General features: G+C 38.7%; 6 protein-coding genes and 2 long non-coding RNA genes across 9 annotated transcripts; 5 read left to right on the top strand and 3 right to left on the bottom strand.

Moving 5' to 3' along the window:
- Window positions 1-48071: 48071 nt before the first annotated feature.
- LOC104454803 (F-box protein At4g19940-like) lies at window positions 48072-49256 on the top strand. The gene has a single exon (XM_010069691.2). The coding sequence runs from the start codon at window positions 48072-48074 to the stop codon at window positions 49254-49256; it is 1185 nt and encodes a 394-aa protein (XP_010067993.2).
- Window positions 49257-58778: 9522 nt separating this feature from the next.
- Window positions 58779-59555, bottom strand: LOC120295692 (putative F-box protein At3g23960). Its single transcript, XM_039317034.1, has one exon. The coding sequence runs from the start codon at window positions 59553-59555 to the stop codon at window positions 58779-58781; it is 777 nt and encodes a 258-aa protein (XP_039172968.1).
- Window positions 59556-71267: 11712 nt separating this feature from the next.
- Window positions 71268-73106, top strand: LOC120295691 (F-box protein At5g62510-like). Its single transcript, XM_039317033.1, has 3 exons — window positions 71268-71339; window positions 71914-72050; window positions 72107-73106. Exons 1-3 carry the CDS (start codon window positions 71268-71270, stop codon window positions 73104-73106), a joined length of 1209 nt encoding a protein of 402 aa, XP_039172967.1.
- A 1223-nt stretch (window positions 73107-74329) lies between these two features.
- On the bottom strand, window positions 74330-86469 carry LOC120295689 (F-box protein DOR-like). The gene is made up of 3 exons (XM_039317032.1): window positions 86444-86469; window positions 83297-84402; window positions 74330-74523 (listed from the first exon to the last, which is right to left on the bottom strand). Exons 1-3 carry the CDS (start codon window positions 86467-86469, stop codon window positions 74330-74332), a joined length of 1326 nt encoding a protein of 441 aa, XP_039172966.1.
- Window positions 86470-94396: 7927 nt separating this feature from the next.
- LOC120295688 (F-box protein At5g62510-like) lies at window positions 94397-95047 on the top strand. The gene has a single exon (XM_039317031.1). It carries the CDS (start codon window positions 94397-94399, stop codon window positions 95045-95047), a length of 651 nt encoding a protein of 216 aa, XP_039172965.1.
- A 3416-nt stretch (window positions 95048-98463) lies between these two features.
- On the top strand, window positions 98464-98950 carry LOC104428601. Its single transcript, XR_005552623.1, has 2 exons — window positions 98464-98511; window positions 98619-98950. It is a non-coding gene; the product is annotated as an uncharacterized LOC104428601 (long non-coding RNA).
- An 8286-nt stretch (window positions 98951-107236) lies between these two features.
- LOC120295687 (mediator of RNA polymerase II transcription subunit 28-like) lies at window positions 107237-109119 on the bottom strand. Its single transcript, XM_039317029.1, has 3 exons — window positions 108942-109119; window positions 107472-107584; window positions 107237-107371 (listed from the first exon to the last, which is right to left on the bottom strand). Exons 1-3 carry the CDS (start codon window positions 109117-109119, stop codon window positions 107237-107239), a joined length of 426 nt encoding a protein of 141 aa, XP_039172963.1.
- A 4692-nt stretch (window positions 109120-113811) lies between these two features.
- Window positions 113812-115483, top strand: LOC120295393. 2 transcript variants are annotated; one of them, XR_005552755.1, is made up of 3 exons: window positions 113812-113870; window positions 113976-114065; window positions 115422-115483. It is a non-coding gene; the product is annotated as an uncharacterized LOC120295393 (long non-coding RNA). The 2 variants fall into 2 exon arrangements; XR_005552754.1 differs by having other exon boundaries at window positions 113819-113841.
- The last annotated feature ends 28696 nt before the right edge of the window (window positions 115484-144179 follow it).

The following is a 144179-nucleotide window of genomic DNA, read 5'->3' as shown; positions in this document are numbered from 1 at the left end:
CCCCCTGAGTTTACGTCGCCGCCGTGCCCGACCGTACGGCGATGCCCGAGTATTAAAAGAAAAAAAAGACGCAAGGAGAGAACAAGACACTCAACTACAATATTCTCATTAGGGCTGTACATGCTTTGCTTCTTTTTAAAATCCATACGCACATTTTCTTTAGAGTAGATGAGCGTTCGGTAATAATAAGGGAACAAAAATATGAAGCAAATTTGCCCAGATTTAAAGGCAAGTTCATATTTGATGGATTTATAGGTCAGTAAGTGATGAATGCCTAGGTAGTGAAATCTTAGAAAATATTTTATTTACCGAACACCAGAAAATATTTTCCGAAAATTTTTCGGGTTTTAGCCAAACAACAAAAAATATTATCATTTTCCTGAAAAATGACTTATGAGAAAATATTTTCCGGAAATGACTGATTTTCTGTGAAACAAACAAACCCTTAATTGCCTTTAAATTAGGAAACCATGCATGTAGAATTGTGGATTATCATAGTAGTGTTATATGCTAAATGCGGATCCCATACCATGAGACCGATTAGTTGTTTTTTGTTTTTTTTTTTTTTTTTTTTAATTCATTAAGGCAGAGCCTTGCTAATAGTTTATTAGGCTTGACATCATTATTAAAAAAAGATGTACCGTTCAAAGGATATCGCGGAGAACTTTTCGAGTTTAAATATTTTTTAAAAAAATCAATTTAAGCAAAGTGCAATGTGCCCAACGAGATTAATGTAGTCTAGATGGCATCCTTTTATTAATCCCTGAAGTAATCCTTTGCTACTGGTGATCAAAATCACGAAAGGGAGGATAATTACCTCGCAAGTCAAGATTCCTTTATGATGGATTTTAGATTTGCTTTATGGTGGATGCATTTGTTATAATATTTATCAATTTAAGTGTGATCTTGTATTTCTCAATTAATTCCGATTTATTGCTCAATTTATTACATGATAGCTGGCCGTTAATATGTTACTATAACAATATTTACGAAATAAAATGTCAAGTCGTTTAGTCCAAACCCTATCAATACAGAAAACACACCATCAAGTTTTGAGGCGTATTCCATGAATCGATTGATACACTCGTTCAAGGTTTTGGGGTTTTTCGCATTTGTAAACTTTCACCAATGGTTGGAAGTATGTCGATCCTTATGTTTCTGTAAAATTGTTTTCGATTATACACATTTTTCTTTGTAAATGATGAAACGTGATTGTTAGTTTTTCATTAAACTTAATCTAACAAGTTGGTATCATAGCGGTTTATAATCTCTGCCTTGGTGAAATTCTTTGGAATTTTATATGTTTTCATTAGATAATGAACAGCTAAAATTCGGATCTTTTGTGGCTTGGAATAGAATTTCAAATTCCTGCCAAATTTGGGTGACCCACCGTGCAATAACAGATATGCACGGTCACACCGCCATTAGGAAGAAAAGTCTTAAGGTAATTTAGTATATTACTGATCTCCGGAGGCTAATGGAGCGTGTCCAATACTATGTACAAGGAACTAGTGCCTAGTGTGATTTTATTTGCTCTTTGATTGGCAGAAGAATTCAATTGTGTGTCAATTTAGTAGCAATTCATCGTCTATTGTGCATGATTTATTACATATTTTGAACATAAAAGAAAAATCTGATCTGCATGCTTTGTTCTTTTGAAGAGAGGAATCATTTGAGCCGTCAGTAATCTTTCACATTACACACCGTGTGCAAAGAAAATGACGGTCAAGGTAATTGGACACGCGTAATCATACCTCCCCCGGACAGCGCTCGGAAAATGGACACTACCGAAGATAAGATCACAATTATTTGTGCTCACCCAGTAGGGACTTTTATCGAAACCAACCTGATCTGTAAAGTCAACCACCAACGAAGACTTGGCGTCCAACCATGTTAATGGTTCATGCAAGTCAAGCTTCTCATGCATATCAACCTGATCTGTAGCTGGAGGCCGCCCCTCTCCGACCACGGGTGAGCAGCCCTTGTGGCCTCCAGCGAGGCCTCGCTAGTGGCCGTGAGACTCACTAGAGGTGGTCAAGGTCAAGGTCCGGTGACCGATTGAAAGAAGGAGGAGGAGAAGGAATGCATAAAAAGAAAAGGAATACAAAATAAAAAAAAAACAAAAAGAGAAAAAAATATTAAAATATTATTGAAATTTTTCTACGTCAGTATTGATTGTGCCATATTAGCCAACTAGCACCTAGTCAACAAAATTTGGCTTAAGTCAATCGGAAGGAACTAAATTTGTACATAGTGAAAATATTTATGACTAAATTAGCACCAATAAAATGTTTATGACTAAATTGACACAAATTTAGAAAGTTCAAGACTTTTTGGACACTTTTCCCCAAAAAATGTACCATGGTATTCTCCAAAAACAATGTAATAGGAGTCTATAGGCACGATGAAAACAATAGATGTGATATACCGAAAAAAGAAAAAAGGTAGGGGAAGCCTGTTGCCAAGACCCCATCCTCTTGCAAAGGAAGGCAAAGCACCGTAACCGTAATGAAAGTTCAGATCAAGTGCCAGAAGAAATGGTCAACTTTGAATTCAGATCTCTAAGCTAAGCCCGCCAGCCGCCAACCAAGCTAATGCACCATCCCTATCCCTCCCCGATGAAGCTTCCTTTGATTTGAATGAATGAGAGCCTAGACGATGCCAATGGTGGGAATGTGAATTTCTTTTTTTTTACCAATAATTGAGAAATTGGCATGAATAATGCTAGCCATACAATTTGATAATACAAACTAAGTAGCACCAACATCAATACCGACATGCAATACATAACGTGGCATGACACGAAACAATACAATATGTCAATACATCATTCTAAAAAAAATAAGAATTCTAATACATTGAGATATGTTGCATATTAAATGTATGTTTTTATATAAATCATCATTTTTATGATTATTTTAATTAATTTAATTTGATTCAAATTCACAAATAAATATATAATAGGTAAAGATCCTTGAATGAATTTACACTAAAAATATTAATCCACCATTTTTTTAATATCAGTCATTGTTTTAATTTGACAAATTCAATTTCATTTTAATGATGCATAAATTCAAAAAAAAAAAAAAAAAAAGTAATCCAAATTATAAATTTGTGTGTCAAATTATGTTGAAAGAGAAAAGAAAAAATAAACTTGGGGATGAATTGTAATTGACCCAACAATACTAGAAACCATCAGCCAGCAGCTGGCCGGCGATGACTAGCATCAATTGGACCGAACAACCGACATGGGATTGCAGCCTGGCAATGGCCTGAGCGTCGACGAGGATTCCTCGGATTATTGGTGCTTCGAGCGAGGATGTCGGCAAGGGGAAGACGTCATGAAGAAGAGACAGCTTCACAAGGAAGAAGACCACGTGCAGGGAAGAGAAAAAGAAATAAAGAAAATATAGAAAATAGAAAGCAAAACAAAAGAAAGAGAGAAAAAAAAATAGAAAATAGACAATAGAAAGGAAAACAAAGAAACAGAAAAAGAGTAATCAAAAAGAGAGGAAACGAAAAAATCCATGGGCTTAATAGAGAATGGCTTGGTTCAGGATTAGATATGGGTTAACTGTCATGGGCTTAAAGTTCAGGAGTTGTGGGCTTAGCAGATAAAATCGAAGTTCGTTATACTCGTACTAGGCCCAGGGGCCAGTCCAAATTCCAGACCCAACCCAGAACTTTAGGGTCCGGCCCTCCGGGTCAGACCCATATCCACTCGGTCCAGAGTCCATTTTCCAGAATTAAATATTTAAAAATTAAAAATATAAAAAATTTTCCAAAATTAAAAAATTTAGAGAAAGTTTACAAATTAGCTTTATGAGTATTTTTTTCTTTAAATGTGGAAAGTCCTTAAAAATTGAAATCCAATTGGATAAGTCTTTAAGGGCTTTATCATAGGATTTTTTTATATCTTTTCTTTTTAGAGGCACTATTAGGTTGATACTTGCACTTTTCAATTAGATAATACTTGTTTGACAAAAAAAAAATTAGATAATACTTGGTTGCCCAATTTCAATATAACGATTGTTATTTTCTTAGATAGATTGGTATGGACCTTAAAATCTTCAATAGGTGGCTATGACATTTTAGTTAACAAATAATCAAGTTTAGGTATCAATAGGGCTCTAGTTAAATAGTTAAGGTAATCAAATCCCCGATTCCGAAATACCTTGTTGTGCATGTATCAAGACAATAGTCTTGTGTCTTGATTAGGGTTCCTAGCTGACCTTAAACAATGGCTAGTATGCGACTCTTTTTAAATACGTAGATTAGAAAAACTAATGCCACTCAAAGTATGGACTTAAGGATAGTCCATGCTTTATAAACAAGTACCTCTAAACCCATTTCCCTAAAGCCAACCCCTTGAGGCTACATCGCAACAATAAGGTCATGGTTGGTTTTTTTTTTTTTTTTTTTCATTTTTGTTATAGCTCTACTTGTTGTAAAATTAAATCAAACTACAATCAACTGTACAGGAATCTAATTATCAAAATTGCGCAATATGAGAATGTCGCAACCTCTTTTTTTCTATTTGGGGGAAAAGAAAGAGGTTTAGGGTTATTTGCCTAAAAAGGCGGACCAACAACCTTAAATTAGGCGCAGGCTCTCCCAAGCCCATACCTCGAGCAACATTGGGTTTTATATTTTAATTCTTAACAACCTATATATTTCTAGGACTTACCACTAGCTTATTGTGGTCAACTAGAAACCAATCAAGACGCGGGAGTGTTGTCTCGATTCTTACGCAATCAGCAATTTCTAGGAACAGGAACTTGTTTATGCCAATGTTTCTATTAGCACCCTTGCAGTATCATTAACTTGGAATGTTGTTTATCTAATGTAACATCTCGGGCCCCACTGTGTAATATTATCCGCTTTGGGTCACCCGCCCTAGCGCGGACGAACCGCCATCCTAGCCACGGTCTTTTCCCTCACTGCTTTAAAACGTGTTACACTAGTTAGAGGAATCAAAGCCTTATAAGCTGACCAAGACCTCCATTCCTAGGCGATGTGGGACAAGAGAGGAGGCTATCACACTCTTCACCTATTAACAGAACAACGTCCTCACTGTGGCCCCACGGGCATCAGAACAGCATTCAAGCTATGGTCCCACACGCGGTCAGGAGTCGGCTCTGGTACCACTTGTAACATCTCGGCCCCACTGTGTAATATTGTCCGCTTTGGGTCACCCACCCTAGCGCGGACACACCGCCATCCTAGCCACGGTTTTTTTCCTCATGGCTTTAAAACGCGTTACACAGGTTAGAGGGACCAAAGCCTTATAAACTTACCAAGACCTCCCTCCCTAGATGATGTGGGACAAGAGAGGAGGTTGTCACACTCTCCACCTCTTAACAGAATAGCGTCCTCGCTATGGCCCCACGGGCATCAGAACAGCATTCAAGTTGTGGTCCCACATGCGATCGAGAGTCGACTCTAATATCACTTGTAACATCTCGGGCCCCACTGTGTAATATTGTCCGCTTTGGGTCACCCGCTCTGGCGCGGACGAACCGCCATCCCAGCCACAGTCTTTTCCCTCGTGGCTTTAAAACACGTTACACAGGTTAGAGGGACCAAAGCCTTATAAGCTGACCAAGACCTCCCTCCCTAGGCGATGTGGGACAAGAGAGGAGGCTATCACACTCTCCACCTCTTAACAGAATAGCGTCCTCGCTGTGGCCCCACGGGCATCAGAACGGCATTCAAGCTGTGGTCTCACACGCGGTTGGGAGTCGGCTCTGATACCACTTGTAACATCTCGGGCCCCACTGTGTAATATTGTCCGCTTTGGGTCACCCACCCTGGCGCGGACACACCACCATCCCAGCCACGGTCTTTTCCCTCATGGCTTTAAAACGCGTTACACAAGTTAGAGGAACCAAAGCCTTATAAGCTGACCAAGGCCACTTGTAACATCCTGAGCCCCACTGTGTAATATTGTCCGCTTTGGGTCACCAGCCCTGGCGCAGACGAACCGCCATCCCAGCCACGGTCTTTTCCCTCACGGCTTTAAAACGCGTTACACAGGTTAGAGGGACCAAAGTCTTATAAGTTGACCAAGACCTCCCTCCCTAGGCAATGTGGGACAAGAGAGGAGGCTATCACACCCTCCACCTCTTAATGTACAAGGCGCCCCTCGCTATGGCCCCACGGGCATCGTAACAAAGCATCAGCCGTGGTCCCACACACGGTCGAGAGTCAGCTCTGATACCACTTGTAACATCCCGGGACCCACTATGTAATATTGTCCGCTTTGGGTCACCCGCCCTGGTGCGGACAAACCGCCATCCCAGCCACGGTCTTTTCCCTCACGGCTTTAAATCGCGTTACACAGGTTAGAGGGACCAAAACCTTATAAGCTAACCAAGACCACTTGTAACATCCCGGGCCCCACTGTGTAATATTGTCTACTTTGGGTCACCCGCCTTGGCGCGGACGAACCATCATCCCAGTTACGCGTTACACAGGTTAGAGGGACCAAAACCTTATAAGTTGACCAAGACCTCCCTCCCTAGGCGATATGGGACAAGAGAGGAGGCTATCACACTCTCCACCTCTTAACAGAATAGCGTCCTTGCTATGGCCCCACGGGCATCAGAACAACATTCAAGATGTGGTCCCACACGCGGTCGGAAGTCGCCTCTGATACCACTTGTAGGCTCTGATACCACTTGTAACATCCCGGGCCCCACTGTGTAATATTGTCCGCTTTTGGTCACCCGCCCTGGCGCGGACGAACCGCCATTCCAGCCACGGTCTTTTCCCTCACTGCTTTAAAACGCATTACACAGGTTAGAGGGACCAAAGCCTTATAAGCTGACCAAGACCTCCCTCCCTAGGCGATGTGGGACAAGAGAGGAGGCTATCACATGTAAATTGTCACATAATCTTAATTACCAGTTATAATCCTTATAAAATCGCTAAGCATCCATGCAAATGTGTTTGTAGGTTTGTTTTCTTCAATATCTAGACTAATCCTAACGTAATTTAGAAGGGAAAATTACACTCAAATTAATGAAAAGCGGTGCATAAGTAAACATCCAAGAAATTGAAATGACTTGAAAATAAATGTGAAAAAGAAAAATTCAATACAAGTCGGGCAGATAATATTACATGGCCTTGTTATCACGCCCAGGGACAAAACCCCCATGAGCAAAATGAGAATTTAAATGTGTATGAAATTACTCTAAATGCATGAAATTACTCTAAATAAATTTAATCTATGCAACATGGATTATTTACAAAAAGGATTATAAAATACCAAAATAGCATTAAATTAGGAAAATGACCTTATAAAATTAGAAAAATCTCCTAGATGTCATTTTTGCTTTAATTTGATACCATCCATCATTTTTATATTTTTTTTGAAATTTTCATATTTTTTAATTTTTTTAATTTTTATTTAAAAATAATTCCCTAAACCAATATATGTTGATTTATACTTATATGGAACTGTCCAATACATGAATATAACAAGAATTGAGCTCAAATCGACCATTTCAAGATCGAAACTTGGTTTGCATATTTCGTCAAACACTTTGTTTGCATCAAATCACCACAAACTAGCTTCCTTGGGTCATGTTTGTAGGCCTTCAATGTCAACCCATAAGCAATCTCATGTGGAACTAAAGTATCAAGATTATACTAACACATGCAAGAAGCAAGATTAGATAAAAATCATAACTTAAAACACAAAAGAACTAAGTTGAAATCGATCTCAAATATGCGGGTTTAAGCTGATTTTGCAAATCTGGGTTTGAACCCAAGTCAAGCAAACAAGTTGCATGCCCATATTCAAGCCCCGACACTCATCACATACGAGATCTAAGAGAAACATTACTTGATCTGAGTGAAGGTAAATAACATGAGCTTTCAAATGCAACAAACATCACAGAGAATGACCAACCGGATACATCAAAATGAACTCTCCAAGAAGCATACATGCATGATCTATGCTAGTCAACCATGTCTAAATGTGGATTGGCTTGGTTTTTGGCTCAAGTTATAGACAATCTAATGGTTTACAAGGAAATTTAAAGACTAAACTAGGTTGTCCTATGCATCATTTGTACTCCCATATAACATTTATCAAGCTCGTGAAGACAAAAAAAAAAAATGCAAAGGGAAGTAACAAGTCAAGCATGTAGGGCTATTGGAAAGGCTATTGAAAAAATTTCAACTTTAGAAACCAGTTTTCCGGACTAGTTTTCCTCTTGATTTTCACGATCAAAACATTTTCAAACTCGAACAAAAATAAATCTATGATGCTTACCTTGCTTCCTAGTTTCTTTTGCAAGTGGCTCTTAGTCAAGGAAACCAAGAAATTGTCCTTCAGAAGCACGTGGAAGTTGGTTCCTTCAAACTGAAAGTGAGATCTGCAGAAGAAAAAAGTGACAGCGAAGGTTTTCGTTAACTTCCAAAATTAGACTTCCAAACCTCTTTTTTGAAAAACTTAAAACCCAACCAAACTATATGTATTCTAGTTTAGGTTGTAAGTCATTTATTTCCTCATTTATTTCTCAATTTGCTCAAAAACACTCGTTTTTTTAGAATTTCTTGGCTCTCCAAGAGGGTACTATTTTGGGGGGCTTTAGGATTGTGACACCCCGAACCCTTCGCAAGTCGTCACCAGCGCCAATGTTACACCTTATCACCTTTCTACTTTGAAGAAGTGTCCTAATTCGCAGACACATTTTTTTTTTTTTAAAACAAAACGGTCCCAGCGCAACTCATTATGCGGAAGCAAATTAAAACATCACCGTCTCTCCCCCTACCAACCATGATACAAATACACACCACTAATCACCATAATTTTATAAATAAGCCACGACACTTTATTTACATATATATTTTCAAGATGAGATTTCTTTTGGGTCAGTACATCAAAAAGGAAAAGCTAGGACTCAGCCACGTCCAGCCTAAAACCTCAAAAAGAAACCTCGACCCTCAACATCACACGTGCAACAACCCCCATCACAAGTGTCGGCTATCTATCCCCAAAAAGAAACAGCTCCTACTCGTCACGTGCAGGCCTCACACCCAACCCGGTGCATCAGGCGGTGGCGGCGGCAACATCCCTCGCATCGCTCCATCCCGACGAACATGTACAGATATAAACTCCTGAATAACAGGACCCCCAGCCAGGCCCACATCATACATCACTAGACAACGTACTCGGATAAAAGTCAGTCCGGGAACAGAGGGACAGTCTATCTCAGCACACTCGACCTCTACATCGGATGGTATCCTGTAAAATGTACCCTACGTGAGGTAGGAAGCGGCATACTGGCTAATCTGAAATGTTATCCCCAAAAGGGGTGAGTACAACCACTCAGCAGATAGGGAAATCCAATAACAACTCGATGCATCAGGCAGATCATACATGCATTGCAGGCGTTACTTACCTTGAAGCCAGGCGCACACTATCATGCATCATCATATCACATCACATATCATCATCATCATCATCATCATGCATATCATCATGCATATCATGGGTGATCATCATATCACATCACATATCATCATCATCATCATCATCATCATGCATATCATCATGCATATCATATCATGGGTGATCATCATATCACATCACATATCATCATCATCATCATCATCATGCATATCATCATGCATATCATATCATGGGTGATCATCATATCACATCACATATCATCATCATCATCATCATGCATATCATCATGCATATCATATCATCGGTGATCATCATAACACATCACATATCATCATCATCATCATCATGCATATCATCATGCATATCATCATGCATATCATATCATGGGTTCATTTTTCATCTTTTATCTTTAAGTTTGATCACCACATCACCCATTTCTCATATCATCAATTTCATCATCCCTTCGGGCAAAGACCTCCGACAGGGTTCCCAGCATTCCAGCCATCCCATGGCCACCGGGCTTCCGGCCCCCCACATTCCGGGCATCTCGCATCTCAACTAGCATCACGAGGCATTCCCTTCGGGCAGAAACCTCCGACAAGGCTTCCGGCCTTTACCCTTCTAGCCAGGCATCTCGCACCCCAATCCTGGCATCGCGAGGCATTCCTTTCGGGCAAAGACCTCCGACAAGGCTTCCGGCCCCCCACATTCCGGGCATCCTGAATCTCCCAGGGAATTCCGGCAATGCATCTCTATACATTCCGGCCTCATCCTCCACCACAACCACTTACTCACTTATCATTATCCACATTTATCATTGCTTTAATCTCATTTAACATGGCATATGATTCACACATGCATCACAATTCATGGTCATACATACACCAATGTCTTATCATACATGCAACAATGCATATTTATTTATAAATAAATTCAATGGAATTTATGGCCAATAAAATAATCCATTTTATTTTATTTTGATTATTTTATTATTATTTTTATTTATTTTTATTATCTTATCTATTTATTTCCATAAATAAATATTAAATTCAATATCTATGATTTTCCCAAAATCATAAAATTCAAACAATCATTAATCAAACCAATAGAATGACAATTGCATGCAAAATTCATGGCCAACTTGAATTTCACACAATTTCACAATTTCCACTAAATAGCACATAATATTCGGATAACAACCAGAATGCACAGTTTCTGAATAAATTCGATTAAAATATCCATATGGCATCCAAAAATTACGAAATTTTACAGAGTGATAGCCAAGACATTTTCGCACAACTTTCATGCGGAACTCCAAGCCAGATTCTTTTTAGATTATTTTACACGACCTCACGAAGCTTCTCGAACCACTACCGCATCGTCCAGAATACACATCTCCGAAATATTAAGATTTCACCCATCTATTCTCTTTCGTTTCCTCTGAAATTTGGATATGTTATGTATCAAGGTGTCCTTTAAAAGTTTCATGCAGAGATCTAGGTCAAATAACCAAATTATGGTCACCATTTAAGTCCATGAAGTCTCGGGTGTCTCGGAACACATCACCAGAATCATCGTCTCCAAGATCTAGCCGATTTACTAGGCTATACTTGTTAATTTCTCTTCAAATTTGAGTATGTTGTAGTTTAAGATGTTACCTACAACTTTCATGAAGACATCGAAGTCATGTTTTCATCACAAACCAACATGCAACCAAGAATCCAACAAGAGGTCAGTGAAAACTTCACAGATCTGGGGTCTCCGTAGAATAGGACTTTGACCCCTCATATCTCCATAATTTTCCACGAATTTTCAGTATGTTATACTGCAATATGTTAGCTACAACGTCCATGAAGACATCAAAGCCAAAATCTGACTCCAAACACACATGCAAGCTCAAACAAGTTACTGACTCCTACAACCCGAGCAAGAACAGTCACACGGCTTGAAAACAACCAACCCTTACCTCGGTTTTTCTCACAAATAACACCCAAAATCGAACATGCAAACCATATACACACATGCAAGAGAAGTTAGAGGACTCCACTTGCCTCTAGGATGAACAAACGACGGCGTACGGCGGACAGACACGGCGAACGGACGGCGGGACACGGCGGCTCCTCCTCGGCTCCGCCTCCTCTCCCTCTCGGTCTCTCCCTCTCTCTCGCGATTTCTCTCTCTCTCTCCCCTCTCTCGGCCGAATCAAGCAAAACCGGCCACCTTCTCTCTCTTCTCCCCTTTTATTTCCCTAAAGCTCATCATTAGTAATGATTGATTTGCCTCAACCAATGGCCAATGCATGGCCTTCTCCTTGCCACTTGTCTTGATCCATGCAAGATGGGCCTTGGAGTTGGGCTTGGGCTTGGGCCATCCGGCCACTCCTCCTTGGGCTGGTCGACAGCCTCCTTGTGGGCTCTAATGGGCCGGCCAACTTGGCACATTAGGGTTCCACTCTTGGGCTTAAGGCCCAATCAAATTTTAACCTCTTTTTCCCTCTTTTTTTTTTTTTTTTTGAAATTCTTCTATAAATATTTTTGAATTCCAATTTTCATCTCGGCCAAAGTCTTGGGATATTTTTGTTCATTGAAATTTAAATCATATGGCCAAGCATAGATTATTAATCTATTAAATTTAAATTTCCACAATCACAATCACAAATCATCAAATTAAAAGACTAATGGCTAAAACATAAGCCATGGAAATTCTACCACCTAATTAAAGACTTTAACACACCTTATGGCTTGGCTTTGAATTTCTGGGATGCCACAAGGATGTCTTCTTGATTTTCATTTGGGATGTGCGACCTATGGTTGGAAAGCTATTTGAGTGACTTTTCACTCTCTAGTTGAAGGTTTTGGTTAATTTAGGCCGTAAAATTGTGAAAATTTCACTTTTCTCTGCCAAGGTTGGTTTTAAATATCTGGGTTTTTTCTTTCTTGAGTTGCTTCTGGAGGTGTTTTTGGAGAACGATCGTGAGCTGCCCCCTCTCCTTCTCATCTCTTTCCTTTCATGCTCTAAAAGATCTTGCTTCAGTGATCTTATCCCCTAAATTAAGGGATTTTTTGTTGGTCTTTTGTCCACCTACCAAGCTTGTCAACAGGGCTATTTCAACAACTTTCTGACTTAACCAAAATTTTAAACTTTTGCAGCTTTTGTTGAGCGTGCATATTTTTATGCGATTTTCCCATGCTTTCAGCAGCTTATCTCTAACCAATTTTTGTCCACTTGTATTACTAATAATGGTCTTCCATCACATGCAAAGATCAAGCTAATTGGGCGGCTGAGTGGGATATGGTGGTGCCACCAATATGCCTACTTAGCAACTTCGAATTAAGACTTAATTGTGGACTGGGTTTTGGTAGCTAGTTTGAATGCTTTAATGCATCAATTTGGCTGCGGTTATTGATCAATTAGCAAGCTCGTGTATAGTAGTTTAAGATCTTGACCATTTTTCGCAATTGTCTCCACCCAAGTTTGCAAGAGAGTCGCTCAAAGTTGGCCATTTTCTTGCCCGAGAATACCTAATTCAATGTAATTTGGTCCTTTTTGTCCGATTCGATTAGTTATACCTAACCCAAGTTCAATTTCAACTCAATTGGGGGCCAAGATGATGATTTAAGGGCTCAGGTGAAATTTTACAAAATTTGCGAATTGGTCCCCCAACTTTTAGAAATTGCATTTTGTCCCCAATTTTACCATTTTAATTCCAATCTAACCTTCTGGGCTTGGCTAGTCACATTTAGATTATTGGCCCCAACTTTTTTTTTTTTTTTTTAAGGAAAAACGTCTTCCATTTTTTTAAAAAAAAACAAACTACACTAAACACCTAGATAATCTATATGCAATAATTTGACATGAAATATTGTGGAAAGAGAAGTTCCCATTTTTTTTTTTGGAATTGATTTTTGGGCAAAAATTTAGGTTTCAACAGTGAAACGTAAATAATACAGTAGATGAGTTAAAATAAGAACGATACACTAGAAAATTTTTACATGGAAAACTCAAGATGGGAAAAACCACGAGACACTAATCAAGAACTCTCCACTATAATCGAAGGATTACAATTAACACTCTCATGGTGTTTCTCTTATAATAAATCCTCACAAATGCCACAAAACACATCATCTCTTAAAAATTCTCAAGAATTCTCGTGTTTACTCACGTTACTAAAGACTCTTGTGATCTTTTTGGAATATTTTCTAGTGCTCTTTAAATCTCCATCCAATCCTTCTATTTATAGTGGTAGACCTCTACCCAAATTAGGAATCTTACCTACAAATTAGAAGCTTTCCTGATTTATTGAATTCCTCTAATTTATGTAGTCACTAGACTAATTCTTATTTATATTTCTTCCTTTTCAATGTCCTACCATAATAAGACTCACTTCCTGTTATGTAATATTGAGGAGCAATCTTCGGAATATTCCAAATAGACTTTCAAACATATTGTAATTATTGTTGATCAACAAGAAGAATTTACGGCTCTTCGAAACTATATCACTTTGGGAATTCCAACAATTTGTTTAATCAATTCAAGCTGTGACTTGGATCTTGCAAATGTTTTGATTACAGCAAATGATGATGCTCCTTGAGTAATAATAAGATCAATAAATTATTTTTTTGAATTTCATAAATTTCTGGAATCGATTGCAACTCTTGAATCGTATAAAAGAGATCCAAATTACTCTAGATATCATGTGCTTAGTTGTATCCAAAATAGAATTCAACTAAGCAAGTCGAAAAAGAGATGGTTGAATCAAAATAATTCCCTTGAAAGTTGTATTTCTATCATAGGGCAATATGAATGTTTTATCATGTTCTAGCAACACACCAAAAGGATAATATGATATCAGGTGCGAAATTAGGAGGATTTCAAGTTCATGGCCAAGTCCTTATTATATCTTGGGTTGTAATTGCTATCTTATTAGGTTTGACTAGTATGGATGTTTGGAATCCACAAACCATTCAGAATGATAGTAAGAATTTTTTCAAATATGTCATTGAATTCATATGAGACATTAGCAAGACCCAAATTAGAGATGAATACGGTCTATAGTTACCTTTTTATTGGAACCACCTTTCTATTTATTTTTGTTTCGAATTGATCAAGTGCTCTTACACCGTAAAAAAATCATAGAGTTACCTCATGGGGCTACACCCATGAATGATATAAATACTACCATTGCTTTAACTTTACTCATGTTAGTGGCATATTTTTATGCAAATCTTACCCAAAAAAAAAACAATCAAGTTATTTCAGTAAATACATTCAACAAACTCCAATCATTTTTCACAAAACTTTATCATTTAGTTTTAGACTTATTGAAAATATATTAGCCGATAAATTGGTAGTTGTTTTTATTGTTTCTTTAGTACATTTAGTGGCTCCTATACCTGTCATGTTCCCTGAAGTTTATACAAGAGGTATTGGAGCTCTTATTTTCACAACTTTAGCCGCAGCTTATAGAGGCGAATCCATGGAGGGTCACGATTAACTCATTTTTTAATATAGCTTTCTTTATTTCTTATTTAGCCCATCTTCTTTTTTTTTTTTTCTTGGCCCATGATAGAACCAAACAAAAGAAAGGCCAGCCCCAACGTCTCTCTCTTCCGTCACCCAGCATGACGCGGGGAAGGAAGAAAGGCCAAGCGTGCCTCGGTGAGCGAAGAGGGAGCGACAAAGATGTGACGAGAGCTTAGCCAGCACCTTCTAGAAGCGAACCGTTCAAGCTGGCGTGCGAGAAAAATAATAGAAAGAAGGATCGACGGTTTTGGCAAAGGAAAAAAAAAATAGAGAGAGATCTCGCAGAGAGAGAGAGAGAGAGAGAGAGAGAGAGAGAGAGAGAGTTGGAGATAGGAGCTGGTCGCCTGAAGAGGATCTTGTTTGCATAACAGAAGGAGGAGAGACGCCTGTCAATTTTCGGAGAGGGCGACCACTGAAAATTCATTAAAATATAAAAAATACAAAAAGAAAAAAGAAATAGATTTTTTATTCCGTCAAATCTAGGTCGACAAGTCGGGTCAACAAGTTGGATCGGGTATATCTAGTCTAGACCCGTTCCCAAATATTATAATAACAATATTAATAATTCAAAATTCAAAAATATTTTTAAAATAAAAATTCAAAAATTATGAAACTTTTGAAAATTTTAGGAAATAATAAAAATTTATAAAATTCGAAAATCAATAAAAAATAGAATTTCAAAAATCATTAAATAATCTGAAGAACATGAAAAAAAAATTGACAAAATTCTAAAAAATCATAAACATTCAAAAAGATTAGAAACCCCTAGAAATTGAATCCCAAATATTAGATAAGCCTTAGGGCTTTACAATAGGGTTCTTTGTTTTAAATTTTCTTTATTATTCTTAGGGACGGTATTAGGATGCTTGTGTGCCTTTTCTTTACAATTATAATTGATTGCGCGCTTCAATATTTTGGGTATTACTTTCTTGCTTTAGAATAGTTAGGACAAACCTTGAATTTCTTTTAGATAGGCTGTTATGGCGTTAATTAGCACAAGAGCAAGTCAGGTACCAAAATGACATTAGCCTTAGGGAAAATGTAATCACATTCCTAAATCTAAAATCTCCGATTGCATAAATAGTAAGATATCCTCCTCTATCTTACTACATTTTTAGTCGACCACAAAAAGGCTAAATTGACAAGGTTAATGGTGACCCCTTAGTCAAAATTTGCATAGGCTTAAATGATATAAAATTTAAATGCCCGACGTCATGCAAGATATGAGCTTGGGAGAGCCTGAGTCAATGAAAGGCTGTTGCCCAAATTTGATTAATGTCCCTTAAACCTAATTCTTATTCACTACTCGGAAAGTGTTAGGTCATGACAATATTATTTTTCTAAAATTCCTGCTTGGCCCATTTAATTTGTATAGCGCCTACCCCCAATAAATATATTCAATTACTATTTTATTTAATAAGGAAAATAATAATAATAAGTCTATATAGATTATATATGGAAAAAATAAAATAATTATAAATATATATAGGAATTAAAAATGGTATGAACTTTTATTTTTACATCAATGAATTACTAATATTTCTACCTATGCTATTCAATTATCTGATCCAACAAATTCGTCCATGTAGATTGCATATATGCAAAACAGCGATAAATAAAAGGAAGAGTAAAATTGACGCAATTCATCATGAATTAGTTAAAATGGGTGGGTACAAATAGGGTATACATAATGGACTGGTTGGAATCCAACTCTTGGATGTTTCTGTGTTTAAAATAAATATAGAAATAGTTCCAAAGTTGATTTAATCTAATAACAAATAGTTGGTTTACAATATGAAAGAAACCCATTTATATGTGATATTAGATATTGCTACTTATCTATGAACAAAAAATAGATCTAATCTAATCTGCTCTACACTATTATGAATTATGAATTTAGATAGGGATTTCAATAGAAGTCTTTCCCTTTTTGTCTGTGACTGTGAATTGAATAACTAAAAATATGAAAACAATAAAAAGAATGATTAATTCAACTAATAGTTCGAACAAAGAAATGGAAGAACAAAAATCTCTTTGATAAGAACTAAAAAAGAGATATAAAGGTAGTTCGGATGATTTAATAATATTGTTCCATTACTTTAATTCGAAGTTGTTGATTACTTTGTCTAAATGAATTTTAGTGATGGAATAATTAAGTCATAATTCATTGGATGATTGCATCATTAACCATTTCTTTTTGTGAGGAACTTATCATGAATCCACTTATTTCTGCCCCTTTGGTTATTGCTACTAATTTAGCAATCAGGTTTGCATCTGTTGGACCAGGAGTTAGGGGTGAGCATGGTTTTAGGGTATAACCGGGAATCAAAGAATCAAAGAACCAAAGCCGCTCAATTCCCAATTTTATGGAGGGATGGGTAAGTTCTCGGTTCCATTTTTAAGGAACTGTTGGTTCCCAGTCCCTATAGGAATCGGAACCGGGACCAAAAACCAAATTCAGAACCGGGAACTGAAATTGAGAAATGAATCCAAACCGGGAACCAGAACCAGAAAACTGGGAGTCAGGATCCCAAACCCTAAGACAGCCAAATCCTTAATCGGGCTTCCTTCTTCCTCTTTGTCATTCTTGTTCATCTCTATCGACAATAGGATGAAATCCTTTTCTCATTCACCTCTGTCAACAAGCGTAGCTTGTTTTTATTTTCATCACAACCTTGTTTTGCTAAGTGAAGAAATAGGACCCCAATGAGGCATCGTTCCGTACTGTGTAACCATTTTTCAAGAGACCAGTCGCACCCTTTTTTTTTTTTTTTTAACTAGTGCAAAGTAACAAATACGTGACCCTGTGAACTAATTTTGAATAAAATAAGTTAATTAATTAAGAAATAACATTTAAGAGCCATAACTTTCGTGATTCATTGGTAAATCCACTTGATTCTCTATTAACCAATAATGTGGGACCATCCATATGGTTAAAGCTAAATCATCTGAATTTTAAATGTAGTATGGTATTATTTATACTACTACATTAATTTATTACAAAAGAGTTTCAAAACGGATAATTAAAATGTTTTCTTCGATAGAGAGCACTAATGTTGATGAAATCATTTGAAACTTTTATTAGAAGAAAAGGTCAAACTCTTTTTTTTTCTTAATCTTAGCCAATGTTTGATTTGATGACTTAAGTATTGTACAATGTATAAAGTAAGTAGAATTCTTTAGATTTTTATAAAAGAAAAAAAGAAACGACTCGGTTGACAATTTCATAGTTTTGTTTGGTCAGTAGAGTCCTCCCAACACTATTTTGGTCTTGAATTAGTGATCTGTTTAGATATCTTTTTGGGACAATATGACCTGTACTGCCAAAACACAGAACTTCATTAGAAATGTAAGACAATTTTTTACAATTTACTGTCAATACCTTTGAGTTCATCATTAAAGTTTTATCTATTAGAAAGAGCATGAAAGAGTAGTATTGCTAGTAAAATTAAAATGTATTGCCCACTCCGTAGATTTCCCCAATTCCTCGCCACATTGGCTTGGCACAATTGACATGGTCATATCACATTCTTTAAAATAATATAGAACATTAGAAAAATCTTGTAGGTCAAACTAGTTTAGTTAAAGGATCACTATTAGACAAGAGCATAACCACATTGGTAATCTCACACAAATTTGATTTTGTAAAGTGATGCTGACGATACTTTGACTAGGGATTTTTGCTACCAAATGAATATAGTTTGAAGATGTCATCTGTCCTGGTGAGTGTATTGAGGTCCAAGCCTAGAGTCAAATCTCTCATGGCAAGAAGTAAATGTTATACTGCATTAGTAACCATCTATTGCTCCTGCAATCTTATCATGTGTGATGTCAAGTACTAAATTTACAAGCTATAAAGGGAGGATGCTGCAATTTGTTCTCTCTCCTTGAAGCAGACAGGCTTCAATTTAATAAAATAAAGAGATGTAGCCCATGCAAACTGTTGTGGAAAGTGAGTGATCAAACAATAAAATAGACTGAACAAGAAAATAAATTTAATATTAGATTTACGTGATTCAGTCATAATTGAGATAGCTAGTACAAGCACCTAGAGGGGGGTGAATATGTGAAAAAATAATTCTTCGGGATATAAGAACAATATTAAGCAAACAATAGAAAGGAAGTTCTTCTTTAACAAGATGAATTATGATCAAAGTAAAGCAGAGAGTATGGAAGAAAAAATTGAACACAAGGTTTATAGTGGTTTGGCTTATTTCAAGCCTACGTCCACTCTTCCGCACCGACAGCCCACCGGCTGGATTTCACTATGAACAAAAGAGATGTTACAGCAAGTCTTTCCCTTGATTCCACAGTGTAGATAGTCTACCACACTTCCTCAAGGTTTCTCAGAATATAAACTCTCTTTTGCATACAAGATTTCTCTCAACAAATGAATTGACTAAGAACAAAGAGCTTCGGACTTTGGAATTCTACTATCACGCACACACTCGAATAACTAGAACGTCTTCATTTTATACTCCTTTATGCCATCATACCCGTTGGCACTTACCAAAGGAATTCCTTCAATCTACCCGTTGGATGGAATCAATTAGGAAGATCATTCGAGCTATTAAAAGAACATGTCGATCGCCCATCAATCATGCTAGCCCATACAATCAGGATCTTGGTTTCTATAAGTCGAACCTTCCAAGTATACTTCGCCAATCATCGGATCCTTAATCATAATCAAATAAAAGATTCCGTTATATCATATCCAGCCAAGAGGTCTTCTCTAGTTGATAAGGTCAAATCCTTAATGAAACACTCAGTTCCGGATAACCCTTCTTCGACGGTCTAGAAACTGTCAATGAGAATAGACTTTGAGTCTTGAGTCTGGCAGTCCAAAGGTTTTCAGACTTTGAATAGAAGAGTCTGCAAATCTTCAGACTAGACTGATGGAAACATTTTGTCAGCTTCAAAATATTCCAGGAAGATTTCTCCAACAATAATGACTTATGTCCACGAACTGAATAGCAATGAATTTTATTACAGACCAAGCATACAACGGAGATTAAACACTCGAGTCACTAAAATATTCTCAGTATTTCCCAAAGTGTAACTATATCCAATAACGCATGTGGCGTTTAGCCTTATAATTTCTCATGAAATAATCTCTCAATCTCACAAAAGAATTAACAAATCTTGACTCGCAAGATTTTATTTGGCTTCAACACTAAATCTTCTTGGTGTAATTGCGTGAACAAAAACCCACCAAGCACTCACTAGAACAATCGCACTTTAATGCTCATATCAAAAACTATTTTCTTTCTTGCGCCCTATATATGTTCTATCTCAAACAAGATGAAGATAACCCTTTCTGAAGCAAACTTCAACACGGAAAGGAAAACTTTCCCTTTTTTTTTTTTAATCTATTTTCCTTTCTTTGAGGATGTTGAACGAGTCCATGTTGGACTTTTTACTTTGAGAACAAACACCAACTCATAAACCAAACTGTTGGTTGTGCTTAAACAACCTTATATCCAAAACCAAGAAGTCCATGTTGGGACTGTGCAGTAGAAGTTCGATACTTTCACCTAAGGAGATTGTCAAGAGAGAGTATAAATTCGAGCATGTCCTATCAATATTTAGTTGGATCCATCTTCACTCAAAATTTTTGAGTTTATGGGCCAAGTGAGATTTCTCTAACATAACTCACTCACACGTGCATCTTGACAATCTTCCCCTCACATGTGAGTTTAGTGTTAGGTCTGCTTCCCCTTAATTCAGGTATCTTTTTTGCCCAACTTCATACTCATGAGCTCGTGTTGTTAGACCACAATGTCCTACCTACCCAGACACCGCAACCATCGACTCCGATACAATTTGTTAGGAGCACATAGCAAAAGTCTAATACATTCATCTAGGAAAATTGTCAAGAGAGAATCTAAATCCGAGGTCGTCAATATATCTAGTTAGACTCATCTTCACTCAAAAACTTAAGTTAGTGTATTATGGGTCAAGTAGGAAATATTAACTGCTCAACACCATACCAGTTCTCTGATGTGCGATTTCTCTAATATAACTCATTTACCCGTGCATCTTGATAGTCCACTTGCCTGTGCATTGGAATTGAGGAAAAGTCCATCATTTTCTCAACAGAATGTTTCAATAACTCATAGATCAACTAGGTTTTTAGAGTCTCAAAATGCAATGTGTGGATTGTTCGAAAGTGAAGAGAAACAACAGCAAGTAGATCATCGTATAAGAATTATGGCTCAAGTCGATAAAATTATTGTGACAAACCTTCTATCCAGTACACATATTCAACTCTATTCAGAGCAAAAAAGCCACCAAAGAAAGTGAAATTAAAAGAATTCAAAACTCTGCAAGGATGACACTAGAGACTTCATAATTTGAAAAACCTACCTTAAGAGGTGAAAAGTTATTTATTGAGAGGATCCCAGAACATAGGACCCATAAAAATAAAAATAAAAATCTTATTAAAAAAGGGACATGACCAAGAACAAATGAAATGACAGTTTTTAGAACGATGGTGGAAGATGGATGCTGAAAAGTGGGATTCACGAAGGGCGATATAGTCAGGGTATTGTGTTGAGGAATATTTCAACCAAAAAGGAAGTAGAAAAACCACGACACCAAAAACAGTGGCCAACAAACTTTTACATATTCATTGATATGGTAGGCTATTATTGAATGTGGAGTATGACCGACTTATTTCATTGTCTATTTGCAATTTACCATGTTAGTACAACACTTTCTAATATAATTTTTTATCTAGAAGATCAATTTTAGTAAATTTAGCATTACTCAATCACAAAAATGGGTACTATACTGGGATACCGACCTAAATGAGGAAACTGCAGTTGTATAAATATGGCTCGGATCCGTTCAAGGCCCTGCTCTAAAACCATTAGGCCCAAAAGTTCAAAGATAAGAGGCTCTCGCACATTTTAATTTTGTAACTTGAGCTGTGTATTTGCGCCAAAAATCTTAGTATTCAAGAATTCAAAGCGTGGAACTAGAAAAAAAAAAAAAAAAAAAAAAAAAAAAAAAAAAAGCAAAAATAAATCAAAGCGCAAAATCCATGTCTCATATTTCCAAAGCCAACCTACCAAGCATTTCAACTGTCTTAAAGTACTTAGAGGGATTTTTTTCTTAAGATGTATCGTATACACCACCATGTAGTCTAATAAAACAGACAAAATTTTACTTTAAATAATCAAGATAATAGTCAAGTGATTCTTGAGTAAGCCATGCCACTCAAAAAACAAAATATCATTAGTTTCCATACGAACTAGGTGCTCTAAGCACCACCTGCTCTAGCTCTAGGCCCACCATCGCCGAATCGAAGAGGTCCAAATAGCTCTCCTTCATAGTTAATGAACCAAGCCTTAAACCGCATGGGGATCCAGTCGACGCACCCATCGTCCATCCATAATATGGCTTCGTACCAAGAGTAGGTCATTTCAATGTTGGGATCGTAAACATTGTGGAAAGACCCCTCAATATGAGCGATAGTCCCATACCGTGCCATAGGCCCACCATCGCCGGATCGAAGAGGTCCGAACAACTCTCCTTCATAGTTAATGAACCAAGCCTCAAACCGCAAAGGGATCCAGTTGACACACCCATCATCCATCCATATTGTGGTTTCAAACCAGGTGTAGGTCATTTCAATGTTGGGGTCGTAAACATCGTGAAAAGACACCTCAATAAAAGCAACAGCCCCATATCGTGCCACAGGTGGAACATCCATTCTAATAATAAGGCAAAAAAAAAGTGTTAAAGTTAATCCTATGTTTGTGCATAAATTCCTAAATTAAATCAAACACAATCGATCAAGACTTCTCGCCGACGAACAAAGATTTTTTTGCCCAAACGGGGCCTCATGTATACATCCTCGACTCTATCAGCCCTAACCATGGCCCACTAGGCCCAAATCTTGGCCCACCGAGGTCCTTTACTCCGCTTGTTCAAAATAACAAAAAAAAAAAAAAACAATTTATTTTTTTTAATTTAATCTATTTTTATTTATATATTCAACTTAAATTCTATCTTTCAATATAAATTCAATAATATAAATATAAACGTATATTTATAAATTACATATATTAGGTATTTTAGTATTTTAGGTATATTAGTACAATTTACTATAGAATAGAATTTTATAAGAGAATGATGGAAGGAAAAAAACAAAAATAAAATAATTAAAAAAAGAGAGGGGAAGACAAGCAAATAAAAATAAAGTAAACAAGAGTGTTGCGAGAGATTTTTATCATCTCCATTTGTGAACTCTTAAGTTTATCTGCACCGATATGTAATTTATATAAAAAATATATATACATTATATTATATGAATATATTCGACATTAGGTGCATGCTAAGGGGATCTTAGCTATCCCACATCGTTTGAGAGAAGGCTGCTTTATAACTGCTGCGGCCTACCTCTCCTCTCGATATGTTTTTGGGGATGAGACCCCTAGATTGGCATCAAAGCCAAGTTAAGGTGGGTCTTTCGGGGATGAGACGCCCAGATGGTGAATAACAGATAAGATATTGCAAAATTCCTTAGTTTCATATCATATCCTACTTAGTCATATCTTAATTAGAAATCTAAACAATCACCTGTAGGTTGAACGGTTACGTGAGAGAAACTCTATCGGAGAGAAGGAACGAGACAAGTAAAGCGAACGTGGGACCCATAAAAAAATAAAAAGAATCTAATTAAAAAAGGGACACGACCAAGAGAAAATGAAACAACATTTTCTTAGAACGGTGGCAGAAGGTGGATGCTGAAAAGTGCGATTAACAAAGGGCAATATAATCAGGTTATTGTGTTGAGGAGTACTTTAACTAAAAAGGAAGTAGAAAAACCACGACACCAAAAGAGTGGTGAACAAACTTTTATATATTCATTGATGTGGTGGGCTATTATTGAATGTCGAGTAGGACCGACTTATTTCATTGTCTATTTACAATTTATCACATTAGTACAACATTTTCTAATGAAATTTTTTATCTAGAAGATCAATTTTCGTAAATTTAGCATTACTCAATCGCAAAAATGGGTACTATATATATCCGGCGGATCCTCGGTCATCAAAAAAAAAAAAAAACAAAACAAATGGGTGCAATATTGGGATACCAACCTAAATTAGGAAACTGCAAATGTATAAATATGTCCGGATCCATTCAAGGCCCTGCTCTGAAACCAATAGGCCCGAAATTTCAAAGATAAGAGGCTCTTACACATTTTTATTTGGTAACTTGAGCTGTGCATTTGGGCCCAAAATCTTAGTATTCAAGAAATCGAAGCGTTGAACCAAAAAAAAAAGAAAAAAAGAAATCAAAGCGCAAAATCCATATGTCTCACACAGAAAGGCTCATACTATCATCTACGAGCCTATTCCATCAACTACAAACGCATGGATCTGCTAAATGGCTCAACAACTTGTATATTCTTTTTCCCAAGGGATTTCCTTAAAACTAATGAACTACTTTTTAAGTTCTTCCTTCCTAATTATTTACCCTGATTTCCTCCTTGTCGAACATATATAAACTAAAACAGTTTTGTGCCAATGAATGAAATCCCCCTAAACACCACAAGTGATTAGTCACGGTACAGGCCAAGAAAAGAATATCAGTCTATCAACACATTATCATCAATTCACCTGTTGAAGACCAGCAAAGATCAGTCAAGACCCCAAAAACAGGAAACTTCGTAAATTTATCGAAATTGCGGCACTTTGCAATCCATCCGATATTATGTTCATAACAACGAATATCAAATCAATCGCCAACATGCAAAAGGACATAGCGCCCCAGTGAAACTAGCCCAAAAGGAAAAATACGTGATCGACATTGTTCAACGTCCCGGAAGCTTGACCACAACACAATGCCAGAGAAGTTGCTTAAAACGTCGACGACCAACAAGAGCTCGTGTACTGAAAACAACGAATCAAAACTCCGCTAAACGAAGCAACAATGCGGAACCCAGTTTCAGAATTTGGGAAACATTACGTGGGAAAACTAAAAGAAACCTGATCCTTCTTTTGGGAAAGCACAGGACCTTCAGAAACGTAGTTCTTGCTGAGAGCAGGAGATTGCATAGAGAGAGAGAGAGAGAGAGAGATGGAGGGGTTTTTTTTTTTTTTTTTTTTAATAAGGAAAAGGAGATATGTTTCTTTAATCTGTGAGATTAGATTCAAATAATAACCACCGCTTGACTATGTTGGAACTTGACTCGAAGTAGGACTCGCCAAGTCCTTCGGAACTTAGGTCTAGTTTTTCTTTTTCTTTTTTTTTTTTTTAGGGCAAGATTAACCAAAAATTTAAAACTACAATATAATATGCTAATTCATGAAATTTTATGAGAATATTAAGTTTCATTTCAATTGAATTTTACAAATTACTTTCAACCGTATAATATTGAAATATTTTGACAAATTAGTCGGACAAGACAAAAAAGAACACTAATGTGGATAATATGTGTGATTATCATAGACTTGTAGATAAACAGTTTAACTAAATACTTTAATATATTAATAGGGCATTGCATTAGTTTGGAATTAACTTATATGGTGAAGTTGTTTCTTATTAAAAAGAAAAGGAAAAATGATATTCATTTATTTTCTATTCCCTGAGATATTTTAACTAACGTTTAGTATTTAACTTTTATACTTTACCAAACGTCCGATACTATTGATAATGTAGATACAAGACATAAAAATCATATATGAATGTTTGAATAATTTATAAAACTTGATATCTCTCTTTCAACATGCTCAATTCTTTGAACGCCACGCTCTCCGTACCAATTAACCTATTTCTCAACCAACGTGTAATATCAATTTTTACAACATCAAGTTGCACAAAATTCAGCTCTTCCAATGTGAAAACTGTACCTTTATCTATTATGGGTATTAAATCTTAATTTATTCAGATGCAAATTCCTTTCATGTCATTATTTGTCCAATTGTTGTTTTAAATAGACATTGCGAGTATCAATTAAGATAGACAACTTCCTAGATAATTGAAACTGCATTATATATTGACTGGAATTGAAAATCAATAAGAGAAAAGGTTTCACGAGAGAATGATTACGATGAAAGTAATGTTTCTTAAGTTTATGTTAGGTAAAATAAAGATTCATTTATTAACGTTTCCAATTCTCAAAAATTCGTTTCATTTGTTTCCCAAAACAGAAAAAGAATAGAAATTCTTTTAGTAATGTCTGTTAATTTTTCTATTCTCGAAAATAAGATTTGGAACAGAAACAAGATATAAAAAATAGTTATTTCTTGTTCCCGAAACAATTTCTCAACTAAGTCATTTTCTTATTTTTCTTTTCTTTTTCTTTTCTTCTTCTTCCTCCTCCTCTTATGGTGCAATGGCCATGGCAAGGCTTGACCTTGCCAATGGTTGGCAAGGTGCCCTCAAGGCTTGCGAGGTCATCGGCTAGAGGAGAAATAAGAAAAGAGGAAGAAAAGAAAAGAAAAGAAAAAAGAACTACCTCAGAAAATTATTAAAAGATTAAAAGAAATTATATGTCATAAAATAATTTGAGGGTCATACAATATACATTCCTATTCTTTTTCTATTCTAGAAATATAAATTTTGTGCAGTAATTAAACGTATTCTATTGCTTAGAAACTGTTTTAAGAATGTAAAAATTCTACCTTTATCTATTATGGGTAATGGATCTTAATTTATTCAAAAGCAAATTACTTTCACATCGTTATTTGTCCAATTGTTGCTTTATAATAGACAATGCGAGTATCAATTAAGATAGACGACTTCCTAGATAATCAAAACAACATCATATACTGACTTGAATTGAAAATCAATAAGAGAAAAGGTTTCATGAGACAATGATTAATAGGATGATAATAATGTTTTTTAAGTTTATGTTAGGTAATAATAAGGGTCCATTTGGTAACAATTCTATTTCTAAAAAATTCTATTATTTTGTTTTTGGAATAGAAAAAGACATAAATTCGTTTAGTAACATCAACTAATTTTTCTAATCTCATAAATATAAAAGTGATCAAGGAATAAATTTGGAACAAAATTAAGATGTTAAAAATAGTTATTTCATGTTCCCAAAAACAATTTCTAAACTGCGTCATTTTCTTTTTCCTATTCTTCCTCCTCTAACACGGTGATGGCCATTGCGCAGGCTTGACCTCGCCAAGGGCTAGCAAGGCGCACTCAAGGCTAGCAAGGTCAATGGCTAGAGGAGGAAGAAGAAAAGAGGAAGAAAAGAAAAGAAAAAAGAACAATCTCAGAAAATTATTAAAAAATTAAAAGAAATTTTATGTTACATGCAATGCCTCTTTTTTCTTAAGATTTGGCCTATAAACCATCATGAGGTTTAATAAAATAGACAAAAACTTACTTTAAATAATCAAGAAAATAGTCAAGTGATTCCATAACTCTTATTTTTCAAAGTTAAACGTAAATCTTAGTTAACTTATAATCATTTGTACTTCTTTCCTAAACAACTTTGTATTTTTAAACATTTATCTCTCTTCATACGTATTTATTGTTTATCATTCATATACATTACATGTCCTCTTTTATTCATATACAAAAGAGAGAGTGTGTTGTCAGTTCAAAAGAAACTTTTTGATAATCATAATACAATTATATTTGGACATTTAAAAAATCAAGAGACATAGAATGAAAAAAAAAAAAAAAAAAAACCAACAATCAAGATGACAAGAGACCACTTACAAATGGGTTCAACAACTTTTTTTAATGATTCATCAATGCAACCATAGGATCTCGCTCAATGTAATCTTAAGAGATTTCTTAATTGTTTTGGGGGACTAGAGGATACACCTAGAAAATTCTCTTTTAAAGGCTAGTCAATCAATGTGTTTATAAGATGAGATCCACGCCATGTCCTTCATATAACCAAAATCTAGTTAGGCAGTCATACTTTTCTCGCCTAAAAGAGCAACGCTATTGCAACGGTGGATGAGGTTGCCTTGCCTAGATCTAGGCAAGGACCGTGACCCTTGGCAGGAGCTAGTGAGCCTTAGGGACCCTCACTAGTCATAGTGGGAAAAGAAAAAGAATAAGAATAACTAAATAATTTAGAATTTTTTAAAATATTTCGAAATTCTTCAACTCAACGATAGTTGTGCCATGTAAGATGGCCAATGTCATTTTAATGATTTCATAATAAAATTGACTAAAATGACTATATTAGTAAATCATTAAAAAATTTAAAATTAAATTGATCAAATTGAAAAGTTAAGGACAAAATTAGCATAAATGAAATGGTTTTAGGACTTTTTTTTTATAATATCCTTGAGATTTCTCGCCTGTGATTGTGCATAGAAGCCAGCAACGAGCCTATCATTGATGGTGAGGAACATGCCTTTGCGGGTTTGGTGCTTGCTCCTTAAAGTCAAGGCATGCATCTCATTCTAAAGGAAGAAATAATTGGATGACTGTTTTTAATTTACTATGATAATAACAGTTTATTCTAAATCATAGTAAAATTAAATAACAAATAATTATAAATCATTATAAAGTCCACTCCTTCAAGAATTTGTAACTCACAGTAAGCTTTATTCTCATAGTAGCCCAAAAACTGTTATATTAGCAAAACCCTTCTAAAAGATGCATTTCTCATTGTCGTGCATCTCATGGTGGAAGGTAGGATCTTAATCCTCAATGTGCTTGTTAGTCAAACCTAGCATCACTTGCAATCAAATCTTGATTGATAACTTCAATCTAACTTCAATCTTGAAACCTAGTCAATCAAAAAACTTGATTTGATAAGTTTCTTGTGTAAACGCATTTTTGAGAAAATAATACCAACATATTGGACCAACCACCCATAAGAGTCAACCAAAAAGTCAAAGAAATTTAACTTCTCAATTTGCTTTTTAGGTTGTTATTTCAATTGAATTTTTTTAGGGATCAATAGGTGACAATAATCTTTACAATTATAAGTAAATAGAGTTAATATCACAGAAAATCTTAAATTGATACATATGTGATAAATTTACTACAAACTAATTTTTTAACTATAAAAATCCCAAATTAGTATACCTTTAATAAATTTGGTGACAATTTTACCTCTATTAATTTTGTTAAATTTTACTATCAAATTACTTAGTTGAATTATAGGTAACAATTGACTAATATACCAATTTAGAATTTTACTCTTTGTTTGTCACAATTCTACCAATTTTGTGATTTTTTAAAGTATTAATCCAATTTGTCTCAAATGTACAATTTTGCAGCTTCTAGCAGTCAAAAATTAGTTTGGAGTAAATTTATCACAAGTAAACTAGTTTGAGTTTTTTGTGATCATTTGGAGTAAATTTATCACGGAGGCACCAATTTGGGATTTTTCATGGTAAAAAAATTAGTTTGTGATAAATTTGTCATAGATGTATTAGCCTAGTATTTTTTTTATGGTATTATCCCTAAATAATTTATTGTAGCTCTCTTTCCTTGTTCTTAGATTAAATTCTGTTTTAATAACAAAATAAAAGTTCTTGGGCCAAAAAAGGATTGTTAACTAAATCCAACTCCTCAAAGAAATGTAGGACATTCACATAGATCAGATTTAAGTGAAAAGTTGCTTTGCAATAACTTGATTACAAGTTGTGTTTACCGCTATATGAAAGCTCATGAAATACTTTGTAAGCTCCATGAACTAGTAAAATTCATAGCTTTGACCTATATAGGTGGCCTCAATTCAAAGCAAATAATTTTATTGGTAAGCCATGCAAAATCAAGTCAGTCTTTGTCACCGCCACCCCACCATTACAAGCCCTAGCAATGGCGGGGAATGGTTGATGGGGGGTCTGCTACCACTAGTTGTCCTTGGCTAGAATTGGGCAAGGGAAGACTAACCTCATCCAATCTAGTGGAAGTTCGCAACTCTCATCCAGGTCTAGAGCTGAGGCCTAGCAACCCCCGCCAACCATTCCCCCACCATCTTAGCCTTCCCAAGGATGGTGGGCCAGTAGTGACAAGGGTTGCAAAGCCCATGTCACCTAGTTCCTTTTCCTCAACTTCTTTTTCTTTTTATTATTAGCTTATTTTTTTTATTTTAATTTAAATAAATTTGTATTAAAAATCATATTTGGGCTAAACGGATGTGGTTTTAGTTTAATGTTTCATGTTTTAGCCATGCCATTGCCACTTAAGAAGAGAAATTTTTTTTTTTTTTAAAAAAGCAATATTAGCCTTTTCTATTGGCCAAGTTGAACAATATTAACATAATAATTCAATTACATCAATTTGACAAGTTTTAGGACTTAATTGCACATTTTGCAAATTTTAAGACTCAATTACACTTTCATGACAAATTTTAGGATTTCTAAGGCACATATTCCTTAATCAAATATTAACTTTTACTTGGAATTGTTCGCACCAACTTCAATATTGACCTAATGCTTATCCCAAATAGCAACACACCTTATCATTGTCCCTAGATCAAGTATGGGTCGTGCACCTACCTCAGCACACGTCCAAATTGCCGAGACCCTTCCTTGACATCCAGATGTGCTCGACACTTATATGAGACTATAAACTTACTTGATGCAAGAACAAGCAAATAACAAACATTGTGACATCCCGATTTTCCAATTCTATTTTCAATAAATTGAGACGGGCATTTCGTTGGCACGCATATAGTTCTTTTCCTTGAGTTGGCCACTCATGTGGAAACTAGTCTATCGAGTAAAGTCGTTAAGAAATTCTAATGCATCAGACTCGAGAATTTGACTAGGAAGCGACCTTTCGACCGAGCTAATCTGTAAGGGTCATTACGGCACAAATAAAAATCGATTAGAGACCGGAGATAGGTTGACTCGACAGAGGCATGTGATCGAGTGTGGGTGATTCCACCGAGATCGCACAATTCTTATCGATCGGCACTGGACCGACTTTTCTATCGATTGGGTACCCGGTGTTCGTATTTGAAACCTTGAGATTACGCCGACAACCGAAAGTCGCCAATGTTTCAAAGATGTACATTGTGGCTTGAGATGATCAACCACGGGTCAAATGCATGAAAATTTCTAAAGGCTACCGGTAAGTTGGGCCGCGCTAGTATCGTGCCAAAGTGAAATTAACCGTGGAATTGAGATCGAATCCGTAAATTGGAAGTCCTGGGTGTGTCACAAATCATTTTAGGATCATTGACTTATTTTTGGAAGATTTTTCATGCAATCGAGTTTTTCAAAGAATTAAATCAGAAAATGGCTAATTTGGCTCGAGAAATTAGTAGGCCCGCTTTGGTCGTACTTTTGGGACTTAAGTTGGTTCTATGGACAAGTGAAGATGTGAATTGAAGTGTGGTGATATTGGATTAATTTTATGAGAGTCAATTTAACTCAATTGGAAGAGAATTGAATGGAATTGGAGAAATTAGTGTACAAGAAGTGGACCCCGGCGGAAAATGAAATTTCGGAACCGGTTGGAAGAGGTTGTGGAGGATTGGGTGAGTGGAGTGTGATGTCACCCATGATGTCATGGTGGTGGGCGTTGTGTGGGATTAAAAAGAGAAAAAGAGAAAAGAAAAAGGGTCCCCTCTCTCTCTCCTCCTTCTCTCTCCACCCTCTCCCAACCGTGCGACTCCTTCGGCCCTCTCCATCTTCTTCATCTCCTTCTTCTTCGAAAACCCAGCAACCAGCGAAGCCGGAGAAGCCGCCGGACCTCACGCCTTCGCCCGTCCACTCGTCGTCGCCGCCGCCAAGCTGCTCGCCGGCCGCGCCACCGTCGCCCTCTCTCTTCTCTTCTCCGTCTCCGGTTTCTGCTTGAAAACCCAGCAGATCTGAGGAGGTGTCAAAGCTGGCTGCAGCCCAGTCGGACCGCCGTCCTCCACTCGTCGCCGTCCTCGCCTCGCCCGCCGTTGCCGCCGCCGCCACAGTGCATCTGCCCCGCGCCGCTCGTTGGCCAGCTCGTCTCTCCGCTTCGCCTCGGCTCGCGCCTCCAGCCCTCCGTCCAGCTGCTGTTCGGAGCCAGCTCGCCGTCGCCAAGGTCGCCGGGAGACCCGCCGGAGCTGCCGCCTCGCCCGCACGAGCTACCACCGCCGTCCTCCGCCCGTTCCGGCGCCGGATCTGCTCCCTCTCGGCCCCGATCAGCAACCAAGAAAATGGGTATGGCAGCCCATGTTTGGCCCGTTTTGGCCACCTTCCCGAGCTCGGATGCTCGACCCGCTTTGAGGAAAGTCGATCCTCGCGTCGTCCCCGTCGTTGTCGTTTTGGTCCGCTCGGCTCGCTAATCCGGTGAGTTTAACTCACTAAATCTTGATTAGAGTGTTAATGATGCCCTAAGTGTGCTTAGTTTAAATTAAATAAGTTTATGTGGGTGGATTAGTATATTTAATTATAAAGTGGATTAAGAGGTTGGTTTATGTTAAAGTGTGTTTAAATTAAAGGTTAAAAGAAGTTATTTAAAGTTAAGCCTTGATGTGACATAAAAAGGATTTTAGTTTTGAATTATTTTAGTGCTTCGAAATTCTTGAAAATATAATATTATTTTATAATCCGAAATTATTAAAATATTATTTAAAAAAACGAAAAAATTATTTTTTGACCCCGGTTGCTTAGAATTTCTTGCCGGTCGCGGTACATTCGGATTTTGAAATTGATGGTTGGATATTATAAATTGAGCGTGGATGACGAAATCATGGATATTATTATTTAATTAATTTTCGGAATAAATTTAATTATTTATTAAAATTCGAAAATTTCGTCGGGACCCTAAACTCTTAGAATTTCGTGCCGATCGCTGCTGTGTATTTAGAATTTGATAATGATGATTGGTTGTGATGAATTGAGTGTGATTGCGATTTATAGGGATTCTTTATGAAATCCTAAGTGTAGAAATTGATGGGAGATTGGCTGTGATTGACCACCTATTAGAGGTCGTGCCCAGTGAGGCCGTGAAATACCACCTAGGAAAGGTCGTGCCCGATGAGGCCGTGAAATACCACCTATTAGAGGTCGTGCCCGGTGAGGCCGTGAAATACCACCTATTAGAGGTCGTGCCCAAAGTGAGGCCGTGATAAACCACCTATGAGAGGTCGTGCCCAAGTGAGGCCGTGATTAACCACCTATTAGAGGTCGTGCTCGATGAGGCCGTGAATTACCACCTGACATGTGTCGTGCCGAGTGGGGCCGTGATTGCCACCGATTGTTAAACCTTCCTATAGGTTGGGATTGAGAGCAATGATTGATTTGCTAGAATGACATGTAATCGGCCAAGTCGATTGATCGCTGAGACGATCCAAGTGGTTGAATTGTTTGATAATGTGATTGTGCCATGGTTGTTTGGTTATCATAATTGTACGTGGTTGAATTATATAAATGGTGCTAACTTGCAGATGAAGGCTGAGGCGAGGTAAGTCCTCCGTGTGATGTGGCTAGGCCACCCGGGCGTATTTTCTTTCTAATAGGGGTTTAGGGGGTTGAACTTGCTGAGACATCGTCTCATCCCGGTTGTGGGATTAAAATTTCAGGTCCCCGGTGGTCGGAGTGGCCAGATAGCTTTGGTTGGCCTTGAGGAGTTGCAGATGTGAAGTCGTAAGATTGGAGAACGTGTTCGACTTGTAGGTCGTAGGACGGTTCATTTTTAAGAGCCGGTCTTTTGAAGACTTTTGGTGTAGACCTCTCGTTTGTAATTCCCGTTGAATTATGAAAGTGTTATGTTGTGGTTTTGCTTCCTTTTCTATCCCGTATTTTATTGTCATGGGTTTTATAATACGTTCCGCTTGCGCAATAATAAATGAATGGGGTCGGCGACACTACCTGGGAATGTCGCAGTCGATCGACCGCAGTGGGATGTGCTCGCGCTCGGGGTTCGAGGCGTGACAAACATAACAAGAATAACAATATGAGCCAATACAAGTAAATGATGACAAGATCCTAAGATTGATACATGTAGTATATTGTCATATCAAAGAGTTAGGAAAGTCTACTTACAACTTTTTGGACTAACTCCAAAACGCTCATTTGGTAACCGGATGGTTCCTAGGGTGGCTTGGTAAGGAGGGCGCAAAAGAGAAGGGAGAAAGGGAGAGGAAAGGAGAGAATGGCCAAACCCCAAATTGGGAGGATGGCTTGTTCTAGATCATGATTACATCTAATAGGCAAGTTGACCTATCTATCCTCTGAAGTTGGCGCCTATGTCACTTGGTATTCACTTGTGATCAGTCCACTTATTGGCTTGTTCTCCAAGTCTCAATCTAGGCTTGTTATTGCCTATGGCACCTAAGGGGACACATAAGCTCATTTGATGCCTAATGTCATTTTTTAATTGGTTAGCATTTACTTTACTCACCAAAACTATATTTTAGGGTTATGATGGTCTAAAATTCTAGGGGACGCCTAAGTGGGTGATTCATCCATACCATTAATGAACTAAAGTCGAAAATAATTAAATAATGCCTAGATATTTTTGTCAAGCTACTTGAGAAGCAAGTTTCCTCTTTCTCCCTTGCAATTGGTGTGTGACACTTGGTGAATAAGGATGGACTATCGTCAAAAGTTATGGAAGATTCTAAAACCCCCAATTATCTCTTGACATTTGTCCGATGACTCATTCCCGTATTAATTGATTTGTGTCCAAAATTCATCTAAAACATTCATGAGACTAACATAAGGTGTCGCCCCATTGGAGAAGTCGTTTATATTTGTACACGATCCATGGTTCTAGGAGAACAGAAGTTCGTGCCAAAAGTAATACTAAACTTTAACCAAATAAGCACGACTAAGTTGGTAGCCCTCTTGAACTTGTTCATGACCATTTCCGATTAGAAGTGGTCCATTAGATGCCTTAAAATTGAGGTTTCCTAACTAGGTCTCAATTAGGTGGACCGCCTCCAAAGTTGAATATGTCATGCCTTGTTCTATTCAAGGTTTATACCACTGATTCCCATAACCAACCCTTGGTTGTCAATTGGTCATGTGGGATTAATCCACAACCAATTTGCTACAGAGCAGGATTGACTCATCAATTGTTCATGGTCGGTATAGGTTCCATGTGGAATCACCCGCAATCCATGCACCTACCCATACCTAACCGATCCATGATCATCCTTCGTGTTTGTGATGGAGCGATTCAATCCACAACCAAACCTCATGGTCAAAGGGCCGATTCATGTTCAATGCATATATCCGGTGTCCACATATCAATTAATAAGACATCACGATCCAAGCCAAGCTAGGGCTTACCAACCCTCATACTTTATTCTCATGGCCTAACATGAAGGATGTTACATCCAACATCCAGGTGAACATCAACCTGTATATAACTTGTCGACATAAATGTGCTTGAAAGTGACAACAAGGATAACAAATGCATTAAATCCTATCGAGACGCATGCCTGAAGGGACCAGTTGTTTCCTAGGGAAGCTACTTAATAGAGTTACACAGTACGTTCCCTAATCATTATATTGCCACAAAAAGGAATGAAACAGGCAGATTGTTTCGGTATGTAGAAATCCAAGAACCAAAGCTGTGGAGATATGTAGTAAAGTTCTCAAAAGAGAGTAAGGGAACAACCTGAACCGACGTCTGCGGTTGAAATTTCATCACAAGGAGCAAATTTTAGCTGACGTAAATATCAAAAATTCATACTGCAAAATTTGAAGGTGAGAGACACAAGCACACAAAAGCAAGACGAAATCAGCGGGACCTTGGTCAAGGCAGACTCGATTTGTTTGAGCACAGTCTTGGCACTTGTTTTTTGAGAACCGCATAGGAGGCTGAAAGCAAGTTTCAAAATTTTCTCACGTTCATCAGAGAATCAATAGATTTAGAAGCCTCAAACAATCTGGTAACGGGGGCAATTAGCCCAGTTTTCACATCACAACGTGGGGATGTTTTGAAAAAAAAATTTAATTAATTAAATAATAAATTAATTATTCCAACTATTAAATAGAATAAGACTATTAAATCGATACTCGGCGTCCAACCCATTACCCCTCCTACCGTTCGAACCATGTAAGCTTGAGAGCACGGTCCAGGAGAGCAATATACCCACAGATATGATTCCCATCAATCAATGCTTCGCATTTAATGTAATCAGACAATCCACTAGCTGCTACAACGTAGGATGCAACAGCCTCGGCAAAACTTGGGTTCACTGCAACAATGATCACAAGGCCAAGATGGGCTGACAGGTTTCTCTGCTTGTTCAAGTAAGCTACTGCACGTTCTATTTCGTGCCTTGCACCTCAAACTTCCAGGATCAGAATCTGACTCAAATGCTCCGCAATTCTTCATTATGTCCGGGAAAGAATGGACGCCTTATGGCAATGTCTGGGCTAAGAATGAAAAAGCTCCACGGTGAGCAAAAATACAGAAAATTGAAATAGTCCACATGATCCTACGCATAGATTTACTTATAGGCACGTTTAACACAAAGCAGAAAAAAATAATAAAAATAAAAATAAAAATCTGTCATCTACAGTTATTTAACAACGATGGACCTCCACTGATGTTGTGCAAAAGGAGCAACAACCGTCAAATAAGAGCAGGTGGGATGAGCTGTGAATGAGTCACCAAATTTGAACTTCCAACCTGCAGCAGTGAGGGCTCCGCTTAGCCCTATCCCCTTCTAGGGGTATTTAAGTGATAGGTTCTATAGGAACTGGACGACATCAGTAAAGGATCTACGTCATTATGAGTAAAAATCACTTTGTTGAGTGAAACGAAGCAAAATTTGGGTGCGAGTGAGTGGAGGGACAAAGTGAGATTCACAACTCGGTCACTGAACATAACAAAGTTAACTACACGAACAATATTGAATGCGCATGAGAGAGAACAACTTGACTTTGAAGAGTTACTAGGTGATCTAATATATTCTATAAAAATTAAGTAAACAACCATAAGTTTTTTCAGGTTAAATTAATGTATTAACGGCAGTTTACTCGAGGAAACTTGCCTGATGAAAGATATGAAGAAGGCATCAATATCCGCAACAGGGAATTTGGTTCGGATATGCCGTTCAACTGAAAGCTTACTCGCAAAGCAGTACTTTTCGCACGTCCACTTCCCAGACACACGGAGTCGCCTAGGAAGATAAAGGTACCTATCCTGATAATGGCCAGTAATGGCCACACTCTTCCCCACTTTCCCTCACCATTTATCACCGGGAAGAGGAAAATTCTTGGGAGCATGAGGCAGACCATCACTAGATATATCAGATGAAACTGGCCAATTGATGTAGATTCCCACTCCACAGTCAATGAGAACCCAAGGGCATTCGACACTATCCTAAGGGGGACTTGCCATTAGCATCAAAGTGGTTACCTTTCGGAACAATGTCAATGTCAAACTGGTTACCTTCTGGAACAGATTAAGACACGTAACCAAAACCCAAAACTCAAATCGGAGCAACAGCATCGGTTTTCGAAAAATCATTCCGTTCTTCCAACTTTCATCACACTCGTGGGCAAGTATAAACCGACACCAACAATCGAATCAGAGAAGCGAAATGGGCTCAAGCGAATGCATGCTGCAGCCTTGGTTAAACCCTACGGATGCCGAGATCTCCACATGCCATCCCAAAGATCCAAACTTTAATATGGGATTAGGGAAACCAATCAGTTCCTACGCGGTCACAACACGTTTTTTCAAATCAAAACTCAAATGGCACACGCACTTTTTCATTTTTCTTTCCTTCTTACTTTCAATAAATAAATAAATAACTCCGTATAATCACATTCAATATTGCAAACATTAGTGTTAATGAATTTTACTAGGATAGTGCACCGACAATTCTTCAAAATGTATTGTTTTTCTAATGTAATCAATGAATTTGCAAGTAATGTGATCAATTGAAAGTACGAAAATCCAAACCTTAATCTAGGATTAATGGAATTACTCTAGAATGAATGCTAGCTATTTCCTACAGGGAAGACCTCTTGGCGAGAGTAAACTCTCGACATGACCTAAAAAAGTCAAAACACAAAATTCAGGAGACACATCATCCAACCCGCAAATTTCACTCCGCCTTAAGCCGTTGGTCTTCAAGTTGTAGTAAAAAATGCCCACAGGCTTTGATAAGGTTCGAGGCGCGAACAATAGTTCACCAGAACGAACCGTACCCACTGGAAAACTCGGCGGTCCGGGGCAATCTCCTTCCAATATGAGGGCAAGCTGAAAACTCTCTTCTTCCATATTTCCTGATCAAAGTCCTCCGGGATCCACATAATAATCTCCTCACAAGACAGAGCCTTGTTACGATCCACCATCGCAACGTGCTTCTCGAATTTAATAAGGAGGGCTCTGTGTATATCTTTGTGGGCTTCGGCGGGAATTGTAACCATGCGAAAGCTCTCCGTCCTAACATCAAACGCCACCAGGTAATCATCCCCATGGACGCCATGCAAACAACTCCAAGCCATATAATAGACCACCCCATCGAAGCAGACCTCGCGACCCTTCTTATCATTGGCTGCACAACCTTCGACCTGCCTCCACTTCTCTGTCCCCAGGGTGAGCACCCATGACTCCATGATCAACCTGCCATCGAGCCCTCCCATAATAATCACACGGGTGCTCAGAACCTTATGCTTCCTCTCGACAGGATCGAATCCAAAAGAATGCATTTGTTGATAACATGAAAAAGAAGCATATCGCTCGGTTATTCTAGGCAATCCGAAAGTCGCATACATCCCTGTGAGGGGATTTGTAATTTGGATGTGACCGCCGACTTCGAGGCTGACGAGGCCTTGTTGAGACTGCAAAACGAAAGGACCAGTCCAGCCATGAAATGAAAAGGGCAGTGTAGCGATTTGGGCTTGACCGTTGTGAGGCTCAAGTTGGTCGACTGAGAAGACTCCTCCACGCTCATCATCTGGGTCGGAAACCAACAAGGAGTTTCGGGCGAGTCGTGGAGTGAGTCAAATGCAAGTCGATGAAGTAAGGATCGGAGATGAGAGAGCGCCAACGGGTGGAGACGCAAGTGAATTGGCAAAGCGATTTGACGGGGAGTCTTTTTAGGATCTCGATCAACAGGTGTTCGGGGACGATCATGGAATCTGTTGAAATATAATATGCAAAAACAAGAAGATCTTATAAATAAGCCAACAAGAAAAATATCAAAGAAACAAACGACGAATAATAAGGACATAAAATATTTATGTGATTCGGTCTAAATATTAGTACTCACATCCATGAGAAGATCAAGTAATAAATAATCTATTATAATCAGAGAAACAGAGTTTATAATTATTCAAAATATTTTTCATACCTAGATTTAAACCTAAACCTAAAGTATTTATAAAGTAAATATGTTAAACTCACGACACAAAGTAGTACACAATAACTGAGTTCTTTCTTCTTAGCTTTATACGACAGCTTGCGGCTTTTCGCTTTATGTGACTCTTCTATATTCTCAACGGCGCTCCTTCTCGCTGAAGAGAAATCTGGCGTTTTATATATGTGCCCAAGTCAACAAATTTGACCTGGGCCCCACCGTGTACAACTGCAACGATGGTTTTTAATTTTTTTTTGGTCTGATCCGACAATGGTTTGGCTACAATAACAATTTTTTAGGTAAAATTACTTATGATGGTCATGCCGTTCTTTTTGTTTCTAGTTTCTTATAGAAGGTGGAAACAAACAGCCTAAGTTGATCTCACTAAAGGGAAATTATAAAGAAGTAAACCTGAATATAACCACCTTCCAATGAAGGCATAGGAATGTCGAATGCAGGTACGAAAAAATAAATTATCCATGCACTACAGCTAAGTTTGCTATTAAAGTGAAACGATTAAGTTGGATTACATGGGTTGAACGGCATACTATGAAAACAAGAAAATGCCAACTAAGGTATAAGTAAGGGCCATAAGTCTCGCTAGGCTTGGGTTTCTACTTCACAGCAACTAAGACATACAAAAACATTGCTTCACTGAGTAGTAAACTTAATAGCATAATCGGAGAAGTCAAAGGGGATCCATCTGACAGGTCAAGAAACTTTTAGAGGACAATCAAGCCAACTATCTCCTAAAGGCATTCAAACACCAATTTTTTAAGAAAATATAAACTGAACTCTGCAATGGCAATGCATTTGAAGCATAGTACATGAAATAGTGGATTCCTAAACAAAAAGACTAGCTCAACAAAGAAACCATAACAAAACACTGAATTTGTAGTGTGCGAATAAAAGCAGCAGATGGCCATTTATAAGATCCGAAAGATCCTAGAATATGGAATGAGTAGGATTAGGAAAGAACAATGTCATGCATTGCACCATATGAGGAACAATACCTTTTTCAAAGAACTTGATGGCGCAAAAAAGGCTTCATATAGTCCCCCCTGAACTTTTTGCCTCGCATAATTATGCACGTTATTTTGATCCCTTCTCAATTTATTATCCAGTTACAAATTTCTGAGTTCCACTATAAGTTCAAATTATTTACATTATCCACCGGCAACAAATATGCAAGATAAGTTGTTCGTAGACAATCCACCGTCTATTTTTATATTCAACCTGTTCTTCTTAAATACCTAATTCTGTGCTCATCAAATTATGATGCTAAATTTGACTAGCATAAAGATCATCTGTTTTAGTACCCAAATGATTCATCATCTTAGCCACATAAATTCAGCGGAATCACCTTATACAAAATCTATAAGCCAAACATCAAGCACACAGATTGTCCTGAAAACAAAGTATCGACAAGAAAAAAGAAACCAAATTACGTGAAAATATTTAACCTTTTCTTATACGACTCTTTCTTTCCGCCTCCATTTGTGTAGGCGACATCACGCACAATCTTCTTTTTCCAATACAAACTTGCAATTTCCTTACCCTATGTCAGATATCATAATCATCAAGAACGAAAACTTTAATGTTCATCTTCTTCACAAGAATGCATTATCCACAGATAATTTTCGTAAGGAGAAAGGTTCCCAAGCTGCAGATAATATTCTTGCTACAAAGAACATGGACACGACAATTCTAAAACACTATTATTATAAATGGTAAATAGAAAAAGTAATAAAATTGGGAAAGGACAATTCGTCTGGACCATTAGCCGACATGTCCGCATGCCAAAAGTGATGTCAGTGAGGGTCAAATGCATCTTATAAATCTCAAGCAAAAGTATGTGAGCAAGATACGTTAGGTAACTGGCAGCTCGACAGCGGGAAAAGGAGCAATAACCATCTAGTTTAGCAACCAGCAGGCTAGCTGATGTTTCCTTATTTTAATTCAGTAGTAGGCCGCTCTCCAGCTTGTTTTGCTTCTTAAAGTGAAAACTTGCAAGCTCCAAACCATACTCAGCCTGGGCCTCGGGGACAGATTTCTCTAGCCATGCCTCTAAAATCTATTCCTCTGGTCCACAGAGTGAAAATAATTCCTCGCGATACCAACAATAAGATCAAAATTAGGTTTTTCCCTCATTTAGAATGGCCAAGAAATAATGGTTCGTGCCATTCAAGGAAAATGGCAAAAATCAGAATTCAGCTTCGCGAGCACCAGCCACATTATGATTGAAATCAAGATCGTCCCTGAACCGACAATCACTTCAAGGGCGATCCTCAATTCAGGAACGAAAACTTACACTTCTCGTTGAGGTTAGAATCACAGAAAGGACCGTCACTTCAACTTCTTGGCAACGCACATTGCCTGGATAATCACAGCAAGAGAAGGCCAATAGTCAATCAATTCTACACAGAGCAAAACAGCGAAAATCAAATCAACAAAAGACCAAATTCTGAACGCTCTGCAAAATAAGCCTCGAGCTACGCATGTTCCGTCCGATCGTTCCCCTTTCTTCTACCTCGATTCCGGTTCCTCTCCGAAGAAGAGGATGCTTTCGCCTTTCTTGTTTCTATGCGATTTCTGCGAACGGCTTCAGTTTTGGGGGTTTCAGGCGTGCCCTAGATAGGAGATCAGGGAAGAATTTGTAGCTAAAATGCCTTCAAAATATCCATATAACAATTTGGATTTTGGTGGATTTGATTAGATTAGATCTGTTCGATTATCCTTAATCCAACCAAATTTCATTTCTTTTTGTCTTTTCAAACTAAGTCAATCCTAACCACTGGGATTCGCCCCAGTGGCCACTCTTCTAACATGGAAGGGGGAGGTGAGGGGTTCAAATCCCCACCTTCTTAGGGGGATGGGGTGGGGACGAGTAAGTTTCGGAAGTGGGTTTCGACTCCCACGCCCTGCAAGAGGCAGGGCAAAAGTCTGAGAGCGAATGTAGAGTAGACATAAAGTATAATTGACCAAAAAAAAAAAAACTAAGTCAATCCCCATTAACAAATTTTCAAACCAAGTCGATCCCCATTAACAAACAAATTTGTAATTAAAAAGAGTCGTAATAATTATAAGAACCCAAAAGAAGAAGAAGAACAAAGTTCATGATAAACCTAACCAAGTCGATCCCCATTAACAAACAAATTTGTAATTAAAAAGAGTCATAATAATTATAAGAACCCAAAAGGATAAGAAGCAAAAGAACAAAGTTCATGATAAACCTTTGTACGTGTTTACTGTGCTTGCAATTACACTTAACTCTAATTTTGCAATCGTAATTTACAATGTTCAAGATAATTGACAAGTAATCTATGAATGTATACCGATCTAAATTTGGACTCAAAAGATTATCGAGTATTCTATGAACATCTAACTCGTATCAATTTCACTTATATGACAATGGAAAGTATGTTTAAAAAAACAGATCATAATCTTTATATATGAGTATACTCTATTAATTTCACTTCATTATTTCTATCTTCACACACAAATGAAACGAGTTATCTGTTACTAATTTGAATTAAAAATGAAAACTTCTTATCTTACAAGCTAGAGAAGTTTTTTCGAGATAGATAAAATTGTTAAATATCACCTCTCCTTTTACCTAATAAATTTTTCCATTTTTTTTTTTTTACCTGGACACGGCACCATTAGGTATTTACCAACGAAGGATGAAGGGAAAACAAATGAAAGATGAGAAAAGTAAAAAAAAAATAAAAAGAAAAATATATATAATCTTCACATTGATTGGATAGGATAGATTTGGGAACCGTGGCGAGGGGAGAGCTGAATGCTTTAAGGAAACCGTGGGGAAAAATTATTAGAAAAAAAAAAAATTACTGTTTAAAAAGTGTAAGTTATTTTGTTTTATTTCATGTAAGGGTAATACTCTGAAAAACACTAATCTAACATACATATGAATTTTTTTTCCTAAACTAATTTTTGATAATGAAAATCGTAAACTGATATGCATATAACAAATTTATCATAACCGACAATGAAAAATAAAAATTGATACACTTGTAATAAATTTACCCCAAATTAATTTATTCGACTACTGTAAACCTAAAAGCGATACATTTGTGATAAATATATCATCAGTTAAATTAGATTAATATCACAAAAATCACAAAATTTTTATCATTATGGTAAATGGAGAGTAAAATCTCAAACCAATACATCAATTAATTTTTACGTGTCATTCAAATTAGTAATTTGACAGTAAAATTTAACGGAAACTAATAAAGGGCAAATTTATCACAAGCATACCAGTTTTTGGTAAATTTGTCAAATGTATACTAGTTTGTTATTGTCAAAAAAATTAGTTTGAGATAAATATGTCTAAACTATACTAGTTTGGGATTTTTCAAGTTATTAACCCTTTTATGTATTGAGATGCAAAAGTATAGGATTTTATGATTAGATATTGTGTAAAGTGCAATTTCAAATAAATAAAGATAGTTATTTCTTGCAATGTTTCAATAAAATGCCTTCAAAATATCCATATAACAACTTGCACTTTGGTGGATTCGATTAGATTGGTCCAACTATTCTTGATCCGACCAACTTTTACTTTATTTTTATTTTTTTGCCTTTTCAAACCATGTTGATCCCCATTAAAAAACACTTTTCAAATTCGTAATTAAAAATAGTTGTAATAATTATAAGGAAATCTCTTAAATCTCTTGGGCACTTTGTAAATCTATCCTAATAATTAAACAAGTCCGATCATGACTTCAATCTCAACTTTTTACCCAAAAAAGAAGAAGAAGAAAGTTCGTGATAAACTAAGTATCTACTGTGCCCACGATTACACTTAGTTCTAGATAGCAATCATAATTTACAACATTCAAAATAATTGACAAGTAATCTATGAATGTTTACCATTCTAAATTTAGACACAAAAATTTTTCGAGTATTCTATGAACATCAAACTCTCTATTAATTTCACTTATATGACAATGAAAAGTATGTTTAAAAAACAGATCAGAATCTTTACATATTATTGTACTGTCTATTAATTACACTTCACTATTTCTATCTTCACACACAAACGAAATGAGTTATATGTATTAATTTGAATTAAAAATTAAAACTCGTTATCCTCCAAGTTAGGTGAAGTTTTTTCAAGATTAATAAAATCCTTAAATAATGCCTCCCTTTTTACCTAATAAAATTTTCCAATTTTTTCTAGACACGGCATCTCCGTTGCTTCGGCGACGAGTCATGGCTCCTTCAATTTGTGTATTGAAGAGACGATCTGAGCTGATCTGACCTATACTCATTTTGAAGGAAATAAAAAGAACTACTTCAACTGATGTGCTTATCATCCTCCTCCTCCTCGCGTTTTTCCTCACTCTCCCGCACGTCCGACCTTCACTCTCGCTCGCGTACTTCTTCGTACCCGCGGAGCTCTGCTTTGCCTGTGCGCCGTGGCGGCAAGTCTCCTTGCTCCACCTCTCATGAAGATATTTATGGTAGGGTGATTGGTTATTTTTTGCACTATTATTATGATTATGCATGTACCATCTCAATCGTCATGTTGCTAAACCAAGCCACCGAATGAATGTTATCTTGTGATCCCACATTTTTGCCTCTCAACTTCATATATTCCACATTATCGCTACAATTATAATAAGAAAAATAACCAAAAAAATCATAAATCTATTATAATTGTGTCAATTGGGTTTTAAACTCTCTTTCTTTCCTAGTAGATTCATAAACCTTTTGTATTTATGTCATTTCAGTCATTCAGCCAATTTTGACCAAAAATCATTAACATGGATGTTGGTCATTTTATATGGCGTGGCCGGTGTTGACAGAGACACTTTTTTTCGAAATTTTATTTATTTTTTCTTTTTGTTTCTTTTTTTTTCTTCCCTTCTTCCTCTAGCCAATCAACGGTTGTTGGACCTTGGGTGGCTACGAATGAAGGAGGAGAGAGATAGCTGAAGAGAGAAGACTTTTTAATTTCTTTGCTTAGATTCCACATCAATTGTTGACATGGAATTGGTAGGGATGTGTCGATATATTGATGGATACGAATGAAAATATGGACGCCACGTAGGATGTTGACGCAATGCTATCAAATTCCTGAATATCTTCTTTGAGAATGGGGTATCGCAAACATGTCTAAGCCAAGCTCTCTCACAAAGCAAGCAAACCATCTGATTTTGAAAGCGTATTGGAATAGTAGTGCTCACTTTATTTTTTCATAGCCTTGCGAATCTAGTTCCAACTGGGCTTAATAATGCCTGCCATTATTAGAAGAATGAAAATACATACATAATAGACTTGGTGGAGAGAGAGTGTGTAAGGACTAGGACCCTCGAGTTGCACAATTTCTTCTTTGCCATCTTCTAAGAGGGGTGAACGAGGCCATTCTAGTAGTGGATTTAGAGCCGCCCATAGGGAATATTTCTAGAATTTTATGAGAATATCTAAAAGGCAATGGCGAATAATGACGGGCTCGAAGTACAAATCCTTTCTATCTCAATTATTGATGGTACAAGTTTTTTTTTTAACCTTACATTAACATTCAATTATGATAGTCTTGTGGTACACGATGGATCATATCCATATCTTGATATTATATGTTGACTAATCACTCTAAGACAACAGTATTCCCTCAAAAAAATCTATGCTCGACCATACTACACTATTGTCAAGTCCTTAGACAACCTTGGCATCAGGACAAAGTCTTGGACGGCCCTGTTGGGATCTTTTTCAAGGATTCTGTTAGGAAATATGAAGAGCATTTTCCCAGGGAATTCCTGAGTAACGATGAGGATCAAGAAAGGCGCAAGCTGCGGAAGAACGGTTTGGGCAGCTTCTTTTGAATGGGCCAGGCCCAAATAATTGTCATGGGAAAGCAACTTGGGCCCTTTTTCTGTTTGTTTTTTGGAATGAAAGCAATTAAATCTTAGGAGAACGGATTTCTTTTCAAAAAAAATTTGGTGTTGAGTTTTTGAATTGATGTTTCACCCTTTATAATTTCACTTAGAAATTGCATTTATTGTGTAGAAAATAAATGATTTGAAAAGTATTTTCATAAAAACGATTGCTTATCTCTTATACAAATAAATCAACAAAAAATATTTTCGTTGCCTTGAAAATTAATAGGCATATATTATAGTCGATAATGAAAAAAATTTCATTGAATATTATAATTAAACATTGGAAGAGATTTTTCTTTGGAAAAATATGTTTTGATTCATTTATTTTACACAAAACAAACACATTTATTCTTTTTGCTCAAGCACTTTATTTTGCTTTCTCAAAATACTTAAGTTTTTCATAACACATAAAATAGGCATGCAGATTCTCCTACAATCTGTTTGAAAATATTCAAAAAGTTTGAGCATTATTATAAAAGTGTAAAGGATGAGTTATGCTCGGTATTATCAATTCGTGCATAAAATTGGCATATCAAGTTTTGTGGCAAATTGCAGGAGAATGTTGAAGTTAGTGAGCCACATTCAATTCCCTTATTGGAACTCGTTACATCACTCAGTAAACTAATTAGCTAATAATTATGTTTAACCCAAACAATGCTAACTAATAAGCAATGGAGCAGCTTATCGTTGCTACCGGTCTCCTTAGGCGATAAAATAATTGTTGTAAGTTAATCATGATCTTATTGGCAAGTACTTCAGGATTTGATGTTTCAATTAATAACACCCCGATGAAAGAAACTCCAAACAAAATAAGGAAATTATTTTGCGCAAGTGCCGGTTTAGGATCTCACTTTCCCACGATCAATTGAGAAAAACCAATGTTACTATAAATTATCGCCACTCAAAATGTTTAATCATTAAATCAGTCTTTGGATGTGCAAGATCACTATACGTATACGTACGTAAGAATTTACGAGACGAATTACGCGAGAGAATTAAATAAAAGAGAGAGAGAGGATGATATCCTTTTTTCCCACCCAATGAGAATCCTGCGCGACCTCTTTGATTTTTTATTTTTTTTTCGTGAGGGTGAATTGTGATGACGAGGCATCGTGGAAGTAGTCCACCACTAATCGCTTTAATCCACGTGGAGAACGCTCATTGGGCATGGTCGTTGGCGAAAAGTTCCTGCATGCAATGCAATGCAAGACCTGGTCCTGCTCCTGCTCCTCCTCCTCCTCCTCCGATCGCGTCGCCTCCGTCTGAGCTTCCCTGCATTTTTGTCGATACCTGACGGCAACCCTCCTCCCAATCTCTCTCTCTCTCTTCCCCTCCCTCTCTCTCTCTGTGAAAATGGCGGTGCAAGACGACGACGGCGGCTGCGGCGGCGGCGAACCACCCTCGGGGGGCGCTCTGGGCGCGGAATTGCTTCGCATTCCACTGGTACCGAACCATGTCGCGAGCTCCGTTTCATCAGCGCGATCGCCGTTGAGACTTGTCTCGCGTCCGCTGCCTGAGATCTTCCTCTCCATCCTTCTTTCTTTTCTTCTTCTTCTTCTTCTTTTTCTCCGCGTTCGACGGGAAACAGAGGAACAGAGGATAGAAAAAGAACATCTTTTTTCCGGCTCGTTTTCCTTAACGGTGTACCGAGATGAAATGGGTCACCCGTCGTTGTCGTCGTTCGGACCTGTTCCATTCGCGTTGCTTGGTTTTGGAGACAGATTTCGCCGGCATTGTTGATGCCCGATTTCCTTCGAAATGCATAGGGCGAATCGCATATCTCGCCTGTGTTTTTTTTGCGCCGGAATGGCATTCTCTTCGTGATCTTCTTTTATAAAAAGGAGCTCCCTTTGTTGTTTCACCGGAACAGAGGACTGCCTCGGTTGTGTTTTCGGGTTTTCTTCTTCATTGTCAGGGTTCGAAACTTACGGGTCCCATCAAGAAACAGAGCATAGAATGCGGTGGAATGAAAAGGGTCATCGATTGATGAGGTTTGCTTTCGCAGGGTCCGATGGAGAAGCAGCCAAGAAGAACTCGCGAGGAGGAGGCTACTGGAGAGAACGCCAGGTTGACGGAGCTGCCCACCGAGATAATCTCCAACATACTGTCAAGGCTGCCGGTGAAGACACTCCTGCGGATCAGGTCCGTTTCGAAGGGCTGGCGCTCCATCATCGACCACCGGTCGTTCGCTGATTTAGTCTTGGCTCAGTCACTCCGTTGCTCCGACGTCACCTCGCTCATATCCATCTACGGCAAGATCGAGCCGACTCACTTCGGCTGCAGGTTCTTCAGCTTGGACCATCAGACTGGACTCGCGGTTCCCTTGGGCCAACTGGACCAGACCATCATCTCGACCGGGCAGGACTGGCAAAGCGTCAACGGGTTGATTTGCTTCGACATGGGGGACCTTACGTACCTGTGCAACATCAGCACCAGAGAGGTCAGGGCCCTTCCGCCCGCGGGTCCCGATTTCCCCGTCCATTTGCACCGCCGCATGCGCAGCTTCAGCGCCTTGGGCTTCGATCCTGTCACGAGACGGTACAAAGTCATGAAGACGTGGGTTTCGAACAACCTCAACCATGCGGGCAAAGTTATCACGGCGAACAAGATTCTGACGTTGGTAAGCAATTCGTGGAGGAAAATCGATAGCGGCCCTATCCATTTTCCCTGCGGAGGCAGCGTTTGCATTAATGGAAGCATTCATTTCCTCACGCTTGACTTGATGAGCAACAAAATAATAGTGGCGTTCAATGTCGAGACCGAGAAGTTTAGGACTTTAGCATTGCCCGATGGTGCCCTGAATCAGGTGCATAAGATGAAGTTAATAGCATTTGGAGGCTGTCTGACGGTGTTGGACTATAAGCATCTTGAGGAGGAAAACAGCATGTCAATGTATGTACTAGAGGATTACAAAAATCGAGTTTGGATGGAACGTCCAATCGTGCTGTCCCAAAGTTGGAAAGAGGATCTAAGTCTTTCTGAGGGGTTTCACGTCAGTATTGTCCGCGCCGGAGAAATCTTGCTTGCTCCAAAGCTTACGGCTGAAGTGTACTTCCTGTCTTATGATGTAGAGGAGGGGACTCTGAAGAAGGTTCAAGTCCATGGTCTACCGCCATCTCTATCGAGGCGTCCTGTGATCATGGCCTGCGCACCCGTCGGATATGTGCATAGCATTTTGGCTTTGAGTGAGGTTTAGGCCTTCTTTATATAGCAGTAGTGCAGGCAAATAGCATCGGCTCACATATTTGATCATCTGATGTGCTTTCAAGTTATGGTCTTCTGAACAATTCCTTCAAATAAGTTGCATGTTTACTTTGACACTTTGAGCTGGTTTACATCTCTTAACATTGTGCTGTATACAATTGGTTCTTTTCATAGCATTACTTTCCATGTTTATAGGCACCGCCAATTGTTCATATCGTGCTCGATTGGCTTCGCATGTTAGGATTTCTACGATTTTCATTCCTAAGTAGGCTCCTCAAATATTTTGACTCATTTCTGTTACGGTCAACTAGAGTGATCGATGGAGATTTCCCAGGGTAGGTGCTGAAACAGCTCTTCTAGAGGAAAGAAAGTGAAATTGTTTTGTTCGAATGGGTCAGAAGAAGCCTTATCTCTTCTAATTTGAATGCATCTATTTGTCAAATCTCTCTCTTGGCGAATTTACAAGTTCTTTCCTATTTAGTCTCGAACTGAAAAGAGATCATCAATCTGCACAATGTGACCTGATTATTAAGCATTGAACTTCCTTATGCTTCTGTTATTCCTTGCTCTCAGGGAAGATGACTGCAATTTTCCGCTTATTGTTGTTGTCGCAATTACCCGTTCAGCTATTACATTCATGAAGGGTGTTTGCACCCGCTGGTGCGCATGGTAACGCTTGTTGTCCGGGAAACGGTTTCTTTTTAAATAGTTCTTTTCTATTTCAACCCCGGGAGGAATAGAAATGTTACCACGCAAGCACTTAGTGATTAAAGCAAAGAGCCTCCATCATATATTACAAAGTGAGTCAGCTGAGAGTTATCGCCGCTTGGCCTAAGCTGATATAGATATTTGTCTACATCATCTTCGATGTCTATTCCATTCCTAGACAAGACAATTTTTTTCCTTTAAACTCTTCTTCTTGAGGAGTGTTTTTCTACAGTCAACACATCAGGGGGATTGTCCGAAAGCCAAAGTTCTCCCCTAGCTAATCTTCTGTAACTTGTAATAGTCGCTCACATCCTAAGTTGTTTTGATATCGCGTTGAGAAGAACAACTGGAAGAGTAACAACTCGTTCGAGTGGCAAAAATTTTGTCCATGGGTCGGTTGCGTGCTGGTATTGTAGATTGGCGTTAGTGGGTACAAAGACCACCAACATTAGCAGATGCAACTGATTGATAGATGATTAGCAGAGATCAAATTAATGACTTCTGCTGCGATTGTGTGGCCGCTTTGTGCGATCCTCAAGTTGACGTCACTAGCTAGCATGTGCAGTGCTCGCATAACTATTTCATTGCAGTGTAGACTCTGGGATTGATACCAATGTTCTATACCCCCATCCTGCAGAATTTAAACTCCTTGTGGAGCCTAAAACATTTTTAACAGCTGTATACCAGAATCAATGTGGTCGTTTCCGATTTGTCCTGAAGGATCCTGCAAATGGCTTGCCCTGTTTGTTCGGCATTTCTCTGATGAGAACTGCATATTTCCACATCCATCTCTGCATCATCTTCAAAGGGTTGATCTTTTGCTCATGAAAGTTTCCTTGCGTTAAGGCGTTTTGGAAGATTCCCACTTCTTTATTCGAGAAACTCATCCGATTCCAGCTTATGCTCAATTGGCAACACTGTCTTCTCAATTTTCGATGGTTTAATATAATTGAGAATAATAATGCAGAAGAAAGGAACAAAAAATTTATATACATATTTAAAAAATACACCATCGCCTTGTTAGATAGCTATTCTAATGTAATATCTCCCATCAAGATATGCACCATCAATCAATGGAGATATCCGTATAATCTTAAAAGATATAGATAATCAATGGAATTTTCAAAATATCTTTATCCTAAGAAATCCCTACTTACCTCTATCATCCTCTCTCAACTTTGAGCTTGAGTATGAATTTGCCTTCCATTAAGTGTAGTACCCTGTGAGTGAGGGTTCTTCCCTCTATTTAAAAGAACAACCCATAAGAAAATTAAAAATTACAAGATAGATTATTTTATACCGCATCTCTCCCACGCATCTTTAAAGAAAAATGTCAACTCAACCTTTTCTATTATCCAAATAAGATCGAGTTAACTTACGTCACTAATCATACTAACTAGATATATCTTCAGACTTGATTGCACAAATTAAAAATTTCAAGCTGCGATTTCTCAATAAATCTCAAGACGATTTACCCCTTAGTCAACCGACTCCGTGCTTAATAGCAAATAATACACCATGCTCCTGAGGAACGTGTCATGTACTCATTGCACGAGATATTTTCTAGTCACGAGCAACCGACCGGGGGCACTGATGTGGCATTCACGTGCCACGTCATCAATGCCCATTATAAGGGGGCAAGGAGACGAGCAACCCAACTTAGAAACCACCCGACAGGACCCGAACCCGACCCGTTTCGCACCTCCTCCTCAAGTCTCACACCAAAAAAAAAAAAAACAAAGAGTTCATCTCTTTCCTCTCCCTCCCTTCTTCGCTCCGAATTTAAGCTGTAAAAAAACCCTAAATTACTGTCACCTCTCCCCTCTTCAATCGAAGCTCCTGCTCTCGCGATGGTTCTCTCGAATTGATGGGCGGAACGCGCGGCCCGCCCTCTCTCGACTGCGCGCGTGTCGCCTCGGAGGCAAATTTTTGTCAACTGATTCTTTTGCCTCGTGGGCTACTCTCCATGCTTGTGGCTCTGTCAAATTCTTATTCATCGACATCCAAGCATCACTCTTAGCAGCGATAACAGATCCAGGTAACAAGTTATGAGCCGACTTCACAGTAAAAGAACCCGTCCTCGACCAGATGAGGAGTCGGACAATGTGGACAAGCAAGGGACCGGAATACTACGTACGATGTTTACGATCTCTGCTGGAAGATTTAAGGTTTGAGGAGGAGATGTCCCGAGAGTGATTTGGCAAAATTGAACCTATCAACAGTTGAGTTATCCCAATGTCAAGTTCAGCTTCTGTGAGTGAAAAACAAATTTGGACAAAGCCGCAGACCTCGCAACCGGAATGGAAGGATGGAGTGGAAAAACCAAGGTTGCAGCCCATTTTCCTTGGACTTTTTCACTGATCCTTTAGATTCGACTTTTGAAACGCGCCCTTTTTAACTTATTCACTCTATAAATAATAGTCTGTTCGCGATATTTTACATGTCAATTATTGATCTTCTCGTGCCATCCTATATTTATAGCCGACCCATATTATGGATGGAGACGCAAGACAACTTTAGTCTTGCAGCCTGGCTTGAATAGCCTCCGAAATTATAAGTTTCGCCATGATTTTCGGTCATCAGTTGGCCGTAATTGTTGGAGAGGGTTTGCATTTCAATTAGGGTCTGTGTGGAGGGTTAAGAGAAATCGAATATGTTAGTATGATCTCGTGAATAAGAAAGCAAATATATCTAATATATAAGATGGCGAATTTACACCTTGATCATAAAAAGTGATTTTAGTTCGCCTACTTTAACTTCAATATTATTCAATCCAAGTCCAACAGAGGATCCAATAATTAGCAACTCACTATATGCCCGATTGTGCACAATTGTATTTGTTATTAAGATTATTATATGGTAATGACTTCTTTCGATTATATAACTTTGTTCTTCCATGTGAATCATGATAAGATTGAAGATTTTGATGTCTTTCGTGGCAACCAAGTGGAATCACAAATTTTATGGCACAACATTGGCCCATCGGCTGAAAAATTCAAAGTGCATTCGTAACACAACATCTCATCTCCTTAAGCCAATTTCCCCAGGCCAAGTCATGCGAATCCTCGTATTTTCTTTCGATGACAGGTGCGTGTCTGAAGAATCAGTGTCCGTTCGGCCATTCAAACTCTCCGAAGAGCCCAAGCCCAAACAGACACGCCTCCCAACTTTTTCTGGGCCATTTTCTTAATTTGGCCCGCGCAAGCTTTTCATTCCCCAGAGGCATCCCAATCTATTGTCTGAGTTTGATTCTGCATCTGCATCTGCCGGTGATCCTCCGATCGCCAATCGGAGCTTCAGAAATCCGGGTAAGAATCCCACGGTCCCCGCTGGTTTCTCGATTATTTTCTTCAACTGAATCTCTGGCTCCCAGCGAAACAGAAGGCATTGAGCTCCAATCTGATTTGTTTCTGGTGCAGAGGTTCTTCCCCTCATCGTCGCGATTGCAATCGAGTGAAAAACCATGGAATTTGTCGTCACGAGCCTGATTTTTACAGTGATTGGGATACTTGCATCGCTCTGTACCAGAGTTCTCTGCAACAGGGAGCCATCGAGTCTGGTAGGGTCTAATTGGTTGCATTTGATATTCGGTGCATGCATCGCCTAAGGTAATTTCGTTCCGTCGCCTCACGAATCGCCACAACAAGTCCATTATCATTATCTAATACCAATTGTTAGCTGTCCGTGACGAACTTTCGAATCGTTCAACCCAAGCTGTCAACATGGGTTAGAAACCCATTTTATGACTCACTTTTGGGGACCAATTTATAAATGGGTGGAAACAAGTTTAAGATACCTGAAGGTAACTTTATATGGATCTATATGGTTTGCACATGACCCATATTCAACCCATTTAGTTTACCAGCCCAACCCATATAGCTGCCCTCATTTTGCTCGATTGCCTCGCTTAGGAAAAAAAAGAAAAAGAAAAATGAAAATGAAAACACAGCTCCACGAAAGCGTGTAGCCAACAGTCGTGCTCGGGGATCTGCAACTCTTGGGCAAGCTGCATCGGAACGAGTCGAGATGCATCGTCGTGAGCACTACAAGACCTCCGCGACATCGGGTTCTGGCTGCTCGGCCTGACGAGGTGGCCGCCCTGTGCTGCGAACCGGCACAGCGAAGTGGGGCAGTCGAGGAAGGAGAGTGAGGCGCGAGGTAGTGGAGGTTGATGCGCATCGGGGAGGCAGATCTGTGGAAGAAGGAGGTGACGGTGGCAAATGAGGCGCGGGATGCAAAGGTGAAGGAGGAGGAGGCAGCGGAGGACGGCGGTGTGCCTGGTCGGCTCGGGCTAGGTCCTTCTTCTGGTGGTGGCCACCATTTTTCTGTTGCAGTAGAGAGAGAGTGGATTTCTTTTGAGAGAGAGAGAGAGGGGCTTAAGTTTCTAAATGGGGAAGGAGAGTTTTTTTTTTTTAATTTGAAAAAAAAAAATTGATTTCATTTTTTAATAAATTAGATTTTTATTTTTATTTTTTAATTTTACTTTCATATTATTTTATTTGAAAAATATGAGATATCTCAATGTTGAAACATACTTGAGTAGCAGTAATATTTAATCCCCATTATTTTTTAGCTCGATTTGTATATTATTTAAATATTATTTTTGTTTATGTATGAATCGATCAATTTCAAAGTCATTGATTGACAAAATCTAGAGTCTAATAGTTTTAAAAAAATGGAGGAAAATTACAAAATGAGTTTTAAAATTTGTTGATTTCTTTAATTTTTTTCTCAAGCCATTTATAACTCATTTAAAATTAAAAAGAGTTGCTTATATGAGATTGAACTCGTTGAATCTGAGTCACAAAACGGGTATAGAACCCATTGTGCAGCCCTAAGTCTTTATAAGTATTTCAATTTATAAGTTTTTTTAAGTTTTTTATTTTACTTACTAAATTTTCATTATTTTTTTTTTTCATTCGACATGAAGTTTTATCTAAGTAACATATACATGGGAGGTGTTTTGGATACGTGAGATTGGACCTCAATCCACCCATTTCAAATACTACTTTGATATACAAAAATTACATTAATTAGAGAAAATCAAGTGATCTCGTATGAGATTTATGATTATATTGATTATATGGTAGTGATTGCATGCATTGCTCTCAAAACCAAATATAAAGTTTTCAAAATCATGTTAATGTTGCTGTTTTAAGTCATCACACTTTTGTCTTGTAATTCTTTATGAATTGCTTTTTGAGGGACAATATTCGAGGAATGATAGTGATTTGGAAGCCATCCAAGTACCTTTTCCAGTTAAGGCAAGTGCATAAAAGCACTAGTGTCTTCCAAGTCAAAACACGAGTCTACTATAACCATATGTTAATCTTCAGGTAGCAGAGAATGTTCATCCAGTAGGATTGTCAAGAGTGGCCAAGACGATTAAAGAGAGACTGGCGCATAATCAATCTTCTCGAAGAAGAGATGTGTTGGTGGGGGTGTAGATGTTAAAATAAGCACAAATAACTTATTTGAGTATTCAAATTTAGCAATAAATAAATAAAATAGAAATGCATACATAGGGTAATGAACTCGAGTCATCACTTTGAGATTCTAACAAAATTGGGCAAATCATTAAATGTTGGTTTATCCTCCTAATCGACAAAAATATAAGTTATAATTGATGTCGAATGCCAAAATTGATCTCTTTCTATCCTACATTTAAATAGCCCTAAGAGATGAGAGATGGACCGTAAAATCGAATAATTCAACACTCATTAAGGGTTCGTTCGTTTTATGGAAAATATCATATTTCCGAAAAATATTTTTAGAAGTTGTTTTCCAGAAAATGATTCTATTTTACAATGTTTAGCCGAAACCTAAACTTCCAAAGTGGAGAATATTTTCCACCGTTCATTAGCTAATTTAATTGTTTGGGAAAAATTATCAAAATTTGAATTTTAATATTTTTAATTAACCAAACAATTAGTTTTATTTTTTATATTTTTTAAAAATGAACTTTTAATTATTTGTATTTTTGAAAATCGAAATTTTTATTATTTTTATTATTTCTTTCTTTTTCTTTTTTCTTTTTCCTTTTTCTTTTCCTTCCTCCTTCCTCCTTCCTCCTCCTTCCTCCCGGCTCCTCCTTCCTCTGCTGCCACCTCCTTCCTCCTCCTTCTTCCTCCTCCTTCCTCCACCGCCACATGCCTAACAATGGTTGGCTACCTAGCGATCGACCAAAACCCAGTCGCCAAATTCGATGAGCTCGAGACTCGGCCGATCTCACCCGAGCCCCGCCCAACTCGTTGGATCTGGCGAGGCCCACGCTTTGCCCCAAGGCCAGGGGGCTCGCCTCGCCCGATCTGGTGAGGCTTGAGCTTGCTGGGTTCGAGCGAGCTCAGCTTCGCCAGATCGGGCTAAGCGGAGCCTCGCCAGCCTGGGGCGAGGCTTGAGCTGGCTTGTGGCCGGTCGTCGCCACCGCCATGGATGGCGATCAGCCACCAAAGGAAGAAGATGAAATGGAAAAAAAAAAGGAAAGAAAAAAAGAAAAGGAAAAAAAATTAAAAACTCAAATTTAAAAAAAAAAAAAGAAAAGAAAAATAAAGCATAAATGTGTTGGTGAAAAGAAACAATATGGAAGAAGTTATGGGAAATTTTTTCCTCTTCTCAAAAGAGGAAATCATTTTCCATAATTTTAAGAGGAGATTTTCCATTGACCAGAAAACGTTTTCTTTGACCGTCTATTTTCCACCATCCAAACACCGGAAATTTCGGAAAAATGTTTTCCCGAAAGTTGTTTTCTGTGAAATGAACAGACCTAAATCATGTTCAATAGGTTAGCTTTGAGCAATACAACATCGAAAGGGAGTGATAGGAAGTGTTGGCTGTTTGTAAGGATAATCGTCAAACTTTATAAATGACAGTTGTTAATGCATAGTTCAAATTGTACTTGAAAAAAAATATGATCTTAGAGATGAATAACTTACTGAATGAAAAATAGTCATCAATGAGTGACAAAATCTCTTTGTTTTGTTGGACAGTAACTTGGAACAATATTCTTACTTGTAAGGATCTCGGGAAACAGAATTTCATTCTTGCGATTGGTGTTGCATGTTCTTTTGTCGACTTTGTGACTGAACAAAACAAAGTTAACTGGACGAACAATACTGAATGCGCGTGAGAGAGAACAATTTGACTTTGAAGAGTTACTAGGTGATCTAATATATTCTATAAATATTAAGTAAACAACCATAAGTTTTCTCAGGTTAAATTAATGTATCAACGGCAGTTTACTCGAGGAAACTTGCCTGATGAAAGATATGAAGAAGGCAACAATATCCGCAACAGGGAATTTGGTTCGGATATGCCGTTCAACTGAAAGCTTACTCGCAAAGCACTACTTTTCGCACGTCCACTTCCCAGACACACGGAGTCGCCTAGGAAGATAAAGGTACCATCCTGATAATTGCCAGTAATGGCCACTCTCTTCCCCACTTTTCCTCACCATTTATCACCGGGAAGAGGAAAATTCTTGGGAGCATGAGGCAGACCATCACTAGATATATCAGATGAAACTGGCCAGGGATCATCATTTTTTTTTTTTTTACCTCAGAACTCTTTCCATTACTCTCATCAATGATAATGATCTCTGTTGAATCCCGTATCTCCTGACAATTTATTGGACCATGGATGTTTCCATCAGTCTCATTAGCGTTATCAATTTTCGAGGATTCTTGCTTCATCTGAAATGTCGTAAAACCAGGTCAACTATAAGAAGCAACTCTGCAAAGCAGAAGCACTACAAATACCACATGTACAAACTATCTCTTCAGGATCCCAAGGTTTCTCCTCAGTAATGTCCTAAACAAGTCAACATGCGCATCTTAAGTATCAAAACCTTTCACGAAATACATCCCACACCCACTTTTCTTTCTCGAATAAACAGCATCTCTAGAAAGAGTCCGGACGACCGAAAGATTCGAGAAGATCATACATTTCTGAACAAATAACAACAAGGATCCAATTTATTCCTCCAGACTGGAGTTTCCTAGGTAGGGACATACTCTATCAAAAGGCCCGCCAAAATCTCATTGCTAGAACATCCCGAACCGGGTTAATTCGGCGGGCTAATAACAGCGGAGCCGGGGAAAACTGCATCTTTCCAGAAGCAAATTGATGTAGATTCCCACTCCGACAGTCAATGAGAACCCAAGGGCATTCGACACTATCCTAAGGGGGACTTGCCATTAGCATCAAAGTGGTTACCTTCTGGAACAATGTCAATATCGAACTGGTTACCTTCTGGAACAGATTAAGACACGTAACCAAAACCCAAAACTCAAATCGGAGCAACAGCATCGGTTTTCGAAAAATCATTCCGTTCTTCCAACTTTCATCACACTCGTGTGCAAGTATAAACCGACACCAACAATTGAATCAGAGAAGCGAAATGGGCTCAAGCGAATGCATGCTGCAGCCTTGGTTAAACCCTACGGATGCCGAGATCTCCACATGCCATCCCAAAGATCCAAACTTTAATACGGGATTAGGGAAACCAATCAGTTCCTACGCGGTCACAGCACGTTTTTCAAATCAAAACTCAAATGGCACACGCACTTTTTCATTTTTCTTTCCTTTTTACTTTCAATAAATAAAAATAAAAACAAAAACTCCGTATAATCACATTCAATATTGCATACATTAGTGTTAATGAATTTTACTAGGATAGTGCACCGACAATTCTTCAAAAGGTATTGTTTTTCATGTAATCAATGAATTTGCAAGTAATGTGATCAATCGAAAGTACAAAAATCCAAACCTTAATCTAGGATTAATGGAATTAATCTAGAATGAATGCTAGCTATTTCCTACAGGGAAGACCTCTTGGCGAGAGTAAACTCTCGACATGATTTAAAAAAGTCAAAGCACAAAATTCAGGAGACACATCATCCAACCCGCAAATTTCACTCCGCCTTAAGCTGTTGGTCTTCAAGTTGTAGTAAAACATGCACACAGGCTTTGATAAGGTTCGAGGCGCGAACAATAGTTCACCAGAACGAACCGTACCCACTGGAAAAACTCGGCGGTCCGGGGCAATCTCCTTCCAATATGAGGGCAAGCTGAAAACTCTCTTCTTCCATATTTCCTGATCAAAGTCCTCCGGGATCCACATAATAATCTCCTCACAAGACAGAGCCTTGTTACGATCCACCATCGCAACGTGCTCCTCGAATTTAATAAGGAGGGCTCTGTGTATATCTTTGTGGGCTTCGGCGGGAATTGTAATCATGCGAAAACTCTCCGTCCTAACATCAAACGCCACCAGGTAATCATCCCCATGGACGCCATGCAAACAACTCCAAGCCATGTAATAGACCACCCCATCGAAGCAGACCTCGCGACCCTTCTTATCATGGGCTGCACAACCTTCGACCTGCCTCCACTTCTCTGTCCCCAGGGTGAGCACCCATGACTCCATGATCAACCTGCCATCGAGCCCTCCCATAATAATCACACGTGTGCTCAGAACCTTATGCTTCCTCTCGACAGGATCGAATCCAAAAGAATGCATTTGTTGATAACATGAAAAAGAAGCATATCGCTCGGTTATTCTAGGTAATCCGAAAGTCGCATACATCCCTGTCAGGGATTTGTAATTTGGATGTGACCGCCGACTTCGAGGCTGACGAGGCCTTGTTGAGACTGCAAAACGAAAGGACCAGTCCAGCCATGAAATGAAAAGGGCAGTGTAGCGATTTGGGCTCGACCGTTGTGAGGCTCAAGTTGGTCGACTGAGAAGACTCCTCCACGCTCATCATCTGGGTCGTGGAAACCAACAAGGAGTTTCGGGCGAGTCGCGGAGTGAGTCAAATGCAAGTCGATGAAGTAAGGATCGGAGATGAGAGAGCGCCAACGAGTGGAGACGCAAGTGAATTGGCAAAGCGATTTGACGGGGAGTCTTTTTAGGATCTCGATCAACAGGTGTTCGGGGACGATCATGGAATCTGTTGAATTATAATATGCAAAAACAAGAAGATCTTATAAATAAGCCAACAAGAAAAATATCAAAGAAATAAACGACGAATAATAAGGATCAAATATTTACGTGATTCGGTCTAAATATTAGTACTCACATCCATGAGAAGATTAAATAATAAATAATTTACTTTAATAAGAGAAACAGAGTTTATAATTATTCAAAGTATTTCTCATACCTAGATTTAAACCTAAACCAAGTATTTATAAATAAATATGTTAAACTCACGACACAAAATCACTAGTGTTCAAGCCAAAGCAGTACACAATAACTGAGTTCTTTCTTCTTAGCTTTATACGACAGCTTGCGGCTTTTCGCTTTATGTGACTCTTCTATATTCTCAGGCGGCGCTCCTTCTCGCTGAAGAGAAACCTGGCGTTTTATATATGTGCCCAAGTCAACAAATTTGACCTAGGCCCCACCGTGTACAACTCCAATGATGGTTTTTAATTTTTCTTCGGTCTGATCCAACAATGGTTTGGCTACAATAACAATTTTTTAGGTAAAATTACTTATGATGGTCATGCCGTTCTTTTTGTTTCTAGTTTCTTATAGAAGGTGGAAACAAACAGCCTAAGTTGATCTCACTAAAGGGAAATTATAAACAAGTAAACCTGAATATAACCACCTTCCAATGAAGGCATAGGAATGTCGAATGCAGGTACGAAAGAATAAATTATCCATGCACTACAGCTAAGTTTGCTATTAAACTGAAACGATTAAGTTGGATTACATGGGTTGAACAGCATACTATGAAAACAAGAAAATGCCAACTAAGGTATAAGTAAGGGCCATAAGTCTCGCTAGGCTTGGGTTTCTACTTCACAGCAACTAAGACATACAAAAACATTGCTTCACGGAGTAGTAAACTTAATAGCATAATCGGAGAAGTCAAAGGGGATCCATCTGACAGGTCAAGAAACTTTGAGAGGACTATCAAGCCAACTATCTCCTAAAGGCATTCAAACACCAATTTTTTAAGAAAACAATGGCAATGCATTTGAAGCATAGTACAGGAAATAGTGGATTCCTAAACAAAAAGAGTAGCTCAACAAAGAAACCATAACAAAACACTGATGAATCTGTAGTGTGCGAATAAAAGCAGCAGATGGCCATTTATAAGATCCAAAAGATCCTAGAATATGGAATGAGTCGGATTAGGAAAGAAAATGTCATACATTGCACCATATGAGGAACAATACCTTTTTCAAAGAACTTGATGGAGCAAAAAAGGCTTCTTATAGTCCCCCTAAACTTTTTGCCTTGCATAATTATGCACGTTATTTTGATCCCTTCTCAATTTATTATCCAATTACAAATGAATTTCTGAGTTCCACTATAAATTCTAATTTCATTACATTATCCACCGGCAACAAATATGCAAGATAAGTAGTTCATAGACAATCCATCGTCTATTTTTATATTCAACATGTTCTTCTTAAATACCTGATTCTGTGCTCATCAAATTATGATGCTAAATTTGACTAGCATAAAGATCATCTGTTTCTGTACCCAAATGATTCAGCATCTTAGCCAAATAAATTCACCGGAATCACCACATACAAAATCTATAAGCCAAACGTCAAGCACACAGATTGTCCTGAAAACAAAGTATCGACAAGAAAAAAAGAAACCAAATTACGTGAAAAAATTTAACCTTTTTTTATATGACTCTTTCTTTCTGCCTCCATTTTCTCTGCTTTGATAGAGAACAAATCGAGACCTGCACTCAGGGTGACATCACGCTCAATCTTCTTTTTCCAATACAAACCTGCAATTTCCTTACCCTATGTCAGATATCATAATCATCAAGAACAAAAACTTTAATGTTCATCTTCTTCACAAGAATGCATTATCCACAGATAATTTTCGAAAGGAGAAAGGTTCCCAAGCTGCAGATAATATTCTTTCTACAAAGAACATGGACACGACAATTCTAAAACACTATTATTATAAATGGTAAATAGTAAAAGTAATAAAATTGGGAAAGGACAATTCGTCTGGACCATTAGCCGATATGTCCGCATGCCAAAAGTGATGTCAGTGAGGGTCAAATGCATCTTATAAATCTCAAGCAAAAGTATGTGAGCAAGATACGTTAGGTAACTGGCAGATCGACAGCGGGAAAAGGAGCAATAACCATCTAGTTTAGCAACCAGCAGGCTAGCTGATTTTTCCTTATTTTAATTCAGTAGTAGGCCGCTCTCCAGCTTGTTTTGCTTCTTAAAGTGAAAACTTGCAAGCTCCAAACTATACTCAGCCTGGGCCTCGGGGACAGATTTCTCTAGCCATGCCTCTAAAATCTATTCCTCTGGTCCACAGAGTGAAAATAATTTCTCGCGATACCAACAATAAGATCAAAATTAGGTTTTTCCCTCATTTAGAATGGCCAAGAAATAATGGCTCGTGCCATTCAAGGAAAATGGCAAAAATCAGAATTCAGCTTCGCGAGCACCAGCCACATTATGATTGAAATCAAGATCGTCCGTGAACCGACAATCACTTCGAGGGCGATCCTCAATTCAGGAACGAAAACTTACTTCTCGTTGAGGTTAGAATCACAGAAAGGACCGACACTTCAACTTCTTGGCAACGCACATTGCCTGGATAATCACAGCAAGAGAAGGCCAATAGTCAATCAATTCTATACAGAGCAAAACAACGAAAATCAAATCAACAAAAGACCAAATTCTGAACGCTCTGCAAAATAAGCCTCGAGCTACGCATGTTCCGTCCGATCGTTCCCCTTTCTTCTATCTCGATTCCGGTTCCTCTCCGAAGATGAGGATGCTTTCGCCTTTCTTGTTTCTATGCGATTTCTGCGAACGGCTTCAGTTTTGGGGGTTTCAGGCGTGCCCTAGATAGGAGATCAGGGAAGAATTTGTAGCTAAAATGCCTTCAAAATATCCATATAACAATTTGGATTTTGGTGGATTCGATTAGATTAGATCTGTTCGATTATCCTCAATCCAACCAAATTTTATTTCTTTTTGCCTTTTCAAACTAAGTCAATCCCCATTAACAAACAAATTTGTAATTAAAAAGAGTCGTAATAATTATAAGAACCCAAAAGAAGATGAAGAAGAAGAACAAAGTTCATGATAAACCTAACCAAGTCGATCCCCATTAACAAACAAATTTGTAATTAAAAAGAGTCATAATAATTATAAGAACCCAAAAGGAGAAGAAGAAGCAGAAGAACAAAGTTCATGATAAACCTTTGTACGTGTTTACTGTGCTTGCAATTACACTTAACTCTAATTTTGCAATCGTAATTTACAATGTTCGAGATAATTGACAAGTAATCTATGAATGTATACCGATCTAAATTTGGACTCAAAAGATTATCGAGTATTCTATGAACATCTAACTCCGTATCATTTTCACTTATATGACAATGGAAAGTATGTTTAAAAACGGATCATAATCTTTATATATTAGTATACTCTATTAATTTCACTTCATTATTTCTATCTTCACACACAAATGAAACGAGTTATCTGTTACTAATTTGAATTAAAAATGAAAACTTCTTATCCTACAAGCTAGGAGAAGTTTTTTCGAGATAGATAAAATCGTTAAATATCACCTCTCCTTTTACCTAATAAATTTTTCCATTTTTTTTTTTTTTTTACCTGGACACGGCACCATTAGGTATTTACCAACAAAGGATGAAGGGAAAAATAAATGAAAGATGACAAAAGTAAACAAAAAATAAAAAGAAAATATATATAATCTTCACATTGATTGGATAGGATAGATTTGGGAACCGTGGCGAGGGGAGAGCTGAATGCTTTAAGGAAACCGTGGGGAAAAAATTATTAGAAAAAAATTACTGTTTAAAAAAGTGTAAGTTATTTTGTTTTATTTCATGTAAGGGTAATACTCTAAAAAACACTGATCTAACATACATATGACAAATTTTGTCCTAAACTAATTTTTTGATAATGAAAAATCGTAAACTGATACGCCTATAACAAATTTATCATAACTGACAATGAAAAATAAAAAATTGAGACACTTGTAATAAATTTACCCCAAATTAATTTATTCGACTACCAAAAACCTAAATCGATACATCTGTGATAAATATAACATCTGTTAAATTATATTAATATCACAAAAATCACAAAATTTTTATCATTATGATAAATGGAGAGTAAAATCCCAAACCAGTACATCAATTAATTTTTACGTGTCATTCAAATTAGTAATTTGACAGTAAAATTTAATGAAAACTAACAAATGGCAAATTGATCACAAGCATACCAGTTTTTGGTAAATTTGTCAAATGTATACTAGTTTGTTATTGTCAAAAAATTAGTTTGAGATAAATATGTCTAAACTATACTAGTTTGGGATTTTTCAAGTTATTAACCCTTTTATGTATTGAGATGCAAAAGTATAGGATTTTAAGATTAGATATTGTGTAAAGTGCAATTTCAAATAAATAAAGATAGTTATTTTTGCAATGTTTCAATAAAATGCCTTCAAAATATCCATATAACAACTTGGACTTTGGTGGATTCGATTAGATTGGTCCAACTATTCTTGATCCGACCGACTTTTACTTTTTTTTTTTTTTTTTTGCCTTTTCAAACCATGTTGATCCCCATTAAAAAACACTTTTCAAATTCATAATTAAAAATAGTTGTAATAATTATAAGGAAATCTCTTAAATCTCTTGGGCACTTTGTAAATCTATCCTAATAATTAAACAAATCCGATCATGACTTCAATCTCAACTTTTTACCCAAAAAAGAAGAAGAAGAAAGTTCGTGATAAACCTTTGTAAGTATCTACTGTGCCCACGATTACACTTAGTTCTAGATAGCAATCATATTTTACAACATTCAAAATAATTGACAAGTAATCTATGAATGTTTACCGTTCTAAATTTAGACATAAAAAATTTTCGAGTATTCTATGAACATCAAACTCTCTATTAGTTTCACTTATATGACAATGAAAAGTATGTTTAAAAATAGATCAGAATCTTTACATATTATTGTACTCTATTAATTAAACTTCACTATTTCTATCTTCACGCACAAACGAAATGAGTTATGTGTATTAATTTGAATTAAAAGTGAAAACTCGTTATCCTCCAAGTTAGGTGAAGTTTTTTCAAGATAAATAAAATCTTTAAATAATGCCTCCCTTTTTACCTAATAAAATTTTCCAATTTTTTCTAGACACGGCATCATTAGGTAATTACCAACAAAGGATGAAGGAAAAAAAAAAAAGAAAAATATATATATACATATATATGCATAACATTCACATTGATTGGGTAGGATAGAAACCCTTTTACTTCTTTCTTTCTTTCTTTCTTTTTTGTTTATCTTTTTTCTATCTTTTTTTCTTTCCTGGCAATCATTTTTATTATAGAAAAAAATAGTAAACATTTGATTAACACACTAGTAATCATTTTTATATCATTTGATTAAAAACCTATCTTCATTTATTATATAGCTTTTATAAGTTCTCTCTCTCATAAATAGTTTTTAATTAAAGTCAATTTTAAGGAGACAAGGGTTTCAAAATTGATTAGCAAAGTGATGCATCGAACTCCTATCCAATGATTGATTTATAACTTCTTAAGATACGCACTTTTGTTTCATTAAGTAACTTAGTATATTCATTTGAAACAAGATTCAGTACACAATGTTACTACTTGCTATTGTTTCTCTTCGCTTTTGAACAATCCACATATTGCAAGTCGAGACTTTGAAAACCTAGTTGATCTACAAGCTAGTGATCAATGCTCTCGTCGTCTTTTCTTTTGTGATATGTTAATTTACACATCTATGGGATGAAATTCAATCACTAGTTTTGAGATGCAAAAGAAAAAGTTCGATGAGTTGGTTGAAGACTAGGGCATTAAGACTTCGGTTAAACCAAGGGCTCCGATGTAGATTATTGGAACCAAGATGACTTCGGTTCTGAATCGTGCGATCTTCCTCTTCTTATACTTCGATTCCAGTTCCTCTCCGAAGAAGACGACGCTTCTTCTTTCTTGCTTCACGGGGGGCCGGCATTTCCCTCGAACTTCTCCAAATTGCAAGCAGTTGTGTAGGGGTTCAGGCATGGCCGAGACCGGAGATGAGAGGCCACAGACCATGATATTTATAAATTCATCATAAATTTTAGGACGCAAAAGAAGTAAAAAGATTTATAAGTGTCATAAGTGTTGACAATTTTTTTATTTTTTATTTTTATTTTTTAAAATTTTCGTTACCTCGTCATTTTTGTCGTCCATATATTATTCTTATTATATGGTGTTTTGGCAAATAATAGAATCATCACTTCAATTTATCTTTTGAAGCATATATTACACTAAAAGTGAAAAGGACCCCAGAATTGCGGATAAAAAAAAAAGTATCATAATTCATTTGGCCTGGAAATAACACCAACCTAATTCATCTAACTCGCACGTTTGATTAATTCAGCATAGGAGTTCGTGGACCTATAAACGATTATGAAGTAGATATAAGCCATGTAACTCCTATTCGAATGAGAGCAAAATGTTTGTTCATCATATATTAGAGTCAATTATAAAATAAATTCTTGAAAGATTTTGCATTCATTATTTTTTTCCCTCAAAGACACGTATTCATAAAAATAAAACATAAAAAAATAAAAATAAAAACCTTATAATTATTGATCAATGGTATAGTCTTATTGACTAAGAAAATAATTTTCTTTGATGAAAACTACTGAACCTATTAGAGAGGTCGCCTCATTGTCCTTGGATCTCACACACACACACACACACACACACACACACACACACACACATATAGCAGATCTTTTAATATCCATCAACAAATTTTAATAGTTATCTACTTCCGACTCCATATGGAAAAAAAAAAAAATCGAGATGGGCTACCTGGCAAAATCTTTAGCACAGAATATGCAATGGTGGCTTGAATCATGTAGGAATTCTCTGTGAGTATCAATTGCCCCCTGTACATGAATTCTAAAACAATGTTTCTAAAACAATGTTTCGAGGAAAGCTACGCTAAACAACGTAAATTTTGTCTCTCTAGTTCTCTTAGAATTCTATGTCTGCATTCACCAGTGTCTTACTCCAGCCCGTCCGCTAATCCTCAAATAAATCCCAAATGAAAAACAGTACTCCCATCAATGAATTTAAATAAGCATATAAATAATCGTCTTCATCACCTCCCCATCAATATCATGATTGATATCAGAATGGCGGACAGGGTCATTCATAGTGCGTTAGCCAAGCATATGCGGTCATGATCATCAATCGTATTTGTGCTGAATTTCCTTTTCCGTCAACTGCAAGTGTTCCCAATTTCAATAAACCATCATGGTTTTGCTCCTTCAATTTGTGTATCGAAGAGACAATCTGAGCTGATCTAACCTATACTCATTTTGAAGGAAATAAAAAGAACTACTTCAACTGATGTGCTTATCATCCTCCTCCTCCTCGCGTTCTTCCTCACTCTCCCGCATGTCCGACCTTCACTCTCGCTCGCGTACTTCTTCGTACCCGCGGAGCTCTGCTTTGCCAGTGCGCCGTGGCGGCAAGTCTCCTTGCTCTACCTCTCATGAAGATATTTATGTTAGGGTGATTGGTTATTTTCTGCACTATTATTATGACTATGTATGTACCATCTCCATCGTCATGTTGCTAAATCAAGCCACCGAATGAATGTTATCTTGTGATCCCACATTTGTGCCTCTCAACTTCAGATATTCCACATTATTGTTACCAATATAATAAGAAAAATAACCAAAAAAGTCATAAATCTATTATAATGTGTCAATTGGGTTATGAACTCTTTTCTTTTCCTAGTGAATTCATAAACCTTTTGTATTTATGTCATTTTAGTCATTCAGCCAATTTTGACAAAAAATCATTAACATGAATGCCGGTCATGTTATATGGCGTGGCCGGTGTTGACAAAGACAATTTTTAATAATATGTTAACTTTTCGAAATTTTATTTATTTTTTCTTTTGTTTATTTTTTTTCTTCCTTTCTTCCTCTAGCCAGTCAGCAGTTGCCAGACTTTGGGTGGCTACGAACGAACGAGGAGAGAGATAACTGAAGAGAGAAGACTTTTTAATTTCTTTGCGTAGATTCCACATCAATTGTTGACATGGAATGGTTGAGACGTGTCAATATATTGATGGATACGAGTGAAAATATGGATGCCACGCAGGATATTGACGTAGTGCTATTAGATCCTTGAATATCTTCTTTGAGAATGGGGTATCGCAAACATGTCTAAGCCAAGCTCTCTCACAGAGCAAGTAAACCATCTGATTTTGAAAGCGTATTGGAAGAGTAGTGGTCTCTTTATTTTGTCACAGCCTTGTGAATCCAGTTCCCACTGGGCTTAATAATGGCTGGATATCGGTTACAGTTGATATTACTTTTGCTACGTTTGATTCTTTTTATGTAAGGATTTATGTTCTTCAATCGTACTTACTTATCAATCAAAACTCAGTATCATGATGCATCTCTTCATATATGCAAGCATAATACTCTGAAGAAATTACAAAATGATCATGCCCATGAAATAAACAACATTGGATCTTAACAAATACATCTCGGTCCTTAAAGAATGAAATATACTATCCACTGAATTAGTAGGCATCATCAATGAATTCACTGGCAATGTATGCATGCTCTATCACATATCGAATAATTCACAGGAGAAAAAGGAACGTGGTACTCAGTAGTTATTTTTGGCTAGCACGCCATGATCAATTACAATCACATATTTCCTGCACATGGCGTTCTACTGAGCATTTTCTCATTTTGCAGAGACCTGTTGGGCTATTGCATTAAAGTACTTACGCTCTCTTATCGTCTTTATATATTGATCATCGGATACTAGACTTACCATTCTCTGCTGATATCGACAGAACCGAACAAAACTATCTACCGTAGAACCGTGGTCACCCACGAACAGCCCATGATACCATCTCTGGATGTTCTGGGTCAATGGAGGCTAGCCAATGTATGGTATCTTGTAACATATTGGTGTCACAGCCATGTTACCTGATTGAATTCATTGAAATATTGTAGATGTTGGTAACAACATAGGACATGACAACAGCATGCATGGTTATTTTTTGGCTTTGTGTAGCTGCAAAGAACATATCCAGGTCAAGGGGAGGCCCATAAAAATAAACTATATCATTTCTCAAATTCACAATTACCAATATTAGGAATAGATAGATAATATTGTTTCTCCAATTTATAGTAGTTCTAATATCTGAACTTAAGCTTCAATTAGATTTATTTTCTAATTGAGTCCGGTTGACATTCTTATTAGACAATCAAATCTAATTGAATTGAATTATTAAAGTAACAATGATCATGAACTTGATGGGAATGAGCCATTGTGCTATAACGTCCTCAATCTTCATAAGTTGAGTAGTGCTCGACTTACTCCTTTTGGGTTTCGGGGGCCTAATGCCTCGTGAATCATTACCAAGAATGGACAATTTCCGTTAATATATACACCTTAAATAGTCTAACGAGTGCGAAGTGTTGAATCTGCTCTAAATTTAATATTGAGGAACAATCTCAGTTTTTGTACACAACAATAGTGATAATACTAAATGATTTTATATAAATTAACCCTTCAATATATAAGATTGGTAATCAATTTTTGTCATGTTACCTTTTTTTTTTATTGAGACGTTTTCCTTCTTCGTTACTACACTATTGTCAGGTCCTTAGACAACCTCAGCATCAGGACAAAGTCTTGGACGGCCCTGTTGGGATCTTTTTCAAGGATTTTGTTAGGAAATATGAAGAGCGTTTTCCTAGGGAATTCTTGAGTAACGATCAGAATCAAGAAATGGAATTCCTAAGTAACGATGAGGATCAAGAAAGGCGCAAGCCGCGGAAGAACGGTTTGGGCAGCTTCTTTTGAACGGGCCAGCCCCAAATAATCGTCCTGGGAGAGCAACTTGGGCCCCTTTTCTGTTTGTTTTTTGGAACGAAAGCAATTAAATCTTAGGAGAACGGATTTCTTTTCAAAAAAATTTAGTGTTGTGTTTTTGAATTGATGTTTCACCCTTTAAAATTTCACTTACAAAGTGCATTTATTGTGTAGAAAATAAATGATTTGAAAAGTATTTTCATAAAAACAATTGCTTATCTCTTATACAAATAAATCAACAAAAAATATTTCCGCTGCCCTGAAAATTAGTAGGCATATATTATAGTCGATAACGAAAAAAATTTCATTGAATATTATAATTAAGCAGTGGAAGAGATTTTTTTTGGAAAAATATGTTTTGATTCATTTATTTTACACAAAACAAACACACTTATTCTTTTTGCTCAAGCACTTTATTTTGCTTTCTCAAAATACTTAAGTTTTTCATAACACATAAAATAGGTATGCAGATTCTCCTATAATCTGTTTGAAAATATTCAAAAAGTTTGAGCATTATTATAAAAGCATAAAGGATGAGTTACACTTGGTATTATCAATTCGTGCATAAAATTGGCATATCAAGTTTTGTGGCAGATTGCAGGAGAATGTTGAAGTTAGTGAGCCACATTCAATTCCCTGATTGGAACTCATTACATCACTCAGTAAACTAATTAGCTAAAAATTATGTTTAACCCAAACAATGCTAACTAATAAGCAATGGAGCAACTTATCGTTGCTACCGGTCTCCTTAGGCGATAAAATAATTGCTGTAAGTTAATCATGATCTTATAATTGGCAAGTACTTCGGGATTTGATGTTTCAATCAATAACACTCCCATGAAAGAAACTCCAAACAAAATAAGGAAATTATTTTGCGCAAATGCCGGTTTAGGATGTCACTTTCCCATGATCAATCGAGAAAAACCGATGTTACTATAAATGATCGCCACTCAAAATGTTTAATCATTAAATCAGTCTTTAGATTTGCAAGATACTATACGTATACGTACGCAAGAATTTACAAGACGAATTACGCGAGAGAATTAAATGAGAGAGAGAGAGGATGATATCCTTTTTTCGCACCCAATGAGAATCCCGCGCGACCTCTTTTATTTATTTTTATTTTTTTCGTGAGAGTGGATTGTGATGACGAGGCATCGTGGAAGTAGAAGTAGTCCACCACTAATCGCTTTAATCCACGTGGAGAACGCTCATTGGGCAGGGTCGTTGGCGAAAAGTTCCTGCACGCAATGCAAGACCTGGTCCTGCTCCTCCTCCTCCGATCGCGTCGCCTCCGTCTGAGCTTCCCTGCATTTTTGTCGATACCTGACGGCGACCCTCCTTCCAATCTCTCTCTTCCTCTCCCTCTCTCTGTGAAAATGGCGGCGCGAGACGGCGGCGAACCACCCTCGCGGGGCGCTCTGGGCGCGGAATCGCTTCGCATTCCACTGGTACCGAACCATGTCGCGAGCTCCGTTTCATCAGCGCGATCGCCGTTGAGACTTGTCTCGCGTGTGCTGCCTGAGATCTTCCTCTCCATCCTTCTTTCTTTTCTTCTTCTTCTTCTTCTTCTTTTTCTCTGCGTTCGACGGGAAACAGAGGAACAGAGGATAGAAAAAGAACATCTTTTTTTCGGCTCGTTTTGCTTAACGGTGTACCGAGACGAAATGGGTCACCCGTCGTTGTCGTCGTTCGGACCTGTTCCGTTCGCGTTGCTTGGTTTTGGAGACAGATTTCGCCTGCATTGTTGATGCCCGATTTCCTTCGAAATGCATAGGGCGAATCGCATCTCTCGCCTGTGTTTTTTTTTTTTTTTTTTTTGCGCCTGAATGGCATTCTCTTCGTGATCTTTTATAAAAAGGAGTTCCTTTTGTTGTTTCACCGGAACAGAGGACTGCCTCGGTTGTGTTTTCGGGTTTTCTTCTTGTTTGTCAGGGTTCGGAACTTAGGGGTCCCATCAAGAAACAGAGCATAGAATGTGGTGGAATGAAAAGGGTCATCGATTGATGAGGTTTGCTTTCACAGGGTCCGACGGAGAAGCAGCCAAGAAGAACTCGCGAGGAGGAGGCTACTGGAGAGAACGCGGGGTTGACGGAGCTGCCCACCAAGATAATCTCCAACATACTGTCGAGGCTGCCGGTGAAGACGCTCCTGCGGATCAGGTCCGTTTCCAAGGGCTGGCGCTCCATCATCGACCACCGGTCGTTCGCTGATTTAGTCTTGGCTCAGTCACCCGTTGCTCCGACCTCACCTCGCTCATATCCATCGTCGGCAACATCGAGCCGACTCACTTCGGCTGCAGGTTCTTCAGCTTGGACCATCAGACTGGATTCGCGGTTCCCTTGGGCCAACTGGACCAGACCATCATCTCGACCGGGCAGGAGTGGCAAAGCGTCAACGGGTTGATTTGCTTCGACATCGGGGACCTTACGTACCTGTGCAACATCAGCACCAGAGAGGTCAGGGTCCTTCCGCCCGCGCGTCCCAAATTCCCCGTCCATTTGCACCGCGGTATGCGCAGCTTCAGCGCCTTGGGCTTCGATCCCGTCACGAGACGGTACAAAGTCATGAAGACGTGGGTTTCGAACAACCTCAACCATGCGGGCGAAGTTATCACGGCGAACAAGATTCTGACGTTGGGAACCAATTCGTGGAGGAAAATCAATAGCGGCCCTATCAATTTTCCCTGCGGAGGCAGCGTTTGCATTAATGGAAGCATTCATTTCCTCACGCTTGACTTGATGAGCAACAAAATAATAGTGGCGTTCGATGTTGAGACCGAGAAGTTTAGGACTTTAGCATTGCCCGATGGTGCCCCGAATCAGGTGCATAAGATGAAGTTAATAGCATTTGGAGGCTGTCTGACGGTGTTGGACTATGAGCATCTTGAGGATGAAAACACCATATCAATGTATGTACTAGAGGATTACAAAAATCGAGTTTGGATGGAACGTCCAATCGTGCTGCCCCGTAGTTGGAAAGAGGATCTAAGTCGTTCTGAGGAGTTTCACGTCAGTAGTGTCCGTGCCGGAGAAATCTTGCTTGCTCCAAAGGTTACGGCTGGTGAAGTGTACTTCCTGTCTTATGATGTAGAGAAGGGGACTCTGAAGAAGGTTCAAGTCCATGGTCTACCGCCGTCTCTATTAAGGAGTCCTGTTATCATCGCCTGCGCACCCATCGGATATGTGCATAGCATTTTGGCTTTGAGTGAGGTTTAGGCCTTCTTTATATAGCAGTAGTGCAGGCAAATAGCATCAGTGCACATATTTAATCATCTGATGTGCTTTCAAGTTATGGTCTTCTGAACAATTCCTTCAAATAAGTTGCATGTTTACTTTGACACTTGGAGCTGGTTTACATCTCTTAACGTTGTGCTGTATATAATTGGTTCTTTCCATAGCATTACTTTCCATGTTTATAGGCACCGCCAATTGTTCATATCATGCTTGATTGGCTTCGCATGTTAGGATTTCTACGATTTTCATTCCTAAGTAGGCTCCTCAAATATTTTGACTCATTTTTGTTACGGTCAACTAGAGTGATCAATGGAGATTTCCCAGGGTAGGCACTGAAACAGCTCTTCCAGAGGAGAGAAAGTGAAATTGTTTTGTTCGAATGGGTCAGAACAAGCCTTATCTCTTCTAATTTGAACCCATCTATTTGTCAAATCTCTTTCTTGGCAAATTTACAAGTTCTTTCCTATTTAGTCTCGAACTGAAAAAGAGATCATCAATCTGCACAATGTGACCTGATTATTAAGCATCGAACTTCCTTATGCTTCTGTTATTCCTTGCTCTCAGGGAAGATGACTGCAATTTTCTGCTTATTGTTGTTGTCGCAATTACCCGTTCAGCTATTAAACTCTTCTTCTTGAGGAGTGTTTTTCTACAGTCAACACATCAGGGGGATTGTCCGAAAGCCAAAGTTCTCCCCTACCTAATCTTCTGTAACTTGTAATAGTCGCTCACATCCTAAGTTGTTTTGATATCGCGTTGAGAAGAACAACTGGAAGAGTAACAACTCGTTCGAGTGGCAAAAATTTTGTCCATGGGTCGGTTGCGTGCTGGTATTGTAGATTGGCGTTAGTGGGTACAAAGACCACCAATATTAGCAGATGCAACTGATTGATAGATGATTAGCAGAGATTTAGTATACTATGGGAAGAGAAAGTCACTGATCATATGTTGTTATCATCGTCGGAAGTTCAATGCACATAAGATCACCTCATATTCTTACTGTACTGGAACATTTTATCTGACTTGCAGCATCCAAAGTGCACTACATGCTTTTGTAGATCAACATCCGATTATCCTTGCAGATTAGTATGCATTGCAACTGTTATATCGTGAATTTTTCGTTTCTTCTGCAGTCACGAACATTGTCCTTGTTCATTAATTTTTTGAGTCTTTATGTACATGTGCAATCCGCGTTCACTCTCCTACTAGCATCGAACCATAGTTGCTAGTTTTAGTACTTCACTTGCTTGTGCTCTCTCGTTAGCTTTCACATTCATTGTGATAAACATTTTTCTAGCCCGTTGACAAGTTCTTTCCCCATTTGGAGGAAAGAGAGATTGCGGTCCATTTTTTGCCTTGCCATCAGATAAAAGTTGTCTTAGGTCCTGGATGCGTACATCTCTGTATGTATGTGTTTTTGGAGAAGCCAGTATTCAGTCGAAAAGCAGTGGAGTTTAGAAGCAGGTCATGGTGTTGAAGCCCTTAAAGATGTCGACTTTCAATGAGAGCGATCTCAATGAACAAGATTGGTTTTTCTCTCAGTTCACGTACACGCATTTCATCTATGCGGCTCTTCCACTTTTCTGTCAAGATGTTGTCTTCTGCCAATCAAAATCCCATCAGGGTAATCGAGCTCTTTAATCAATTTTCGGTTCCTAAAAGCCGTCATACACCTGAATTTGTGAAAAAGCATTACTACGCCGACATTCGCTGTCTGACAACTAACATGCATAACAATTCGGTTGTGTCATCATCTTTAAGTAAAACTTCTGTCGAGGAAAACTTCTACGTCATTCTCCTTGACTCATCCTAGTCATCGCCATCAGCTTGCTGTGAATTGGATGCCGCCTAGTTGCGGATGGATTGAAATTAACGTAGATGGTAGTGCGTTTCAAATCTGCATTGCCTGCAGCATTTTGCATGATGTTGAGGGTCAATGGCTATCATCTGGGTTCACCATTCCTCTGGGCTGGTGCTATAGTGTCATTGCCGAGTTAGTCGCTATTCAAGGATTTTCCATGGCATCGAACTTGGGTTTCTGTTCAAAAAAAACTTGGGTTTCTGTCGAGTCATCTGTGAATGCGACGCCCACCATCGTGTCTAATCGACTCTGCTCTTCCATCAAGTCTTGCCATCCCCCTTTTGCCGCTTATCCGAGATTTTGTCAGATCCTTATTCATTAAGACCGGACTTGCAAGCTCCAACATAGTCATGGTGAGGCAAATTTTTGTCAACTGATTCTTTTGCCTCGTGGGCTACTCTCCATGCTTGTGGCTATGTCAGATTCTTATTCATCGACATCCAAGCATCACTCTCAGGAGCGATAACAGATCCAGGTAACAAGTTATGAGCCGACTTCACTGTAAAAGAACCTGTCCTCGACCAGATGAGGAGTCGGACAATGTGGACAAGCAAGGGACCGGAATACTGCGTACGATGTTTACGATCTCTGCTGGAAGATTAAAGGTTTGAGGAGGAGATGTCCCAAGAGTGATTTGGCAAAAATTGAACCTGTCAACAGTTGAGTTATCCAAATGTCAAGTTCACCTTCTGTGAGTGAAAAACAAATTTGGACAAAGCCGCAGACCTCGCAACCGGAATGGAAGGATGGAGTGGAAAAACCAAGGTCGCAACCCATTTTCCTCGGACTTTTTCACTGATCCTTTAGATTCGACATTTGAAACGCGCCCTCTTTAACTTATTCACCCTATAAATAATAGTCCGTTCGCGATATTTTACATGTCAATTATTGATCTTCTCGTGCCATCCTATATTTATAGCCATCCTATATTTATAGCCGACCCATATTATGGATGGAGACGCCAGACAACTTTAGTCTTGCAGCCTGGCTTGAATAGCCTCCGAAATTATAAGTTTCGCCATGATTTTCGGTCATTGGTTGGCCGTAATTGTTGGAGAGGGTTTGCATTTCAATTAGGGTCTGTGTGGAGGGTTAAGAAAAATCGAATATGTTAGTATGATATCATGAATAAGAAAGCAAATATATCTAATATATAAGATGGCGAATCTACACCTTGATCATAAAAAGTGATTTTAATTTGCCTACTTTAACTTCAATATTATTCAATCCAAGTCCAACAGAGGATCCGATAATTAGCAACTCACTTTCACTTCAACTACATATGCCCGATTGTGCACAATTGTATTTGTTATTAAGATTATTATATGGTAATGACTTCTTTCGATTATATAACTTTGTTTATCCATGTGAATCATGATAAGATTGAAGATTTTGATGTCCTTCGTGGCAACCAAGTGGAATCACAAATTTTATGGCACAACATTGGCCCATCGGCTGAAAAATTCAAAGTGCATTCGTAACACAACATCTCATCTCCTTAAGCCAATTTCCCCAGGCCAAGTCATGCGAATCCTCGTATTTTCTTTCGATGACAGGAGCGTGTCTGAAGAATCAGTGTCCGTTCGGCCATTCAAACTCTCCGAAGAGCCCAAGCCCAAACAGACACGCCTCCCAACTTTTTTCTGGGCCATTTTCTTAATTTGGCCCGCGCAAGCTTTTCATTCCCCAGAGGCATCCCAATCTATTGTCTGAGTTTGGATTCTGCATCTGCATCTGCCGGTGATCCTCCGATCGCCAATCGGAGCTTCAGAAATCCGGGTAAGAATCCCACGGTCCCCCGCTGGTTTCTCGATTATTTTCTTCAACTGAATCTCTGGCTCCCAGCGAAACAGAAGGCATTGAGCTCCAATCTGATTTGTTTCTGGTGCAGAGGTTCTTCCCCTCATCGTCGCGATTGCAATCGAGTGAAAAACCATGGGATTTGTCGTAGCGAGCCTGATTTTTACAGTGATTGGGATACTTGCATCGCTCTGTACCAGAGTTCTCTGCAACAGGGAGCCATCGAGTCTGGTAGGGTCTAATTGGTTGCATTTGATATTCGGTGCATGCATCGCCTAAGGTAATTTCGTTCCATCGCCTCACGAATCGCCACAACAAGTCCATTATCATTATCTAATACCAATTGTTAGCTGTCCGTGACGAACTTTCGAATCGTTCAACCCAAGCTGTCAATGAGCCCGTTTGGTTCGGCTTTTGAGGAATGCATTTGCAAAAATGCAAATATCTTTGGGTGAATGGAACTTTTCCGAAAATGCAAATGTCGTTTGGTAAAATTTGCATTGATGAATAACTTTAGCCAAAATACCGTTTGGTAAAATTTACATTTATTATTAACTTTTATTAAATTAAAAAAGCAAAAATATGTTTATATTTTTTTTTTTGAAGTCTAGCCACCGGACCGCCGGTCGGCGGTCGAATCACCGAATAAAAATATGTTTTTATTTTTTATATAAACATATTTTTATATAAGAAATATAAACATATAAACATAAAATATATATAATAGATATGTTTATATAAATATATATTTATATAAAAAAATCGGAGAAAAAATAGATATGTTTATATTTATAAATATATATTTATTTATTAAACATAAAATATATGTTTATATATTTATACCGGACCGATCACAGTCGGCGGGCGAAACCCGAATAAAAATATGTTTATATTTTTTATATAAACATATTTTTATATAAAAAATATAAAAATATAAACATAAAAATATATAAAAAATAGATATGTTTATATAAATATATATTTATATAAAAACAATTGGAGAACAAAATAGATATGTTTATATTTATAAATATATATTTATTAAACATAAAATATATTTATATAAAAATGGATATGTTTATATCTATATAAAATATATATAAACATAAAATATAAAAAAATAGATATGTTTATATATTTATATAAAATATAAAATATTTATTTTTATATAAATATTTATTTTTATATTTATTTTTATTCGGGCGGCCGATTAGTTTCCCATGAGAGAGATGAACAATCGGAAGTTGCATTCGATATATGCAACTTGCCAAAGGACCTCAAGAGCCTGCGTTGGGCTAAAGACCTTTAGAGCCACTTGGAGATGCGGTGCATATCGCCAAAGTCATGCAAAAAACGAACCAAACAGGTTTTACATTTGGCCAAGGGACTTTAGGCCCAAATGAAAGATTCCAAATCTTTGAACCAAACAGACCGTAACATGGGTTAGAAACCCATTTTATGACTCACTTTTAGGGGACCAATTTATAAATGGGTGGAAACAAGTTTAAGATACCTGAAGGTAACTTTATATGGATCTATATGGTTTGCACATGACCCATATTCAACCCATTTAGTTTACCAGCCCAACCCATATAGCTGCCCTCATTTTGCTCGATTGCCTCGCTTAGGGAAAAAAGAAAAAGAAAAATGAAAAATGAAAACACAGCTCCACGAAAGCGTGTAGCCAACAGTCGTGCTCGGGGATCTGCAACTCTTGGGCAAGCTGCATCGGAACGAGTCGAGATGCATCGTCGTGAGCACTACAAGACCTCCGCGACATCGGGTTCTGGCTGCTCGGCCTGACGAGGTGGCCGCCCTGTGCTGCGAACCGGCACAGCGAAGTGGGGCAGTCGAGGAAGGAGAGTGAGGCGCGAGGTAGTGGAGGTTGATGCGCATCGGGGAGGCAGATCTGTGGAAGAAGGAGGTGACGGTGGCAAATGAGGCGCGGGATGCAAAGGTGAAGGAGGAGGAGGCAGCGGAGGACGGCGGTGTGCCTGGTCGGCTCGGGCTAGGTCCTTCTTCTGGTGGTGGCCACCATTTTTCTGTTGCAGTAGAGAGAGAGTGGATTTCTTTTTGAGAGAGAGAGAGGGGCTTAAGTTTCTAAATGGGGAAGGAGAGTTTTTTTTTTTTAATTTGAAAAAAAAAAATTGATTTCATTTTTTAATAAATTAGATTTTTATTTTTATTTTTTAATTTTACTTTCATATTATTTTATTTGAAAAATATGAGATATCTCAATGTTGAAACATACTTGAGTAGCAGTAATATTTAATCCCCATTATTTTTTAGCTCGATTTGTATATTATTTAAATATTATTTTTGTTTATGTATGAATCGATCAATTTCAAAGTCATTGATTGACAAAATCTAGAGTCTAATAGTTTAAAAAAAAATGGAGGAAAATTACAAAATGAGTTTTAAAATTTGTTGATTTCTTTAATTTTTTTTCTCAAGCCATTTATAACTCATTTAAAATTAAAAAGAGTTGCTTATATGAGATTGAGCTCGTTGAATCTGAGTCACAAAACGAGTATAGAACCCATTGTGCAGCCCTAAGTCTTTATAAGTATTTCAATTTATAAATTTTTTTAAGTTTTCTATTTTACTTACTAATTTTTCATTATTTTTTTTTCATTTGACATGAAGTTTGATCTAAGTAACATATACATGGGAGGTGTTTTGGATACGTGAGATTGGACCTCAATCCACCCATTTCAAATACTACTTTGATATACAAAAATTACATTAATTAGAGAAAATCAAGCAATCTCGTATGAAATTTATGATTATATTGATTATATGGTAGTGACTGCATGCATTGCTCTCAAAACCAAATATAAAGTTTTCAAAATCATGTTAATGTTGCTGTTTTTTTTTTTTTTTGAGCAAATGTTAATGTTGCCGTTTAAGTCATCATACTTTTGTCTTGTAATTCTTTATGAATTGCTTTTTGGGGGACAATATTCGAGGAATGATAGTGATTTGGAAGCCATCCAAGTACCTTTTTCCAGTTAAGGCAAGTGCATAAAAGCACCGGTGTCTTCCAAGTCAAAACACGAGTCTACTATAACCATATGTTAATCTTCAGGTAGCAGAGAATGTTCATCCAGTAGGATTGTCAATAGTGGCCAAGACAATTAAAGAGAGACTGGCGCATAATCAATCTTCTCGAAGAAGAGATGTGTTGGTGGGGGTGTAGATGTCAAAATAAGAACAAATAACTTATTTGAGTATTCAAATTTAGCATTAAATAAATAAAATAGAAATGCATACATAGGGTAATGAACTTGAGTCATCGCTTTGAGATTCTAACAAAATTGGGCAAATCATTAAATGTTGGTTTATCCTCCTAATCGACTAAAATATAAGTTATAATCGATGTCGATTGCCAAAATTGATCTCTTACTCTCCTACCTTTAAATAGCCCTGAGAGATGAGAGATGGATTGTAAAATCGAATTCAACACTCATTAAGGGTTCGTTCGTTTTGCGGAAAATATCATGTTTTGGAAAATATTTTTTTAGAAGTTGTTTTCCAGGAAAATGACTCTATTTTACAATGTTTAGCCGAAACCTAAACTTCCAATGGAAAATATTTTCCACCGTTCATTAGCTAATTTGATTGTTAGGGAAAATTATCAAAATTGAATTTTAATATTTTTAATTAATCAAAAAATTAGTTTTATTTTTTTATATTTTTTTAAAAATGAATTTTTAATTATTTGTATTTTTGAAAATTGAAATTTTTATTATTTCTTTCTTTTTCTTTTTCTTTTTCCTTTTTCTTTTCCTTCCTCCTTCCTCCTTCCTCCACCGCCGCATGCCCGGCGATGGTTGGCACTGCCCGGCGACCGACCAAAACCCGATCGCCAAATCCGATGAGCTTGATGTTGGGCCGATCTCACCCGAGCCCCGCCCAACTCGTCGAATTTGGCGAGGCTCGTGCTTTGCCCCCCGGCCGCGGGACTCGCCTCACCCGATCCGGGCGAGGCTTGAGCTTGTTGGGCTTGGGTGAGCTCGGCTTCACCAGATCGGGCTAAGTGGAGCCTCGCCAGCTTGGGGCGAGGCTTGAGCTGGCTTGCGGCCGGTCGTCGGCCACCGCCATGGCTAGCGACCAGCCACCAAGGAAGAAGATCAAATGGAAAAAAAAAGAAAAGAAAAAAAGAAAAGGAAAAAAAATTAAAAACTCAAATTAAAAAAAGAAAAGAAAAGAAAAAGAAAGCATAAATGTGTTGGTAAAAAGAAACAATGTGGAAGAAGTTATGGAAAATGTTTTCCTCTTCTCAAAAGAGGAAATCATTTTCCATAATCTTAAGAGGAGATTTTCCATTGACCGGAAAACATTTTCTTTGACCGTCTATTTTCCTCCATCCGAACACCGGAAATTCCGGAAAATGCTTTCCCGAAAGTTGTTTTCTATGAAACGAATAGACCTAAATCATGTTCAATAGGTTAGCTTTGAGCAATACAACATCGAAAGGGAGTGATAGGAAGTGTTGGCCGTTTGTAAGGATAATCGTCAAACTTTATAAATGATAGTTGTTAATGCATAGTTCTAATTGTACTTGAAAAAAAAATGATCTTAGAGACGAATAACTTACTGAATGAAAAATAGTCATCAATGAGTGACAAAATCTCTTTGTTTTGTTGGACAGTAACTTGGAACAATATTCTTACTTGTAAGGATCTCGGGAAACAGAATTTCATTCTTGCGATTGGTGTTGCATGTTCTTTTGTCGACTTTGTGACTGAACAAAACAAAGTTAACTGGACGAACAATACTGAATGCGCGTGAGAGAGAACAATTTGACTTTGAAGAGTTACTAGGTGATCTAATATATTCTATAAATATTAAGTAAACAACCATAAGTTTTCTCAGGTTAAATTAATGTATCAACGGCAGTTTACTCGAGGAAACTTGCCTGATGAAAGATATGAAGAAGGCATCAATATCCGCAACAGGGAATTTGGTTCGGATATGCCGTTCAACTGAAAGCTTACTCGCAAAGCACTACTTTTCGCACGTCCACTTCCCAGACAGACGGAGTCGCCTAGGAAGATAAAGGTACCTATCCTGATAATGGCCAGTAATCGCCACTCTCTTCCCCACTTTCCCTCACCATTTATCACCGGGAAGAGGAAAATTCTTGGGAGCATGAGGCAGACCATCACTAGATATATCAGATGAAACTGGCCAGGGATCATCATTTTTTTTTTTACCTCAGAACTCTTTCCATTACTCTCATCAATGATAATGATCTCTGTTGAATCCCGTATCTCCTGACAATTTATTGGACCATGGATGTTTCCATCAGTCTCATTAGCGTTATCAATTTTCGAGGATTTTTGCTTCATCTGAAATGTCGTAAAACCAGGTCAACTATAAGAAGCAACTCTGCAAAGCAGAAGCACTACAAATACCACATGTACAAACTATCTCTTCAGGATCCCAAGGTTTCTCCTCAGTAATGTCCTAAACAAGTCAACATGCGCATCTTAAGTATCAAAACCTTTCACGAAATACATCCCACACCCACTTTTCTTTTCTCGAATAAACAGCATCTCTAGAAAGAGTCCCGACGACCGAAAGATTCGAGAAGATCATACATTTCTGAACAAATGACAACAAGGATCCAATTTATACCTCCAGACTGGAGTTTCCTAGGTAGGGACATACTCTATCAAAAGGCCCGCCAAAATCTCATTGCTAGAACATCCCGAACCGGGTTAATTCGGCGGGCTAATAACAGCGGAGCCGGTGAAAACTGCATCTTTCCAGAAGCAAATTGATGTAGATTCCCACTCCGACAGTCAATGAGAACCCAAGGGCATTCGACACTATCCTAAGGGGACTTGCCATTAGCATCAAAGTGGTTAACTTCTGGAACAATGTCAATATCGAACTGGTTACCTTCTGGAACAGATTAAGACACGTAACCAAAATCCAAAACTCAAATCGGAGCAACAGAATCGGTTTTCGAAAAATCATTCCGTTCTTCCAACTTTCATCACACTCGTGTGCAAGTATAAACCGACACCAACAATCGAATCAGAGAAGCGAAATGGGCTCAAGCGAATGCATTCTGCAGCCTTGGTTAAACCCTACGGATGCCGAGATCTCCACATGCCATCCCAAAGATCCAAACTTTAATACGGGATTAGGGAAACCAATCAGTTCCTACGCGGTCACAGCACGTTTTTTCAAATCAAAACTCAAATGGCACACGCACTTTTTCATTTTCTTTCCTTTTTACTTTCAATAAATAAAAATAAAAACAAAAACTCCGTATAATCATATTCAATATTGCATACATTAGTGTTAATGAATTTTACTAGGATAGTGCACCGACAATTCTTCAAAAGGTATTGTTTTTCTAATGTAATCAATGAATTTGCAAGTAATGTGATCAATTGAAAGTACAAAAATCCAAACCTTAATCTAGGATTAATGAATTAATCTAGAATGAATGCTAGCTATTTCCTACAGGGAAGACCTCTTGGCGAGAGTAAACTCTCGACATGATTTAAAAAAGTCAAAGCACAAAATTCAGGAGACACATCATCCAACCCGCAAATTTCACTCCGCCTTAAGCTGTTGGTCTTCAAGTTGTAGTAAAACATGCACACAGGCTTTGATAAGGTTCGAGGCGCGAACAATAGTTCACCAGAACGAACCGTACCCACTGGAAAAACTCGGCGGTCCGGGGCAATCTCCTTCCAATATGAGGGCAAGCTGAAAACTCTCTTCTTCCATATTTCCTGATCAAAGTCCTCCGGGATCCACATAATAATCTCCTCACAAGACAGAGCCTTGTTACGATCCACCATCGCAACGTGCTCCTCGAATTTAATAAGGAGGGCTCTGTGTATATCTTTGTGGGCTTCGGCGGGAATTGTAATCATGCGAAAACTCTCCGTCCTAACATCAAACGCCACCAGGTAATCATCCCCATGGACGCCATGCAAACAACTCCAAGCCATGTAATAAACCACCCCATCGAAGCAGACCTCGCGACCCTTCTTATCATGGGCTGCACAACCTTCGACCTGCCTCCACTTCTCTGTCCCCAGGGTGAGCACCCATGACTCCATGATCAACCTGCCATCGAGCCCTCCCATAATAATCACACGTGTGCTCAGAACCTTATGCTTCCTCTCGACAGGATCGAATCCAAAAGAATGCATTTGTTGATAACATGAAAAAGAAGCATATCGCTCGGTTATTCTAGGCAATCCGAAAGTCGCATACATCCCTGTCAGGGGATTTGTAATTTGGATGTGACCGCCGACTTCGAGGCTGACGAGGCCTTGTTGAGACTGCAAAACGAAAGGACCAGTCCAGCCATGAAATGAAAAGGGCAGTGTAGCGATTTGGGCTCGACCGTTGTGAGGCTCAAGTTGGTCGACTGAGAAGACTCCTCCACGCTCATCATCTGGGTCGTGGAAACCAACAAGGAGTTTCGGGCGAGTCGCGGAGTGAGTCAAATGCAAGTCGATGAAGTAAGGATCGGAGATGAGAGAGCGCCAACGAGTGGAGACGCAAGTGAATTGGCAAAGCGATTTGACGGGAGTCTTTTTAGGATCTCGATCAACAGGTGTTCGGGGACGATCATGGAATCTGTTGAATTATAATATGCAAAAACAAGAAGATCTTATAAATAAGCCAACAAGAAAAATATCAAAGAAATAAACGACGAATAATAAGGATCAAATATTTACGTGATTCGGTCTAAATATTAGTACTCACATCCATGAGAAGATCAAATAATAAATAATTTACTTTAATAAGAGAAACAGAGTTTATAATTATTCAAAGTATTTCTCGTACCTAGATTTAAACCTAAACCAAGTATTTATAAATAAATATGTTAAACTCACGACACAAAATCACTAGTGTTCAAGCCAAAGCAGTACCCAATAACTGAGTTCTTTCTTCTTAGCTTTATACGACAGCTTGCGGCTTTTCGCTTTATGTGACTCTTCTATATTCTCAGGCGGCGCTCCTTCTCGCCGAAGAGAAACCTGGCGTTTTATATATGTGCCCAAGTCAACAAATTTGACCTGGGCCCCACCGTGTACAACTCCAACGATGGTTTTTAATTTTTTTTGGTCTGATCCAACAATGGTTTGGCTACAATAACAATTTTTTAGGTAAAATTACTTATGATGGTCATGCCGTTCTTTTTGTTTCTAGTTTCTTATAGAAGATGGAAACAAACAGCCTAAGTTGATCTCACTAAAGGGAAATTATAAAGAAGTAAACCTGAATATAACCACCTTCCAATGAAGGCATAGGAATGTCGAATGCAGGTACGAAAGAATAAATTATCCATGCAACAGCTAAGTTTGCTATTAAACTGAAACGATTAAGTTGGATTACATGGGTTGAACAGCATACTATAAAAACAAGAAAATGCCAACTAAGGTATAAGTAAGGGCCATAAGTCTCGCTAGGCTTGGGTTTCTACTTCACAGCAACTAAGACATACAAAAACATCGCTTCACGGAGTAGTAAACTTAATAGCATAATCGGAGAAGTCAAAGGGGATCCATCTGACAGGTCAAGAAACTTTGAGAGGACTATCAAGCCAACTATCTCCTAAAGGCATTCAAACACCAATTTTTTAAGAAAATATAAACTGAACTCTGCAATGGCAATGCATTTGAAGCATAGTACAGGAAATAGTGGATTCCTAAACAAAAAGACTAGCTCAACAAAGAAACCATAACAAAACACTGATGAATCTGTAGTGTGCGAATAAAAGCAGCAGATGGCCATTTATAAGATCCGAAAGATCCTAGAATATGGAATGAGTCGGATTAGGAAAGAAAAATGTCATACATTGCACCATATGAGGAACAATACCTTTTTCAAAGAACTTGATGGAGCAAAAAAGGCTTCATATAGTCCCCCCTAAACTTTTTGCCTTGCATAATTATGCACGTTATTTTGATCCCTTCTCAATTATTATCCAATTGCAAATGAATTTCTGAGTTCCACTATAAATTCTAATTTCATTACATTATCCACCGGCAACAAATATGCAAGATAAGTAGTTCATAGACAATCCATCGTCTTTTTTTATATTCAACATGTTCTTCTTAAATACCTGATTCTGTGCTCATCAAATTATGATGCTAAATTTGACTAGCATAAAGATCATTTGTTTTTGTACCCAAATGATTCAGCATCTTAGCCAAATAAATTCACCGGAATCACCACATACAAAATCTATAAGCCAAACATCAAGCACACAGATTGTCCTGAAAACAAAGTATCAACAAGAAAAAAAGAAACCAAATTACGTGAAAAAATTTAACCTTTTTTTATACGACTCTTTCTTTCTGCCTCCATTTTCTCTGCTTTGATAGAGAACAAATCGAGACCTGCACTTAGGGTGACATCACGCTCAATCTTCTTTTTCCAATACAAACCTGCAATTTCCTTACCCTATGTCAGATATCATAATCATCAAGAACGAAAACTTTTAATGTTCATCTTCTTCACAAGAATGCATTATCCACAAATAATTTTCGAAAGGAGAAAGGTTCCCAAGCTGCAGATAATATTCTTGCTACAAAGAACATGGACACGACAATTCTAAAACACTATTATTATAAATGGTAAATAGTAAAAGTAATAAAAATTGGGAAAGGACAATTCGTCTGGACCATTAGCCGACATGTCCGCATGCCAAAAGTGATGTCAGTGAGGGTCAAATGCATCTTATAAATCTCAAGCAAAAGTATGTGAGCAAGATACGTTAGGTAACTGGCAGCTCGACAGCGGGAAAAGGAGCAATAACCATCTAGTTTAGCAACCAGCAGGCTAGCTGATTTTTCCTTATTTTAATTCAGTAGTAGGCCGCTCTCCAGCTTGTTTTGCTTCTTAAAGTGAAAACTTGCAAGCTCCAAACTATACTCAGCCTGGGCCTCGGGGACAGATTTCTCTAGCCATGCCTCTAAAACCTATTCCTCTGGTCCACAGAGTGAAAATAATTCCTCGCGATACTAACAATAAGATCAAAATTAGGTTTTTCCCTCATTTAGAATGGCCAAGAAATAAAGGTTCATGCCATTCAAGGAAAAGGGCAAAAATCAGAATTCAGCTTCGCGAGCACCAGCCACATTATGATTGAAATCAAGATCGTCCCTGAACCAACAATCACTTCAAGGGCGATCCTCAATTCAGGAACGAAAACTTACACTTCTCGTTAAGGTTAGAATCACAGAAAGGACCGTCACTTCAACTTCTTGGCAACGCACATTGCCTGGATAACCACAGCAAGAGAAGGCCAATATCAATCAATTCTACACAGAGCAAAACAACGAAGTTCAAATCAACAAAAGACCAAATTCTGAACGCTCTGCAAAATAAGCCTCGAGCTACGCATGTTCCGTCCGATCGTTCCCCTCTCTTCTACCTCGATTCCGGTTCCTCTCCGAAGAAGAGGATGCTTTCTTCTTTCTTGTTTCTATGCGATTTCCGCGAACGGCTCCAGTTTTTGGGGGTTTCAGGCGTGCCCTAGATAGGAGATCAGGGAAGAATTTGTAGCTAAAATGCCTTCAAAATATCCATATAACAATTTGGATTTTGGTGGATTTGATTAGATTAGATCTTTCGATTATCCTTAATCCAACCAAATTTTATTTCTTTTTGCCTTTTCAAACTAAGTCAATCCCCATTAACAAATTTTCAAACCAAGTCGATCCCCATTAACAAACAAATTTGTAATTAAAAAGAGTTGTAATAATTATAAGAACCCAAAAGAAGAAGAAGAAGAAGAACAAAGTTCATGATAAACCTTTGTACGTGTTTACTGTGCTTGCAATTACACTTAACTCTAATTTTGCAATCGTAATTTACAATGTTCGAGATAATTGACAAGTAATCTATGAATGTATACCGATCTAAATTTGGACTCAAAAGATTATCGAGTATTCTATGAACATCTAACTCTGTATCAATTTCACTTATATGACAATGGAAAGTATGTTTAAAAAACGGATCATAATCTTTATATATGAGTATACTCTATTAATTTCACTTCATTATTTCTATCTTCACACACAAATGAAACGAGTTATTTGTTACTAATTTGAATTAAAAATGAAAACTTCTTATCTTACAAGCTAGGAGAAGTTTTTTCGAGATAGATAAAATCGTTAAATATCACCTCTCCTTTTACCTAATAAAATTTTCCATTTATTTATTTATTTTTTACCTGGACACGGCACCATTAGGTATTTACCAACAAAGGATGAAGGGAAAAACAAATGAAAGATGTCAAAAGTAAACAAAAAATAAAAAGAAAAATATATATAATCTTCACATTGATTGGATAGGATAGATTTGGGAACCGTGGCGAGGGGAGAGCTGAATGCTTTAAGGAAACCTTGGGGAAAATTTTTTAGAAAAAAATTACTGTTTAAAAAAGTGTAATTTATTTTGTTTTATTTCAGGTAAGGGTAATAGAAACCCTTTTACTTCTTTCTTTCTTTCTTTCTTTTTTTGTTTATCTTTTTTCTATCTTTTTCTTTCCTGGCAATCATTTTTATTATAGAAAAAAAATAGTAAACATTTGATTAACACACTAGTAATCATTTTTATATCATTTGATTAAAAACCTATCTTCATTTATTATATAGCTTTTATAAGTTCTCTCTCTCATAAATAGTTTTTAATTAAAGTCAATTTTAAGGAGACAAGGGTTTCCAAAATTGATTAGCAAAGTGATGCATCGAACTCCTATCCAATGATTGATTTATAACTTCTTAAGATACCCACTTTTGTTTCGTTAAGTAACTTAGTATATTCATTTGAAACAAGATTCAGTACACAATGTTACTACTTGCTATTGTTTCTCTTCGCTTTTGAACAATCCACATATTGCAAGTCGAGACTTTGAAAACCTAGTTGATCTACAAGCTAGTGATCAATGCTCTCGTCGTCTTTTCTTTTGTGATATGTTAATTTACACATCTATGGGATGAAATTCAATCACTAGTTTTGAGATGCAAAAGAAAAAGTTCGATGAGTTGGTTGAAGACTAGGGCATTAAGACTTCGGTTAAACCAAGGGCTCCGATGTAGATTATTGGAACCAAGATGACTCCGGTTCTGAATCGTGCGATCTTCCTCTTCTTATACTTCGATTCCAGTTCCTCTCCGAAGAAGACGACGCTTCTTCTTTCTTGCTTCACGGGGGGCCCGGCATTTCCCTCGAACTTCTCCAAATTGCAAGCAGTTGTATAGGGGTTCAGGCATGGCCGAGACCGGAGATGAGAGGCCACAGACCATGATATTTATAAATTCATCATAAATTTTAGGACGCAAAAGAAGTAAAAAGATTTATAAGTGTCATAAGTGTTGACAAATTTTTTATTTTTTATTTTTATTTTTAAAATTTTCGTTACCTCGTCATTTTTGTCGTCCATATATTATTCTTATTATATGGTGTTTTGGCAAATAATAAAATCATCACTTCAATTTATCTTTTGAAGCATATATTACACTAAAAGTGAAAAGGACCCTAGAATTGCGGATAAAAAAAAGTATCATAATTCATTTGGCCTGGAAATAACACCGACCTAATTCATCTAACTCGCACGTTTGATTAATTCAGCATAGGAGTTCGTGGACCTATAAACGATTATGAAGTAGATATAAGCCATGTAACTCCTATTCGAATGAGTGCAAAATGTTTGTTCATCATATATTAGAGTCAATTATAAAATAAATTCTTGAAAGATTTTGCATTCATTATTTTTTTCCCTCAAAGACACGTATTCATAAAAATAAAACATAAAAAAAATAAAAATAAAAACCTCATAATTATTGATCAATGGTATAGTCTTATTGACTAAGAAAATAATTTTCTTTGATGAAAACTACTGAACCTATTAGAGAGGTCGCCTCATTGTCCTTGGATCACACACACACACACACACACACACATATATATATAGCAGATCTTTTAATATCCATCAACAATTTTTAATAGTTATCTACTTCCGACTCCGTATGGAAAAGAAAATCGAGATGGGCTACCTGGCAAAATCTTTAGCACAAAATATGCAATGGTGGCTTGAATCATGTAGGAATTCTCTGTGCGAGTATCAATTGCCCCCTGTACATGAATTCTAAAACAATGTTTTGAGGAAAGCTACGCTAAATAACGTAAATTTTGTCTCTCTAGTTCTCTTAGAATTCTATGTCTGCATTCACCTGTGTCTTACTCCAGCCCGTCCGCTAATCCTCAAATAAATCCCAAATGAAAAACAGTACTCCCATCAATGAATTTAAATAAGCATATAAATAATCGTCTTCATCACCTCCCCATCAATATCATGATTGATATCAGAATGGTGGACAGGGTCATTCATAGTGCGTTAGCCAAGCATATGCGGTCATGATCATCAATCGTATTTGTACTGAATTTCCTTTTCCGTCAACTGCAAGTGCTCCCAATTTCAACAAACCATCATGGTTTTGCTCCTTCAATTTGTGTATCGAAGAGACAATCTGAGCTGATCTAACCTATACTCATTTTGAAGGAAATAAAAAGAACTCCTTCAACTGATGTGCTTATCATCCTCCTCCTCCTCGCGTTTTTCCTCACTCTCCCGCACGTCCGACCTTCACTCTCTCTCGCGTACTTCTTCGTACCCGCGGAGCTCTGCTTTGCCTGTGCGCCGTGGCGGCAAGTCTCCTTGCTCCACCTCTCATGAAGATATTTATGGTAGGGTGATTGGTTATTTTTTGCACTATTATTATGACTATGCATGTACCATCTCAATCGTCATGTTGCTAAACCAAGCCACCGAATGAATGTTATATTGTGATCCCACATTTTTGCCTCTCAACTTCAGATATTCCACATTATCGTTACCATTATAATAATAAAAATAACCAAAAAAGTCATAAATCTATTATAATGTATCAATTGGGTTATGAACTCTTTTCTTTTCCTAGTAAATTCATAAACTTTTTGTATTTATGTCATTTTAGTCATTCAGCCAATTTTGACAAAAAATTATTAACATGAATGTTGCTTATTTTATATGGCGTGGCCGGTGTTGACAAAGATAATTTTAATAATATTTTAACTTTTTTGAAATTTTATTTATTTTTTTTTTTTGTTTTTTTTTTCATCCCTTCTTCGCTAGCCAGTCAGCAGTTGCCAGACCTTGGGTGGCTACGAACGAACGAGGAGAGAGATAGCTGAAGAGAGAAGACTTTTTAACTTCTTTGCTTATATTCCACATCAATTGTTGACATGGAATGGTAGAGACGTGTCAATATATTGATGGATACGAGTGAAAATATGGATGCCACGCAGGATGTTGACACAGTGTTATTAGATCCCTGAATATCTTCTTTGAGAATGGGGTATCGCAAACATGTCTAAGCCAAGCTCTCTCACAAAGCAAGCAAACCATCTGATTTTGAAAGCGTATTGGAATAGTAGTGCTCACTTTATTTTGTCACAGCCTTGCAAATCTAGTTCCAACTGAGCTTAATAATGCCTACCATTATTAGAAGAATGAAAATACATATAAGGACTAGGACCCTCAAGTTGCACAATTTCTTCTTTGCCATCTTCTAAGAGGGGTGAACGAGGCCATTCTAGTAGTGGATTTAGAGCCGCCCATAGGGAATATTTCTAGAATTTTATGAGATTATCTAAAAGGCAACGGCGAATAATGACGGGCTCGAAGTACAAATCCTTTTATCTCAATTATTGATGGGACAAGTTTTTTTTTTTAACCTTACATTAACATTCAATTATGATAGTCTTGTGGTACACGATGGATCATATCCATATCTCGATATTATATGTTGACTAATCACTCTAAGACAATAGTATTCCCTCAAAAAAAATCTATGCTCGACCATACTACACTATTGTCAAGTCCTTAGACAACCTCGGCATTAGGACAAAGTCTTGGACGGCCCCGTTGGGATCTTTTTCAAGGATTTTGTTAGGAAATATGAAGAGCATTTTCCCAGGAAATTCCTGAATAACGATGAGGATCAAGAAAGGCGCAAGCCGTGGAAGAACGGTTTGGGCAGCTTCTTTTGAATGGGCCAGGCCCAAATAATTGTCATGGGAAAGCAACTTGGGCCCTTTTTTTTGTTTGTTTTTTGGAACGAAAGAAATTAAATCTTAGGAGAACGGATTTCTTTTCAAAAAAATTTGGTGTTGTGTTTTTGAATTGATGTTTCACCCTTTAAAATTTCACTTAGAAATTGCATTTATTGTGTAGAAAATAAATGATTTGAAAAGTATTTTCATAAAAAAGATTGCTTATCTCTTATACAAATAAATCAACAAAAAATATTTTTGTTGCCTTGAAAATTAATAGGCATATATTATAGTCAATAATGAAAAAAATTTCATTGAATATTATAATTAAGCATTGGAAGAGATTTTTCTTTGGAAAAATATGTTTTGATTAATTTATTTTACACAAAACAAACACATTTATTCTTTTTGCTCAAGCACTTTATTTTGCTTTCTCAAAATACTTAAGTTTTTCATAACACATAAAATAGGCATGCAGATTCTCCTACAATCTGTTTGAAAATATTCAAAAAGTTTGAGCATTATTATAAAAGCGTAAAGGATGAGTTACGCTTGGTATTATCAATTCGTGCATAAAATTGGCATATCAAGTTTTGTGGCAAATTGCGGGAGAATGTTGAAGTTAGTGAGCCACATTCAATTCCCTGATTGGAACTCGTTACATCACTCAATAAACTAATTAGCTAATAATTATGTTTAACCCAAACAATGCTAACTAATAAGCAATGGAGCAGCTTATCGTTGCTACCGGTCTCCTTAGGCAATAAAATAATTGCTGTAAGTTAATCATGATCTTATAATTGGCAAGTACTTCACGATTTGATGTTTCAATCAATAACACCTCGATGAAAGAAACTCCAAACAAAATAAGGAAATTATTTTGTGCAAGTGCCAATTTAGGATCTCACTTTCCCACAATCAATCGAGAAAAAACGATGTTACTATAAATGATCGCCACTCAAAATGTTTAATCATTAAATCAGTCTTTGGATGTGCAAGATCACTATACGTATACATACGTAAGAATTTACGAGACGAATTATGCGAGAGAATTAAATAAAAGAGAGAGAGAGAGGATGATATCCTTTTTTCCCACCCAATGAGAATCCTGTGCGACCTCTTTTATTTTTTATTTTTTTTCGTGAGAGTGGATTGTTGATGACGAGGCATCGTGGAAGTAGTCCACCACTAATCGCTTTAATCCACGTGGAGAACGCTCATTGGGCAGGGTCGTTGGCGAAAAGTTCCTGCATGCAATGCAATAGACCTGGTCCTGCTCCTCCTCCTCCTCCTACGCGGCCGCGGCTCCGACTTCCGATCGCGTCGCCTCCATCTAAGCTCCCTGCAAATTTATCGATACCTGACGGAGACCCTCCTCCCAATCTCTCTCTCTCTCTTCCTCTCCCTCTCTCTCTCTGTGAAAATGGCGGTGCAAGACGATGGCGGCGGCTGCGGCGGCGGCGAACCACCCTCGGGGGGCGCTCTGGGCACGGAATCGCTTCGCATTCCACTGGTACCGAACCATGTCGCGAGCCCCGTTTCATCAGCGCGATCGCCATTGAGACTTGTCTCGCGTGCGCTGCCTGAGATCTCCTTCTCCATCGTTTTGCTTAACGGTGTACCGAGACGAAATGGGTCACCCGTCGTTGTCGTCGTTCGGACCTGTTCCATTCGCGTTGCTTGGTTTTGGAGACAGATTTCGCCGGCATCGTTGATGCCCGATTTCCTTCGAAATGCATAGGGCGAATCGCATATCTCGCCTGTGTTTTTTTTTTACGCCTGAATGGCATTCTCTTCGTGACCTTCTTTTATAAAAAGGAGTTCCTTTTGTTGTTTCACCGAAACAGAGGACTGCCTCGGTTGTGTTTTCGGGTTTTCTTCTTCTTTGTCAGGGTTCGAAACTTACGGGTCCCATCAAGAAACAGAGCATAGAATGTGGTGGAATGAAAAGGGTCATCGATTGATGAGGTTTGCTTTCGCAGGGTCCGACGGAGAAGCAGCCAAGAAGAACTCGCGAGGAGGAGGCTACTGGAGAGAACGCGGGGTTGATGGAGCTGCCCACCGAGATAATCTCCAACATACTGTCAAGGCTGCCGGTGAAGACGCTCCTGCGGATCAGGTCCGTTTCGAAGGGCTGGCGCTCCATCATCGACCACCGGTCGTTCGCTGATTTAGTCTTGGCTCAGTCACTCCGTTGCTCCGACGTCACCTCGCTCATAGCCATCGTCGGCAACATCGAGCCGACTCACTTCGGCTGCAGGTTCTTCAGCTTGGACCATCAGACTGGATTCGCGGTTCCCTTGGGCCAACTGGACCAGACCATCATCTCGACCGGGCAGGAGTGGCAAAGCGTCAACGGGTTGATTTGCTACGACATCGGGGACCTTACGTACCTGTGCAACATCAGCACCAGAGAGGTCAGGGCCCTTCCGCCCGCGGGTCCCGATTTCCCGTCCATTTGCACCGCGGCATGCACAGCTTCAGCGCCTTGGGCTTCGATCCCGTCACGAGACGGTACAAAGTCATGAAGACGTGGGTTTCGAACAACCTCAACCATGCGGGCGAAGTTATCACGGCGAACAAGATTCTGACGTTGGGAACCGAATCGTGGAGGAAAATCGATAGCGGCCCTATCGATTTTCCCTGCGGAGGCAGCGTTTGCATTAATGGAAGCATTCATTTCCTCACGCTTGACTTGATGAGCAACAAAATAATAGTGGCGTTCGATGTCGAGACCGAGAAGTTTAGGACTTTAGCATTGCCCGATGGTGCCCCGAATCAGGTGCATAAGATGAAGTTAATAGCATTTGGAGGCTGTCTGACGGTGTTGGACTATGAGCATCTTGAGGATGAAAACACCATTTCAATGTATGTACTAGAGGATTACAAAAATCGAGTTTGGATGGAACGTCCAATCGTGCTGCCCCGTAGTTGGAAAGAGGATCCAAGTCGTTCAGAGCGGTTTCTCGTCGGTAGTGTCCGTGCCGGAGATATCTTGCTTGCTCCAAAGGTTACGGCTGGTGAAGTGTACTTCCTGTCTTATGATGTAGAGAAGGGGACTCTGAAGAAGGTTCAAGTCCATGGTCTACCGCCGTCTCTATTGAGAAGTCCTGTGATCATCGCTTGCGCACCCATCGGATATGTGCATAGCATTTTGGCTTTGAGTGAGGTTTAGGCCTTCTTTATATAGTAGTAGTGCAGGCAAATAGCATCGGTGCACATTTTTTTATCATCGGATGTGCTTTCAAGTTATGGTCTTCTGAAGAATTCCTTCAAATAAGTTGCATGTTTACTTTGACAATTGGAGCTGGTTTACATCTCTTAACATTGTGCTGTATACAATTGGTTCTTTTCATAGCATTACTTTCCATGTTTATAGGCACCGCCAATTGTTCATATCGTGCTTGATTGGCTTCGCATGTTAGGATTTCTACGATTTTCATTCCTAAGTAGGCTCCTCAAATATTTTGACTCATTTTTGTTACGGTCAACTAGAGTGATCGATGGAGATTTCCCGGGGTAGGCACTGAAACAGCTCTTCTAGAGGAAAGAAATTGAAATTATTTTGTTCAAATGGGTCAGAAGAAGCCTTATCTCTTCTAATTTGAACCCATCTATTTGTCAAATCTCTGTCTTGGCGAATTTACAATTTCTTTCCTATTTAGTCTCGAACTGAAAAAGAGATCATCAATCTTTCCTATTTAGGCAAGTGGAGGAAAGCCTTGTTGCCACTCCATGTATCATCCGCTGATGCACAGCTGGAACATAGCTTCTGCCATTTACTCTCCATGTATCATCCGCTGATGCACAGCTGGAACATAGCTTCTGCCATTTACTCTGTAAGATCTGCACATCGTTTCATGTACCCCAATGCTCGCTATCGCACTTCACTAATATTCTTAGGCAAAAGTGATGCGGCAACTCTTCTGCCAGTTAATACAAGAATCACTTCTTGGGCATTACCTCCTTAGTTGTTTCCGGATAGGAAAATTAGACACAGCTGGTCGAGAATCGTTTCCCATGGTAGACAAAGCCATGTCACGTTACAATAAACAAAATTAACCAAGTACTTTTCCCCTCTCTTGATTAGCCAACGTCAAATCCATATGGCTGCAGCAATTAGGAAATGTCAGTATTAACCAAGCTAGGGTCATAGGATGAAATGCCATGGGAATCATACAAACTGGAAACACAAAATTCACGTAATATAGAAACTTAAAAGTTCAGATCTTTATCAACAAATCTTTAAAACAGAGGTTCGTAGCAGCACCTTCAAACACAATATAGGACCTATTCAAGTGCATTGTTCTTGATTATATGAGAAAATCCAAAATTTAAGGGCATCTACAAAAACCATTACAAGCTACCTTGACTTAAAATTGTTAACAGGAGCTTAGGATGAACTACCTTCGTGGGGATTCTTTCTGACGCTATTTTCAATCAGGGAAATGAGCTTTTAAACGTTCCAAAAAAAAAAAAAAAAAAAAAAAAAAAAAAAAAGGAGCTTTTTGACACTTCCAATTTGTTCACCGTGCCTCTGGAGTAATTTCAAGCAAGCCACTTTGTCAACTATCCATTGCAAAGTAATGAAATGACGGTGTTGCGTGATATGTGGTATGCTGATGATAAGCACTCCACATCACGTGTCTTGTCAGCTTTCTATAACATTTTCTAAAGATATCCTCGACTAAACTAGATTGAAATCGTTTTGAGAGTATAGTAAACTGTTCAAAGGTTCAGAAAGTGCTGAAAAAAGGACTCTCACGTCGCACTTGCGGCCCCATCAAAGGAAGACAACATTAAGTATTAAAGAGTATGCCTTCAATGTCCAATGATTCTCAAACTTGCACTCTTAAAACGGGAAGCCACAATCTCTAATTGTATGAACGGAGTTGTACTAGTTGTGAAATGACCAGAGGATTGGATATCACGTGACTAAAGTTGCTTACCAAAAAAATAAAAGAAAATTAGATTGGATGTCACATGACTAACGTTGCTTACTTAAAAAGAAAAGAAAAGGAGACAGTTCAAATTTTGCAGTTCCAAGAAGCTTTAGACCATCCTCCGAATTTTCTTTCTACTAAGAAAAAATAGATTTAGATCTAGAGCGACATCAAGTTAATTTCCAACTACACCTTTTATTAGTTTGATCATAACATAGCAAATGACCAAAGCTCTTGATAAAGTTAAAACACTGTGAATTAGCTCAATTCGGATCCAAATTATGCATTAATTGCAGATTCCTATACGATTTACAGTCGAACGCAAATGAGTTAAACTTGGTAAATAGCTTCCAGTTAGGATATTGAAATCTAAAATCTTATCGTGCCTCCACCCACACCAAGGCCTTGTCTTTTTTTTTTTTTTTTTGTCGATAATACGATAGCTTTTCATTTACTTAGTAGAGTTCGGAGAAAATACATCAAGAACATCGGCGCATAACAAGTCAAATAAAGCTGTCGGGGTTAGTCACCCAATCTCTCGGAAGATAATTTTGTCGATGAGCCTTCGCTACCCAGTCCGCGGGCCTATTTGCTTCTCTGCTGCAATGGGCCAAGGTGAGGCCCATAAACCTGTGAAACTTTGCCTTGATCCGGTCCACGAGCGGCGCCACTTCCCAACTGAAGTCTTCGCCGAACTGAAGTGCCCGCATGAGCAGAAGACTGTCTGTGTGTACTTCCAAAAGTTCCTCAGTTCTATCAGATAAAAATTCTAGGGTTTCCAGGAGAGCGCTGGCCTCTGCTTGTTCTGCTGAAGTTGCTGCAACAGTCTTGGAGAAACCCCCAACAAGTCTACCCCGGGAGTCCCTGCACACGCAGGCAATAGCGGCTTTGTTCTCTGCTCCTCCCCTGTCCGCTACGCCCCTGCTCTGTTCGCGGTTTCTCCTCTCATCCCGGGTTTCGCTGCAACCACAATCATCATCAGCTGAGGTATCATCTTCGTCCCTATCAATTTCAGATCTGGTTTCATTTTCACCCCTCTCCTCTCTCTCATGCCTAACAAAGGGGGTCTCGGCGTTCCGATTCCAAACTTCGTTTTTGCGGGTGAATCCCCTGCAGGCACAAGAGGTGACTTCTCTGTTCGGGTTCTCTCCCCCATGCTTTGCTTCATTCGTGAATACTTTGTGGACGCAAGCTGCAGTAAAAGAAATTTATGCACCGACCCTATCAATAGATTTGGTCCCGTATGTGCCCCTCTCCCCTCGCTCCCTCCAAGCAAAGGGGATCTCAGTGTTTCGATTCAGATCTACGTTGCTGTGGGTGAATCTCGTGCAGTCGCAAGAGTCAGCTTCTCTGTTCGGATTATCGCCCCCATGCTCTTCTTCATCCGTGGATGCCCTTCGGGCGCAAGCTGCAGCAAAATATGTTTGTACTCCGACCCTGTCAACAGCATCTCTTGTCCCGTATGTACCCCTCTCCTCACACCGAACAAAAGAAGCATCTATGTTCAGTTTAAGCACGCCTGGTTTCGGGGGTTGCCACCTATTTGTGTGGGACTCACTTGATGTCTTCTTTGTTGCAATTTTATTCCACGTTTCAAAGTTTCTCTGTAATGCCTCTGATCTGAACAGGGTCTGCCGGGATGAGGGGCTTTGGTCGAAAATAAACTCCGTTGCGGTCTTGCCATATACTCCACAAGGTAGATGCAATCTGATTAAACTTTGAGGAACTTTTTGGATCTATTTTCCTCATGTACAGCCAGTCATCAATTCTTGTTAACCCTAATCTGGTTATTTTGATTTTCAGAGGGGATGCTGTCCAAATCTGAGCCGTCCAAGGGCATAACAACAACGTGTGTTCGATCGTCTCAGCTTCGTGCTTGCAGATGGGGCAAAGTGGGTCAGGTACTATTTTCCTTCGGTGAAGGTTGTCCATAGTAGGCAATGCATTTTGGCTGATATTCCAGAGAAATTGTTTCACTTTGGGTAGTGTGTCTGAGTGCCAAATATGTTTCCATAGATCTGGATTTGTTTGATGAGAGGATGTTGCTGATGTAAGTGGTGGTTTGACTGCTCTGTTTCTTGTTGTAAAATACCCACTCTTTACTGTATACGACCCTGAATTGTTGCGCATCCATACTAATCTATCTTCTGTTGTTGAGAGCCCGATAGGGATAGCAAGGATTTCCTGTACCCTTTGTTCATCAAACATCATTCGAAGTATAGTTTCGTTTCACCAAGGCCTTGTCTGCTAGTCATAAAAGTAATCCCTCTTCCATTTAGCAACATAGTGGACCTAGGTTGTGTTTGAAAACTGCCTTCCCAAGGGACTTTTTTTGGGGTAAAGGCCTTTGGGCCAAATATTTTGGTATTTGACAATTTCTTTTTCACTTGCCTTTGCCAAAGATAAGCCTTACCAAGGCTAAAAGCCCAAAGCAGGTTAGGGGCTGCCTTGGGCTTTCTCGGCATGCTGGCTTTGAAGCTAATAATATTTTTCTTTCAAAATTATCCTCGTTAATTTTTCGTTTTTTTCCGATTTTACCCCAACAACTATTCATCATATTCATCTTCTTTCCTTGTCTCTAGACTAGCATATATGCGTGGTCGCTGGCAAAGGGTAGGTTGTCTAGCGAAGGGCAGGTGGTGCAGTGAAAGACAAGTGCTTTGACTAGGGTCCCACGACCCTCCGACGAGGGTCGCCATGCGGCGAGGGTCATGGCAACCCAGATCGCACGCAAATCTAGTTATGCAGATCTGGGTTGCAGTGACCAAATCGCGAGCATCGGCAACCTTCGTGGCGCGGTGGGTCGCGTGACCCTCACCGCGTCATGTCCTCCGCACGGCGACCCTAGCCGGATGCTGCCCTTTACCATGCCGCCTCCCCCTCGCCGGACCGCCTACCCTTGGCCAGCAACTAGTAGCTCTTTGTTGGCGGTAACCGACCAAACCCTTGGCCGGCTGACTCTCATATTTTCTCCTTTTTTTTAATAACAAAATTCTTTTGCAAATTTAATTTATCCAAACACTATTGTGCTCAAAGATACTTCACAATGGACTTTCACAAATACGATTTACTAAACACAATTTGCATTTTGAAAAACTCCTTTAACTCAAGGGCCTTGACATTTTCTTAAGGATTTTCCCTAAAAGCCTTCCTAAACGCACCCCTAATGAAGGTTCAAAGTCATACGTAGTACGTAGTGATTCATTATTTGGTTAATCAGAAATGTAACTGAAGAAAGCATATTTTTCTACATCAACAAAAATGAATTAATGCAGCATCACGTAGCCTTCTTCATAGTCGAGAATATGGAATTTAAAATTGCACAAGACTGAGTAAGCCTTTGAAAATAAAGGAGGTCATTGCTTTTGAGGTTTGTCATGCCGTTTATCAAGCTGGACTGACAATGACGTTTCATTATAGTCCCATTTGTCATTGTAAGCCCCTCTTCCATCCATCGCCATGCACCAAGAATTCCATTTTATTCTAAACATGAATGTGTGTAATATAAATGATCTTTTGCACATACAATGCAAACTTTAACTGACTAAGATTTAAGACTACTACATTAGATATTCATACCATGCCAACAGTACCTTCAAAAATAATTCTCGCTATTAGTTAATTTGAGTATGCTGATGAATTATTATGCAAAGCTTTTGTGGCTAATGTCGTATAGTTAAGAAAGTACAAAACAAGGCACAAGTTGACTTGTTGTGATATTACTCTTATTTAACTCTTGTAATAAAAAGCACGATCGAGTTTTTTCAAGAGACACGCTCGAAAGTGACATAAAACGAGTTCTAATAGCAAGTCTTTTTTAGCTCCTCTGCCATTATCAGTTACTGGTGATTGAATTTGTATAGGCAAAACTGTTGATTGAATGTACAAGCTCTCGTCTCCTTTAGTGACATAGGCATGCTCCAATCTTGGCTTGGCCTAATCCGCCTCAATGGTAATAACTAGATTACGTCTTTGGAAATTGAAACTTCAAATTTGTTAACGATGAGAATGCCCATTGTAAAGAAGAGAACAAGAGGACTGGCTTTCTGATTTGTTCTTCGTTTATATTTTCTCCAAAAGGGTCTTAAAAGGGGATAAAATCCTGCTTAGTTTATATTCATCAATGACAAATTTGGCTTTCGACTTCAATGATCATGACTCCTCCCAGACCAAAGTCCAGAGCTCAATAATCGCAAGCATCTCTTTATTATGGGGTTTTTATTAAGTATTTAAATTACATGAGATGACTCTCCATAAGCACATGAAGAAGTTATGGACATTCCACATCATCCCCATTCCTCATGAGCTTTCATTTGGCATCCAACAGCCTCTTCATTCCTCAAGAATCGGAAGTTTTAAATCTAATATATGGATGATTGTTAGGAATTGAAAGCATCTATCTAAGTATAAGAAAGGAAAACTCGATAGTCCACCATGACATAATCTCATGAGCAAAATTCAAGTCAAATTCCATTTTCTTCTAAAAGATTAAACTATTAAGACTAAAGTAATATCAAAGTAATTATTGAAACCTCTCGAGCTGGGCGGAATGTGAGTGATGGGGTATCACGGTTCAAAACAATGGGTACAATGAGGTTTTGATAATGAAATCTATTTTCAAGGAAAAAAACTGAAGCAAAGTGCAAACAAACAAAAGTTCATAATGTCTATCTATTAGAGCAAACGAAGCCCACACGGACTCGAACCAGAATTAAGTTTAATTCTTTCTATCATAAGAACCTAACAAGCCCAAAGCCCCATCTTCTCAAAGCTAGCTTTAAAATGGGCGGCCAGACCCTCCCCCACAGCCACAATCCATGGCCGGCGGAAATGTCACAGATCACCAGAAAATTTGATCCGCTCACTCTCTTGAGCTCCCTTCCTCCTCGACCACCACCAAACCCTTCCCTCGAGGCAGCTCTCAGCTCTCAGCTCTTGCAAATTGGGGCATCGTTCATGGAAGGCCATAAACCACTAGAAAATAGGCCAGGGAAATGGAAGCCGAGAATAAGCAATTCTTTGGTCACAACAAACGTGTAATTTGTTCCCATGAACAGCAATAACAATGCATTGTAAGCTCAACTCAGCAAGATCAAAACTCCTGTAAGGCTGATAACAAAACAAATCAAATACAGATCAACCATCAAAAAGAGCAAAGAGAACACGGCACATAAAAATGTTCAGAGAGTCAACATATCTTCAAGAACATAACACAGGATTGCCTCACCAAGGAGCAGGACTGCTTCGGCCAACTCAGACGGAGGTTTCCCAGCACCACCTCTCCTGGCCTCAACGTTTCCTCGCCACCCTCACGGCAGCCGTGATCTCTGCTCGCCGGACTCCTGGAGGGGAATAAACTGTCGCTCCCGAGGCCAGCCACGGCAGCGACAGCTCTCGTCAACCCCAACACCCAGAACGGACTATTCCCGAGAGAAAGACACAACGCGACACGCTCGAACAGGGTCGGGAGATTCGCGCCAACCAGGCAACGGAAGCCTGGTCCGAAGAGCCCGAATAGGGCGCAAAAATTTGAAGGGAAAACAGGGACAGGTCGGCCAGGGGGTCCCTACCCGGCTGGCGGCGTCGAACGACAGACGAGCTCGATAGATGGGGCAACGAGTCCGTCCACCTCGCTCGTCTCCAAAATCGGACAAATCGAAAGCCGACGAAGACTCGAGGTCGGAACCTACCGACGCTCGGCGCGAGGGAAGAGGGGGAAAGGTCCGTAGACTATCGCCTCGTTGTCGCTGCGCGTGTTGCAGAGAAGAGAGGAAGACGAAGAAGATGAAGGAGAAGGGGGCCGGGCTGGGCCGGGCCGAGAGGCGAAGGCGATGGGTGAGATGGGCCGGGGCCCACGAGGAAGAAAGAGAAGAAAAGGGAGGTTGCGCGCGAAGGCCCAGCCCGCGTGGGCCTCTCCCTTTTTTAAATAATAATAATTATCCGAAAATAGTGTAAAATAAGGGAAATAAAATAGAAAATAAAAATTTGTAAAAAAAAAAAAAATGGTATCAATACTATGTGATGTGAAAAATATTTTTTGTTAGGACCAAATTGGTCCTTAATTTTTTTTATGTAATTTAATCAGAGATACTTTGAAGTCATTGAAAGACCTGTCTTCATCCATGTATCTAGATAAGTTATTCTATCTTAACCTATTTGGTTTAACCAAAATATAAACATTCCTCATCTAATAAATTTTTTTCTGGATAAAAAATACCGATAAGAATGAGTCCCATGATTGGGGATGGTAATTATTCTGTTCATTGTACTTAGCCTTTGGATTTCTCCTGGCGTAACTTGAAATCAGCGAATGTTGGTTTAATGGCAAGTATGGAAGTTTTAGGTTTAATAGCCACTATGAACATATTCCTGAATTTTGTGATCTGTTAATTCATCCCATTTTTGGTCACTCTAAACCTTACATTTGCTGCGTATCAAACAAAAGGGACTGTGTAACTTCTTGATATGGCATCTTGTCCACTTTTGTGATTACGACTGCCTAGTGAAAATCGAAACCAATACATGTATGCATATATATTCTTTTGGTTTGAAAGTCTACCTCAACGTAGTTTTGCCCTCTCAAACTCATTGCAGCAAGACAAATAACGAGAGACACTCTATTAGCTTTCTCCCTCCTATTTTTGAGAAACTTCATGTTTTCCATGAGATTCCTCTTGAAAAGTCAAAACATATGTCGCCTAAAAAAGTTGTTGGAACAATCTTTGGCTCAAGTGGAATATTCTTGCAAAATTGAACAGGTGATTCTGTTTTGGTGAATCAAAAATATGATTGGTCAAATTTGTCTGTTTTATGTTCCACCCTTCCTTCAGTAGAAATACTTTGTATGGTTTGTGCCTCTATTTTGTATTGCCTCCTCAGTTATTGACTTACAATTGGTACTTCCTTTCTCAAATTTAACATAGCATCTCGGAGTGCCACTGGTCCTCCATGTGGAAAGAGAATTGTAACAACAGCATGAGACAGGTCTGAACCATGTAGGAGATCTGATTGCATGCCGATAACGTGCTGATTCAGGCATAATAACTCTGGTGTCAATTTCAGAGACGGGAAGATGAAGGAGAGAGGGCCAAAGCATTGATGGAAAAGCGTTCGAGGGGCTCATTAGCAAGGTCTGATATAGAAGCAGAAGCGCAACTCCAAGAGAAGGAAAGGAGGAAACTCATGAAGGGAAACAAGTACGAATCTTTTTCACTAGAATATGGCCAGGTAATCCTGGGTAATTCCTGGATTCCATCGTGGTAACATCATAAATGATGTTAGGTTGAGTGTGGTCTAGAAAAATCAGTACACAACTTTTGCTGCACCATTGCTCTAAAAAAATATTATGTTGAATTTCAAAAGTATTTTACTTTTCACTGCCCAGGACTTCCAGAAAACAAAACACTAAGAAGAACCGGGCTCTGCCAATATCAATCTCAACCTCAAAAACAAGTAATGAAGCAGGGCAATTAAGAGGATCATCTATTCCCGGTGTTGGGATTCCAATCGTTCGGCCTATAAAGAACAGAAAACCATCGTAGCAGAGACCAATTTCAAGAGAAATGCAGGGACTCACAGAACGGAGGAAAAGTTTGAGCTCTATGAATAGAACTGAGCATGAACTTTGGCATTCTCGGAATGATGCTAATTTGGGAAACCAGAGACCTAGTCATAATTTTTCAAATATAAATGGAGCAGTGCAAGTACAATGCCTGGGAAGTAATGGAGAGAGAGTAGCTTCTGTGTGGGGCCAAATTCTGCTCACGAAGGTTTGACTGCATTCATGTTACCACACTGGGTTCGTGAGGGGCAGCCATTGGGAATCGAGAATCAAAATCCAAGGAACGTCACCGGAGGAGTTGAGCAAGGCCCCAGGAAGCCACAATGTTGCCGCTATTTTGAGCAAGGAAAATGCTATTTTGGGGACAACTGCAAGTTTTTCCATGAGCATGTAGCACATGGGCAAATGTTTTAGGGGAAAGGAGAAGATTATTTTTTTGGTTTGCAAGCCAACTTGGAAAATGCAGAGCAGTTCAGATTTTGGGAATGAGTTTGCTATCAAAGCACATTCTTTGCAGCAGATCGGGGTTTGAGATTGAATTGAAATTTCTTCCCCATTTTTACCTGCTCTATCTACAAAACTAGTCTTAATCCCAAATCCTGATAAACAAACAGCGGATCGTGGGAAAGGCAAGTGCCTAGCTTAAGACCATTGCCTCACTTGTAAAATTCTTCTTCAAAAATAGTATCACAATGTGCCTTACTGGAACCTATTCGATCCAAAGGTGTGGCTCCAAATGTTGGACAGAATACTTTTGATCATCTGCGAAACCTAATAAGGATTAACAAATAGGCCCTTACATTCTAAAATTGTCCCAGTGGAGAATCATTTCTCAGCTTCAAGGAAAGCCGAAAACATGCTTATTCAGGATCTGCATGAATCATGCACATGCGGCATAAGCCCAAAGTGCTAATTGTCTAGAAATTACCGACTTTGATCAAGCTAGAATCTTACACACCTTATGGTGTAAGACGTTCTTCTCTCTCTCTCTCTCTCTCTCTCTCTCTCTCTCTCTCTCTCTCTCTCTCTCTCTCTCTCTCTCTCTCTCTCTCTCCAAACTTTTCTTTCAGGTGATTACTGCCCATGAAATTAAAAGAAGTTCACCCATTCATATATCTGAAATTTCCTTCTTATGACAGATTACCACACCCAAACCCGAGGAAGAAGAGGAGGCTCTGATCCCATTAATGAGTTGCAAATAGCGACTTCTTCATGACATTAATTCGAAAGCAATAGACGCACAATTAGGCGAAAAAACCTAGTCTATCCCTTGCCCATCATCCATAAACTACACCATACACTTGCACACACGCCACTAACCAAAAACTATCATCCATAACTAAAACCATGCTTCCGCGCACATTTAAATTCTAACATGGTATCAGAGCCAAGTGCGCCCAGGTTCGTAACTGAGCCAGGCGTAAGGGACCATGAAGCCAGAGCTAGGCATACTTGGATGGATTTTTGGGCGTTTGTCCTCACCATCCTCAACTAAAAAGGCCAGAGCCCGAGCGAGAGCCAACAGAGCCAGAGCCGGAATCAAAGGCCAGAGCCCGAGCGAGAGCCAATAGAGCCAGAGCCGGAGCCAGAGCCAGAACCAAAGCCGGAGCCAGAGCCTACAAGAGCTAGAGCCCGAGCCCGAGCTAACAACTACAACTAAGAGCATTTTGATGCCCCAAGACATATGGGACATCGTTGAAAAAAAGACATGCACATTCCAAGGTAGGTGCAAGTGTTTCGACAAGAGAATACAAGGGATCGTGGAACGAAGACATAATAAAAGGCATGGGATAAATTACAAGAGAAATTTTAAGGTACGTTCGAGACTTTATAACATAAGTCTGGAATATCCCGAAAATGGATCAAGGGGGAGTGTTGGAAATTAGTGATCCATTTTCAACAAAATCTAGAAGCTACTAGCTTAATGGAGAATGAACTTGAAGACAAGTGAAGAAGCCTCAAGTTGATCAAGAAAGGAAGGGGCACACAATAAAATAATATTATAGTAGTTGATGGAGTTTTCAAGAGAATAAGCTCTACGTGCATGGAAAACTCTCAAATAATGAAGAACTTTCTGGTACGTGGGCAGCAGAACACGTGGACAGCAAAAGGCCAAAGAAAAGTCAACAAAAGCTGCTGAAGAATAGAAAAATGCAGAAAAATGGAGAAGAGACCAGAAGATGCGGAAGAAGCCGCACAAGCAAAAGATAAAAAGCAAACTTATAATATTATATTATTTTTTGTACTAATGTCGGTGGAGAATGGCGGTGATTTACGCCTATAAATATGCTTGTACATGACCATTTGAGTGTGTGAGGGAAAACCCTCCACCGAGAGGGTGAGGTCGACCTTGTGTGGGAAAATCCTCCACCAACACTTCCGACACTTCCATGTAAAATTATTTTATCCAACTAATAAAATTATTTCTCATATCTCATGTTCTTTGTCTTTCAATTATCCTAGTCTATCCCTTGCCCATCATCCATAAACTACACCATACACTTGCACACACGCCACTAACCAAAAACTATCATCCATAACTAAAACCATGCTTTCACGCACATTTAAATTCTAACAAAAAAAAAATCTACAGCTGACAATTAGAATAACAAATGCTAAAATAAGCCATCAATAATCTTGGTTGACCCACAGATTGCCCTGCGAAGGGTGAGTTTTCCCCTTTTGCAATATTCTGAAGTAAGAGCATATAATTATACAAGACCTACTGAATTTTAGGAAAAAAAAAAATGAACCGTGGTTGAAAAAATTGCACACTCATGAGGCAAAGAATAAAATTCTTTTCATGTTGAGATAACCAGTAGCATAAAAAGCAACCCATCTATTGTCCACCGGAAATTGTCTATACCTTTTCAAGTTCACAGTTGATTTTGCCCAATTGGTCCTTCAAGTCCTTCCTCCACCCTTGGATCAGTCTCTCCTGTTTCTTGATGAGCTCGGTCTTTATTTTTAGTTCTTCCTCCATCATAAGTATCTCCTGTTTCCATAGGGGAGTTAAGTTTGCAAATGCCTTCAAATAACTTCAAACATAAAAGAAAAACCATTTACTATTTTCCCAACTATTTCCTTAGCATTACCTGTGTACGCTTTTCAGCCTCGGTTGGCTGATCCTCACATTGGAGACCGATAAAGTAAACTTGAAGTTTTTTGGCAGCCTCCATAAAATCTCTAGCATGCCTTTCAACATCAACTAAAGCAGTAAGAAGCACGTTCTTATTAACCAGGCATTCACAACAATAAACCGGCTAAGAGCGCCTCGGCCGTGGGTGTTTGTTGGGGGGAAGCAATTGCACTCTCGGGTAGGTAACCAAGATTACCAATTTCTTTCAAAAATAGCTAGCATAACACCTTTGTTTAGTGATGAATGAGAAATAAATTAGGAATGCTTACAAAAATATTATTCTCTTTTCGGTAACAAATGGTACTCTACAAATATGAAATCTGAACAGTTAGAATTACACAAACAGAAACATAATCTCAGCCTACTACATGTGGGGCAAGTTAACAAATGAAAACAAGTGAACTTAAGTCATATCCAATGAGCATGATATTGGACAAGCAACAAGTCAGACATAACTTAGATCTAAGATGGTGATAAAATTAGAAAAAAGCTTATTCAGCCAGAAGTGTAGATATCATGATCATTTTTTGGTTTCCTAGTGGCACCAAACCAGCACTCCGTTACAAGTGGAGTGCACTATCCCTTTTGTATCCAATGAAAAAACATCACAAGAATGCTGTCCTGTAACTAGATGTTAAGGATCTTTCATTCCTCAAGCTTCCTCCACGCATGACTCAAACAAGAACGCTTCCTACATACCGGCCAATGTTACCTAGTGCAATCCACTTAAGACTTGCAATAACCCAAATGTGCTCCTTAAGAGGTCAAGTCCCTCCAACAGATTGTCTCAAACTGTACAACTGCAGGGAAACTCGCAGCTTATAAATATGATTTCATAGTTTAGAACCCTCGAAAGGCAATTTATTAAAACTGCTTTTGAGTTCAATTGCAAGGGAAAGCCTACAGGATATCCTCTTCTGGTTTAGAATCCAGATAATTAGCTCCATCGTGATATGTCTAAATAAAACTTCATAGGTTTACAAAACATCGCATGTGCAAGTCCTCACTGGGCATGATCGATTAGTGATATTTTATTCTCTCCTCTTAGGGCTATTGATGTTAGCGTGGTGGTAAAGAACCATCAACTAGAATCTTAACCAATAACAAACTAACCCTTGTCCTACTCAGCAAATCCGAACTAGATATGTAATCACAATTGAAATTTTCACAAGAACCAAGCGTAACTGCACCTATGATCTAGTAATAAACTGACATTATGGGAAATTATATAGAGAAACGTAGTTATCAATTTAATTGACGGAAGGCTTCAAAAGGAGGGAACAACAACACAAGGACATAAACGAATGAAATCATTTTTCATCAAGCAATGACAAAAGCCAAAATATGAATAGTCCTGGTTTGGTAATGCATATGGAGCAATCTCAAGTAGCAGAAATAAGATGATGGCACACCAAGCATTTCCCACGTTGGGGAAAAGGATGCTGCGAGCAGTCTATAGCCTGAAGCTCTCTTGCTGGCAGGCATGGCAACAAAGCTTCCTCCAATGCAGTAACACAAGCAACCATATCTTCCTTTGGAGGCCGTGGAGATTGCAGCTGGGGATGAACTTGATGCTGCTGGTCGAGGGCTTGTCTCTCAGACATTTAGTATCCTAAATGTAAAAGTTAAAAGCAGTCATGAATATGGACTTCCCGGAGTATGAGGAGAAGATTTCAATGAAACTTTCCAATGAAGTAGGAGGTCGACTGTAGTGAGGGTTGCTGCGAACTAACCCCAAACCAATGTAGAAGCAAACACGAATTGATATTAAGTTCAATAAAGAATGAGGTTCGCCCTTCTTTCAAGCATTGTATCAAACACGTGATATATGTGGCAGGTTCTGTAGTGGTATTCCGATTCAAGCGTGGTTCTCAGACTTGCTACAACTTGTACAGGCTCCAAACACTATTATTAGCTACAAAACAGCCCGGTCAATTCATGGGGAATTTTTTTAGTCTTTTTTTAGACATTTTAGCAAACCCATGATGTACACTTTAGTAGAATAGGCAAGCCAGAGATCGGTGTTCATGGCGGAATGACGTTCAATCTTAACAAAACCTCTCTCTCTCCCTTATGCCCATTAAACTAAAATTTAAGGACTGTTTATGTAGTTATCCCTAAGTCAGGTGATTCTTCTTTTTCTTTGAGATTTTTTAGTCAAAGAGAAAGCGTTTCTTTGAGATGTTCTTTTCATGCAATTAATCGGAGCACATGGAAAAATAAGGAAGCCCTCTCCCCCACCTCTCTTTCCCTTCTTTTTTACTCGTTCAGGACAAGGACCGAACCTCCGCCACCACCACCTATGGCCGACCACCTCTTTTCTTGACTTCTCCCACTTTCTCGGTTTCTCCTCTTCTGCCCATTTTGCTGCGTTCATCTTCTTGTGTCACCCACATGCTGGTTGTGCAAAGGGAAAAGGAGAGAGCATGTTGGGCCGGGCCTTGTTCTCTTTCTTCCCGGGGTAAAAGAAAAGTCAGAGAAATGGGCTTGAAAAAAGGAATCAACAGATGGGCCATGAAACAATAAATGAAATGGGCCGAAAGGAAACAAAATGAAGATTGGCTAGGGGACTAAAATAATGGGCTGGACTACACCAGCCCACTCGACTCGATTTATTTATTTATTTATTTTCTTGGATTTTATCTTTTTATATTCTCTTATATTTTTTGTAAAATAAAAAAGGACACCCTAAAATGTTGATAAAAATTTGAGTGTCGACAAGGGTCACAAAGAATTCTTGCACATTTAGCTTATTTGGTCCTGTATATTAAGAACTCGTAACAAAAGATAATACTATAACTCGTAATTGATGGCTTCTTAAAACTATCATTTGGATATTCAGTAAGATATTTTTCATGAAAAATAGAAGAAGTGGTCTTTTGTTCCAAAGAAGTGCTAACTTTTTAAATAAATCAGACTAACCATTCTTCCTTGATTCAACATAAATATCAAGGGACTCCTCTTATGTAAGCGGTTCTATCCTTGTCCAACATTTGTGGACCTTCCCATATAGAGACCTAACATTAAAAGAAAACCACAAGAAGAGGAAAGAAATATTTTAGAGTAAATTAGGGGCTGCATGGTAATGTTTCTATTCATTTTATGTTCCCAGGAACAGAAACAAAAAAAAGTGTTTATGTTCCGAGAAACAATTTTTGAACAAAAGAACGCGTTTGGTAACGTTTGTTGCCTGGGAATAAAAATGAATAGAAACACGTTTGGTAAATTTTTTTTTTTGTTTCTTTTAATTTTTAAACATTTTTATTTTATTTTTCAGTTTTTCCTTTCTTTTTATTTCTTCTTTTTTTCGGCCGGTCACCGGCCTCTGGCGACCGGCCGACGGGGTTGGCAACCTCGCCGGCCATGGCGAGGCTCGGGGCCGGCGACGCTCCGGTGAGGTCGCCGACCCTCGACGGCGTCGCTGGCCCTTGACAGATGGTCGCCGGCCATGGCCGAGGCAGTGACCGCCAAAGAAAAAAAGAAGAAAAAAGAAGAAGAAAAGAAGAAGAAAAGAGAGAGAGAAGAAGCGTTTCTTCAAAATTGTTTCGGAACGAGAAGCAACTTTGTGTTTTTTTTTGCTCCAATTTTGTTCCAGAACAAAAAAAAAAGAAAGAAACGCAACCAAACGCGTTTATTTCTTTTTTGTTTCTGGAACAAAATCCGTACGAAGTGTTCCGCAAACGTTTCTTTGGAGCGTTTCCATGCACGCCCTTAACTTCCTTAGGAATATATTTTTATATCAATTAGCTGGTGCAACCAGCCCCAGTCAAATATCTTTTTTCAACAATGTATACTATATTTGCCCAAGGGATTTTTATACTCAAATTGCAAATTAAACCTTCCACCCAATTTTTTACACAATGATATTTTCCTTATACTCTGCTTGAAATCACTTTGAATAACACTCTCAATCACGGTAATTTTTTATTTTATTTTCTTAAACAAAAGCTAATGTTCTTTTCCAAGTTGTGAAATGTAAAAGGAATAATTGTTTTCATGGACACAAAATCTTTCATAACATTAGAATCTCTCCAAATCCGAGGGTCCAATTCAGAAACAGTTCATGTATTAATAATAGCAATTCACAATCTCACAAAGGGGTGTAGCAATTTAGTTGCTCGTCATATCAATTCCACATGGCCTCTCATAAGTAACTCGGCTTACCTTCTCATCTACGCCACCAAGCATAGAGCAAGACCATGATACACCTAATTCCCAACATTAAAAATCTCAACATCGAGTGAACCTCGCGCTTGACACACTTTATCCAATCCTTGGAAGGGTTCACTCTTCCAAAATCAATGTAACGGAAAAGGAACCACAATACCAGAACACACCGGGAGACTCGACAACACTGCAAGTTTGGTTTATGGATACATGAAACAATGGTCAATGGGGAAACCAAAGTAAAATAGAAATGAGATAATTCAGAAACGGAGTATTCAAATCAGGAACACCGCGCAACTAACTAGTCACAATAAAGAAATAACCAAATTTGAGAACATGGGCAAGCACAAAAATTGCTACTTCATGGATACCGAAATAGAAAGACGATCTTGGAGCAAGAGAAGACAACATCTCGGATGGGTTTTCTTCAAGCTTGAAAAATGTGATGAAGTTGGCAGGCTTCCAAGCTCCAATGCAGAAAAAGATGAGGGACCATGTGCGAAGTCGGCCTAATTGCTAGCCAAAGGTGCAGGAGGCAAGATCGAACTGAATTGAAAAGGGGTGTTCTTGCGTGAGACGAACAGAGAGAGAGAGAGAGAGAGAGATGCGCGTGCATGCCAGGAATGGAGCTTTGTCTGAGGTTCCGCCATTGATAGATGAATTGGTTTTCTAGCCTTTACTCGATTCTTTCACAAGTGCAGACGGTGGAACAACAAGTTTTTTTAAATATTAAAAGGAAAATACTGAGTATTGTTGTGACCCAACCTCACGGCCATGAGAGTTCCCTCACGGTTCGCATTCCAAAAGCCTTTCGATGCAAACCTTTGTGAGTTCCCTTGCGAGCTTTTCTAAGCTTGTACCTCGCATGACAACAAAAAGTGTTGTGATTCATATCCACATGGGCAACACACCTCTAAAGAGGAGGTTGGGTGTGGATATCAAATTTATGGGTATTTTTATCATGATAGCACTCTCGGCCGTACTCTTTATCCATAATAATGGCATCACTTCATCCTTTAAGCTATTGCTACATATGCTAAATTATGGTGAGTCTCATCAAAATCCATACTCTTCAATATGGGTTTATTATATTATCTAGTTTGTTTAGAACAACTTAAAAAAAAACAACATAAGTCATCACTACTTCGTTTTTGGGGGTTGGCTAGAAAACCCAATCGAGAATCTAGAGTTTGCAATTAGAGATTTTAGTTTTAGAAATTTGAGTTATACTAATATTTCTATAAGCACTCCTTCTGTACCTAATAGGGGTGAGCATGGTTCCCGGGTAGAACCGGGAACCAGAGAACCGAACCGGAGGTTCCAGTACACTTTTTTCTCTCTTCGCCCGTTCTCTGCCTCTACTCGACGCCACCTCTTGCCCTCGATGCAGCCGCCGGTTGCCCTCGACGCCATCGCCATTGACCTCTGGCTCGCTGACCTCTGCTTGACGCCCGTTGACCTCCACTCGAGGCCACCTCCGCTCGCCCTCGACGCCACCACTGCTGATCTCTGGCTCGCCGCTCGCCCTTCGCCCTCGATGCCACGGCTGACCTCTACTCGGCGAGCCACTGCTTCCTCTGTAGAGAGAGAGCGTCGTTACAGGTGCTCAGCTCTTCCTTCGAGAAGAAGGCGAAGAAGAAGGTGCGTGCGACCGTGTCTGTGTCTGTCGCTCTTAGGGTTTCGTGGTTTCCCAACACTCTCTCTTTTCCCCCCATCCCATTTCTTGTTTCCGTTTTTGCTGAGATCTGTGCGTTTCCGTTTCTCTGTGTGCAGGTCCCGTTGGAGCTTGAGACCATTATAGGTTCGTCCCCGTTCTCTCTGGCTTTCTCCTTGTACTGTCGCTCGTGTCCTTGTCTCCTTTGTGATCTTCTTTCTTGGCGGTGGATCTGTGTTTGATCCGCTCTGTTATTACCTTTGCTTGAGTTCTAATCTCCTGAGTCGGGCTTGCGTGTGGTGATGGCCTATGCGGTTGGTGTCGATCTGGCGAACATGCATTATTTGGTTTTGTTCCTAGATCTATTTATGCAAGCACATGGGAATTTTCTCTGACATAATTACACTTGAAGGAGCTACGGCACTCTGATTACTACTACCCAGATTGCGAGGCCAAGACCACTTGCAAAAGGCAAAAACTTATAGAAATTGGAGCCAAAAGAGAAGTATGCTCAGAGATACGTTACCTGTTTTGGTCAGTTATATAGTCTGCTTGCATGTGTGCTCGTGCGTACGTGTGCATATGCCTTTATGGTCGGGTTAGGACTTGAACGAGATTGCTTGAATTTGCTTGAAACAGGTTGGTGGAAAACAAGCAAGCTCCTTTGCCTGACAAGGTTTCTGTGGTGTGCAATGGCATGGAAGGGTCATATATTCCAAAACTTCATCTGTAAGCCTTCAGTACTGCAGATTGAATTTTGTATAATGCTGCTTCATCTTTTCTGTCCTATCAAAATTTTTCTTTTCGGCTATTGTAGATTGAGCTTCTTTCTTTTAGTTATGACCAATTAACTTAGCTTATTGGCTTTTACGGCATAGTTAGTCTGTTGTCTACTTTGGAATTTAAGTGATCCGAATGGTGTGTGTTTAAGGGTCATAAATCTGGTTTTGATCGACATTCAAAATTTTCTGCATTTTAGAATCGGGATTTAGCGTTTTAGCAAGTGACTTACAGAAGGTGCCTAATTAAAGGTATCATTCACTCATCATTGTGAGTCGTGTTAAAGAATGGGCTCTACGTTTGCTCTGTTAGGCGCTTAATTCATTTTCTTCTGAATTTTGTAGTTTTGGTCTTAACTAAATTTTTCTCCATATCCTGCCCTTTCATACCTGTTGAAATCTTTGCAAGAAAAGGCCGTTCAACTACCAGGGTACTTATGACCCAAAAGAAAACTACCAAGGCAATTTCTGGCACTACCATTAGAGGACTTTGATATCACAAAATTGCCTAAACATCCGTAGAGGGCCAAGAGGAAAGAAGGGGGAAAGGCCTTTAGGTTCATTATCTTCGCTGTGCCTATTGGAGTTATGACACTGAGCCACCACCCTCATATGAAGATCAAGTCGTTTACTTCCCCCTTTTTTGGCCCCTCTAGGAAATTTGTTATGAGAACAATTAGCCGGTGAATTTAAAGATCTGAGGTACCACCACATGTTCTTTCGATCACCCTGGAAATTGTAGTTAATGTGAATGTTGGAGAGAGAGATAGAGAGATAGAGAGAGACCTTGTTGGTTCTATGAATTTAGGAAATAATTAAGGATATTTGTAATTTTTAAGGATAATGAGCTTCTTTCCTCAAAGCATATGTTATCATGTTTTTATTGTAATGAAAGTATTATTCTTGTAATTGAGAAAGCGAGCACGTAATTTTTTCATTTGATGTTTTTTTAGCAAAAAAAGAAATTTTAATTTTAATAAAACTATTTACGCAACATCTTTAACATTGTTGTTAAATATAAATTAAAAAAGTCGCAAATATTTTTTTAAACAAATAAAAATTAAAATATTTAAATTAATCACCAAAGGGGCTTTGCAAATGTATTTTCTACCAAACAACATTTCTCTCAAAATTGCATTTCAAAGTAGAATTTACCAAACAGTCTTTGCATTTCCCCCAAAGCTCTTTAGGCTAAACTGCTTTGCATTCTCCAAATGAGCTTTCCAAATGCCGAACCAAATGCACCCATTATGGAAAACCTGCATAACTTGTTGATAAGCCATCTTGATTTCGTTTGTCTTTGAAGAATTGTGTGCAAGTGTGGCTCGTGTGGTTCAAAGATGCAGACACCTAGTGAATGGGAACGATACACAGGTTGCAGAGCCAAAAAGTGGAAGTACAGTGTCAAAATCAAGGATACGAGAGAACCACTGGAGAAATGGGTTGGTACACTTTTCTGTGACTTCACGGCATCACTTGCGCTCTTTTCTCATCTGTCAACTTATACTAGACTTGCTTATCTAGTCTGCTGGATTCTTTTGTTTATAAATAATCAATCATGAACTTTGTTTGAATATTTCCAGCGTCAAATGTACTGATAAAGTAAACACCATGGAGTAGCTTTTACTTATACAGCTCGTGGTGTGGTGCGGTGTCCATGATTTATACTTTGTGTGCAGATCTGGTCATTAACATATAACCTACTACAGGGGGGCATGAGTTTGTACATTATGAATTGTTTATGCTATTGTTATTACACAGCGCATACCATGTTTCTGGAATCTATAGTCTTGGTCATCTTTCAGCACACATCATTTGAGTTTCTGTATCTCCTTGATTTAATGTTTTTCTCACGTGGAAGATTTCCACTTAGAGACTAAATATATTCTCAATACTCAGGTGGGAAGAAATCATGTGTAGGTCAATGAGGTAGACATACCCAATTTCATTCGAGGGTCTGAAACTGTCTTTTGCAGCCTTTTCATGTGATATAATATCTCTTGGCAATGATTGTATGTATTGTATATGTGGTGCTTATACTTTGTGTGGCCAAAGTGCAGTTTCATGCTAATCTTATGTAACATCAGCTTGCAGAGTATGCCGCACTTGGTTCTGATCCTTTGAAGTTAGATAAGCAGCAGTTGATGGATTTCTTGAAAGGGAGTTCTTGCATTCACCATCAAAATATACACTGAAAGTTTTCATGGTATATATGGTACAATTGCATCTTCATTGAAGTGATGCTGCATCCCGAACAGGAAGATGCTTGGGGATTTGGTGGTTTTACTGGAGCAGTTGTAGCTTTTGACTTATGGTTTTAAGTTTGATTTTTTATTTTTTAAATGTAGTGCTTGAAATTTGTTTACATTCGAAGGGACAGATATTTCGAAAACAAAAGCTAGAGGCTGAAGTTTGCCAGCAGAATTCCCCTTGCTGCGAAAAAAAAGAATATTAGTGTTTGGAATGAATGAAGTGCTTTATAATTTATTTATCTTTTTGGCAGAGAGTTATGTGCCTGTTTCTGCTAAATGGATGACGGAGAGGTGTGCCGTATGTAGATGGGTTGAAGATTGGGACTATAACAAAATGATAATCTGCAACAGGTCTTACATCTTTTCAAGTAGCATTTGTCCACCTTTTTTTTTTTTTTTTTTTTTTTCCGGTATTTGAATCAAAGGTCACCAGATAGTTGGTCTTCTTATGTAAATGAACTGGATTCACTCTTGATTGCAGGTGTCAAATAGCTGTGCATCAAGAATGTTATGGAGTAAACAACGTCCAAGACTTCACTTCATGGGTTTGCAGGGCATGTGAAACGCCTGATGTGAGGAGGTAGTGTTGTCTTTGTCCGGTAGAAGGTTATCAGTGAAGAACTTGTAATTGATGCCACAAATAGAGGGAATATAGCTTGGCTAATTAATCATTCGGTAAGTTCCAATAGAAGCATTTTTTAACTAAAAAGAAAAAGAAAATGAAAGAGATCCTATTGGAACCTGGAACTGACCCCGGAACCTGTGACAAGGTAGGTTACAGGTTATTGATTCTGACGGGTAGGTTCCAGGTTTCAAGCGGAACTTGTAAAGAACTGGGAACTGCTCACCCCTAGTACCTAACAATATATTGTGTTTTTTGAGGTGTCCATGCATTTCCTTTTCCTTTTTTCGGTCGATAACGCAAACTAGGTGATCATGCATGGGTGTTTTTTTTGCTTGTTTTCTATTAGTGGTGGACTTCTTTTGATTTCTTAACTTTTCTATATGATTGAGGTACTAGTGGTGGAAAAGAATAAGAGTCTAATAGACCGAAGAACTGTAGCGAACAAAAAGCCACTGGACCACTATTTGGGAGAGGGTCATCTTCTAAAGGTTTGGCTACTCAACTAAGCAACGATTCTTCACAGCATTCAATTGATTTGGTTGCTCAACAAAATCTAGCATTTACCATTGAGCAGCATGGTTCAAGCAGGAAGTCATTGTTGGATTCCACACTAGTTGATCCAAATCCATCATTTGGCGATGTCTCGCTTCGGAAATAGGTGTAATGAAGAAGAATATGATTGAACTCAAAACATGGCTATGCATCTTGAAGATGGAGGTTCATCATTACAGGTCAGTGGTATTACCACTGGATTGCTAAGTTGAAAGTGTTACATTCCTCCTATTTCTTGCTTGTTTCATAAAACGGGCAACCTTGACCTTTTGGTCAATTGTCATTTTTAGTTTACATCGCAATTTTTGCAACTTAAAACTAGATTTATCATGCTCATGAAGTCATACCATCTCCACTCCAACAAAACAGCACCTAGGATACCTTACTAACTAAAGGATGTTTAAGGGAAGGAGAAATAAATCACTCATTTGAAAAACAAAAGCTTGGGAAGTCTTCTTAGGAAGATGAATGAAAGTAAATTAGCACATGAAAGGGAAAGCCTTACATAGTGTCCTCTATAATTTGCTTGGAAAGTGCACATCTACTATATATGAAGGGCTAGGATATACCAATATTACTCAATAGAGGGAGCTTCTCATCCATTGTCTTGTTTTCAAAATATTTGTCACACCAAGTGAGAGATGGTGGTCCATATAAGTGTCTAAACAAGCTTCTAGGATTAATCCCTTGTCAATGTTTGATTTACTTGCCCTTTGGATGTATGACTCCACAGTTGTAGTGGCCTACTAGGTAACATGTAATATATCGTCAATCAATTCATCTAGTGGGTGATTAGCGTGGGTTCGGCTAATTCTAATGCAGGATAACAAGCTGTAATATTTATATGAATATGTTAGTATTATTTTTGTGCACGAGGCTATTGGCAAGAATCGCTTATCAAATTTCATAAGCCTCATGATTGCAGGAAATGTAGAAAATTATGCACATATACAACTAATCAATCAAGAAGAATCGGATCCATATATGACTGTAAAATACCGAGATCAATAAGCACAACGAAATTAAAACGTACCTATTTGAGCCATTACTTCACTTGAAGAAAAATAGATCACTTTGATAATTAGAGATCTATCGAAATGTCGAATCTTCCTCTCTATGACCTATTTCAGTATAGCAGCTTTCAATGGGATTAAGCAATCGATAGGTATAACCTACCATTTTATAGGCTTGAGAGGGGATATAGCAAATCCTAATTAATAGTGTGTCAACTATGCCCCTCTCAGTACAGGCTTCAGTTAAACACAATTGCCTACACTTTACTGCTCAACTAGGCCCGTTATTAATAGATGTCAATACCCAATTCAATAAGATCACTATAGGGTTCAACAAATATCGGAATATCTATTAACCCGATTATTTAAAATAGAAAATCAATTAATTAATGTAAGCCCACATTATAGAAAATTTCCAACATTCTCCCACTTGGGCTACATTAATTAACTTATTTTATTTTGAAAATGATTTTATATTGAAAATGACTTTATCGGGATAATAACTGAAAATTTTGTTTTATGTGGCCACAACTTTAAAAGATAATATTCCAATAACGACATCTCAAAACCAATCCAATCTTATATAACCTCAATATAAGACTATAGAGATCAATGTGTTAAGAAAATACCACTACACATGACCTTCCATAATCACATATAATAAGCATTATATTTTCATGGATCATGGGCCTAGTAGTGTAGTAAGAAATAGTACCAACATGTGATCAAAATTATATACTATTTTCTATCGGTCCTCAATGCAATTTCTCAACGTCATGAAACTACATTAGCGCAATTTCTAAACAACATGAAATTGCACGATTATGTGACAATCCAACATGATATCTCATAATCAGTGACATCCAGCCATCTTTAAACTAAAATTTGTCTAAAGATACTGTTTTATACTTCCATTTCTCAGTCAATAGGAGAAATGATAATAATAGAATCATTAATAATGATCATTGAAAATAAATTCTTTAATAGATATCATGAAAGCATTATCAGTTCACATATAACTATAATATCCAGAAATACAAATTATATATAGCTTCCACTAATAAAAGAAATAAAAAGAATCTAAAACATCCATATTATTTACATGTTCTTTAAACAAAATGATTTGTAAGTCTTTTGTTAGAGGATCATCCAACATGGACTCAATTCTAATATTCTGAATCACAATGTCTCCCTTTTTGACCAAGTCCTTAATAGTATAATATTTGATCAAGTTAATATTTAACTGTGGCATTATTGTTGTTTAAAGTAAAAGTAATTGTTTGTCACACATAATACAATAAGATCAATTATGAGCAATAAGCAATTCAACAAAAATAATTAGTACATTATAAACTCCCCTTTAGGCAGAATGTATAATGCACCATTATTTTCCACATATGAAATTTATAAAATAATAACAAGGAAAATTACATATAACTGTCAAGAATCCATCCCCTTTGGGTAGACAAATCCTTTAAATCATATATCTCCATAATATCAATTTAGAGGGGAATTACCTATAATTTTCAAAACGTTTATTCCCTTTGGGCAAATAAATATTTTTCAATTATATATCCCAATCTTTCAAATATAGGAATTAATCTTCATGCTATGTTCCAAATTAATATACACAATAACCTCCTTTGGGCGAATAATTGTATATACTAATTTTTTTATCAATAGGGAACTCCAATAAAATTAATAAATAATGTTCCATTTAATCAATGCCCAAAATTCATCTAACAATATTAATCATTTTACAACATGTGCTTCCCAAAGATCATATTGCATTCTTTCAAACAACAATTTTTGCCACAATTTTTTTTAATTTTTTTTTAATTTTTTAATTATTATTTTTACTTATTTAAATATTATTATAATATTTCGGACCCTACCCGCAGGCCTTGACCTTCGCCCGGCACATAGACTCGCAAAAGCCCATGCGGGCCGCTTGGAACGGGCGGGCCATGAATAAAAATGGGCCCTCTTTAAAAAATCCAAATATTAGGCTATAGGCCCATGTGCAACTTTTTTTAATATGTTTCTGATTCTAGGCGAGAGCCCAGAACCTTTATTTCATTGACGGTTCTGGGCTCATGCCCAGAACTCTTTTCCTTATAGACAAAATGGGCTTACGCCCATTATAAGCCCGGCCCGGCTAGAGCTCTTCTTCAACCTCTAGCCAGGTCCCGAATTTTCTGACCCGAAGCTCCAAAATAGCATATTATTTTTGATGAAATTTCTCCATGGGTCTTGCATATAACATCAATATGATTGACTTTAATGAATTAAACGAAGGAAAACTGAGTAAATCTACCACATACAAGCTTTAAAGTTTCGGATCTTAACCTCCCATGGTCGAATTTCGAATTTGTTAAATTTAAGCCCTAAAAACTTAATTTAATACAACAAAAGGATGCATAACATATATATAATAATACCCATGCAACGATTTGCAACGAACATCAATCAATTGCAAGTAATTTGAAAATTCTAGAACTTTATCATGTATAAACCCTAGAATTTCAAATTTAAAATTCTCTCTCAATTCTCAATAAAGTTATACAAATTATATATGGTTGGAAAGATCTCTACATATAGAACAAAAGCTCTATGGTTTCAGGATCAATCGAGTAAAAAATCCACACGAAAAAAATAATGCCCATTTTCAGCTCAAAGAGAAAGATTTCAAATTTTTCCATGAAAGAAAATAAAATAAAATTGGGTTCTACAATCATATATGATTAGCTCTGATACCACATGTAGAAAATTATTCACATAAACAATTAATCAATCAAGAAGAATCGAATCCATATATGACTGTAAAACACCGAAATCAATAAGCATAACTGAATTAAAGCATACATGTTTGAGCCATTACTTCAGTTGAAGAAAAATAGATCACTCTGATAATAAGACATCTATTGGAATTTCAAATCTTCCTCTCTATTATCTATTTTAGTATAGCAGCTTTCAATGGGATTAAGCAACTGATAGACCAACTCTTTTATAGGCTAGAGAGAGGACTTAGCAAACTCTAATCAATAGCATGTCAACTAGACCCCTCCCATTACGAGTTTCAGTTAAACACAATTGCCTATACTTTACTTTCCCTTTCGAACGCGAGTGTGTGATGGAAAGGATTTGAGCATGCTCACTGCATGAGGAGGGTGGGGCTCACTGGTTTTGCACAAAGGTTGGACATTCCGGTTTGGGGGGTTTGGTAGAGGTTGGACGTTGGGGTTTTGGTGGTTTTTTGGACAGAAAGGAGGCTTGGAAAAGGAAAACTAGATAGGAGAGCATGAGAGAATGCTCCAGGTTTGTTCACATAGAGACAGGGACAGCGGACAGAGAGTGAGAGGTCCGAACGATTGAGCATAGGAAGGGAGGGCATCTCATTCGCGGGCAGACCCATTCGATGGCATTCCTGACGATGTCCTCAAGCCGAACGGGTAAGCTTGGCTCTCATCATGTTTTCTTTTGAGCGTGTGCTGGGCCGAAACTGATGGCCATATGACTCACAAATGCTCTGGCTCTCGTGACCTTTACATTTTGCTTCCATGGTCCTTGTTTGTCATGCGTTGAGGTCTCCGGTGCACATTCGAGTCTCAGTTAAGCCGGAGGCCTTAGGATTTAATACGGCACCCCTACTGTTTGACCAAATGCTAGAGTGAGATCCGACGTGGATTCCTGCTCTTTTGCTTGAAACCGAGTAGTCATTGCTTGTTTGACTTCGTGAGGGTATCCCTATGGCGCCTAATTGCTCGATTTGTGAACGTTTGGCTAGGTAAAAAATGCTTTATGACTTATTAGTACTTATGTCAATTGGAGTTGTAATGCTTTTTTAATCGAAATTTAGGTTTTTTTTGTTGATGTTAGAATATGCACATGATACGCACGATGGTGGCACGGCACGTGCACAATGCTAGCACGACACATGGATAACATATTTAGGGCACATAACTTTTATAAAGCAGCAATGTGATAATATCATGATTGATTGGCTTGGCTAGGCTTGGCTTGGCTTGGCTTGGCTTGACTTGTCCGAGAACAACGCTTATTTCTTTTGTATTCTTGTTTAGTGCGTTCATCGGTGATACTAGAAACCGCCGGCCAAGTAGTGGTCGACGGTGACCAGAGTCGATCGGGCCGAGCGACTGACGCTAGACAATGACCTGTCAATGCTCCCAAAAGCTGATGAGGGCTCGTTGTGGGTGAAGACACGCATCGGTGAAGAGGAAGAATGTGAGAAAGAAGGAGGAGTTGCAGGGGAAAGAGACCAAGTAGGGAAAGAGGACAAAAATGGGAGGAGAAAAGGAGAAAAGAAATTACAAAATAAAAAAAGTTAAAATATATATGTGACATCCCGATTTTTCCGATTCTATTTTCAATAAATTGAGACGGGCATTTCATTGGCACGCGTATAGTTCTTTTCCTTGAGTCGGCCACTCATGTGGAAACTAGTCTATCGGGTGAAGTCTGTTAAGAATTTCTAATGCATCGGACTCGAGAATTTGACCAGAAGCAATCTTTCGACCGAGTTAATCTGCAAGGGTCATTACGGCACAATTAAAATCGATTAGAGATCTGAGATAGGTCGACTCGACAGAGGCATGTGATCAGGTGTGGGTGATTCCACCAGATCGCACAATTCTTGTCGATCGGCACTGGACCGACTTTTCTATCGATTGGGTACCCTGTGTTCGTATTTGAAACCTTGAGATTTCCCGACAACCGAAAAGTCGCCAATGTTTCAAAGATGTACATTGTGGCTTGAGATGATCAACCACGGGTCAAATGCATGAAAATTTCTAAAGGCTACCCGGTAGGTTGGGCCACGATAGAATCGTGCCAAAGTGAAATTAACCGTGAAATTGAGATCGAATTCAGAAATTGGAAGTCTGGGTGTGTCACAAATCATTTTAGGATCATGACTTATCTTTGGAAGATTTTTCATGCAATTAGAGTTCTTTGGCAAATTAAATCCGAAAATGGCTAATTTGGCTCGAGAAATAGTGGGCTCGTCTTTGGTCGTACTTTTGGGACTTAAGTTGGTTTTATGGTCAAGTGAGTTTGTGAATTGAAGTGTGGTGACATTGGATTAATTTTATGGACTTCAATTTGGACTCAATTGGAAGTGGATTGATTATAATTGAAGAATTTCATGCACAAGAATTGGACCCCGGCGGAAAAATAAAATGGACCCATTGGAAGATGTTGTGGAGGATTGGGTGAGTGGATTATGAGGTCATCCTAGGTCATGGTGGGCCACCTTGATTGGATGAGGGAAAAAGAGAAAAAAAGAAAAGGGAAAAGAAAATGAAATGGCTCCCCTTCTCTCTCCTTCCTTCTCTCTCCCGTTGCCTCTCTTCCCCACTTCCATGGTGCGAAGACCAGAAAAATGGAGAGAAAAAGAAGCTGCAGCCATGGCCGGCCACCCGCTCGCACATCGCCGTCGCCACCGCCGCCGTGCATCCGTCCCGCGCGCCGCGCGCCGCGGCCTGCCGTTGCACCGTCTCCGCTCCGCCTCAGCCCGCGTCCCAGCCAGATCCGAGGAGGCGTCGAAGCTGGAGCAGCCATGGCCGTCGCCCGCCCGCCCGCTCGTCGCCGGCCGTCCCTCCGCTCGCTCGCCGTCGCAGCCCCACGAGCTGCTCCGCCCAGCCGTCCTCGTTGTCCCTGCTGTTCCGCGAGTCCAGCAGCGATTCCAGATCTGGGGAATCTCAGCCGGAGCCGTCCAGCTCACCTCCAGCCACTGTGAGGCCCCGCCGTTGGCCGTGCAGCACCGCCGCAGCTCCTCCGCCCGTTTCCGACCTAAGCCAGCCCCGGATCTGCCCTCCTTCGCCCCCATCCAGCAGCAAGCAGAATCTGGAAAAATGGGTATGGCAGCGGGTGTTTGGCTCGTTTTGGCCGCCTTCCCGAGCCCGGATGCTTGGCCCGCTTTGAGGAAAGTCGATCCTCGCGTCGTCCTCGTCGTTTTGGTCCGCTCGGCTCGCTAATCCGGTGAGTTTAACTCACTAAACCTCGCTTAGAGGGTTAATGACGCTTTAGGTGTGTTTAGTTTATGTTAAGTGCTATTAGGTGGTTAGTTTAATTTATTTAAGTGTAGATTATATTAATGTGCTTGATTAACTTAAGTTGTATTTAATTTAAAGTTAAGTGGGTGTTTATATTAATATAAACATTGATGTGACATAAAGGAATTTACTTTTGATTTGTTTAAATATCCCGAAATCATTAAATAATTAAATAATATATTATTATTCGAAATTATTAAAATATTATTATTTAATTATTTTCGGAATAAATTTAATTATTTATTAAATTCCGAAAATTTTGGTCGGGACCCTAAATTCTCAGAATTTCGTGCCGGTCGCTACGGTACATTCGGATTTTGAAATTGATGATTGGATATTATAAATTGAGTGTGGATTTCGAAAACTGTGGATATTATTATTTAATTATTTTCGGAATAAATTTAATTATTTATTAAATTCGAAAATTTTCATTGGGACCTTATTTGCTCAGAATTTCGTGCCGATCGTTCTTTGTGCTAGTAGAATTTGAAGTTGATGATTGGTTGTGATGAATTGAGTGTGATTGTGATTTATAGGGATTCTTTATGAAATCCTAAATGTAGAAATTGATGGGAGATTGGCTGTGAAATACCACCTATTAGAGGTCGTGCCTCAGAGAGGCCGTGATAAACCACCTTGGAAAGGTCGTGCCCGATGAGGCCGTGAAAAACCACCTACAAGAGGTCGTGCCCGATGAGGCCGTGAAATACCACCTATTAGAGGTCGTGCCTGAGAGAGGCCGTGATAAACCACTGTGAATGGTCGTGCCCCGAGAGAGGCCATGATAAACCACCGTGAAAGGTCGTGCCAGAGAGGCCGTGATAAACCACCTCCGAGAGGTCGTGCCGTGAGAGGCCGTGATAAACCACCTTGGAAAGGTCGTGCCCGATGAGGCCGTGAAAACCACCTACAAGAGGTCGTGCCGCCGTGGGGCCGTTATATGCCACCTATTAGAGGTCGTGCCCAATGGGGCCGTGATATGCCACCTGATAAAGGTCGCGCCCAGTGGGGCCGTGAATTGCCACCTGTTAAAGGTCGCGCCGAGTGGGGCCGTGATGCCACTGATTTAAATTTGCCGAGTAGGGCCGTAGTTGAGAGCAATGATTGATTTGCTAGAATGACATGAAATCGGCCGAGTCGATTGATCGCTGAGACGATCCAAGTGGTTGAATGGTTTGATGATGTGATTGTGCCATGGTTGTTTGGTTATCATAATTGTACGTGGTTGAATTATATAAATTGTGCTAACCTGCAGATGAAGGCTGTGGCGAGGTAAGTCTTCTGTGTGATGTGGCTAGGCCACCCTTTGGCGTATTTTCTTTCTAATAGGGGTTTAGGGGGTTGAACTTGCTGAGACGTTGTCTCAGTGGTTATTGAATAACCATTTCAGGTCCCTAGTGGACGGAGCGGCCAGATAGCTTTGGTTGGCCTTGAGGAGTTGCAGAGGTGAAGTCATAAGAATTGGAGAGCGTGTCCGACTTGTAGGTCGTAGTACAATTCTTTTTTAAGAGCCGGTCTTTTGTAGCATTTTGGCTGTAGACCTCTGTTTGTAATTCCGTTGAATTATGAAAGTGTTATGTTGTGGTTTTGCTTCCTGCTTTTTTATCCCGTAGTTTATTGTCAGGGGATTTGTTTCGCTTCCGCATGCGTAAAGGAATAAATGGGTCGGTGACATATCCTGGGATGTCGCATTTTTGATCGACTGTAGTGGGATGTGCGCGCGCTCGGGGTTCGGGGCATGACAATATATATGAGAATATTTTAAAAAATTGGTTTTATCCTAATGCGGGTCACATCCGGTTTTCGATCGGGTCAATGGGCTAGAACAGATAAACCGGTCCGAGTCCATTTCCCAAATATAATAATAAGAAAGATAAATTAATTTAAAGAAAAAGAGGTGTAGCTTGAGTTTTTTAAGACACTAGGAGACGAAAGGAAATGACGATCACGATACTATCATGTTGTTGCTTTATAAAAATTATGTGCCAAAAGTGTGTTATACACATGACGTACCAACATCGTGCACATGACGTGTCAGCGTCGTGCGTATTATGTGCATATTCCAACATCAAAATGACGAGACTGTAATTGACTCGTGTGACTGAACGGATAACAGTACAAGTGATGAGACTGGTATTTAAAATGTGGCTTTAAACTGCAAACTAATCTTGAGGACTCCGCTCAGGACCAAAATATCAGTCCTAGCCACAATGCATTCAAGGAATTTGAGGCAGAACATCTACTGAATGCTGAGGAATATCATGCCCGATTTGGTAATGAAGATGTTGACAACTGTCTGAAGTCTTCGGAACCTGTTCTTTCTTAGCTGTCTACTTACCGCAAGAAGCTTTCTTCCATTCTTGCCTTGGATTTCACATGCCTGCTGTCCTCAAAGTACCTTGAGGAGATTCCTTCTTTGGTAGAGAAGCTCGTGGACAATCCTTTTGAGTGTTGATCAACTCCTTACGTTGAAGTCGCTCAATGGAATCCCAAAATTGGGTGAGATTCTTCTGTACAATAAGGGAGTTGCTGAGCAGGCTACCAAATTTTCCAGAGATCTTCAAGCCTTGAAGGATAAGGTATCTTCTAGCGAGAAAGAGTTCAATGAGCGGAAGAAGAAAGAAAAAGTATTGCAGTCTCAGGTGGATTCGAAGTCATCTATTGTGCAAGAAATAAATGAACATATTGCATAGCTTCAAGCCAAGAAAGCCAAACTTGCTCATGACCTTGATTCAAAGAATAAGGAGAAAGCTCAAGTGGTTGCTGAGCAGGGTAACTTGGCAAACTCTATATCAACGGTGACGCAAGAGATTCAGACTGCCAGTGCTGAAATGTCAACATGGAAAATGAAGCAGAAAATCGATGAAATGCGAGTGGATGAGGTTCTCACTTGGTATGCGTCTCTCAAAAGTTTCTCCTTTGGGAATTCCGGTGGAAATTGATTTTTCACATGATAGTTGATGATTTCAGCATTGACCATGCACATTTGAGTCTCAGTTAAGCCGGAGACCTTAGGATTTAATACGGCACCCCGAATGTTTGACCAAATGCCAGAGTGAGATCCGACGTGGATTCTTGTTCTTTTGATTGAAACCGAGTCGTCATTGCTTGTCTGACTTCGTGAGGGTATCCCTATGGTGCCTAATTGCTCGATTTGTGAATGTTTGGCTTGGTAAAAAATGATTTATGACTTATTAGTATTTATGTCAATTGGAGTTGTAATGCTTTTTTAATCGAAATTTAGGTTTTTCTTGTTGATGTTGGAATATGCACATAATACGCACGATGGTGGCATGGCACGTGCACAATGTTAGCATGACACGTGGATAACATATTTAGGGCACATAAGTTTTATAAAGCAGTAACGTGATAATATCGTGATTGATTGGCTTGTCTTGGCTTGGCTTGACTTGTCCGAGAGCAACGCTTATTTATTTTGTATTCTTGTTTAGTGCGTTCATTGGCGATACTAGAAACCGCCGGCCAAGTAGTGGCCGACGGTGACCGGAGTCAGTCGAGCCGAGCGACCGACGCTAGACGATGACTTGTCAACGCTCCCAAAAGCTGGTGAGGGCTCGTTGTGGGTGAAGACACGCATCGGTGAAGAGGAAGAACGTGAGAAAGGAGTTGCAGGGGAAAGAGACCAAGTAGGAGGAGAAAAGGATAAAAGAAATTAGAAAATTTTAAATTTTTTTTTTAAAAACATAAATGAGAATATTTAAAAATTGGTTTTATCCTAATGCGGGTTGCATCCGGTTTTCGATCGGGTCAATGGACTAGACCAGATAAATCGTTTTGAGCCCATTTCGCAAATATAATAATAAGAATGATAAATTAATTTAAAGAAAAAGAGGTGTAACTCGAGTTTTTAAGACACTAGGAGACGAAAGGAAATAACAATCAAGATACTATCACGTTGTTGCTTTATAAAAATTATGTGCCATAAGTGTGTTATGCACATGACGTGCCAGCATCGTGCACATGACGTGTTAGCGTCGTGCGTATGATGTGCATATTCCAACATCAAAATGACGAGATTGTAATTGACTCGTGTGACTGAACGGATAACAGTACAAGATGAGACTGGGTATTTAAAATGTGGCTTTAAACTGCAAACTAATCTTGAGGACTCCGCTCAGGACCAAAATATCAGTCCTAGCCACAATGCATTCAAGGAATTTGAGGCAGAATATCTACTGAATGCTGAGGAATATCATGCCCGATTTGGTAATGAAGATGTTGACAACTTTCTGAAGTCTTCGGAACCTGTTATTTCTCAGCTGTCTACTTACCGCAAGAAGCTTTCTTCCATTCTCGCCTTGGATTTCACATGCCTGCTGTCCTCAAAGTAGCTTGAGGAGATTCCTTCTTTGGTAGAGAAGCTCGCGGACAATCCTTACTTGAGTGTTGATCAACTCCTTACGTTGAAGTCGCTCAATGGAATCCCAAAATTGGGTGAGATTCTTCTGTACAATAAGGGAGTTGCTGAGCAGGCTACCAAATTTTCCGGAGATCTTCAAGCCTTGAAGGATAAGGTCTCTTCTATCGAGAAAGAGTTCAATGAGCGGAAGAAGAAAGAAAAAGCATTGCAGTCTCAGGCGGATTTGAAGTCATCTATTGTGCAAGAAATAAATGAACATATTGCATAGCTTCAAGCCGAGAAAGCCAAACTTGCTCATGACCTTGACTCAAAGAATAAGGAGAAAGCTCAAGTGGTTGCTGAGCAAGGTAACTTGGCAAACTCTATATCAACGGTGACGCAAGAGATTCAGACTGCCAGTGTTGAAATGTCAATATGGAAAATGAAGCAGAAAATCGCTGAAATGCGAGTGGATGAGGTTCTCACTTGGTATGCATCTCTCAAAAGTTTCTCCTTTGGGAATTCCGGCGGAAATTGATTTTTCACATGATAGTTGATGATTTCAGCATTGACCATGCATCTTTGTGTTTTGTTCCTTCGGAATTTTCTCAATGTTTTCTTGAATTGATGTGGTTGTGAAAGCTTGGTTCGGTCGGTTTAACATGGTCACCAGTTGTGTAATCTGAATTACTAGAGTCAATGGAAAGGAATACTGGTAAAAACTCAATGTTTCACAATTTACAACTCATCTCTAGAAATTGTCTCTGTTTTGTCGCTATTTTGGCATTTCTCATGCTGTTGTTTGCAACAGCATGCGCAATGTAGCTTGAAGTATCAGTTGATTAATTCGCGAGAAAGGGGTACGATCCAATTTGTCTTGCCATGGCATTGATTCATTGACTCAAGTCACCAGTCTTGACAAGTTTTGTAATGCATGACTCTCTACAACCTACTAGTCTTTGAAGTGTAATGCTCTTTCGATTATATATGCAACGAATTAGCACATAAATGTAGGGAATTTTTTTTTTCTCCTTTGTCTTAAGGCTACTTGATTCAAGTCCTTGCTTCTCCTTGCTCATTGCAAAAACAGGTTTTCTTTTCGTCAAATTCTTGATTTCCTTTGTTAGTCTCCGAAACTTATTCATTATTTCATGCCACAAATTTTTTGGACAAAAGAATATTTGAAGAGCCTGCTTCACATTTTAGTATCTTTAAAATTATATTGAACTTCAATAATTCTAAGACTAGTATCATATTACCATATTGTGTAGGACAGAGAAAGACATGATTTCGAATATACACAACTTCAAATTGGTTGATGGCATGTGTACTAATCGACTGATTTAATAAGTGTCAAATGCACGTGTGATACTAATGCTAGGAGCTAATTTCTTTTCTACTGAGTGCTGACTATGTTTCTGGCTTAATCTAAAAACAAACTTAGGCAGCTATATATTATAGTTTAAACTATATGCCTACTAATTTGAAACTTACAATGCACCTCATTAGTGGAGTGTTTTTTTAATTGGTCATAAGTGAAAAGAGTCTATTTAGCCTCTATTTAGCCTAACTTTTCTTCGCTTAAAAAAATGACCTTTTCTTTCTTAGTAAATTGGTTCTGCGCAGCACCCTTCTTCATCATTAAAAAATACTCAATCTCTTTATCAATTGAATTATCAATGGTCTTATTAACAAATGTTCTGAAAAATTCATTTTTCCATATTTATAACTGAATTATTTATGAAAGACGTTATGATGAGTTCATCATCACGATCAATTGTTGCTCCATGAGTTAATGTTGGATGCAAAACATGGCTTCCGTGTTGCATACCTATTGTGATGGAAATGATGGCCTTTGGCTGTCCCATCCATCAGAGTTTGGATGCTTGGTTGGAATAGACAGTGGGGCTCGTGTTCTATGAACGTCATCTCATTCCACGAGTGCATACTTGTTCTCTCGGATGTGGAACTCTATTCATGGGTATGGGGTCATTGGCCCTTGTTCCCAAATCGTTAAGAAAAGTTATCTTAACATCTATATGAATAGATCTTTGCAGTAGTCACCCACAATAAAATATCTAAATTTTAATTTTGATATTACTCTATAGTAGGTCACTATCTTACCATTGAAAGTTGATAGTGAAGACTTGGTTGTTTGAAATGGCTCATGTTGTTGTTGAGGCAACCCTAAATGAAGTTCCTGGAGCCCTTCAGGTCAGGAGATCCATTAGGGGAGAGGTGACCAACTATACCCCGCACTATATAATCTAATATGTAAGAGCATGTTATGAAGTGTTACTATTGTATAAATAAAAACTCATATAGAATTAAATAATTGTTATATGATCAATGAATTGAGTTGGGTCAATGCAATTAACCTGACTTGGCTTGAATCAAACATAGCCGTCACAATTTGTCATGCGACTAAGAGGCTTCAATATGAGAAAAGATGTCTTTAGTTGCCAATCTGGATGGTGGGCTAAACACTGGTTCCAATTTTATGGAACTGAGAATTAGACCACCCCTCCCTTCACACCCCCTGGGGCCCCTAAGAACCACCTAGAAATGGCTGATTCAGTCTGATTAGGGCAGTCTTTGTTGCTCATCCCTAGCTATGAACCCAATCTAGAGAGAATGATATATAATTTACAAAATTATTAGTGAAGTTTGAAACTCCATGAACCAAAAATTTCGAAATGGTTGGACTTGTGAAGGGATTTAAATATAATTTTTATAAGATACACGTACCTTATTTATCTCAACAGCGAAGCCAAAGAAAAAATAAAAAGGATAACAGTATGGGTGATCTTTGTGCACGGGTAATTTCTATGTTTTTAAAAAATTTTAAATTTCGTTATTAGAACTTTTTCTTTTTTACTAATGTGGTGTCCAAAGAATATGCCTTTTTTTTTTAAAAAAAAATTTGGTTCAAATCGGTCATTGCATGAAAGAGTAAATGTAAATACTAACTAGTCTTGGTGACATTGTATTATTTGAATATTCTAACAATTAAGGCTGATTTATAAAAATTAATCTGAAAAATTATCAAATATGTTAAATTATTTACAAAATTGACTTCTCCGGATTTACTATGTAAGTACTATGAAAGTAGACTAGAGTTTGCAAAATAAATCAACCACGCAGCTTATTGATCTAAACGTGCTGTTAGAAGATCATTTGCATCGTGAACCTTCAACATGATCCGCCGTAACAGTAGGTAATTCAAACTAGTGTTTCATCACCATCAATCATTAGACCCACAAGGGCAATCGTTACTTGATGTTAGTGACCTCTGGCCAACGTTGAGGCTCCACGATGGCCGACAGAGAGAAAAAAGAGGGTAATTGTCGCTTGTTTTTTTTTTTTTGGTCGAAAACAGCCATATATTAAGCACGCATCATAGAGGTTACAGCAAGTTCGGATAGTACAATATCTTGCAAGAAAGATGGTATCCGAAATACCCAGTTCGGAGGAAGTAAGGAAGCCCGATGGGCCTTTACTACAGTGTCCGCTAAAACATTGGCTCCTCTATGACAGTAGAGCAGATGGAGATTAGGGCACCGAAGCTTCAAACTTAGGGTTTCGCCGAGGATGGGTCGCAACTCCCACGGGCGTCGTTCAGGATCACCAAGCGCATCTGTTAGGGAAATCCCTTATGATGTTTTGAAGATGACAAAATAAATCAAAGGCTACTAACATATTTGATGGTTGAGTAATAGGCCATGCAGATGTTAGAACATGTAGAGGATATTATCAAAGTCTGAAGAATGTCAGACTCGAGACTCAAAGTCTGAAGAATGCCAAACTCAAGACTCAAAGTCTGAAGAATGCCAGACTCAAGACTCAAAGTCTGAAGACTGCCAGACTTTAGTGTCAAAGTCTGTTCTACATCAAGTTTGTTCACTCGACAAAATCCGATCGAACGTGAATGATGAACCGAGAAGACTAAATCTATTTGAAGCCGAACCGGGCATGCACCCAGATTGTAAAGTCTGAGACCCAGATTGTAAAGTCTCAAGACTCATATCGTAAAGTCTAAAGACTCGAGACTTTACATCCCATTCGATGAATCGTAACTCAAGCCCAATCATACAATGGCTAGTGATCTGGTTTGGATTCCACATCAAGATTGATTTGATTGACTCAATCTAATTGATTGACAATTGGATGTTGAAGACAAGATCTTTCTATACGAAGAAGCTTTACTTATGGAAACCAAGATTTCGTTTGTATGGGCGATCGGAATCAATTTGGGATTTTACCTTTGTCACTCAACGGCTACCAAATCTTCTAAGATACGAGCTGTCCAATGGGTATATTGGAAGACGATTCTCCGGGATACTGTCCAACGGTAGTTTGGAAGTGGAGGAGTATTTAAGAAGATGAAGGACCGATGAGCAAGTAAGAGACGGAGCGTAGAATTTATAATTCCAAAGTCTGAGCGACTTTAGATCATATACTTGTCTCTTGAGAGCTTAAACGTTTGTAATCGTGAGAGAAATACAAAGAGAGTGACTTAGTGAGATAGTGTGATCTACTAAGTGTTTGCACTCGGAGTTGTAATCTCTTGTTGATTGCATAGTGGAATCCAGCCAAGAAGGTGTTATAGTGGGAGAGTGGACGTAGGCTTGGATTAAGCCGAACCACTATAAATCTCGTGTTCTTATTCTCTTCCCTAACTCCTTTATTTTGTTCATACTAGCACTCTCAGCATCCACACATACCAAACTGTCTGATTCGACAATGATCCGCTCCATCTCGAGACCTCGCTGGAGAAGAAATTTGAGCGCGAAATTGAAGGCAATAGCCTCGGCTTGCAAGGCGAGAGGAAGCACGAACAGAGGAGGCAAATCCATCGATTAAATGGCCAGTTGAGTCCCTGCACACGCCAGCCACCGAAGCTTGGTCGGACGGCGAAAGGTAAGATGCATCAATGTTGATTTTTATGACTCCAGGATCTGGTGGGTGCCATCTGTGGTTGAGAATATGCTGGTTTGTAACAGGGCACAAATTTGCAGAAGCTAAAATACGTCTGGAATGGGTCTCCGCTATGGCTTGCTGCACAACTCGTTCGGCATCTGGCTGCGTTTGGCGGAAGAAGAAATTATTTCGAGCCTTCCAAATGTACCAGAGGATGTTCGCAACCATAGCCAAATCCGGTAAGTCAGATTTTCTGTCAACAAACTGAAGTAGCCAGTCCTCAATGCGATGAACCCCCGTTGTAGAACTATTGATTGCTAGATCTGGATGCATCCAAACATCATAGGTCCAAGGACAGAATAAAAAGAGATGTTCTGGGGTTTCTGGTACATGATGATCGCACATATAACAAGTAGGCTCTGTCAAAATATGTCGCTTATATAAGTTTTCTCTAGTCGCTAATGCATTACTACAGATAGACCAGAGAAAGGACCTTATTTTAGGCATAGTTCGGATTTTCCAGATAGCATTCCATAGTTTGCGGGGAGGCTGAAAAGAGGATGAGGCCTGGTTAGAATTGGAATTGATTTGCTGACGTCTGAGCTGATTGTAGCAATTTTTGACTGAGAAAAGACCATCCTGCCTTCCAACCCATATTAGTTTATCCTGGGTGCAGTTAGGGCGAATAGGAATGGATAAGATCTCCTCCACTCTTCGATGATCAAAATGCTGAGTTAAAAGAGAAATATTCCATGAGTTTGAAGCAGATAATATAAAACCAGAAACCCATACAGGTTCATCCCTAGGAGCAGGACCTCTAATAACACCACTAGGTAACCAGGGATCCTCACGAACTTTAATTTGAGTGCCATTTCCCACAGACCATAAAACTTTATCAGCAATAGAGTCCCGACCTAGTAAGATGCTCTTCCAACCCCAAGATGGTCTAGAACCCGTAGCAAAGATGCCGTAAATCCTTATCTTGAAAATATAGACCTTTGAGAAGCCTACTAGATAATGAATTTGGATTCTGGACTAAACGCCAAGCTTGTTTACCTAGGAGAGCTCTATTAAAAATCATAAGGTCACGAAAACCTAATCCCCCTTCATCTTTCCTTCTCTTAATACACTCCCGGCTCTTCCAATGTATGCCTTTCTTGCTATAATCGACCGCCACCAGAATTTAGCTACTTTTTTATCTATTGCTTTACAAATAGTTGTAGGGATTTTGAAAAGCGACATAGCGTAATGGGGTATAGCTTGCACAACAGATTTTATAAGGATCTCTTTGCCCCCTTTTGAAATAAGCTTTTCCTTCCAGCCTTCGAGTTTGGAATGCACTCTACCCATAAGCCAAGAAAACAGTTCCTTTTTAGATTTGCCCCAATCTGAAGGAATTCCTAGATATTTGCCTGTTTTATGTAAGATAGGAACTCTAAAGGCTCCAGCTAGGCTTACTTTCAAAGCAATAGGACAATCTGAGCTACAAAACAACCCTGATTTATTCCGGTTTATAGCCTGTCCTGTAGCTATGCAGTATTCATTTAGAACAGCAGCTAAGTTCGACATTCCATAAGTTTGGCATCGGGAAGAAGATGGCATCATCGGCGAAAAATAAGTGGGAAAGAGTGGGGCACCTTCGATTAAAAGTTATACCTTTAAGATTTCCAATCTCCATTGCATTCTTGATAAGAGATGTGAGAGCATTAGTCATCAAGATAAACAGGTACGGCGATAACGGATCACCCTGTCGAAGGCCTTTGGTAGGATGAAAGAACGGTAGAAGCTCTCCATTTAATTTTACACTGTAAGACACTGTAGAGATGCATTGGAATACCTAGCCAACCCATTTAGCATGAAAGCCAAGTTTGAGGAGATAATCACAGAGAAAATCCCATTCAACCCTGTCATATGCCTTCTGCATATCTAGTTTCAGCACTGCATAAAAGTTCTTTCTACGTTTTCTGATTTTAAGCTGATGTAAAACTTCATGAACCAGCATGACAGTATCTTGTATTTGGCGACCTCCAACAAAAGCCGTTTGTTCTGGTGCTATCAACTGTGGCAGCCAAGGTTTGAGTCGGTTGGCAAGAATCTTGGATATAACCTTATAAATAAAGTTGCAGAGGCTAATAGGGCGAAACTGATCTAAACGTTCTGGGTGAGGGATCTTAGGAATTAGGGAAATAGTAGTGCGATTATACTTCGGTAATAAAACCCCTGTATGAAAGAATTGTTGCACAGCTAAAGTGATGTCTTCTTGCAGGATATCCCAATGAGCGCGATAAAACAGACCATTCAAGCCATCTGGACCGGGAGCTTTTGTGTCCCCTAGTTGGAAGACTGCAGTATGGACCTCCTCACAGGTAATTGTAGCTATTAAATGTTCATTAATCTCCTCTGTCACAATCGGATTGCAAAGATTTAGAGTTGGGCCATAATCTCTGTTTCCTGAAGATGAATATAGCTGCTGAAAATAACTAAGAGTCAAATCTTTAAGAGCAATAGGGTCACGAATCCAGTTTAGTTGGTCATCCTGAAGCATTCTGATCTGGTTTTGTTGACGTCGATTGACCGTCGTGGCATGGAAAAATTTAGTGTTCCTGTCACCCCATTTAAGCCAATTAACCCGAGATCGCATGGCCCAAAATTTTTCTTCTTGCTGCCATAACTCCTGAATTTTAACTTTCAGATTTGAGATCTCATCAGTATTTGAGTGGAGATGAGGCTGATTGGTGAGAGACTGAAGCTGGTTCTTAAGGTGAGAAAGCTGAGTTTTCGCATTCTTAAATTTTGAACGACTCCATTTAGATAATGCAACGGAAACAGAGAGCAACTTTTGAGGAAGTGACACCTCTCCAAGCTGAGAAGAAGTCCATGATTCAGCAATAATGGAACGACAGTCGGTATCCTGGAGCCAAAAAGCTTCAAAGTAGAAGGATTTTTGCCGTGTACAATTAGGAAGAGCTTCCGTTGACAAGAGGAGAGGGCTGTGATCAGAGCCGAGGGCTGGGAGGGCAAGTACTTCGGCAAGTGGGTAAGCCAATCTCCAATTGTTTGTACAAAACATTCTGTCTAATCTTGCCTTTACCAAAGCGTCACCTTGTCTGTTGTTTGACCATGTAAAGGCACATCCTTTGCTGCGAAGGTCCAGAAAATTACAGTCATTTATAACATCACGAAAAGAAACCATTCTAAAAGGCTCGGCAGGACATTTACTGACTTTCTCCCAAGAAAATAACACTTCATTATAGTCCCCTGTACATAACCAGGGAAGCGAGTTGAAATTACTAATGCGTCTCAAAACTGTCCACAGGTGTTGTCGAAGAGAATATCGAGCAGGAGCATGTAAGCAAGTCAGACGCATAGTAATGCCAGAATCAAGATCAGTGCAGATGGAGTCTATCATATCAAAAGACTGGTAAGTAATATCCAAAGAGACTTTGTTAGACCAAAAAATGGCTAAACCTCCTGCCAAACCTACTGGCTCTTGAATAAACCCTGCTGAGAAATGAAGTTTACGTTGAATAGACAAAATCTGTTGAGTCCGGTTCTTTGTTTCCATCAAAAAAAAACAATATCGGGCTTCTCTTGGGTCACTAAGACCTAAGCGCTTGAACCTGTCGGGATTGCCCAACCCCGACGGTTCCAACTTATAAGTTTCATGGTGCCCCTGGTGGCTTTTTAGGGCCAGCCACCAGAGCCCAACAGGAAGATGTGTCAACCTCAGAGATAGGAGTATCCTGTAAAGCAGATTCATCGAACTGCTCCTGTAAGTGATGCCGAGCCTCTTGATGCATGGAACGTTTGATCTTTTTAAGGGGTCCAGATCGTGCATTAAGATGTGAATGTTTAGTCTTCTTCTTCACTTGAGTAGAGCTAGCAACAGGTTGGTGTACCAAATTATGTTGCTGATCCCTAGACTGACCATCCTGAGTAGCTGGAATTGTTTCTATAAGAATAGGATCTCTAATGGATGTTTCCATAGTTTGTTTACCTTTATTTTTGTGTGCGGAAATATCAGGTACAGCATGGATAGATGGTTTCATTGAAGTAGCAGGTATAGCAGGAACCGGGTCCAACACAGGGATGATTGCAGAAGAGCTTTGAGGGGTCTCAGGGATAATCTCTGAATCATAAAAGGTACGCCAGAAAGGACTATATTCCCGTGCCTCAGCTCTCAACCATGATCCAAATAAGTACCTGGTGTCATCTAATTTAGTTTCATCACAGGGAAAAGTTTGACAGGCCGTAGTATAGTGTCCGAGTATGCCACAGGAATAACAGTAATATGATAAGCGTTCATATTTGAAGTCCAACCAAAAATTTTTCCCTGCAACTTTGAGGAGAATCCCTGTTGTCAGCGGACGTTGAAGGTCCAATTGTACCCTTGCCCTCATTGCTTTAAGCGGTAATCCTTCTTTATTAGTAATACTAACTGCAATGACCTGTCCTATATGTCCAGCTGCTCGACGAATAATATTTTCAGTGCAACGCTCCAGAGGCAAGCCAACTATTTGGACCCAGAATGCACAGGTACTAAAATCATAACAAGACAGAGGCGTGTTGGCTATCCAAGGTTTCAAGATAAGTAGATGATTTCCGAACAACCAAGGTCCGTTATCTATAACTCGTTGCTTGACATCAGAAGATTTAAATTTGATAATAAACAATCCTGTATCACCTTGTGAGAAGTCCACCAGGTCAGTGCGCCAAGCCTTTTTCATAGTCGTCTGAAAAGCCGGAAAATTGACTGTGGGATTGTTGAGAAGCTTACCCACGAGAGTGAGCTGACATTCCTCAATTTTTTCAGGAGGTACCTCCTCATCACATATCTCAATTGACTCTTCAGACCAAAGGCGACCCATGCAACTACATAAAGCTGCTAGACGAGCGTCATCTGCATCAATTGGATGGTCCATGGCAAGAGGTTAAAAGCTAACCGTACTAGAAGGGCTCAACAGGAGACCCGGTGACAGAAAAGAGCAGCCATACGAAGACACGAAAAGAGGAAACAGCCAGAGAAACAAGATACATGAAGTCGAGAGAATTTAACGAAAAGGTGGGCCGATGGTGACATGCAGAAGAAACCGGATGAGTGTGAGTGCCAATGGAACCGAGAAAAGAAAGGATGAAGAGGGTTAGACGGAGAATTTGAGATAAGCATATACGAAACCCACTGAAAAAGCAAGGAGGTAGAAGATGGTGAAGAAAACGAAGGAACTACCAGATCGGTAGAAACACTCTACAGAGCGTAGAGAGAGAAACTACCATTTCGGTAGAGAGAGATTCTCGAGTGGTAATTGTCGCTTGTTAATCACAACACCTTTAAGATTTAGGTAATAACAAGTTTTTATAAAATAATCACGACAAATCACTACAAAAAGAAAAGAGTAAAAATCTCATTAATTAACCACTAAACTTTTAAAAGGTAAGTATGATGAATTTTTATGAAAGAATCCTGGAAAATTATAACAAATTATGATTTGGAATTCGTTTCTCAAGATTAAAGAACTCAGAAGGAACTGGTAAAAAGTTTGGGTCCGTGTATTTTTGTTCTTGACAAAAAGAAATCCTTTTTTTTCCTTTAAAAAAGATCGAAGAATTTTCAGAAATTATAAGCCGTTTTTTCTACTCGCTAAATTAAATAAACCAAGTATGCTCCTTTAATAATTTAAGGTAAGGGTACGTAAGAACAAGACACAAATGGAGGATCGAAGTCTCAAGTTCGACAATTGTGAATTATGAATTAAATTATTGATGATGAGATTTGCAATAAATCTAAAATTATTATTCAATGCATATATATTAGATAAAAAAGCTAATATATAATGGCAAAGGCACCTAGTTCATTTGAAATTGTCGAATTTGATGCTAGGATTTTCGAGTTGCACATCGGTTGATCGTGCCCTGAACTCAAAGACATTATCCTAAGAGTTTTCATCGATGGGGGACTCATCTCAACCTATATTTTGGTTGCCCATATTTGGAGCTTCTTCAACTTCGTGCAATCTGGTGGCTGCTCCGGCCCTGGAAAGGAACGATAAATAAGCTTGCCGCCAAGCGAACAATACAAAAGATAATGCATATCGAAATATAGCCTCGTAGCATATTTTTGTAGTTTAATATCAACGGAAAACTTCCTTCATTCCTATTTTGCTTTCTCAGTCTGATACGACAATCGGTATCAAATAAGACAGGTAATTTCATTAGGAAAAAAATGAAACACGCAGGCACAAATATAAAAAAAAAGAAGGAAAAACTTACATGACAGGCGAAGTAATGGGTTTGAGATTATCAGCCACCTGTCGATGCTTCAAGATATCCAAGAAGCATATAAGCACGGAAAGACAACAAATTGAATTGACCACTTACTTCATCTGGCAAATCATTGTCAATGAACTCCCACCGTTCCTTCTGAAGGTTTAAAGTTTCTCTGTCCTCGTCATCGTACAAGACCTACAGTCCCAATCAGGGCCACATATATTTACCACAATATCAAAGAACATGCAGTTGCAAGATCTCAGGGTTAAGGATAAGAGGTAGTAGCACATAGAGCAAGAGACGCCTACTCAAACAATGACCAAATTCTGAAGAGTTAGCTATCAGATGGGACTCGAGGATAAAAAAGAACTGATCTGCATAATGCAGATACATCCAAGAAGCTAACTGAGCTAATCAAAACAAATGGTAGGTCACAGTTGCAAAAGCTTCTGAAGACTATGATAGTCAGCTAATCTCATGCTTTTCTGTTATATGGTCGTAAGATTGAATTCGGCCATCATAGAACCTCTAAAACAACCAATTAGGAATAGGAAGGAAATGACATAAACAACCCTCGCTGCAGTAGACCATCACTGAAGCAACAGCAGCAGCTGGCCATCATTGAAGGAACAGCAGTAGCAAGTGCAAGAAGGAGATGAGAATTGAAAAATGACATGGTCAACTGTGACAGAAACAAAGCATCCCAAGTGAGGCTCACATCTCATCCAGTGGCCACCAGACCTTTATTCTGCGACCAATTAATCCATCGGCAAGCACCTAGACTCCTGAAAATTGTTTCAGAAAATACATGACTTCATGAAGAAAATGAAAGGCGCAAAGGCTATGCCACCCGGCAATTAGGAAAAAGTAAGAAATTCAGCAGAGCTTGGGTAGATGCTTCGGTCTTATAACAATGATAATGTTAGTAATAAAAATTGAAGAAGGCATACTTAATAATATAGCAACAAAGAATGTGATAGATTTATAATATCAGATCCAATCAGCGTACGAAAAGTATACTGCAACAGTTACAATCATAACCTTGAGGTGCCTTTACTAGTTTTGTTTTCTCCTTTGGTTGGCAGCTTCATTTTTTTGTCTCCTAGATCAATAGGAAGCAGAGCTGCCTCACCTCGCATAGACTCCGTATTTGACTGCACTGTAGTTCTTCTGTTTATTCTAGAAACTGTAGGTGTAGCTGAAAGATCAGCTCTGCTTCAGGAGATCCTTCTTTGGTGGGGTTCTTTAGTAGTTAGACTCTCTTTGTACAGCCAAGAAAGATCATATCCTTCCTCAGTTCTCATGAGTGAATTGGGTTTTGGTTCCCTTTTCCTGGGAAATATTGAATCCCTGGAGTGTAGGATATTAGCAATGCCGTGTTTAGGAGAACTATTAGGTCTTAGCTTTGCTGCAAAATTTGAGATCAGTTTCTCTCCCAATTTCCAACCGGAAGGTGCTGCTTTCTGCAAGATGGTATATTCCTTATTAGAGAATGAACAAATCAAAGCCAAGTTAAAACAGCAGAAACATATACAAAATGACAGTAACCTCATTCTCCTCCAGCACATTAGCCAGGAGACGGATAAGAAGATCTGAGCTGATATCTTCACTTTCAGCGAGGATGTTGGCCATTATTTTTTCCATGGCCCAGTATTCATCAGCAGATGGATTTGACCTTAATAAAAAAAGCACCCATCAAAATATAAGAGAGCATCAAAAGGTAAAACACTAAATTGTCAAAAGATAAAAAGATGCTGAGAACTATCATTTATTAAAGTCATAAGAGTGTTGTTGCGGTCTGTCGTAACAAAACTGTTAAGCCAAGTTATAATCCAACTACCACAAAGCCATTTAGGTACCATTATTTTTCCCTGCCCTAGAATTAATGCAAGAGCTTGCACAGATATCACCAAATCCCAATCTCTCTTGTAGAGGTAGCAGTGTAACACCTTACATAAAAAGTCCTTGCTACACCAAGCAGAGCATTGAGTTTAGCAGGAGATTCTTCAACAAAATTGAAAGGTTTAAAGTACCAAAACCAACATGAAATGGTCGAAAGATTCATCCAATCATGAAAGGCAAACTAACTTATAAATGAACACTGATCTTCAAGGAAACTCATCCATGATTAACTAACTACAAATACCATCTTTTTGAGTCATGAGAAAGGTTACTAGACAGCAAGACAAGCGAAATTGTGATAATCCTGAAAACTAAAATGAAACTCAAAAAAGCAATTTCCATTAACTACTGTTATTGGTCAAAGGTTAAGAAAGCCATCCTTTTCTTATGATATCTGGTAAACTATCATGTGAAAAGAAAAAGAAGGGAGCGTAAAATGTTACTGATTAAAATATTACCTAGTAAATATCCAGAAATGTTGGCACATATGAAGAATTTGCGCCTCACAATCAAGGTCAAGCATTAGCAGGCATGCCTTCACCCTTGCAATGTAATGAAAGGGCCTATTCATAACACCGTGTCGACAGTTGAGATAGCTTGGAAAGAGCCTCCACGATCAGTTTAAAAATTTCCTGCCCAAGAATGGATACTGAAGAAACTGTGAAAGAACAAAATTTTATCTAGAGAGGAGTGAGTTCATCATATTAGAAAATCTCCAGAGTTTTGTTTTATATACCTTCATTTGATCTTCATTATATGGTTGTACTGGCGATGCCATCCTCAGAATCTCACTGAGGCAAGATGCCACTGTAACATCCTTATTACAATGTTTGAACAGAGCTTCAGCTATGAGACCCTTCATGCCAGGAAGAAGGGCATCTTGGAGGAAGTCCAGTAGTTCTTGCTCCATATTTGCCAAGACATCATCAGCATTCTATGTTGGGGGAAAGTGTAGATGAAAGCAAAAGTCAGGTTCTATATCTAAATAAACAAAAGTAAAGAGTACAGAAATGTTTCTGGAAACGTAGAAAGTGAACACTCCTTTCAGATGCTCCAACAATTGGTGATGATTGTCCTTTAAGAGGTCAAACAAAGTGGGGCGGGAAAGGATAAAACTAGAGATTTGACTTCCTAGCTCATGGTAGCACAAGAAAATCATCCAGTGGATGGAGAAGTGGACAGCAAAGAACACCAAGTACAAGGAGCAATGCTCAAACAATATCCATTTAACTCGCTCAAAGTAATATGCTGAAACCAAAGTTCTTTAGTTTAGCAAGGATTTTGAAAGCCGTCATATGAACTCACTCCCCTGTTCCAAATGAACTAGATGCCTTCGTGCATAACCACCAAATGGATAAGCATATATAGACCAACTAAAACAACAAAGATGGCTGATGAGCAAACTGATGAGAAGCCCAAAGACAGGAGATCAATCATCCCCCAAACAAACATCAACCATCCTCAAGCATTCAAATTTATCCCAATGAAACACAAATAAGAAATCCCAATGCAAGTAAAGCTTTACGGCTCCGCAAATCATATATGCATGAATAGGTAAATCGAGGCAGCATACATCAAGAAGGGTGAGGAGTTCATCAACAGGAGAGGGGGCATTGAGGAGGCCATTTCCAACCAATCTAAGCTGCACTGCCAAAGTCCTCTCGAATGAAGAAGATGACACCATTTTTTTCTCTTTTTACTTTGGTGGCCACACACGCTATACAGCTCAAACAAACACGGAAAGTACTAGTATTCTCTTGCAGATTTGCAGAGAGTAATCAGAAACTCATCTACAAATTTATAGGGAAAACAAAACTTAGCAATTCAGAGGAAGAAATGGAAACACGGTAAGTTTCCACCTATGCTATGAACTTGGTCTTATCCCTTGGGTTCTGATTTAGCTATCAATTTTGGTCTCTTGGTTGGACTCTGACTGTGTGCTCTTTGCTATCGTGACAAAAAATGAACATGATAGTTAGAAATATTATCATCCTGGATCTCTGAGTGTCTCTAGGCTCTTAACTAAAGTCAGAGTAATTTTCTGCTAAAAGGCTGTCCCTAATTCTTTAAACCTAATTAATAAAATAGAGTCCCCTCATTCT

Source organism: Eucalyptus grandis, chromosome 7, assembly GCF_016545825.1.
Source record: "Eucalyptus grandis isolate ANBG69807.140 chromosome 7, ASM1654582v1, whole genome shotgun sequence".
NCBI lineage: Eukaryota > Viridiplantae > Streptophyta > Magnoliopsida > Myrtales > Myrtaceae > Eucalyptus > Eucalyptus grandis.
The sequence above is the reverse complement of the archived record's forward strand: the minus strand, read 5'-3'. Positions and strand labels throughout refer to the sequence as shown.

Excerpts from the sequence above, each read along its gene's own strand:
- LOC104454803 (XM_010069691.2), top strand. The coding sequence starts at position 48,072 with ATGGAGAAGCAGCCAAGAAGAACTCGCGAGGAGGAGGCTACTGGAGAG.
- LOC120295692 (XM_039317034.1), bottom strand. The coding sequence starts at position 59,555 with ATGTATGCGACTTTCGGATTACCTAGAATAACCGAGCGATATGCTTCT.
- LOC120295691 (XM_039317033.1), top strand. The coding sequence starts at position 71,268 with ATGGCGGCGCGAGACGGCGGCGAACCACCCTCGCGGGGCGCTCTGGGC. Across the intron at positions 71,340-71,913 it reads AATCGCTTCGCATTCCACTG|GGTCCGACGGAGAAGCAGCC; the intron begins GTACCGAACCAT and ends TTGCTTTCACAG. Across the intron at positions 72,051-72,106 it reads AAGACGCTCCTGCGGATCAG|TCTTGGCTCAGTCACCCGTT; the intron begins GTCCGTTTCCAA and ends TCGCTGATTTAG.
- LOC120295689 (XM_039317032.1), bottom strand. The coding sequence starts at position 86,469 with ATGTCGGCTAATGGTCCAGACGAATT. Across the intron at positions 84,403-86,443 it reads GCTAATGGTCCAGACGAATT|ATTCCATGATCGTCCCCGAA; the intron begins GTCCTTTCCCAA and ends ATAATTCAACAG. Across the intron at positions 74,524-83,296 it reads TTTTTTAAATCATGTCGAGA|ATGTACGCATCCAGGACCTA; the intron begins GTTTACTCTCGC and ends ATACATACAGAG.
- LOC120295688 (XM_039317031.1), top strand. The coding sequence starts at position 94,397 with ATGAAGACGTGGGTTTCGAACAACCTCAACCATGCGGGCGAAGTTATC.
- LOC120295687 (XM_039317029.1), bottom strand. The coding sequence starts at position 109,119 with ATGTCTGAGAGACAAGCCCTCGACCAGCAGCATCAAGTTCATCCCCAG. Across the intron at positions 107,585-108,941 it reads GCAGCATCCTTTTCCCCAAC|TTGATGTTGAAAGGCATGCT; the intron begins GTGGGAAATGCT and ends TTACTGCTTTAG. Across the intron at positions 107,372-107,471 it reads AGGCTGAAAAGCGTACACAG|GAGATACTTATGATGGAGGA; the intron begins GTAATGCTAAGG and ends CTATGGAAACAG.